Raw genomic sequence first — 137,637 nt, 5'->3', positions numbered from 1 at the left:
CTGTAGTTAATGTAGCCTATATTGGCAAGTTCAACCTTTCATCCACAATATTGACGTGAGACTGCTGGTCACAGCAACACGGACAACAATCTCAGGACAAACAGACTTGCACTTATAAGCACTTAGATGGTTTCCTGATGCATTTAATCTGTAACAAGCTTCTTGTTTGAATTTTCCTGTTCTACCTTCAATGATGCAGAAGTTACATCAAAAGCTACATCAAATTTAAGCTGAAATGGGAAAATCGAACAAGAAGCTGGTGAATGAAAAACTTGTAAAAGGCTGAACTCTGAGAAACATTTTACAGGAAATGACTACTTTTCCTGGTTCTATACCTGAATGATTTTTGTTGAAAGGACAAAATGGATCTTCTTAACATTTTGGTTACCAACCCCTGGACTAGATGTTACATTTGGTGTCAGAAATTGGATAGCATCCTGGAGAGGAATGGCTCTTCAGAGAAGAAAAAGGTGGTGAAGACCAATCACCCTTGCTAGTGTGGATGGCATGGTGATCTGGCAGTTCTGCTGCAGTCAAGAAGGAAAGAGCTTTAATAGAGAGGACACAGCCCTGAGAGAGCGCTGGGGTGTGAGCTCCTTATAGAGGGACTTGAACTCTATAAGGTCACCAGACAGACATTGAATTGGGCTGATGCCAAAACCCAATGTTGGCTTGATGTCAACCCTCAAAGTTGCACAGACATTGAATTTAGGTTGAAAATGAAAATTGGGCTGATGTCAAAACCCAACGTTGGCTTGACGTCACCCTCTGATGTTGCACAGACATTGAATTTTTGTTGAAAATGAATTTCAGGCAAAACCCAGTGCTGGCTTGATGTCAACCCCTGGCATTGGACAGTAGGGTTGGTTCTAGAAAAGTCACAGCATATTATTCTAAAGGCAAATAGACATAAATACAGTAAAAACTAAACTTTTTTTTTTTTCAAAAACATCTTGCTGGCTAGTTTGAAGAACAAAGTTTGCTTCCATATTTCTTCTGGATGACCCCAACCATCACACAGATTTGTTCCATCACCAGCACTCCTGATTGAACAAAATGAATTATTGATTAAACAAATCAGATATTGGATGATGCCTACAAATTATACTAGGCTTTCATTAGGAGAACCCATTGACATGTGCAAGTTCAACACTTAAATATTCACACACTTAATGCAATCACACACTTAATGACCAGAAATAAATATATATTATATATATATATATATATATATATATATATATATATATATATATATATATATATATATATATATATATATATATATATATATATATGATGCATTCACATTAAAGATGTGCACAGTTCCTAGCAAAATAAGCTCAAGAAAGCAGAACACAAAGCTACACATCGAAATTCAAAAGTCTGCTTATGAGAGTTTTGCACTCCAAGCACCACCATGTTGAAGTAATGCAAAGTAAATGCAACTTAGAAAGCCATAGCTCTTCAGAACGTTACATTTATTCATTCAATTACTTAGAAGTAATAATAGATAGCATAAGTCAGCACTACAGCAAGCCTATAGCAAACCTAAACAACCTAACCTAAAACAAACTGCTTGCAGGAGGCCTAGTGCATTTAGTAACTACAAATATACTCACTGCAGGAAATGTTGTTATAATCTCAAACTTCAGGCTACTAGATAAAAAGCTCATAATTGTCAAAAGCTCTGTTCTTTCTTCTCTTTAATGGTTTCATTGTTCATTTTTAACTTTCTCGAGCCTTTTCTTTTCACCACTGACACATCCAGCTGTGCGCTTATTAAGTACAAGTCTAAGTAAATGTAAAAATGATTATTCTCAAAACTAAACAGACATTGTTTAATTTTTGTCCTGTGTGGGACAAGACTTCATGTTCCAGGGCCCTGTTCAAATTCACAGTAAATGCAATTTCAGTCTGTTTTAGAGGTCCACCATTACAGCCTTGAATTTTTTTTAAATTAAATTAAAATTATTGAAATCATTTTAAGTCAATTTTAATTATATTTCAGATTAAACTCGTTGTTTTAATACATAAAGTCCATTTCCATTCTGCCAGATGATTGGCCACTAGGAGGCCTGCAGAAAGTGGTTATTTTCATACTAGAAGATCTATAATTACTATGTTCTTGCCTTCTGATAAAGGCATTCACGGTTTCTTTTAAAAGCAAAGTCACGTGGAACATCAAACGTCAGTCTTCATACTTCAAAGGATTAGGCCATCCTTTTTTCCATAAACCTCCACCCCACCTCCTTGTGTTTGAGGTCAGCAGGCTGAATTTTGTTGTCTTGTTATCAAACCTGCACCTGTATTAACATGGTTGAGGGACCTTGCCATATTTTTGGAGTCTTGTTTACTCAAACATACAAGAAACAACTTTAATCCTGGTATATTTCTGCCTCTGAAATGACCCTCTTCACTGTGTGTAGATGCAAAAGACACATTCTTTCCAAAGACACTACAATAAGGTATGGAATAAATGGACCAACCAAAGGAAATTGCTGATTTTCCCCTTTACTGCTGCTGCTGCTGCTGCTGCTGCTGCTGCTGCTGATGATGATGATGATGATGATGATGAAAGGAATTTGACAGAGCTCATTCGTCCTATTTACACTGAAATAGCAACACACAAATGACAAGCAAGAACACACTATATGTCTGTTTTTTCCAAGGATGTTAATCATTTGGAAAATATCACTGTTCATGGCCACAGGTTAAAAAATGCTGTGGCCCAGTCGTTTGTATTGCTGGATCTTTATATTTTGTAAACTTTGCAAAGTGGCATCATTGACAAAAGGTTTGATTTAATGGAGCCAAAGAAGCCCATATATGGAGAGACTGGGAGGCAATAACAGAGGCGTTATAAAGGAGGAGACTGGTCACTGGTTGTAAAACGAATTATCATTATTATAATTATAATAATTATGGTCAAGACAGTGTCTGCTTATGAGGAAAATCCTGCCCTTTAAAAAAATGCAGCTGGTAAAGCCGTAAGCAGGAAAAGCTCCTCCTCAGGGTAGAGATATGCACATGCGCAGTAGCCACTACAAGCTGGAAAGATGCGGTTTTTGTGTGTTAGTTGAGCCCAGCGCTACAAACGTTTGGTGTGATTATAACAGTGTTTCAATGCTTTTCAAATGATAATGTGACTTTTAGTTTCAGATTTATAGGTTTTGGTTTTATATACGTGGAAATGCCCAGAGGCATTGCCAAGATGGCTGTTAAGTGGACAGACTATCCTATAAGGTCTTTAGTAATGCTCAGTTACACTTAACATACAACCCAAAAAGTTGGGACACAGTACAAAATGCAAATAAATACAGAATGTAATGATATGCAAATCATTAAAAAAATTTACTGAATGGAAAAAAGTACTAAAAACATGTTGAAACTGAGAATGATTTATATATATATTTGCCATATTGAATTTGCTGCCAGCAAAATGTTTAAAAAATGCTGGGACAAAAGACTAGCAAAGTTCGGTAATTGTTAAAATAAATAAATAAATAATTAGATTAACATCACTTTTAGAAGTAAAATGGGAGGGGGATTCACCAGTCAGTGAAAGACTACATGTGCAAAGAGTGCAACATTTCAAGAATGTTTCTTTTTGTAAAATAGCAAACAATATAGGGATTTCATCATCTGTGGGACATAATCTCATTAAAAGATTTAGAAATTCAGAGCAATTTCTGTATCCAAGGGACAAGCAAATCCAACACTGGTTGGCCGTGATGTTTGGGCCCTCAGGCAGCACTGCTTTAAAAACAGATATGATTCTGTACTGGAAATCACTGAATGGGCTCGGGAACATTTTCAAAAACACTGTCTGTGAAAACATTTTGATGCTGCATCCACAAAATGAAGTTCAAACTCTACCATGCAATAAAGAAATCAGTATAAACAAGCTCAGAAATGCAGCCACCATCTCTGGGACTGAGCTCATTTAAGATGGCCTGACGAACTTTGCCTTGCCCTCCAGCATGTTGTAAGTGCACAGTTCAAAAGCCAGCATCTGTGATGCTATGCTACACATTAGTGCACATGGCATGGGTGGCTTAAGTCATCATTAATGCTGAATGATATATACATGTTTTGGCAACATATGCTGCCATCCAGATGACGTCTTTTTCAGGGAAGGTCTTGATTACTTCAGCAAGACCATGCCAAACCACATTCTGCACATATTACAACAGCATGGCTCTGTAGTAAAACAGTCTGGGTGCTAAACTTTCTTGTCTGCAATCCAGACCTCTCACCTATTGAATGCCTTTGGCACATTATGAAATGAGAAATACAACAAGAGAGACCCCAAACTGTTGTGCAGCTGAAGTCTTATATAAAAAATAATACTAAAAAAAACCCAAAGAAACATTTCCCTTTAAAACTACAGCAATCAGTCTCTTCAGTTCCTAAATGCCTAGTGTTGTTAAAAGAAAAGGCGATGCAACACAGTGGTGGGCATGACCCTGTCAATTGTTTAAATGGGTTGCAAGCATCAAATTCAAAATTGGCACATATTAAATAAATAAAACAGTAAAATCTCAGTTTCAACATTCAATATATTGTCTTTGCACGGTTCTCAATAAAGTATAGGCTTTAAATAATTTGCACATCATTATATTTTGTTCCAAAAGCCAGTTTCAGCAACCGGAGATCAGAACGCCAAGACCCACGTCTTCAGACACTTCCCGATCCACAAAGCTCCGAACCCCTACCACTGCCCCTCCCATTGGTGGTGGGTTGATGGGAGGGGGGACTCATATAACTCCATGAGTAAATGTCTGTCTGTCTGCCCTGCGATGGACTGGCGACCTGTCCAGGGTGTATCCTGCCTTCTGCCCGATGACAGCTGGGATATGCTCTAGTGACCACTGAGGGATCGGGGGGATCCCTCAGGGGATCCTGAGGGAGAAGCGACTTAGATGTGTGTGTATGGAGATGAATCACCACTGCCATGTTGTTGACATGTTACCGATAATCTGTTAAGAGTTTATTGATCATCTACAAAGGACCACTCTAAATAAAGTGTCAGCCTAAATTAAATAGAAAACAATTAGTAATGTTGACTTTTGTATCAGAATGCGGCAGGACAGGGCAAGGGGGAGTCAGTTCAGCTTAAATCTAAAAGAGGGCACTGGCACAGGCAGTTGACCAGCTGCTAAAATGTCCTTGGCCTGAGGTTGATACTAGGCCTGCCCTCCTCTACTGAACCAGCCTAACCTGGTGATCAAGGTCATCAAAGCATCAGGCAAGGCCTTTTTTTTGGTCATACTTTATGTGGATGGTCTCCTATAGATGCTCTACAGATACTTAAATCATTAACAAACTTTCCGGTGATGTTCAGTTGATTATAAACAACATTGTGTTTAGGGTTAAGGTTAGGAGTAGATGTAAGTTTAGCCTTGAGGTTAGCGCTAGGGTTAGGGTTAGATTTAATAAAGTCTTTCACACTAAACTTGTAATTCAGTTGTATTACATAGATTTGTAGTTGATTGTTACTTATAAACAGACTTAGCATTTCCAACGCACCTACAGTGGATCCTCCAAATAACACTCAACTTAAAGTTCAGTTGCATTGAACAGATGTTTAGTTTAATTTTACTTAAAGATATACTGAACATTTACAAAGCATCTTCAGTGAAGCATCCAAATAAAGGGTTACCTTTTTTTATTATTATTATATTACTGGCATTATCAAAAGACCATAAAGCAACAGCTATTAAGAACATTAAGCAGCTGCTATATATTATGTATTTTGTGAATTTTATATGTATTGTCAATTTCTGTGATGTGGGACTAATAAAGTGATTAACTTCTTGATTTTATGTATAATCTTGTAGGATTATAATCTTAGTATGATTATACAATTTGCTTAAAAAAATCTGCTTAACAAAGACTATGTAAAATATATTATTTATATACTAATCGCCAATTATATTTATTTACTACAACCTCACTTAGTTCATTTTTGGACATACATGGATAAGCTGTTAACACTGGTTCAATGGTATATAACTGGACACTTCTTCTTAGGAAGGTCAATAATGGCACCAATCTCCGCTCTGGAGAAGATGTTCTTCAGACCACTTCAAGGTTTGCATGGTGGAGGACTCTATATGCAGAATTACATGTCATAAATGGGAAGAAAAATGAAAAATGGGGCAAGAAATCTTTAAAAACAGGGCACTGAAAGGTAGATATCCAGTGATACCAAGTGGGGCACAATGCTGGGCCTGCACACTGTACCATGTTAGAGTTGGAATAAAGTTATTTTAAGCTTTACCAGTGCAACCACTCTGATTTTGTTGGGCAAATTATAACTTCTCTAACCTAAATTGATGCAAATTGAAGCATCCGTAGTTAATAATGGCAGTAATTTACTTAATTATTTATTGTACTAAGCATCCACATATCAGTTATACCAGCAAACCAGTTATTTTCATCAGTCAGTCTAAATCACTGAAATAAACATGGCAATGCTATGCCAGTACAGTTTCATAAAAAGTTATGTACATATATATATATATATATATATATATATATATACACACACACACATATAAGGCCATGCTATGCCAGTATAAATTTTATAAATAGGAAGAGCTATAAGTTGCATCCTGCACAGTCTTTAACATTTAGAAATGTTATCTACAATAGTTTTTTATTATTTTAACTACTTTTTATCTCTAATAAACAAAGACTTTGAATCTTTTGACAACTTTCGTCCTTGGAAAGGTCACAAAGGGCCGTCTGCAAATAACAACTCTCAGAGACAAACAGACTTAATTAATTTCTGATGCAACATAATCAACATATTATTTGAGTGAGACCGACTTCTTCCAAAACATTAAAAAAAAAAACAATTATCAAACACCTGTTAAACAAATAAAGAGGACAATAAAGACAAGCTGTGTAAGTGTATCCTTGGCAGTCCCTTGGGTGAAAGTGACATGCAGTCTGGAAAAAGCAAATTAAAAGACTAGTCCCAAGGGGTGAGGTGTGTTATTTTGTGAACTCGGGCACACCGCCATGGGGCCTTTGCCACAGTTTTCAATCAGTGCATGCCCAAGGCCATGATTTAATTGGAGTTGAGAGGTGACAAGCAGCCATGCGGTCTAACCTGCTCGCAGCTGAGGGAGTTTGGGGCAGACAAGTGACGTCTCAGACCACCCTGTCCTCCCCTCACCCAAGGGAGGTTGCAGGTGTGCCGCAGCCTGTTAAGCGTGTGCCAACAGGTAACTGTTTCTAAATCAAGAGATCATGTATCATTATGGGGTATTGCATCATTATTAATTAGCTGCTCTGTGACAAAGGCAAGTGGCATGAGTGATTAGGGGAGCGCTGATGCTGACAGGTGGTACACAGAGGATTGTTCTTTTCAGTCAAAACAGCATTAACAACAACAGGCCTGTCTGCATGGGGCCTGTTGTTGTTAATGCTGTTTTGACTGCTCTGTTTAGTCAAAACGGACAACAACAGGCTGAGAGCCTTTCTGGAAGATTTTTACAAGTATTAATGTAAAACATTTTATAAGTAGATTTAACTGCTATATGGTCAAGTTCACCATAGAGACTCATAGAAACAGATGGATTTTATTCAGATTTACATTGACGTGACAATTAATATGGGATGATTTAATGGCAATGAAAACGCAATATCACTGGGGCCTACATATAATACTAAAGCTAATATAAGTCAACATATGAAAGCATTTGTTAAATGTGTGTTTATTAAAATCAGTCAAACATATTCCAAAGCACAATGAGAAACAAATAGTCCTTTTATAATACATTCTATGTTGTGTACCTTAGCAAAATGGCCTGGGATCAATCTTAGCATAGAAAGCTTAAATCAGGCAAAGTCACATGTCAGGCTGACAGATTTATAACATTCTTACGGTTGATCATATAGTGTCCACAAATGGTCACATAAGGAAATAGCTAGGCCAAGGCTTTAAATACCAAATACCATCCCAAAGATCCCCATCAAGTAGTATACCCAAGACTACAGAATACAACAAAAAGAATAACAAAAAGTTACTGGCCTATGACAATGACCTATCCAGGCCTATACATGTAGCTCAGATATCCTGCAGTCAGGAACAATCATAACAGGATAAGTCAACTAAGGTTTCTTGTAAAAAATAGTTATCATATATGTCCTATGTAATAAGGCCTCTTCAGACACATGATACTGTTAGTAAGCATGATATCAGCTATCAAAAGCAAGCACATGCCGGTTGCAGTGTGGTGATAACACACAAACAATGTACAAGATATATTGAATAAAAAAATATAGCAGAAGAATAATATTTAAAAATCTAGATGTTCAGTGTCTAATAATCGCACATTATTGTGTGAAAGTGTTATGCCCAATGATTGCATTATAGTATAACTATAGTTATAGTTTAACCTCTTAAATCTTAGGCTTATTATTCAATTATTAATCTTAAGATTTTAAGATTTTCAACATTCAGTAAATACTTAAGTGTTTGGTAACTATAAAACCAATATGTAAGTTGAGAGATGGTGGAACTGAAATGTGGTCCTACATATACTTGGAGTATAGGTCATAACAACTCTTGTGAAAGTTTCTCCCTTCACTGATGTTTGGCTACCACCGTCATCCACATCCTTACAGGAATTGATTCCTAAATATTTACAGTTTTCTTCTAAACTCGGATGTCAGCCAAGACATATTTGATGTACAAAATTAGATTCTCTTTAGATTTGTGCTGTAACTATGAGGCTAAAGTTGCTAACAAAACTAGAAATCAATAGACATCCAAATCTCCTTTGTGGTAACATCCCCGAAACCTCATTAAGGTTTTCAGTAAGGCCACGCACACTTTTTGGAGTGGTTTTGTAACCATGTCTCCAAAACTTCATGACAGTCTTTAGAAAGGCTTCACACACTTATTGGTGTGGTTTTGAAACTATGTCCCCAACACGTCATTAGGGTCTTCAGTATGGCCTCACACACTTGTTGGTGTGATTTTGTAACAACCACCCCAAAACCTCATTAAGGTCTTCAGTAATGCCTCACGGAATTTTTTTGTGTGGTTTTGTACCAACATCCCTGAAAACGCTAAGGCCACACAGACATTTCAGTGAGGTTTTGTAGATACATCCCCAAAACTTCATTAAGGTCTTCAGTAAGGCCTCACAAACGTTTTGAAGTGGTTTTCTAACTATGTCTTCAAAAGTTCATTACGGTCTTCAGTATGGGCTCACACACTTGTTGGTGTGGTTCTGTAACTACGTCCCCAAAACCTCATTAAGGTCCTCACAAAGGCCACACAGACTTTTTGGTGTGGTTTTGTAACAATATCCCAAAAACCTCATTAAGGTCTTCAGTAAGGCCTCACAGAATTTTTTGTGTGGTTTTGTATCAAATCCCTGAAACATCATTAGGGTCATCAGTAAGGTCTCACAGGCTTTTGGTGTGGTTTTGTAACTACATCCCCAAAACCTCATTAAGGTCTTCAGTAAGGCTTCACAGACTTTTGACTGTAACTTTATAACTACATCCCCAAAACTTAATTAAGGCCTTCAGTAACACCTCACAGTGTTGTCAATGTAGTTTAGGACACAGTATGACCTGCTGTGACTCATCAACATGAATCAGACTTCACCATTGCTGTGGTCAGCATTTACAGACCACCGTGCTGTCTTGTCAAATTCCATGTCTCTAGTGAGGACACATCACAAATACAACATGGTTTTTTTCATATATATTCAAATTTCACTTATTTCTAAAAAGAAATAACGTTCATAATCATCCGTAAGTCATTCTGTATCCACAAGCACACTGAGGTGCTTGAATGACCATAATGAAGACCTGGATGTGGTTTGAGTGAGTTGAGAGAAGTTTTGGGGATGTATGTGATTCAAATATTTGAGTGATTATTGACTTCTTGTGTTTGTTAGCTTCATAGCTTCAGTGTGAAACTAAATTAGCAGAATTTGGACAGCAAACACACCTTGGCTTATCAATGATATCAGGGGTAAGTGTAAAACTGTAAATACAATTTTGTCAATTCTTTTAATAATGTAAAAATATCTAAAAAAAAACTTTCAGATGGATAGAAATGGAAGGTTTCACTGACGAAATGAGGACTTCCTGGATGACAGATGTTCAGTAAGGCCTCTCTACTTTTATCAAGCATTTGCTAGGGTTTGTCTTGCATCAGCAGAGGGCACTGAAGACCAGCATTAAAGCTGGCAGACTGGTGCTCTAGCCAGAATACCTTCCACAAAAGAAGAAAATGATGAGGAAATATGTTTGAAAAATAATGTTTCTGTGTGTGATGTACAATAGTTTCATATGGTGTCAGAACAAAACCTCATATCTCCAAAATGGTAACTTTTCAGGAGAAGGAAAAACATACTTTACTTCTAATGTACGTCAGTGGAACCAGACGTTTGTACAAGTCATTTTGGGCCATTTCTTTTGGTCCAGTTATCATGGAATTTACACACAATGTAAAGAGCAACCGGCATTTTCAAATTATGCCAAAAACTGAAAAACATAAAAACCAGAGATGCAAGGTTTTGTTCCGACAGCAGTGATATAAGTTATTAATAAAGATATAGAAATAAATAGAAACCATGGAAATGTTATAGCACTGTATAAATATCAGGATATTTAATATATAATATTTCAATTACAAGACAGTTTACTCTTTAGGATATATTCTTTTACTATTTTCTATAAAGAGATAAAGAGAAAGAAAGTTAAGTTGGGATCGCTAGGGAAGCACCACAGAGGGGATAGTGTAACAGGAGCAGGAGACAACAGCCTGGGGATTTAGATGGTGACTTGTTGCAACTTGAGAAACAAGCAGCAGGCACACTCTCGTGAGGATGTTCTTGCCAGGAAAGCAATCAGACAGGTGTTTCTACAAACAATAAAAAACAAATAACAACCTTATTAATTAAACCGCAGGTGGTAAAGGCATCATAAAGTATTGTCATAAACATCCGCAGGGTCTGACACTGCATGATGCAATGCGTTGTTAAATCAGGTGTGAAATATTAATTGTTTATCTTGTGTTTTGCAAATGTCACAAGTGTAATTTAATATCCCAATCTGGGAGCTTACAGGCCTCAATGACAAGAAGGTATGACACCTGTCCAAAGAGTTGTCTCTTTTCTATGCAGTTATTTATTACAGTTTTATATTGTTCATTACTACATGGTGTCTTTTAAAAGTTATTATATCTTAAATGTAAGACAAATCAGCTAAAAAACATTACATCAAGCCTTAAACTTATACCTTATACCTTAAACTATATACCTCGACTCGTTTCCTCCTCTATATGGTTAATCTATTTAGGAAAAGTACATTTTCTTTGGTCAGTTTTGTCTTGGCAGATTGTAGACCACTTTGTATTGGATCTAAACATAAGGTAAGGTTTTTGTATGTGAAACAAATATATTACGTCCCAGAACATCCTTTTGGCTGTGCAGGCCTTGCTGGCTGTGTGCACCTTCTCTTGAACTCACAGGCCTGGACACCAGGGCCCTCTTCATGTTGATATACTACAGAGAACAGTGTTCAGATCTGACCAAAATCACATAGAAACTATGGTGAAGAGGATACATGATGTCATGCAGGAGCACATGTGAAACAACTCACTAACACTTAACTTGAACTCTGCTGCATAACATTGACATAGCCATAAGGCAGATGTCAGATGTTGTCATGATTTATCATGACAGATTATGTGCAGTAATATAAAAGTGTTATCATTGCGGTAAAAATCAACATTTATTGTAACCTTTGATGTCATGACTAGCTAGACAATACTTTACAGTGGAATAAAAACATTACAGTATCTGTTGCTGGTAAAGGTAACATGCCTTTTATATTACAGCGCAAAATCTGTTATGACATGTTTATTTCATGGTTATGTATTTGGGATCAAGCCAAAATTCTCCTTTTCAGCTTTGGTCAGGTTTCTTAGCAAATGGCTATGTTTAAGGCCCACTGAAGACAGTCTCACTAAACACAAAGAAACCACAGAACTAACGTGACCCATATTCAAATTTTATTATTTCCATTTATTTATAATGATGCAAATAATTTCCCATGTGTAAACACCTACACATCCTTAAAGGCCTGAAAACAAGCACAGATGAAAAAAGCAGATTAAATATGACCTCAGTCCACTGTCAACACTACGTAAGGACCAGCTCACTGTTGGAATGGCCCTTTCATAAGTATCCTGTGCTAGAGCTCTATGTAGTGCTATTCCGAAGTGGACTACATTACATCCAGGTAAATGAGCTCAAATCCATTCCACAAAGAACTTATAACAAGGATCACCCTCAGAGGCCTACAAAAGCACATACGTCTCTTTAATCCATGTTTAATACATGTCTTTACAGCTGGATTAAGAGAAATAAACATGTAAATGTATTGGACATGACTGTCAAAGTGGGATGGTAATAGAAACAATAATAATCTAAGAAGATTAAAATAAAATGCTCCAGTGAGTATTACAATCCATAGTTGTATCCATAAAAATGCTGATGACAAATAAGTATTTGGGTCCATCAGGGTACAATTCTAAAATTTTGATGAATGTTAGGTATTGTTACAAACCCAATTCAAAAAAGTTGGTAAAATGCGAATAAAAACTAAAAGAAGTGATTTATGAATCTATGTTGACCTGTATTTGAGAAAAACAAACAAATGAATGAAAAAAAAAAGGAAATATAGGTATATAATGTTTTATCAACTTTGATGTTTTTAATAACTATATAACCACTCTGAACCAACTGGTTGGTGTTGGCAGATGACAAGCACTGGAGAGCATACCTGAAGTCATAATTAACTTGCTCAGTTTGGCCAACGGACTGATTTTGAAACCCAGAGGAAAAATTTGACTCAGGCCCCTGACATGTTGACAGAAGGCCTTTGAAAAGCTGTCATCAAATTGTCAGAGTCCAGGTCACTTGGGAGCCTGTGGACACTGACCACATGCTGTAGCAACAGCTTAGCAGACAGGAGAACCACAACAAGGCCCACCGTGTTGTCCTCGGAAGTGAGCAATCTTGTAACAAAGACCAAATAGGGGTGGGACCACAAGTGTGAGAGGACAGACAGGAAGCCTGCTACTTTCATCCTGGGTTCTTTGTTCTGAGCAAAGACCCAGCAGGCAGCACCATCCCCTCAAACACTGTGGCCTATTACAGGCCCCCAAAAATGTGTTTTTAGGGGGTAAGTTAGCCCTTGGTGCCTAGCGAGGGCAAGATATGTCCCCTTTACAGGACCTGGGTCTCGGCTAAAATGGGGACTTCCCCAAGCTTACATGGGAAACTTCCTCCTGGGTTGGGCCTCTGCTTGAATGGTAGTTTCCAGCCCCCTCACAGTGGAGCCAAAATCTATGCATCAGGGGCTCTGGGCTCTGCAGGGTGGTCAGAAGAAGTCCCACCATCTAGGACATTGGGCTTGATGTTCTCCAAGCCAAGTTAATATAGCTGTTGAATGTAGGCCAAGTTCTTGCCATCTGTCCAAACCACAAACAGATGTTCAGTCACCTCAACTGGGTGAACATTCTTCTAACTCTAATTCACTGCTTGGAGCTCCAGTACTGTAAGGCGGGAGTATGTGGTGGGAATAGAAAGTGCAGGGGTAATGCTTATTGTTGGGATTGGAGTGTTGGGAAAGTACAGCCCTCACGCCAACATCCAAGGCATCCACCTGAAAACTTTCTGAAGGTCAAAGTAGTAGGGTGTAACTTGAGAGAAATCGAGAGCTTCAGCTGGAGGCAAGGAAGATCTGAGTGTTTTTGTGGGATTTCTTAATACACAAGCCATGGCACTGGGGCTGGCATCCTGACACTTCCCAAGTAAGCCACTCAATATGTGGGATGAGAAATTGCCCCAGAACTGCAGAACCAACTGCAGTTTAGGAGCTTGCACTAGAGGCAGGGAAATCTGCTCCATGTGCTGCCCGAACCACAGTATGGGCTGGGTGTGCTGAGAAATGGCTTCAGAGCTGAGGGCTCTATCATTGATGGCCAACTCAGAGCCACAACTATGTAAGACCACTAGAGCCAATTTCAGGGTAACAATGAAAATACTTGCAACTCTGGAGTCCAAACCGGCTACTAATAGACAAGGGATTTTCTGACTGGCTCAACATGGAGAGTTAAAGCAGAGCCCAATATTCTTTTCTTTACAGAGGTTTGAGCACAGAACATGCACAAAGCAGAGGCTCGAGAAAGAAACCCGAGTGCAAACTCAAAGTTTCTACCAGCCAGTCTGCTGCCAGAACTCCAAAACACTAGTACTTAGCATGAGTCTGTGGGTGAACTTCGCTTAAGAAGGATAGACACAGGTGTCACAAATCAGCCTGGATTACTGCATGCCAGCTCTGTCCTTCCCTCTGGTGGCAGGCTGTGATATTGCAGGCAGTTCAGTCCCAGGCTGGTCCCTTGCACAGAGGCAATTTAAAACTACAGACATGGTAAAATGTTAAAAACTCTTCAACTATTAACACTGACATAGTTGGCTAACACTGAGAAATCCTTGAAACTTTAAGTGAAACAAATCATTTGCTTTAATTACATTTCAGGATACGGACACTATAAGACGAAGTCACTGGGGACATATTCTTAAAGTTACACTATATTGCCAAAAGTATTCACTCACCCATCCAAATTATTGAATACAGGTGTTAAAATCATTTCCATTGCCACCGGTGTATAAAACCAAGCACCTAGGCTTGCTGACTACTTCTACAAACATTAGTGAAAGAATAGGTCGCTCTCAGGAGCTCAGTGAATTCCAGCATGGTACTGTGATCGGATATCACCTGTGCAACAAGGCCAGTCATGAAATTTCTTTGCTACTTAATATTCTACAGTCAACTGTCAGTGGTATTATAACAAAGTGGAAGCGATTGGGAAGGCGGTAGGCCACGTAAAATGACAGAGCGGAATCAACAGATGATGAGGTCACCAACTTTCTGCAGAATCAATCGCTACAGATCTCCAAACTTCATATGGCCTTCAGATTAACTCAAGAACAGCATAGAGAGCTTCATGGAATGGGTTTCCATGGACGAGCAGCTGCCTCCAAGCCTTACATCACCAAGCCTAATGCAAAGCATCGAATGCAGTGGTGTAAAGTGCCACCACTGGACTCTAGAGCAGGGGAGACTTGTTCTCTGAAGTGATAAATCATGCTTCAAAGCAAGGTCCATAAAGACATGGTTGAGCGAGTTTGGTGTGGAAGAACTTGACTGGCCTCAACCCTATAGAACACCTTTGGGATGAATTAGAGCGGAGACTGTGAGCCAGGCCTTCTTGTCCAACATCAGTGTCTGACCTCACAAATGTGCTTCTGGAAAAATGGTCAAAAAGACACACTCCTAAACCTTGTGGAAAACCTTCCCAGAAGAGTTGAAGCTTTTATGGCTGCAAAGGGTGGGCGGACATCATATTAAACCTTACGGATTAAGAATGGGATCTAACTCAAGTTCATAGGCATGTGATGGCAGATGATGTGTGTGTTTTAAGTTGCATTGTTTCTATACACCCTGTCTTAGCTCCAGGTTTTTTGTATAAATAAATAAGACATAGAAAACATACAAAAATGTAATTTTACTGCTTGTATCTTGGCAGTGTATGGACAATATATTCTTACTGTCAATACCATCTCTTTTCGGTCAGTAATTGTGCTAGAGCATTGCACCTTAATTACAACCACTGCAACCAGATCTTGCTTAAGCTTTAGGCCCCAGCTTGCATTCTGTCCCACAAGGAGGTCATGTAGTCTACCCTTTCTGATTTGTCCAAACTGAAGGTTCACACCCGGAAGATTTTTATGCATATCTATAAAGAGCACAAATACAGTAGCTGACAAGGATTCATGCAGCAGACGCAGATAGCATATGTGATGTTTTTTCATGTGATCTTGCTTTCTCTCAGCCTTTTGGCAAAAGGAGAGCAGCCTCTATGCCATATTATTGAGAGCCCAGAGAATCCTCTGCTGTCTAAGGATGGAGATATGATCATCGGAGGAGCTTTTTCAATACACAGTGGTGTAACAATGCCATCAATGTCATTTACTGAAAAACCGAAATCTCTGATTTGCTCTAGGTTTGTTTGAGTGGGACACATCACAATGGACTGATTCATGTTGTTTACGGTCATTGTATTTTTCATGTGTATGTTACTTCACATTATATTAAACATATACATTAATTGGTTCCATATCTCCACAGATTTAACCTCAGAGAGCTGCGCTTTGCTCAGGCCATGGTTTTTGTCATTGAGGAAATCAACAGAGACAGCAGCCTGCTCCCAAATATCTCAGTCGGTTACAGGATTTATGACAATTGTGGCTCAAGGTTCTTGTCTATGAAGGCAGCCATGGCTTTGATGAATGGTCAGGAATTAACGGCAATAGAATGCTGCTCTGGACAAGCAGGAGTGCAAGCCATCATAGGGGAGTCAGAGTCTTCTCCTACTATAGTACTATCCAGAACTACAGGGCCTTTCAAGATCCCAGTGGTAAGACACACTTAAGGCTGCTTCATGTGCTAAATATTTACAAAATGTATTCTTAATATATATAATATTAGCAGAACAAAATCGATCTCAATTTGGTCAACTTTTATGTTCTTGCTACTTTGTGTAATTTCAAACTGAAAGGTATTATTTACACTGTGCCAAAATGTTATAACAAAATCTTACATTACAGTATATTGAAAGTTAACAATGTTTTTTTTTATCTACTATAAATGTACTTTTCTGGTTTTATTGTATAGGTTTATTCTGACCATTCTCATTTAAAGAGTGACACCTGAGGCTTAGTTACTGTCTGTTGACTTTACTTCCATTATGAAAGTCTTTATTCTTTCTGCAGAATATATTGACCCTTAGTAGTTTCTCATGATCCAGGTAAATGTGTTCTCTAAAAGTTCCTGTGAAACCTGTCTCTCTCTCTCTGCAGATAAGTCATTCTTCCACATGTGAATGTTTGAGCAGCAGGACGGAGTACCCCTCTTTCTTCAGGACTATAGCTAGTGATTACTACCAGAGCAGAGCACTAGCACAGCTGGTCAAACACTTCGGCTGGTCTTGGGTAGGAGCTGTGAATAGTGATAGTGACTATGGCAACAATGGAATGGCCATTTTTCTGGAAGCAGCCGAAGAGGAGGGCATATGCGTGGAGTACTCTGAGAAGTTTGACCGATCAGAGCCAGCCAAGCTCACGAAAGTGGTTGACACCATCAAACAAGGCACTGCAAAAGTGGTTATCATATTTGTCGCCCATATTGAGATGAACATTTTAATTGAGCAGCTCATACTAAAGAATGTCACAGGCTTCCAGATGATTGGCGTTGAGGGATGGATAACTGCCGTCAATCTAATAACTCCAACAAGTTACAGCGTGCTAGGTGGATCCCTCGGATTTGATGTGGGAAAATCCAACATTATCGGCTTTTCTGACTACGTTGTGAAAGAGTTTTGGGAAACGGCTTTGCCTTGCTTGCTAACAACAGGAAACACTTCTCAAGCTGAAAACAACTGCAGTAGATATCAGGATCTCTTTCCATTCAAAAACTACAATGACGATATCTCTGAATTGAGATACACGAATAACATCTACAACGGTGTTTATGCTGTGGCGCATTCTCTACACAGCCTACTGAAATGCACAGAAAAGCAGGGTTGTGAGAAAGATCAGACAATCCAACCATGGCAGGTAGCAAAATAATCAAAATGAGAAGAAATATCTGCAATATTTTCACGTCTTCAATATAACAGTTCTTTTTTTTTTGCTCCTAAGGTTGTTGAGTCTCTGAAAAAGGTCAATTTCACCACAAAAACAGGGGAACAGGTGTGGTTTGATAGCACTGGTGCAACAGCTGCAAAGTACGATGTGATAAACTGGCAGCGTGGGCCTGATGGAGAAGTCCTGTTCAAGCAAGTGGGTTACTATGATGCCTCTCTTCCTCCTGGACAGCAGTTTGTCATAACTGCTAAAAACATCGTTTGGGGTGGAGGAAGAGTTGAGGTATGCTGGCACATTCTAATAATCTCATTAAATACAAAAGCAAGAAGCACCGTACTGAGGGGTTATTCTCTTGGGCTCAATAAAGCCTTATTCAATTTGCATTATGCATTATTCATTATGGCATGTATTAGTACAAAATCGGAGGTCTGCAAATTGCCAATGATTTACTCATTTCAGATCATTATATAACTGGGGACATTCAAATCTGATCACTTCTAGACAATATCACAGACATTCTGGAGTTTCCAGCATTAGAACTAATCAGAGTTTGATAGGTTTTTAATACTTAAAGATATGTTCCATGATTAACTAGAGCTTCACGCATCACTAGAGGCTAAACTAGAGGCTATGTAGCCAAAAACATACAAGCTGGTTAGATGGTTTCAACTCATTTTAGCAAGCAATTGCATATAGTATAAGTTTGAAAGAATGTTTTATGATTTTGTGAATTATGGGATTCAGTACGGAACCTAATTTGAACTCCAGAAGTGACCTGATATTACCTAGAACTTATAGGAATAAAATGTATGTAAACATTATTAATCTGGATATAGGTGGTACATTCTGGTGTAAAAATGTTGAATTAAGTTTTTTATTATGAATTATTACAGCTCTATATTTTCGCATTACCCAGTTCAAGTTCCATGCTATTACCTGTCAGAATGAATAAAGCTTAATATGTCATGAGTTAACCATTAAGAAGTGTCTAACTTCGGCTCTACTGACCAAATCATCCTGATGAACCCCTAGTATATTTTCCTTAAAATAAACTGCTACCAATAGAGTCATATCGAAAAACATAAATAAATAGTACTAACTGCAGCCACAACATGTTGCACAATAGAAGCCAAGATCTGTGTGCAGTGAGAGCTGCTCTCCAGGCACCAGGAAGGCTGCACAGAAAGGAAGGCCTGTTTGCTGCTATGACTGTATACCATGTGCAGAAGGAGAGATCAGTAATATGACAGGTAATTTCAGACTTGCAACGCTTCAAAGGAAATTTGTTAGTTGTACATTTTGTATTCTACTTCTACTATTTAGAATACAGACCCTGAACAATGGCATCAATGTATAAAACCACAAGGTATGTCTGTTTTCATTGAAGGACTGTAATTGTTTTCCAGATTCAAATAACTGTGAGCCGTGTCCAGGAGAATACTGGTCTAATGCCGAAAGAGACAAATGTGTATCAAAGGTCATAGAATTTCTTTCATTCACAGAAGTTATGGGGGTAATACTGGTCTTCTTTTCTTTGTTTGGAACAGGACTAACAATGTTAGTGGGAATTTTGTTTCTGATTAAAAAGGACACTCCAATCGTCCGAGCCAACAACTCAGAGCTGAGCTTCCTGCTGCTCATTTCATTGGCTTTGTGTTTCCTCTGTTCGCTTACTTTCATTGGTCGGCCCTCTGAGTGGTCCTGTATGCTGCGCCACACAGCGTTTGGGATCACCTTCGTCCTCTGCATCTCCTGTGTTCTGGGGAAAACAATAGTGGTGTTAATGGCCTTCAGAGCTACACTTCCAGGCAGTGATGTCATGAAATGGTTTGGGCCTCTACAGCAGAGACTCAGTGTCCTCACCTTCACTCTCATACAGGTCCTAATTTGTGTTGTTTGGTTAACAACATCTCCTCCTTTCCCCTACAACAACATGCACTACTACAAGGATAAGATCATATTAGAATGTCAGTTAGGTTCAGCTGTAGGTTTCTGGGCTGTACTAGCTTATGTAGGAGTCTTGGCCACTTTGTGTTTTGTTTTGGCTTTTCTGGCCAGAAAACTGCCTGACAATTTTAACGAAGCCAAGTTCATCACGTTCAGCATATTGATCTTTTGTGCAGTGTGGATCACCTTCATCCCAGCTTATGTCAGCTCTCCTGGAAAGTTCACCGTTGCTGTTGAAATATTTGCCATTTTAGCTTCCAGTTTTGGTTTATTATTCTGTATATTTACACCTAAGTGTTATATCATTCTGTTCAAGCCTGAACTAAATACAAAGAAACATGTAATGGGGAAAACGGCATCAAAGTCACTTTGAGAAATGGAATAAAATATTTGCATCTACATAGGGTGGTCATTTTATTCTGTGATCAGTACATCTTTGTATACTACTTAAAATATACTACTATATAATACACTTTAATATAGAATTAACTATACATAATGTAATGTAAAACATACTATGTACATCTAATAAAGATACAAGATGTATAGTAGATCTGTTCAAAGTTATACCAAAAAGTAGTGGGTTTAGAGATGTGCTGTCCCACTAAATGACCCTCAGACACCAGGCTTGGAACAGAGAATCTGAGTCATTGCAATGGAGGACAAGCCAAAGGATGACTTCTATCCACAACGCCACACAATGCCAACTGTTAAACATGGTAGCGGAGCCATAATTGACGATGCAGTAGCAACTTGTTCATCTTGTCAGAATCGCTAAGTCATATAATTTCTCTCATATAATGGCAAAGGAATACAAGGCCCAATCATTCTATAGGACCAAGTTTACATATGGTGGCCTCCTCAATCACCAGAGAAACTACCCTCATCTGAGGAAAGATCATTTCCTCTTTCCCATGTTCCAGAGAACTGGAAGCCTTTCATCTTGAATAACAGTCCAATAACAGAACTCAGGCCAAGTGTCCTTGAGCAAGACACCCAACCCCCAATCGCTCCCCGGGCGCCGTGGATAGGGCTGCCCACCGCTCCGGGCAAGTGTGCTCACTGCCCCCTAGTGTGTGTGTCTATTCACTAGTGTGTATGTTGTGTTTCACTTCATGGATGGGTTAAATGCGGAGGTGGAATTTCCCCGTTTGTGGAATTAATAAAGTATCACTTAACTTAACTTGACTTAACTTGACTTAAGTGTAAAAGCATTGCAAAAAAGGACTGAGCATGTTTACACAGCAAACGGTGGGCTGTATCATATTAAATGTGATATTAGTATAGGTGTTAGGTCACTTAAAATAATAATAATAATAATAATAATAGCTAAAAACAAAATACGGCATCACATACCTTTTGTATACTGTTAAACTACACATGAAGGCACTATATCTATGATCAACTGGTTTCAAAGGTCATTAAAAGTCTCTGTATTATCCCCTGAATAAAGACACTGTATTAACTCAGTTGTATAATACTTTATGCTCTTATGTAAATATGATCATGCATATAATATGATCTTCTAGGTATATCACATCAATGGATTGGCACTTTATAACCTATGTGATGTTTCTCTATGCGTTTCCATTGATCTGTGTTTTTAAAGCAAAGGGAGAAATGGCAAAATGAGAGGGATCATAAAGTATTCAAGTGGCAAAATGAGAGGGATCATAAAGTATTCAAGTTGGCACTATTATCATTGGAAGAGCTTTTTCAAATTATAGCAAAAAATATAAAAAACGATCAAAGTACAGACATAGCATTTTACTGAAAAACCACAAAATCTAATGGACTCTCATGAGGATGCACTTCTCTGGAAAGCAATTAAACAGACAAACAGTGAAACACAAACAACAACTTTATTAATTAAACCACAGCTGATATCAACAACAGACTGCTGTCGCAAACATCCTCGGGGCTTGATACCGCATGACGCAATCCACCGAGAAATCAGGCGTAAGATATTAATTGTTTATCTTGTGTTTTGCAAATCTCACAAGTGTAATTTAACAGCCTAATCAAGGTGCTTACAACTGTATGGCAGATTTAGTTTTGTTGATTTTAACATAATTGAAAATAATAAATATATATATATATATATATATATATATATATATATATATATATATATATATATATATATAATAAAATATCAAATGTGCAATAACTTTTGCACAGGCCATATTTCATGCTTATTTTTCCCCCTCACTGTTTTAAGTTAAGCAAATAAATAGTAATTGTGCATTATACTGTGCCGGGGTGTTCTCTCTAGATGCTGTGCTCCCTTATTGTCACTAATAAGATCTATAAAATGTAATATGAATTGGTTGTCCTAACCGTTGTATATGACTGTATAGGCCTCAATGACAAAGACGAGATAAGCCACCTTTCAAAAGTGATGCTGTTTCACATTTAGACCATCTTAAGTTGAATACTGTTAATACGATTGCATATTAATGGTATCATAACTTATTAATAGTGTTTTAGTAACGTTAAAATATTTAATAAAATATCAAAACATAAAATCTATTGCAGGTTGGCACGGTGGCGTGGCGGGTAGCGCTATCGCCTCACAGCGAGGAGGGCCTGGGTTCGATTCCCCGTCCGGGCGACCAGGGTCCTCTCTGTGTGGAGTTTGCATGTTCTCCCCGTGTCTGCGTGGGTTTCCTCCGGGTTCTCCGGTTTCCTCCCACAGTCCCAAGACATGCAGTCAGGCCAATTGGACATGCTAAATTGCCCCTGGGTGTGAGTGACTGTCTGTGTCTGTCTGTCTGCCCTGTGATGGACTGGTGACCTGTCCAGGGTTTATCCTGCCTTCCGCCCGAAGACTGCTGGGATAGGCTCCAGCATCCCCCCACGACCCTGACGGAGAAGCGGCTTAGAAAATGGATGGATGGAAAATCTATTGCTATTTTGTTATTGTTTAAAAATGTTGTCGATATTAACACTTGTTATTTTGTAGTATTAAGTAAGGTTTACACTGATCAGGCAGAACATGATGACCACCTCCTTATTTCTACGCTCATTGTCCACTTTATCAGCTCCACTTACTGTATAGCTGCACTTTGTAGTTCTACAGTTACAGACTGTAGTCCATCTGTTTCTCTGATACTTTGTTAGCCCCCTTTTACCCTGTTATTCAGTGGTCAGGACCCCCATGGACCCTCACAGAGCAGATACTATTTGGGAGATGTATCATTATCAGCACTGCAGTTACACTGGTGTGTGTTGCGCTGGTCTGAGTGGATCAGACACAGCAGTGCTGCTGGAGTTCTTAAACAACTCAGTGTCACTGCTGGACTGACAATAGTCCACCAAACGAAAATATCCAGCCAGCCGTGTCCTGTGGGCAGCGTCCTGTGACCACTGATGAAGGACTAGAGGATGACCAACACAAACTGTGCAGCAGCAGATGAGCTGTCGTCTCTTACTTTACATCTACAAGGTGGACTGACGAGGTAGGAGTGTCTAATAGAGTGGACAGTGAGTGGACAAAGTGTTTAAAAACTCCAGCAGCACTGCTGTGTCTGATCCATTTAGACCAGCACAACACGCACTAACACATGACCACCATGTCAGTGTTACTGCAGTGCTCAGAATGATCCACCACCCAAATAGTATCTGCTCTGTGAGTGTCCATGGGGGTCCTGACGACTGAAGAACAGGGTAAAAGGGGGCTAACAATGTATGCAGAGAAACAGATGGACTACAGTCTGTAACTGTAGAACTACAAAGTGCAGCTATACAGTAAGTGGAGCTGATAAAATGGACACTGAGCATGGAAACAAGGAGGTGGTCTTGATGTTCTGCCTGATCAGTGCATGTGAACAGTGAGAATATCCAGAAATTTGGGCCTACTGCTTTGTGAAAAGTGCTTTATAAATAGTACCTTCTAGAAACCCTGAATTAAACCAGATCTTGCTGAAACCCTCAGGCCCCAGATAACATTCTATTCCTCAATGAGGACATGTAGTCTACCCTTTGTGATTTGTCCAAACTGAATGGTCACACCCAGAAGATCTCTATGCATGTCTATAAAAAGTACAAATGCAGTAGCTGATGAGGATTCATGAAGCAGTGGATGGCTTCGGTGATGTTCTTTCATGTGATATTGCTTTTTCTCAGCCTTTTTGCAAAAGGGGAGAAGCCACTATGCAATATTATGGAGAGTCCTGAGTATCCTCTGCTGTCTAAGGATGGAGACGTGACAATTGGAGGAGCTTTTTCAATACACAGCAGTGTAATGATGCCGTCAATGTTGTTTGCTGAAAAACCTGAACCTCTGATATGCTCAAGGTTTGTTAGAGTGGGACAGATAATAATCCACTGATTTATTTCATAGGAAAACTGCATGTAGATCTTCACATTGCATTAAAGATATCATTATTTCTGCTCTTTATTTTAACCGGGTCCATATGTCCACAGCTTGAACCTCAGAGAGCTGCGCTTTGCTCAGGTCATGATTTTTGTCATTGAGGAAATCAACAGAGACAGCAGCCTGCTCCCAAATATCTCAGTCGGGTACAGGATTTATGACAATTGTGGCTCAAGGTTCTTGTCTATGAAGGCAGCCATGGCTTTGATGAATGGTCAGGAATTAACGGCAATAGAAGGCTGCTCTGGACAAGCAGGAGTGCAAGCCATCATAGGGGAGTCTGAGTCTTCTCCTACTATAGTACTATCCAGAACTACAGGGCCTTTCAAGATCCCAGTGGTAAGACACAACTGTTGTTGCTCTATTGCAACACCAACTGCTATTGATCTCTAATTATATAGCATCTAATATCAGTCTCTTTTGCCAAACTCTTGGATTCCTCAGGCCCTCAATGATTTAGTGTGTTATAAAACTCTGCAATCCAGTCAGCAAGTAACTGTTTCCACTGATGCCTTTAAGTGTCTCAGATACTTACAAAATGCCTCACCATCTAATAACATGCCTTTGAAATTACAGTATCCATACTTATATTCGTAAATGTAATAGTTAAATGTAATATTCTTAAATGGAACAGTTTTAACAGTTTCTTTATTTGTTTTGAGCTTCTATTTCACTGTTTTCAGAAGAAAACCATGTATCTCCAAAAAAACTTCTTCATGGGAAAAAACCTACCTTATTTTTAATGTAAGTCAAAGGAACCAGAGATTTTTCCAAGTCATGTGGGCCATTTCTTTTGGTCCATTCTTCATGAAATTTATATACATTGTAAAGGGCCGCAGGTATTTTCAAATAGTGTCAAAAACTAAAAAACGATGAAATTGTAGATAAAAGGTTTACTTCAGGCGGCAGCAATTTGTTGAATTATATGGTAATATTTACAAAATAACATTATTACAGGCCACTCAAATCGAGATATCAAGTATAAAATCGAGCATGATACACATTGAGGTAAACTTAAAACCCAAGAAAAGGAAGTTTACCACCTTAAGACACTGTTTATTATTACTTGTGTGAAAGAAATTTGCATTACAAAAGTACATTATTGCTTTTTTCAGTGTACATACAATATTGTATTCATTATTTCTGCATGGCACACTTAAGGCATGGTCCCTTAATATTTCCTTGGTTTCTCTTATACTGGGTAAATGTACTTTAACTAAAGACATCTTTCTGAAACCTTTCACTTCCCAGGTGAGTCATGCTGCTACATGTGAATGTTTGAGCAGCAGGACGGAGTACCCCTCTTTCTTCAGGACTATAGCTAGTGATTACTACCAGAGCAGAGCACTAGCACAGCTGGTTAAACACTTCGGCTGGTCTTGGGTAGGAGCTGTGAATAGTGATAGCGACTATGGCAACAATGGAATGGCCATTTTTCTGGAAGCAGCCGAAGAGGAGGGCATATGTGTGGAGTACTCTGAGAAGTTTGACCGATCAGAGCCAGCCAAGCTCATGAAAGTGGTTGACATAATCACAAAAGGCACTGCAAAAGTGATTATTATGTTTGTTGCCCATATTGAGATGAACATTCTAGTGGAGCAGCTCATACTAAAGAATGTCACAGGCTTCCAGATGATTGGCGTTGAGGTGTGGATAACTGCCGTCAATCTAATAACTCCAACAAGTTACAGTTTATTGGGTGGATCCCTCGGATTTGATGTGGGAAAATCCAACATTGTTGGTTTTGCGGACTATGTTGTAAAAGAGTTTTGGGAAACAACTCTTCCTTGCTGGGTTACAGGAGGAAACACTCCTCAAGCTGAAAACAACTGCAGCAGATATCAGGATCTGTTTCCATTTAAAAACTACAATGAAGATGTTTCCGAACTGAGATACGCGAATAACATCTACAACGGTGTTTATGCTGTGGCGCATTCTCTACACAGCCTACTGAAATGCACAGAAAAGCAGGGTTGTGAGAAAGATCAGACAATCCAACCATGGCAGGTGAATAAAATGAGAAGAAAAGGCTCAATCTGTGATATTTTCACGTCTTCAATATAACAGTTCTTTTTTTTTGCTCCTAAGGTTGTTGAGTCTCTGAAAAAGGTCAATTTTACCACAAAAACAGGGGAACAGGTGTGGTTTGATAGCACTGGTGCAACAGCTGCAAAGTACGATGTGATAAACTGGCAGCGTGGGCCTGATGGAGAAGTCCTGTTCAAGCAAGTGGGTTACTATGATGCCTCTCTTCCTCCTGGACAGCAGTTTGTCATAACTGATAAAAATATCGTTTGGGGTGGAGGGAAAACTGAGGTTTGAACATAAATGAATTCTAATAATCTTATTAAATCTACTTTTTTTATTGAAAATGAATGTGATATGAATAAACTGTTGCTTCTGCAATCCACATAAAAAGCCTACATAAGTAGTACTGACCACATCCACAATATTTTGCACAATAGAAGCCAAGATCTGTGTGCAGTGAGAGCTGCCCTCCAGGCACCAGGAAGGCTGCACAGAAAGGAAGGCCTGTTTGCTGCTATGACTGTATACCATGTGCTGAAGGAGAGATCAGTAATATGACAGGTAATTTCAGGCTTGAAATGCTTCAAAGGAAATTTGTTAGCTGTACATTTTGTATTCTACTTCTACTATTTAAGACAAAGATCCTAAGCAGTGTCATTAATAAATAAAACCTAAGACAATGCTTGGTTTCCTTCATAATGATCGTAATTGTTTTGCAGATTCAAATAACTGTGAGCCGTGTCCAGGAGAATACTGGTCTAATGCTGAAAGAGACAAATGTGTATTGAAGGTCGTAGAATTTCTTTCATTCACAGAAGTTATGGGGATATTACTTGTCTTCTTTTCTTTGTTTGGAACAGGACTAACAATGTTGGTGGGAATTTTGTTTCTAATTAAAAAGGACACTCCAATCGTCCGAGCCAACAACTCAGAGCTGAGCTTCCTTCTGCTCTTCTCACTGACTCTGTGTTTCCTTTGTTCTCTCACTTTCCTTGGTCGGCCCTCTGAGTGGTCCTGCATGCTGCGCCACACAGCGTTTGGGATCACCTTCGTCCTCTGCATCTCCTGTGTTCTGGGGAAAACAATAGTGGTGTTAATGGCCTTCAGAGCTACACTTCCAGGAAGTAATGCCATGAAATGGTTTGGGCCTCCACAGCAGAGACTCAGTGTTCTTGCCTTCACTCTCATACAGGTCCTTATTTGCATTATATGGTTAACAATATTGCCTCCTTTCCCCTACAACAACATGCACTACTACAAGGAAAAGATCATATTAGAATGTCGATTTGGTTCAGCTGTAGGTTTCTGGGCTGTACTGGGTTATATAGGAGTCCTTGCTATCTTATGTTTTGTTTTGGCTTTTCTGGCCAGAAAACTGCCTGACAATTTTAACGAAGCCAAGTTCATCACGTTCAGCATACTGATCTTTTGTGCAGTGTGGATCACCTTCATCCCAGCTTATGTCAGCTCTCCTGGGAAGTTCACTGTAGCTGTTGAGGTATTTGCTATTTTAGCTTCCAGTTTTGGTTTATTATTCTGTATATTTACACCTAAGTGTTATATCATTCTGTTCAAGCCTGAACTAAATACAAAGAAACATGTAATGGGGAAAACGGCATCAAAGTCACTTTGAGACATGAAATGAAATAAAATATTTGCATCTATAAGGTGTGGTCTTTTCAATTTAAATGTAGGTGTGGTCACACAGCAAAATGCCATGAATGAAATCAATCTGCACTCATTCACATGAAGTATCATTAAATGGAGTTATGGAAATACTGAAATTGTGCTCTGTGTTGCCCATGCCCAGCCGACCTCAGCTCATGTAGTAGACTCGAAACTGTAGCGGTAGCTGACACCAGCCACACAACACTGCAATACAGACATGCACATCTGCCTAAATATGATGTATCTATGAAATATATAACTATGTTAACAATATATACACAATTATGAATATATCTATGAATGATATACATGTGTATATATATATACACATAATACTATAAATACAATAAATATGTTATGTTACATACGGTTAGACTAAGCAGTTATGTGTTTTCTATATACAGTGAGCAGTCTGTTGTATGGGCATGCAAGGGACAATAAATAATATTGTATGCAACATACAAGTATGAGTATTAGTGGAGTGGTGTGGAGTTCAGCAGGGTGATGGTGGAAGGAAAGAGCCAACTGGTTCTGGTCCAAATGCATCTGTATTTCCTCCTGGATGAAAAAGGTTACATAGTGTGTGGCTGGGGTGGGAGAGGTCCGTGATGATGCTGGGCACACACAGCGCTAGTGGTGAATGTCTCTGGAGCCATGTGCCAGTGATGCACTCAGTGGTCCTCACCACTTTTTGGAGGGCTTTCCTGTCAGCTGCAGTGGGGCTGCTATACTACACTTTCAAAAAATTGGTCAGCATGCTTTCAATGGTGCAGCAGTAGAAGTTTTTGAGAGTCTGAGGAGACAGTTTAATTCTTTAGGAAGTGGAATCACTGCTCTGCTTCTTTTTTTTTTTTTTGCTCTGCTTTCTTAACCAAGTGTGAGGTGTTGAGTGTCCATGAAAGATCTTTGAGAACGTGTTCTCCCAGGAACTTGAAGCTGGAAATATGCTCTACCTTGCTCTCACAGTTATTCACTATGCCAGAATAACTGTAATGCAGAGGCTCAGTAATTGGGAATGAATTTTCTAGGGGTTATTAGTTCAATATGTTTTCTCACAGACAATGCCAGGGAATATGAGGCTGTTTTTGATGTTACAGGGCAAAATTAACAAAATCTTAATTTTGTTAATGCTGAACACTTAGCATTTGTTTTTTATTGTGAGCAATGTGATTTAAAGAAAAAACATTTCTACAACTGCCTCTGTGGAACCCCTTCCTCATTCACCCACTAGGGTAGCGTAGTAGGTTTTAAGAATTAATTCTTACTTAAGAATGGTTGGTGAATGGGGCTCATAGTTGCTTATTACTAATTGCATATTCCAAGGGTGGTTTTATGATTCCAAGGTCAAATGCCTTTAACAGCCACCTCAATGACTAAATAAAAAGATAACTGATATTAGGAAGTCCTGAAGCATAAAGTATAAATTACAGAGCCAACATCAGGCCCTCCTACAGGTGTTTAAAGACCAGCAAACCCATTTTGAGGTCCTGGTAAAGGGATAGGAGGAGGACTGGAAAGGGTTTCAGAGCCTGTTGCACTCCACCAACCCACCAGTTGTGGTCACTTACCAAAATGACTCCACAGGATGCCCCAGAAGCATTTTTGGAGTTGTTTGAGTGAGCTGTCAAGGACCAACAATGGGATGAAAAACACTGGGTGGTCAAGCTACTCCCCCTGCTCATAAGGGAAACCCAAATGGCTGTTCAACAGCTTCCAGTGAGGTTGCAGCTGGTATACGCAGAGATGAAGAAAGTCTCACACCGGTAGGACATGGCTTTTTGCTGAGGAATAGGAACTGATAGGTCAAGTGGTGTTGGATCGATTTATAGCCTGATTATCAGTAGGGATGGTGACTTGAGTTCAGTGCTACCACCCTGAGTGCCGAAAGGATGCCACCAGCCTGGCAGAGGCTCACCTGGTGGCATATGCTGTGGAAGGTACTCTACCACAACCACTCCAGACCTCTCCTTCTCTCTTATCCCTTTTAGCTCCCAGAAAAAGAGGAGGGACAGTTTTAAAACTGCTGCCCTCAGAAAAAAAACACCCCTTCTAATCCTTTGTCCACATGTGCCATCAACTGAGCCCTGAACCTCATCAGGGCATTAGACTGCTTTGAATTGGTTCTCATGGACTATGCCTTTATGGAAAATCTCGGCATGACGTGTTGCAGAAGTACTCTTTTGCATCTTCCGAGTCGGAATCACAAAAGAGATTCTGACTGAGCAGGGCACCACTTTTGTATCATGCACCTTACATGAGCTTACATATGAATTACTTGTTATTAAGCTAATTCACACCACTGTTTACCATCCACAAATGGATGGGCTGGTTGAAAGATTTAATCAATCCCTGAAAAATGTGATTTGTACATTCTTTCATGAAGATGCCAAAAACAAGTGACTAGAACCCCTGTTGTTTGCTGTGCAAGAGGTCCCACAAGCTTCCTTGGGGTTCTCCCCTTTTGAGTTGTTATACAGAAGACAGCCTTGACTGGAGGTTCCCAAAACTAACAAACCAAGTCTGATCTAGTATGGTGATCAGCTCTCGCCTTCCCAGAAAACAGAAGTTGGCACACTGCAACCCGAGTTTTCAGACACATTATCACCTCTGCCTGGCCAGACCACACTCAAAGAGCACCACATTGAAACTGCTTGATCAGTAGGGTACTGTTCTTCTTTATTTGACACTGGATTTAACCAAGAAATACTGGTAGACCCCCTATACCCCAGAATCTCAAGAAGAAGCAGTTTTCTCCACACCATTGTTTACACCAGTGGTTACATCAATTTGCCATGCTTCCATTCGGATTGTTTGGCACTCCAGCCACATTCAATGTATAATAAAGAAAATACTACGCCCCCACACTGAATATGTCATGGCTTATGATATCACTATTTATAGTAATGACTGGCAGAGGCATATGCAGCATCTCAGGGTGGTCCTTAGAGCTTTGAAGCAGGCTAACCTGTCACCAGCCTGCTGACTGATCTACCTAAAAAGGGAGTCCCAGACCCATGTCCAGAGAATAGAGCAGTGCCACGAGGCTTTTAACTGGGTAACAGCAGCTCTTTGTGGGGTCTTCTCTTACACTGACCTGATATTACATTCCCTTTTACCTTACAGATAGATGTGCTGGACAAGGGGTTGGGGATGGTCCTGGCCAGAAGGTGGAGGGGGTGCACTGCCCTGTGCTGTATATTAGCTATTAGCTGTCCTTAAGAGAGACTAAGCACCATTGAAAAGGCTGTCTGGCCATCAAGTGGGTTCTCACTCTTTGATTCTATCTGCTCGGGTGGCCCTTCACTCTCTGTCTGGACCATGGCCCACTATAAGGGTACCACAGCATGAAAGATGCCAATGGCCAGATTACCCACTGGTATCTGGTGTTGCAGGCCTTAATGTTCAAGGTTGCTCCCAGGCCAGGGGCTCAGATGCTGGAGGCGAACTTCCTCACCCACCTTGCAAGTTGAGTGGGACTGAATGGCAACACTTACACCTGTGGGTGAATGTCTCTTTCCATACATGGGCAGAGAGATGAAATGAACTTAAAGCTTCAGAGAAAGAAACAACTCTGAAGCCTGCAGCAGTGAAGAGCTACCCACTCACAGCCTAGTGTTCTTTTGTTTTTGTTAAAGTTTGGAGAGAAAGAATGAAAGTTCTTTGCCCACTGACACCACCGCCTCTGTTCTCCTTCTGTCTACACTCTCCAGGGTATTATAATAAAACTATATATTTTGATTTTATGTATTTCAATTATTGAGCTTATTATTTGCTATACCACGTAATACCTAGTTTGACCACTTCATTCAGTTAACAAATCAATGTGTTGATGGTAAAGAGCGGCCATACACTGTGCTAAATGTGATATTAATACTCATTAGGTGTTTTGGTTGTTTCATCCATATTTTGAATGTAAAAATGATTTGTATAAAAATCAACTGGATTTCAACAACCAGCAGGATTCATAGATAATTTCCTGAAATGTGCCTGAAATGCTGATCTGAACCTAAATATGACCAGAGAACATTCTCCCTAAATCCTACTTAACCCACAGCACCAAGTTTAGAGTCTGATCCTCACATGCAAGCATTTTTTTCTCACACACACTGGCACCATGGACCTCAGAGCCAAAAAGGGTCTCCAGATTAAACCCAGATTGAAAACTGGGCAACAATTTATTTGGACAGCTCTATATGTAGGTTATTGTAGATGCTTACCTTACTTTACATTCAACTTAAATTCAACTAAAAATCTATTAAATCACCTTGACTCTTCCTAAACCTAATGCTGCGCCTAATATTAATCTTAAACTTTGCCTCAATTCAAAACCTAAAATTAAATCTAGCCCTGGTCAAGCCCTAATCTGAATGGCAAAGTATTTCAAATCAAAGAAGATCATAAAGTGATTAAGATAACAAAAGCAGGGATGAAGAAAAAGTCAGGGGAGAAGAAAAACTAAAGCAGGTCCGGAGTCTCTTGGGGCACTTACACTAGAGCTGGTTTGGGCCTGAAAAATATATAATATGAACCCCTGAATCTCACTCTGTCATGACGGGCTCATGCAAATATTTCAAATTCAATAATACTCACAAAGTACCATCAGAAAGAAAAACAATAAAACATTTGGAATGACCAAGTCAATGACCCAGTCCAAATCTAATAAAACAAGAAGTTCGCCTAGAGGAAAGAGACAGAAGTCAAAAACATCAGTCCGCAAAAAGGCAACATTTTATACTTTGACTCCATATTTATATTTAAATATTTGATTTAAACTGCTAATGTAAGCAGGGAAATTCCATCATTCTAGTGATTCTCTGAAGGCCATGTATGATCAATAGTACTTTCATTGATATTTAAAACAGATTTTTATGAAGGGAAGATGCATAACTCCCCACTAGATCATACTGTATGATCACATGTACAGAAACAATATGATCACATGGTCACATGGTTCAAGTGCCCAAAATGGGCTATCGCTCTCTACATAAAAGATCTCCCAGTTGTAAAGGGAAATGGAGTAGTGCTGCAGAGCCCATGCAATGTTTCTCTATGCATTTCTGCTGCTCTATGTTTTTAAAACAAAAGGAGAAAATGCGAAGTGCCAAATGATTGGGAGCCCAGAGTACCCTGTGCTTTCCAAGGATGGGGATGTCATCATTGGAGGAGCTTTTTCAGTTCACAGCAACATTACTTTAGAGACAATGTTGTTTACTGAGAAACCACAAGGTCTAACCTGTACCAGGTTTGTTTCTTCTTTCATTCTACTACCACTGCCATCCAAACTAAATCCTTTGCTTGAACTGGGAGGTAATAGTGAGGTCCTGTGTAAGAGGAACTGAAAACACAAACTTTTTATGAATGTTTGCAACAGTGTATACTAGTAAAACTGTAAATGACTGAAAGATGAAATTGTATTATGCTATGATTTTATTAATATATTTGTTGCTTTATTTAGTTTAGACTTCAGAGAATTCCAGTTTGTTCAGACCATGATATTTGGAATTGAAGAGATAAACAACAGCAGTCTTCTTCCTAATATTTCAATTGGATACAAGATATTTGATAGCTGCAGCTCAACATTAGTTTCCATGGCTTTGATAAATGGCCAGGAACTTACAGCACAAGAAACCTGTTCTGGGCATTCAGCAGTGCAAGCGATCATTGGAGAGTCAGAGTCTTCCTCGACTATTGTGATGTTGAGAGCAACAGGACCATTCAGGATTCCAGTGGTAAAGTACATGGACATCAACCTGTTTTTGGTAAAACATGCAACTACAGCAGAGCCATAATTCTAATTTGATGTGTCACCTCCTCCCAACAGATCAGTTATTTTGCTACCTGTGCTTGTCTGAGCAACAGAAAAGAGTATCCCTCCTTTTTCAGAACAATTCCCAGCGATTACTTCCAGAGCAGAGCACTGGCTCAGCTAGTGAAGTATTTTGGCTGGACCTGGGTAGGAGCGGTCAGAAGTGATAATGACTATGGCAACAATGGCATGGCCACATTTATGGAAGAAGCCAGAAAAGAGGGAGTATGTGTTGAGTATTCTGAAGCCATTCTAAGAACAAATTCCAAGCAGAGCATTGCTAAAGTTGTGGAAGTGATCAGACAAGGCACAGCTAAGGTTTTGGTAGCATTTCTGGCCCAGAGCGAAATGGATGTTCTGTTAGAGGAGGCCCTTGCTCAAAACATGACAGGCCTACAGTGGATAGGCAGTGAGTCCTGGATAACTGCCAGATACTTGGCAACTGAAAAGACTTCAAAAGTTATTAGTGGTGCAATAGGTGTTACAATCAATAATTATAAAATTCCAGGTCTGAAGGACTTTCTTGTGAAAGTCCATCCATCTCAGAGTCCCTCTAGTGCACTTCTGAGAGAGTTCTGGGAAACAACTTTTGGGTGTCAGTTTACTCCAAAAGATGAGAATGAGAAGCTTTGCACTGGATTTGAGAATCTTAAAGAAATAAACAACACATTCACTGATGTGTCCGAGTTAAGGATTTCCAACAATGTGTACAAAGCGGTTTATGCAATAGCCCATGCCTTGCAAAACACACTGGCTTGCACAGCTGATGAAAATATTACTTGCACCAAAAAGGATGCACTGTTGTCAAGTCAGGTAGGAAAATGTAAAGACTGTAGAAATAATTAGAACATTACAAGAACACAAATAGACTTATAAAAATGCTAATGTTTTTTTTTTATCCAAATTTTTCAGGTATTATATTCTTTGCAGAGTGTTAACTTTACAATGCCTACAGGTGAGAGTGTGTATTTTGACAGTAATGGGGACCCTACTGCACGCTATGAGCTGGTGAACTGGCAGAAAAATCCAGCAGGAGACATTGTCTTTATTACCGTGGGTCACTATGATGCTTCTCTACCAAGTGATGAGCAGTTTGTCATGAAACCTGTCAGTATAGTCTGGGCTGGAAATAGTGACATGGTAGGTGCACAATAAGTACAACTTAGATATTATTAAAAGATTTGCTGTCATTTCTGGGAGTTTAACTGACACTGTGTTGCAGAGGCCCAGGTCTGTGTGCAGTGAGAGCTGTCAACCAGGCTTCAGACAGGCACAAATCAAGGGGAGACCACCTTGCTGCTTTGCATGTGTACAGTGCCCTGTGGGTGAAATCACTAATGAGACGGGTAATGCATGTGTTTTTTTTCACTGTAGGAGATAAAACACTACCATTCAAAAGATATAAAGTTTACATCAAACATTAAAGTATTATATTTTAAGAGGTTGTATTTAATATTCTATGTTCTTTGTAAACACCAAGAAACAGATGGGTAATATACTATACTATACTATACTATACTATACTATACTATACTATAATATACTATAATAATATAATAAGTTTATAATATTCCTTGAAATGTTGCCACATGCATAAGGCATTCTTAATATTGGTTTTGTCATTCTTTAAAGCCCCTAGAAATGAGCTGAAACATGTTAAGTAGAAGCATCATATGTATTTTATACATGTTCCTGCCATATCATTGATTTTTTATTAGTGAAAACAGTGATTTCAATCTTTTGAATGCTGATGCCAAACTTTAGAACTGAAGTATACATAGAAATTTAAAATGACATTTACAGATAGAAAATTTTACTACTGTAATAATTCAATATGCGGTGCATGAGTGTAATATCTGTGACTATTCTCATTTCAGACTCTGTGGAATGCATCAGGTGTCCTCTGGAGTACTGGTCAAATGAAAACCACAGCCTCTGTGTTCCAAAGAAAGTGGAATTCCTCTCATTTGATGAAAACATGGGAATTCTTCTGACAGTGTTTGCATTAACGGGAGTTTCATTTACCGTAGCTGTAGGGCTGGTGTTTTTCTACTTCATAGATACGCCACTTGTAAAGGCAAGCAACACTGAGCTCAGTTTCTTCCTGCTCTTCTCACTGACTCTGTGTTTCCTCTGCTCTCTTACTTTCATTGGTCAGCCCTCTAAATGGTCCTGTATGCTGCGCCACACAGCGTTTGGAATCACCTTTGCCCTTTGCATGTCCTGTGTTCTGGCAAGAACAATAGCAGTGGTGATGGCATTCAGAGCCACTGTGCCAGGCAATAGTCTTCCACAGTGCTCTATGCCTGTGCAGAGAATGAGTGTTTTCTGTTGCACTCTTTTTCAAGTCATTATTTGTACTTTGTGGTTAGCACTAGCGCCTCCAGTACCTCAAAAAAACATGGCTCACTACACTGATAAAGTCATTCTAGAATGTGATCTAGGTTCTGTGGTAGGCTTCTGGGCCGTGCTGGGTTATGTAGGACTCTTAGCTGCTTTGTGCTTTGTTTTGGCTTTTCTAGCTCGGAAGCTGCCTGATAACTTCAATGAAGCCAAGTTCATCACATTCAGCATGCTCATATTCTGTGCAGTCTGGATCACTTTCATCCCAGCTTATGTCAGCTCTCCTGGAAAGTTCACTGTAGCTGTAGAGATATTTGCCATTTTGGCCTCAAGCTTCAGTTTGCTGTTGTGTATCTTTATTCCAAAATGTTATATTATAATACTTAAGCCAGAGCAGAACACCAGGAAAAAGCTAATGGGCAAAACACATGTAAAATCACAATGACTTTTCTCCAGTCTCTGCTCTGTACACAAAGAACACACATTATGCTGACTGTAAATACATGAAATGTGAATAAACATATTTTCTAACTGAACAAATTAATAAAATGAAAAATTCTACAAAAATAAATACATTAAAAATATGAATAATTTAAGTTATCTGTGGGAACATGATAGATAATTTTGGTGTAGCACATGAGGACATATTTTAGAGGTCTAATTAAATGACAACCTACTTGCACTATCACCTACTATCACTGCAAAACCACCCCCACCATTTTACATGTACTGCTTAAAAAATCATTTTATGTCAGTCCGAGTCACAGTCATAATATTTTTCTAAATTTTCAAGGGTATATCAATAATATATAGTGAAACACTGGAATCAGCCTGCAGGAAACTGACATAAAGGAAGGCCTACTTGCTACTATGACTGTATACCATGTGCAAAAGGGAGTGAAGATCAGTAACAAGATAATTTCAGGCATGGAATGCTTCAAAGGAAATGATCTAATGTCTATTTTGTATTCTCCTTTTACTATTTAGGTTGCTGATCCTGAACAATGGCATAAATAAAACCATAGAACAATGTTTGGTTTCATTCAATCATCATAATTGTTTTCCTTGAGCTGTGTTCATAGTACTGGTCCTCTCCTTCTGGAACAGGACTAACAATATTAGTCTGTATTTAATTTCTAATTAAAAACACACTCCCTTTGTCAGAGCAAACAAATCGGAGCTTCCCTCCTGCTGTTCTTCTCACTGTTATGTTTTTATTCTGTTCATTTACTTTCATTGATTCGCACTCTGAGTGGTCCTGGTTGCTGTGTCACACAGTGTTTGGAATCACCTTCATCCTGTGTTCTGGGGAAAACAATAGTGGTGTGAATTTTCTAAAAACATTTGGATGCTGTGCAGAACGTAAATAAAAATAGAATGCAATGAAATGCAAATCACATAAACCATATTTTTAAAGGGAAATACTACAAAGTATAAGTCTAAAATTATTGTGCTATAGTCACATAGCATATATTAAGGTAATGCACCTTTTGGATTTGACCCCTGCCTCCCATTGTTTTGTGACTATGATCTTGGATTCTGATTCTAACGGTAAAGCCTTATTTGTGTTGTCTAACCGCGAATGTTTGAGTCTTCTTGGCATATTACATAATACCTCACCTAACAGGCAGGTGGTGGATCCGGAGGCTTTTTAAAATGCTTTGGCTGAACAAGGACAGTTGCTTGGCTGACATGAACAAGTCTTGTCCTGAGTCACACACTCGCTTGAGTCACTAGCCCACCAGCAATTGGAACAACAAGCCCAACTAGTACAACTAGTAGCACAACTAGTTTCTCTTAGTTTCTCTAAACTACACTGTGTTCCCTGTAAGTAAGCCATATCTGAAAGGGAATCTCATAAATGTTGTGGGTTTTTGCTCCAGCGCTCCATATTTTTTTGAGACCAACACGCTTTAGTTGCATGTGGTAACCAGAAAACGCTAGGTTGCATACAGAACTTTCCAATGGGTTTTCAAATCTGCTATACCAGACCACCACATTGTGACCCCTCTGGGTCTAGCTGATAACAGCCATCCCTAGAGGTTACTTGAACACAAGAAAACTGTAGTTCATGAGAACCTAAAGGCCATGCTCAATATGTAAATAACAGAGGAGTTGAGCAGTAATTGGAGCAGTCCCATAGTACTTGTTGGGGACTGTTTGGATCTGTTCCATCTATAGAAAAGTCAACATGGTGTCTAAATTCAATGCTTATTGTATGCCACATTAAATTGAATGGTTGGGCAATGCTTGCTTTTAATAGACACTGGACTAAACTAAATGGCACTGGCAGATCCTATTGACTCCTGTTTCCTGCAAAAATATGCCATTCTCCACATTCTCTGTTAGGACCATGCCACTGTCCAGTGGCACCACTGCATGAAAGATGCCAATCTTGAGATCACCCAGTGATATTGGGTTTTATAGTCTTTTAAGTTACAGATGGTCCATAGGCTGGGGACTCTGGTCACCAAATGTTGGTTGCTGATTTCCTCTGCCCTGGGTGGGGGGTGTTGTCGGCTTCTAGTCGGTTGCCCGGCCTCAGGTGGTGGGGGTATGTGGCATGTGAGGGAGCAACAGAGGCAGCAGAGAAGTCTGAACATCTGAATAATGAGCTTAGCCTGAATGACAAGATTAATGACAGACTTTTCATTTTGTTATTATTGAACACTTAGCATTTTTGTTTCATTTTGATAAAATAGTCCTGTGCCTCCTTCCTCACTCACCCACCAGGGTATCACAATGGGATTTAGGAAGAAATGCCTTTTTATGAATGGTTGAGGCCCATTGCTCCTTCATGATAATCACAAACAAAGTCTTTTAATGGCCTCCTCAGTCACAAGATGCATAAATAACTGACATTAGAAGAAGTCCTGGAACATATAATGTAAAGTATATACCCTACTTTTTCTTGCCTAAAAGACATTTTTCATCTTAAAAAATAGTCCAGTATTTCAGGAACCAGGACAGGTATAGTGCTGTGTTACGTCTTAGGCACTTGAGAAATGTGTTTTATTTTTTTTCTTATATGTAATAAAATAAGTCACAATTTCATTATTTCAATGTATTTGCTTAATCATGACCATATCTTTTAGTGTGGCAATCTATTTGTTATCATGCTTTATCAAGCTAAATCAAATGTTCCTTCCAATGTTCCTTCCTTCTACATCCAAGATGGCACCCACCATGGCATATGCCATATGCAAAGAACACTATTTATTTTTTAATTTAAGTTTAGTATTTATTTTAAATTTACAGTAGAGTTAGAGTTTAAAGTTACACTTGAGAGGCACTCCTGGAGATCGATAAAGTTCGTCATGAACTTACCTTTAGCCTTTCGGACTTCAAATTTCTTATATGCTCGTGCTCCACCAGCACCAGCCAGCAAGGCTCAGCAGCCCCAGCTACAGGTGAGTTCAGTTAAGTCATTCTTATTAGACCCATTTAACCCATCCATGAAGTGAAACACCACATATACTAGTGAGCACACACACTAGGGGGCAGCAAGCACACTTGCCCAGAGCGACAGCCCTATCCACAGCGCCCAGGGAGCAGTTGGGGATTAGGTGTCTTGCTCAAGGACACCTCAGTCATGTACTGTTGGTGCTGGGGATCGAACCAGCAACCTTCTGGTCACCGGGCCAGTTCCTTAACCTCCAGCCCATGAGTGCCCCAGACCAGCGTAGCCAAAGCGGGGCAAGATAGGTGGGTTACATGCTAGGCTAAAAGCTAGGGCTACGCATTTAATATGCATTTAACGCAGTCATCCCATATAAACTCTCATAAAAGCTCCCCACCCTTGGACTGACACCCGCCCTCTGCAACTGGGTGTTGAACTTTCTAACAGACAGACCCCAGTGAGTCAGAGTCGGCAGCTGCACATCCAGGACAAGAACTGTGAGCACAGGGGTCCCCCAGCACTGTATGCTGAGCCCCCTTCTGCACACGCACTTATGACTGCATGGCCTCCCAGAACAACACCAGAATCATCAAGTTTGCTGATGATACCACAGTCTTTGGTTTGATCACTGTTGGGGATGAGACAGCTTACAGGAAGGAAGTGACTGAGCTGGCAGCCTGGTGTCATGACAACAATCTTCGCTTGAATGCAGAAAAGACCAAGGAAATGATTGTTGTTTAAGGAGGAAATGGGAGCTGCACACACCCCTGTATGTAGGTGAGACAGAGGTGGAGAGGGTGAAAACCTTCAAATTCCTTGGCATCCACATCAGTCAGGATCTGACCTGGTCTCATGTACTTTCTGAGAAGGCTGGGGAAATTTGGCATGCAAGCCAAAATTCTCAGCACCTTCTACAGGAGTACGATCGAGAGTGTTCTTACCAGCTCCATCACAGTCTGGTATGGAAACTGCACTGCTCAGGACAGAAAGGCTCTCCAACGTGTGATCAAAACTGCCCAGTCCATTTCAGGAGCAGCCGTCCCCTCACTACAGGACATTTATCACACTAGGTTCATCAGGAGGGCCCACAAAATAATCAGGGAAAGTACACACCACCAGCACAGACTGATCACACTCTGACTTTCAGGCAGGCGCTACAGGAGTGTGAAGTCCAGGACTACAAGACTGACCAACAGTTTCTATTCACAGGCCATCAGGCTTGTGAACACCTCACTCACCACCTCTCCCCCCTCCCATTCTGAACTGCTTTAACTCTGACCAACTTTGCAGTTAATAACTGCACCTTATATACACTAGACTGCTGTAACTGCCTGTTCTGCCATGTATATGACAATAAAACTTTTGAATTAATGGACCCGGACAAATCCTTGTTCAGGAGGTAAATGGTGGCCACTGCAATAAATGTGATATTAACACATGTGGTTATTTTATCCATACTTTGAATGTGAAAATGCAGGATTTGTAGTAATAGGGTCAACTAAACTGAATTTGTTGATCATTTCCTTAAGTAGGCCTACAGTGTTGATCTGAACCTAAACATAGCCCTGGTTTTAACCTTAACTCTACTTGTAATGTTTATTAGCTGAGCTTTCTCCTGAAGGTTTATTAAACATTACAACATCTATAGAAAATACAGAGGGCTACCCAAATGAAGTGGGACCAAAAATGTTTAAGATGATAAAAGCAAAGATAAAGATAAAAATGATGCAGGGATGTAGAAGAACTACACAGGGATAAATGCAGGTCATTCTGTTAAAAGACGGGAGACAGAATATGACACATCTGAATATTAACTTAAAGCTGATCTGAGGCTGACAGATGTTTAAAATATCGACCCCTGAATCTCAGTCACGATGGGTTCATACAAATATTTCAAACTCAATGATCTATCATCATCACATAAAGTCTCAGTGGATGGTGTCAGAGCAACCAAGACAGAAAAAGAATATAAAAAAGGGGACTGCTCATGTTAATGTCCCAGGCTATATTCAATAAAACATTAAGCGACCTCACAGTAGGCAGAATTCTGTAAAAGTACTCTATCAAGGACCAGTACTAGTTTCAGTGATAATTATTTCTTTCCTACATATCTATGTATTTTAAACTCCCTCTGGTTCATACAGTATGATCACATGATCACATGCTTCAAGTGCCCAAAATGGGCTATCACTCTCTGTATAAAAGATCTCCCAGCTGTAAAGCACAATAAAGTGGTCCTGCAGAGCCCATGCAATGTTTCTCTATGCATTTCTGCTGCTCTGTCTCTTTAAAGCAAAAGGAGAAAAGGCGAAGTGCCAAATGATTGGGAGCCCAGAGGACCCTGTGCTTTCCAAGGATGGGGATGTCATCATTGGAGGAGCTTTTTCAATTCACAGCAACATTACTTTAGAGACAATGTTGTTTACTGAGAAACCACAAGGTCTAACCTGTACCAGGTTTGTTTCTTCTTTCATTCTACTACCACTGCCATCCAAACTAAATCCTTTGCTTGAACTGGGAGGGAATAGTGAGGTCCTGTGTAAGAGGAACTGAAAACACAAACTTTTTATGAATGTTTGCAACACTGTATACTAGTAAAACTGTAAATGACTGAAAGATGAAATTGTATTATGCTATGATTTTATTAATATGTTTGTTGTTTTATATAGTTTTGACTTCAGAGAATTCCGATTTGTTCAGACCATGATATTTGGAATTGAAGAGATAAACAACAGCAGTCTTCTTCCTAATATTTCAATTGGATACAAGATATTTGATAGCTGCAGCTCAACATTAGCCTCTATGAGATCAGTGATGGCTTTGATAAATGGCCAAGAACTTACAGCACAAGAAACCTGCTCTGGGCATTCAGCAGTGCAAGCGATCATTGGAGAGTCAGAGTCTTCCTCGACTATTGTGATGTTGAGAGCAACAGGACCATTCAGGATTCCAGTGGTAAAGTACATGGACATCAACCTGTTTTTGGTAAAACATGCAACTACAGCAGAGCCATAATTCTAATTTGATGTGTCACCTCCTCCCAACAGATCAGTCATTTTGCTACCTGTGCTTGTCTGAGCAACAGAAAAGAGTATCCCTCCTTTTTCAGAACAATTCCCAGCGATTACTTCCAGAGCAGAGCACTGGCTCAGCTAGTGAAGTATTTTGGCTGGACCTGGGTAGGAGCGGTCAGAAGTGATAATGACTATGGCAACAATGGCATGGCCACATTTATGGAAGAAGCCAGAAAAGAGGGAGTATGTGTTGAGTATTCTGAAGCCATTCTAAGAACAAATTCCAAGGAGAGCATTGCTAAAGTTGTGGAAGTGATCAGACAAGGCACAGCTAAGGTTTTGGTAGCATTTTTGGCTCTGAGTGAAATGGATGTTCTGTTAGAGGAGGCCCTTGCTCAAAACATGACAGGCCTACAGTGGATAGGCAGTGAATCCTGGATAACTGCCAGATACTTGGCAACTGAAAAGACTTCAAAAGTTATTAGTGGTGCAATAGGTTTTACAATCAATAAGTCCAAAATTCCAGGTCTAAAGGATTTTCTTGTGAAAGTCCATCCATCTCAGAGTCCCTCTAGTGCACTTCTGAGAGAGTTCTGGGAAACAACATTTGGGTGTCAGTTTACTCCAAAAGATGCGAATGAGAAGCTTTGCACTGGATTTGAGAATCTTAAAGAAATAAACAACACATTCACTGATGTGTCCGAGTTAAGGATTTCCAACAATGTGTACAAAGCAGTTTATGCAATAGCCCATGCCTTGCAAAACACACTGGCTTGCACAGCTGATGAAAATATTACTTGCACCAAAAAGGATGCACTGTTGTCAAGTCAGGTAGGAAAATGTAAAGACTGTAGAAATAATTAGAACATTACAAGAACACAAATAGACTTATAAAAATGCTAATGTTTTCCCAAATTTTTCAGGTATTCCATTCTTTACAGAGTGTTAACTTTACAATGCCTACAGGTGAGAGTGTGTATTTTGACAGTAATGGGGACCCTACTGCACGCTATGAGCTGGTGAACTGGCAGAAAAATCCAGCAGGAGACATTGTCTTTATTACCGTGGGTCACTATGATGCGTCTCTACCAAGTGATGAGCAGTTTGTCATGAAACCTGTCAGTATAGTCTGGGCTGGAAATAGTGACATGGTAGGTGCACAATAAGTACAACTTAGATATTATTAAAAGATTTGCTGTCATTTCTGGGAGTTTAACTGACACTGTGTTGTAGAGGCCCAGGTCTGTGTGCAGTGAGAGCTGTCAACCAGGCTTCAGACAGGCACAAATCAAAGGGAGACCACCTTGCTGCTTTGCATGTGTACAGTGCCCTGTGGGTGAAATCACTAATGAGACGGGTAATGCATGTGTTTTTTTTCACTGTAGAAATTTGCTTTGTAGAAATTAATATAATATAATATATAATATAATATATTAGATTAGATTATTCATTATATTATATATTATAATATAATATAAAATAATATATGATATAATATTCACTTAAGAAAATTCATTGACATGTTACCTGCCACATACATAAGGCATTCTTAATGTTAGTTTCTTAATTTTTCATAGCCCCCTACAAATTAGGTTAAACCTATTAAGTTGAGTAGAAGCATAATAATATATGTATTTATCCATGTTCCTGTTCAGTTGAATGCTGATGTAAACTCTAGAACTGAAGTATACATAGAAATCTTTAATACTGTTAATTCAATAATTCAATATGCGGTGCATGAGTGTAATATCTGCGACTATTCTGTCTCATTTCAGACTCTGTGGAATGCATCAGGTGTCCTCTGGAGTACTGGTCAAATGACAACCACAGCCTCTGTGTTCCAAAGAAAGTGGAATTCCTCTCATTTGATGAAAACATGGGAATTCTTCTGACAGTGTTTGCATTAACAGGAGTTTCATTTACCGTAGCTGTAGGGCTGGTGTTTTTCTACTTCATAGATACGCCACTTGTAAAGGCAAGCAACACTGAGCTCAGCTTCCTGCTCCTCTTCTCACTGACTCTGTGTTTCCTCTGCTCTCTTACTTTCATTGGTCAGCCCTCTAAATGGTCCTGTATGCTGCGCCACACAGCGTTTGGGATCATCTTTGCCCTTTGCATGTCCTGTGTTCTGGCAAGAACAATAGCAGTGGTGATGGCATTCAGAGCCACTGTGCCAGGCAATAGTCTTCCACAGTGCTCTATGTCTGTGCAGAGAATGAGTGTTTTCTGTTGCACTCTTTTTCAAGTCATTATTTGTACTTTGTGGTTAGCACTAGCGCCTCCAGTACCTCAAAAAAACATGGCTCACTACACTGATAAAGTCATTCTAGAATGTGATCTAGGTTCTGTGGTAGGCTTCTGGGCCGTGCTGGGTTATGTAGGACTCTTAGCTGCTTTGTGCTTTGTTTTGGCTTTTCTAGCACGGAAGCTGCCTGATAACTTCAATGAAGCCAAGTTCATCACATTCAGCATGCTCATATTCTGTGCAGTCTGGATCACTTTCATCCCAGCTTATGTCAGCTCTCCTGGAAAGTTCACTGTAGCTGTGGAGATATTTGCCATTTTGGCCTCAAGCTTCAGTTTGCTGTTGTGTATCTTTATTCCAAAATGTTATATTATAATGCTTAAGCCAGAGCAGAACACCAGGAAAAAGCTAATGGGCAAAACACATGCAAAATCACAATGACTTTTCTCCAGTCTCTGCTCTGTACACAAAGAACACACATTATGCTGACTGTAAATACATGAAATGTGAATAAACATATTTTGTAACTGAATGCATTAATGAAATGAAAAATTCACAAAAAGAAAAAAATTATATTATCTGTAGAATCATGATAAATATTTTTGGTGTAACACATGAGGACACATATGTTAGTGTCACACTTTCTGCCAAGAATGCTTCTTCTACCTCTTCCTTTTTTCTCACTTGAGTCCTTGACCGGCCTAGAGGACCCCAACTCCCATGACTCAGTGGCATATCATGTGTCTCCTACTCCACAGCCATCATTCAACGAACATTCATTTCAGCAATCAGCCTCACTAGAATTCTAATCTGTCACACCTGTTTTTCATTACAGCTAATTAGTCAGTTAGTGTATAAAGCCGCACAGCAAGTAAGGCCTGGGTTTGATTCCCCGGCCAGCCGACCAGGGGCCTTTCATGTGTGGAGTTTGCATGTTCTCCCCATGTCTGCGTGGGTTTCCTCCAGGTACTCCGGTTTCCTCCCACAGTTCAAAGACATGCAGTCAGGCCAATTGGACATGCTACATTGCCCCTAGGCGTGAGTGTGTGTGTGGATGTGGGGGCAACATCATAAGTTCCTTGAGGAACTCTCCCAATCTGTTGCACATTTAACACAACAACAAAATGTGCAGCAGAATCAAATGAGCGTAATAACGGATCACCTTAAAGAGCTAACTACGCTCTTACAGGCATAATTTCTCAAAGCTTCAGCTGCAGTGTCTGCATCTGTTAGCCCATCGCCTCCAGGTCAAGTTACTTCCTATAACATCAGTAAGCCAGACAAATATGACGGTTCTATGGATAAGTGCAAAAGGTTTTTACTACAGTGTTCTCTGTACTTTTCCAATTTGTCCCCCAGTTCAGGTCATGCATATATTTCATTTTTGATTTCTCATCTTACAGGCAAAGTGTTAGAATGGGCTACTGCCATTTGAGCAAACATAAAAAATCCTGACTTATTAACAGTTTGTCAAGGACTTCCAATCTGTTTTTTGACTGTCCCCATGAAGGAAAATCTAATGGGGAACTGCTCACTAAGATTCGTGAAGGCGATAGGTCAGTCACCAAGTATGTGCTCGAGTTTCGTACTCTCCCTGCGGGGAGCGACTGGAACTTTTCGAAAATGGACTGAACTCAGACGTACTGACTGAACGAATGTGTAAGGATGAGGATCTAGCCTTTGAGGAATTGTATAATTAGCAAAATCATTTAGACCCCATCTACTACTTCTTCTTCTTCTTTCGGCTGCTCCCTTTAGGAGTCACCACAGCGGATCATCTGCCTCCATCTTGCCCTATCCATTGCCTCCTCTACTTTCACACCAACCATCTCCATGTCCACTTTCACTACATCCATAAACCTTCTCTGAGATTCACCTCTTCTCCTTCTACCCGGCAACTCCATCTCCAACATTCTTTGCCCAATATGTCTACTATTCCTCCTCAACACGTCCAAACCATCTCAACCTGGCCTCTCTGGCTTTATCTCCAAACTGCTCCACCTTGACCGTCCCTCTGATCTGCTCATTTCTAATCTTGTCCATCCTTGTCACTCCCAATGAAAATCTCAGCATCTTCATCTCCGCCACCTCCAGCTCAGCCTCCTGTCTTTTAGACAGAGCCACAGTCTCCAAACCATACATCATAGCAGGACGCACTACTGTCTTGTAAACCTTCACTTTCACTCTTGCTGCTATCCTTCTGTCACACATCAGCCCTGACATCCGTCTCCACCCACTCCATCCTGCCTGCACCCTCTTCTTCACCTCTTTTCTACACTGTCCATTGCTCTGGATGGTTGACCCAAGATATTTGAAGTCATCCACCTTTACGACCTCTACTCCCTCTATGCCTCCCTCTCATTCACACACATGTATTCCGTCTTATCTCTGTCTTATCTCTACTGACCTTCATTCCTCTCCTCTCCAGTGCAAACCTCCACCTCTCCAGATTCTCTTCCACCTGCTCTCTACTCTCACCACAGATTACAGTCATCTGGAAACATCATGGTCCATGGAGCCTCCTGCCTGACCTCATCTGTCAACCTGTCCATCACCATTGCAAACAAGAAGGGGCTCAAAGCTGATCCCTGATGTAACCCTACCTTCACCTTGAAACCATTTGTCACTCCAACTGCACACCTCACCACTGTCTCACTATCCTCATACATGTCCTGCACCACCCTAACATACTTTTCAGCTACACCTGACTTCCTCATACAGTACCACAGTTCCTGTCTTGGCACCCTATCATATGCCTTCTCTAGATCCAATAAGACACAATGCAGCTCCTTCTGACCTTCTCTGTACTTCTCTACCAACACTCTCAATGCAAAAATTGCATATGTGGTACTCTTTCTGGGCATGAAACCAAACTGCTGCTCACTGATCTGGACATTTACATTTACATTTACAGCATTTAGCAGACGCTCTTATCGAGAGCGACTTACAAGAAGTGCTTTTATTGCCTGTCAGGCCTGGCCAAACAAATAAAATACAAACTTTAACAAGAATAGGCTTTAGTAACCTATAGAGCTTTTTCTTGTGAAAACAAATATGTTTGGTACATCAGTACATTCGGATTACCATTCCGATTGCAAAAATGGCCAGACATGACAGGTTTAAAAAAAAAAAAAAAAAAAAAAAGAAAGAAGTGCTTTGTCAATCTAGAGAAAGTATCTCTGCTACCAATAGCTTAGAGAAAAAGACAGTCCTGAGCTCAGATACTGCTTGAAACAAATATGTCACTGCAGACACCAAGAGAAAAAGAAACAGAGTTGAACGCAGAACTCTGTGCCATTCAATGCAATACACTAACAATAAGATACAATACAATAAACTACAATACAGAGTGCAGTACAATAAAATAAGTGCAGCTTATAGTTCAATGCTCATTTCAGTGCTGTGTAAAGAGATGAGTCTTCAGTCTACGATTGAAGACAGCAAGAGACTCTGCTGTTCGGACAGCCAGTGGGAGTCAGTACAGAGAACATTCTTGACCTGTAGTAGACCCCATCTGCTACAACCCACAAAACCTCAGTCCGGATCTACCAGCTCTCTGTGCTTCCATCGTTCCTCACAACCCTGACTCAGACCACCACCTTTGACTGGGCCGAAGTGACCAGAATCCAACATTGATCCCAGCCCTATGCAGTGTGACTCTTTTTGTCTAACCCAAGAGGAAAGGCTATATGAATAAGTATAAGTATATGAATGACGCCAAGTTTTATGTTACAGGAATATGTAACTATCGTGCTAAACACTGTGCCTCATTCACCATAATCTTCCCAAGTTTTTTCTTAAATCTTAAAAAAAAAACATCTATGTCAGATTAAAGATTTGTTCTTAAACCATAGAGTTGTTTGCACCTTTGTGCTCTTGAGTGTGCATCAATTCTGTTCTTACCTTCCATCAGAATCTTCATGAAAACAGCTTAAGCAGGTGTAGCAGCAGAGGCATGGTCAGGCAGTGCCTGTAAGGTGGAGGGCTGGTTGGAGCAAAGGAACTGGTTGATTGGTAACCACATGCACCTTTGGATAATTGTCTCTCCCTACTAAAATGCTTTTTTTTCCTTCAGGAGATAGAGCAAGCTGAAAGAGAGGAACAGAGGCAGCAGAGAACTCTGAACTTCTTAACAATGAGCTTGGCCTAAACGGCCAGATTAATGATGGACTTCTGATTTTGTTACTGATGAGAGCTTTACGCTCCAAATCTAGCTTTTTTGTTTCATTGTTAGTGACATCATAAAATATTTCTGGTCTTCTATGACTGTCCTTCCTCAGATGGCTGGTTGAAGTGAGAGATTGGGATGATAGCTAAACACATGCACCTGTACACAACTGGCTCTTTCCCTGCTAAAATATATTTCTTTCCTCTGGTAGAGAGAGACATGTGAGAGAGCAACAGAGGCAGCAGAGAAATCTGAACATCTGAATAATGAGCAGATTAATGACAGACTCTTGAATGACCAGATTAATGACAGACTCTTGAATGACCAGATTAATGACAGACTCTTGAATGAGCAGATTAATGACAGACTCTTGAATGAGCAGATTAATGACAGACTCTTGAATGACCAGATTAATGACAGACTCTTGAATGAGCAGATTAATGACAGACTCTTGAATGACCAGATTAATGACAGACTCTTGATTTTGTTATTGATGTACACTTAGCATTTTTGTTTCATTGTGAGTGATAAAATATTCCTATTCCTCTACAACTTCCTCCTTCACTCACCCACCAGGGTATCACAGTGGGATTTAGGAAGAAATGTCTTTTTATGAATGATTGAAGGAGGCCATTCATTCCTTTATGACAATCACAAACAAATGCTTTTAATGGCCTCCTCAGTCAATAGATACATACATAACTGACCTTAGGAGAGGTCCTGGAGAATATAATGTATACCCTACTTTTTCTTGCCTCAAATAACTGGAGATTTTTCATGTTGAAGAATAGTTCAGTATTTCAGGAACCAGGACAAGTATAGTGCTGTGATAAGTCTTAGGCACTTGAGAAACATATTTTATTTTTTTGTTGTACATAATAAAACAAGTCTGTGTGCTTAATCATTACCAAACCTTTTATTGTGGCAATCTATTTGTTATCATCCAATATCTAGTTTAGCTGATCATGCTTCATCAAGCTAAATCAAATGTTGCTTCCAATGGAACTGAACAAATCCATGTTCTGAAGGTAAACGGTGGACATGCACTGTATTAAATGTGATATTAACATGTGTTAAGTGTTTTGGTTACTTTATCCACACTTTGAATATGAAAATGCAGGATTTGTAGTAATATGATCACCTGAACTGCAACAAAACAGTTGAACTTCCTTGAGTAGGCCCACAATGTTGAGCTGAACCTAAACATAGCCCTAGTTTTAACCTTAACTCTACCTCTAATGTTTATTAACTGAGTTTTCTCCAGATAGTTTATTAAACATTATAACATCCATAGAAAAAACAGAGGTCTATCCAAAGGAAGTGGGACCAAAAATGTTTAAGATGATAAAAGCAAAGATAAAGATAAAAATGACGCAGGGATGTAGAAGAACTACACAGGGATAAATGCAGGTCATTCTGTTAAAAGACGGGAGACAGAATATGACACATCTGAATATTAACTTAAAGCTCATCTGAGGCTGACAGATGTTTAAAATATCGACCCCTGAATCTCAGTCATGATGGGTTCATACAAATATGTCAAGCTCAATAATACCCACAAAGTATCAGCAATGTTTTGAGCAGTGGTACTTTTGTACTTTTAGTAGAGATGTTTATTGAAAGCTGAGCTGTAGAAAAATAAATTGAATAAAAAAAAGTAATTATCTATTTATCTATCATTATCATCACATAAACTCTCTGTGGATGGTGCCAGAGCAACCAAGGTGAACCAAAAGAGAAAAGGAATATAAAAAAGTGGACTGTTCATTTTAATGTCCCAGTCTATATTCAATAAAACATTGTTACCTTACAGTAGGCAGAATTTTGTAAAAGCACTCCATCAAGGACCAGTACTAGTTTCAGTGATAAATAAAATACATAGATATGTAGGAAAGAAATGAACTCCCTCTGAATCATACTGTATGATCAGATATGTTCAGATATGATATGATCACATGATCATGTACTTCAAGTCCCCAAAATCACTCTCTATATAAAAGATGTCCCAGTGGTAGAAAACAATAAAGTGGTGCTGCAGAGCCCCTGCAATGTTTCTCTATGCATTTCTGCTGCTCTGTCTCTTTAAAGCAAAAGGAGAAAAGGCAAAGTGTCAAATGATTGGGAGCCCAGAGTACCCTGTGCTTTCCAAGGATGGGGATGTCATCATTGGAGGAGCTTTTTCAATTCACAGCAAAATTACATTGCAGGCGCTTTCATTTACTGAGCAACCACAACGTCTAACCTGCACCAGGTTTGTTTCTTCTTTTCTTCTACAGCTACTGCAATATAAGTAAATCCTTTTTTTGCATTGGAAAGTTGAAGACTTGTGCAAGTGGAAAAGCAAACTGTACATATCTGAAATATTTTCAACACTTTATACTGTTAAAGCTGTGAATGATAACATAAAATTCTATTTTGTTATGTGTATTAATGTTTTTCTTTGTTAATTTAGTCTGAACTTCAGAGAATTCCGATTTGTTCAGACCATGATATTTGGAATTGAAGAGATAAACAACAGCAGTCTTCTTCCTAATATTTCAATTGGATACAAGATATTTGATAGCTGCGGCTCAACATTAGCCTCTATGAGATCAACCACGGCTTTGATAAATGGTCAGGAACTTACAGCGCAAGAAACCTGTTCTGGACATTCAGCAGTGCAAGCGATCATTGGAGAGTCAGAGTCTTCCTCGACTATTGTGATGTCAAGAGCAACAGGACCATTCAGGATTCCAGTGGTAAAGTACATGGACATCAACCTGTTTTTGGTAAAACATGCAACTACAGCAGAGCCATAATTCTAATTTGATGTGTCACCTCCTCCCAACAGATCAGTCATTTTGCTACCTGTGCTTGTCTGAGCAACAGAAAAGAGTATCCCTCCTTTTTCAGAACAATTCCCAGCGATTACTTCCAGAGCAGAGCACTGGCTCAGCTAGTGAAGTATTTTGGCTGGACCTGGGTAGGAGCGGTCAGAAGTGATAATGACTATGGCAACAATGGCATGGCCACATTTATGGAAGAAGCCAGAAAAGAGGGAGTATGTGTTGAGTATTCTGAAGCAATTCTAAGAACAAATTCCAAGGAGAGCATTGCTAAAGTTGTGGAAGTGATCAGACAAGGCACAGCTAAGGTTTTGGTAGCATTTCTGGCCCAAAGTGAAATGGATGTTCTGTTAGAGGAGGCCCTTGCTCAAAACATGACAGGCCTACAGTGGATAGGCAGTGAATCCTGGATAACTGCCAGATACTTGGCAACTGAAAAGACTTCAAAAGTTATTAGTGGTGCAATAGGTTTTACAATCAATAAGTCCAAAATTCCAGGTCTGAAGGACTTTCTTGTCAAAGTCCATCCATCTCAGAGTCCCTCTAGTGCACTTCTGAGAGAGTTCTGGGAAACAACATTTGGGTGTCAGTTTACTCCAAAAGATGAGAATGAGAAGCTTTGCACTGGATTTGAGAATCTTAAAGAAATAAACAACACATTCACTGATGTGTCCGAGTTAAGGATTTCCAACAATGTGTACAAAGCGGTTTATGCAATAGCCCATGCCTTGCAAAACACACTGTCAAAGCTGACACATTGTAAAGTGGATGATCCTACTGAAAATATAACTTGCACCCAAAAGGATCCACTGCTTTCAAGTCAGGTGAAAAAATGTCAAATCTTCAGAAATACTAAGAACACTATAAGTACAAAAGCAATAAATAATGTTATTTTTTTGCATTTTTTTCAGGTATTATATTCTTTAAAAAGCATTAACTTTACAATGCCTACAGGTGAGAGTGTGTATTTTGACAGTAATGGGGACCCTACTGCACGCTATGAGCTGGTGAACTGGCAGAAAAATCCAGCAGGAGACATTGTCTTTATTACCGTGGGTCACTATGATGCTTCTCTACCAAGTGATGAGCAGTTTGTCATGAAACCTGTCAGTATAGTCTGGGCTGGAAATAGTGACATGGTAGGTGCACAATAAGTACAACTTAGATATTATTAAAAGATTTGCTGTCATTTCTGGGAGTTTAACTGACACTGTGTTGTAGAGGCCCAGGTCTGTGTGCAGTGAGAGCTGTCAACCAGGCTTCAGACAGGCACAAATCAAAGGGAGACCACCTTGCTGCTTTGCATGTGTACAGTGCCCTGTGGGTGAAATCACTAATGAGACGGGTAATGCATGTGTTTTTTTTACTGTAGAAAATAAAACACTACCATTCAAAAGATATGTTTTACAGCATAGATTAAAACATTGAATTGCATTTTTAAGGTTTTTAAGAATATTTAATATTCCATGTTGTTTGTAAATAGCAAGAATTTGGTGAATAATATAATATAATAATCCTTTTATAATAATTCCTTCATAGGTAATCTAAATATTGGGGTAAACCTATTAAGTTGAGTAGAAGCATCATAATATATGTATTTATCCATGTCCCTGCCACAAAATTGATTTTTGAATGCTGATGTAAACTCTAGAACTGAAGTATACATAGAAATTTAAAATGACATTTACAGATAGAAAATTTTACTACTGTAATAATTCAATATGCGGTGCATGAGTGTAATATCTGTGACTATTCTGTCTCATTTCAGACTCTGTGGAATGCATCAGGTGTCCTCTGGAGTACTGGTCAAATGAAAACCACAGCCTCTGTGTTCCAAAGAAAGTGGAATTCCTCTCATTTGATGAAAACATGGGAATTCTTCTGACAGTGTTTGCATTAACAGGAGTTTCATTTACCGTAGCTGTAGGGCTGGTGTTTTTCTACTTCATAGATACGCCACTTGTAAAGGCAAGCAACACTGAGCTCAGCTTCCTCTTGCTCTTCTCACTGACTCTGTGTTTCCTCTGCTCTCTTACTTTCATTGGTCAGCCCTCTAAATGGTCCTGTATGCTGCGCCACACAGCGTTTGGAATCACCTTTGCCCTTTGCATGTCCTGTGTTCTGGCAAGAACAATAGCAGTGGTGATGGCATTCAGAGCCACTGTGCCAGGCAATAGTCTTCCACAGTGCTCTATGCCTGTGCAGAGAATGAGTGTTTTCTGTTGCACTCTTTTTCAAGTCATTATTTGTACTTTGTGGTTAGCACTAGCGCCTCCAGTACCTCAAAAAAACATGGCTCACTACACTGATAAAGTCATTCTAGAATGTGATCTAGGTTCTGTGGTAGGCTTCTGGGCCGTGCTGGGTTATGTAGGACTCTTAGCTGCTTTGTGCTTTGTTTTGGCTTTTCTAGCTCGGAAGCTGCCTGATAACTTCAATGAAGCCAAGTTCATCACATTCAGCATGCTCATATTCTGTGCAGTCTGGATCACTTTCATCCCAGCTTATGTCAGCTCTCCTGGAAAGTTCACTGTAGCTGTAGAGATATTTGCCATTTTAGCCTCAAGTTTTGGTTTGTTATCATGTATCTTTATTCCAAAGTGTTATATTATAATACTTAAGCCAGAGCAGAACACCAGGAAAAGGCTAATGGGCAAAACACATGCAAAATCACAATGACTTTTCTCCAATCTCTGCTCTTTACACACTCAGAATGTTAATGCATATAATGTGAATAAAATGATGTTGTAACTGAACCAATTAAATAAAAACTAAATATTTGGGAATAAAAATGATATCTGAAATAAATGTATAACACTTTCACTTTTTCATTTTTAAATATTTAAGTATTGTCTGAAGCATCATGACAAATAATTTTGGTGTAATACATGATCAGGCAGATATGTAAGGGGTCTAAATAAATAATGTCCTAGTTACACTATTATCAACCCTTCCTGGAAAACAACCCCTATCATTTTAAAATGTATTGCTAATCCAGTCATTTATTGCAATTTTATGGCACAGTCATAACAATTTCCAATTTCCCAAGGGTGCAACAATAATATAAGGTGAAATACTGGATTCAGCCTAGGCCCTGATTGGCTCAAATATCAGCCACAGATCATTGCTCCTTTGTCTTGTCAATCATTACACTAGCTCTCCTCATTGGACAGAAAATGCCACTTTGCATTATGTCAGGCCCCATGTTCTGCTGTTATTAGATATATATAAAGACACAGTTCTGCTCAATATAGTGAGCGGATTCTGTAAGGCACATATTTCCTATAGAGAGCCATGCTGTTGCTGGCAGACATAATGATGATAATCTTTTTTACAGCTGATGCTACAGCACAACAATGTATGGCATACGGAGCTGATGATCTTCTTCATTTTTCTAAAGAGGGTGATGTCTCCATAGGAGGCATTTTTTCATTCCATCAGTTTCCACTAGATGTGAATCCAACACTACAAGTCAACCCAGGAAATATTAGGTGTTTTGGGTAAGAGAGTGAAGTATTTAATGGGATAATTCGACCCAAAAAACAGTTGTCTGAAACTGAAACGAAAATGATTCTGTAGGATTTGAAATAGTTAAGACAATGATGAAATATGTAATGTTACATTTAAAGCTGAACAGTGGGGTATATTAGGAAATATTGGGCATTGCACAAAATGTAAAACCATAACAAAGAGACAGTTGGGTAAGAAAGGACTGAAAGGAATGAAAGAAAAGAAAAATATATGTTTGCTTTTAGGGTTGATCCAGGAGAGCTGCAGTATGCCATGACTATGATGTTTGCTATTGAGGAGATTAACAATAGCACAGATATCCTTCCTGGCTTTACACTGGGCTACAGAATATATGGCTCCTGTCCCAGCATTCCTCTCTCTGTGAAAGCATCACTGGTTCTCATTAATGGCCCAGAAGACAGGATTGATGAATGCATCAAACTCTCCTCCGTGCATGCTGTCATTGGGGAGACGACTTCAACAGCCACCATCGGAATTGCAAGGACCATGGGCCCATTTCGGATACCAGTGGTGAGTCAATGGAAAATTTGATTGGTTAAACCAAATTTAAGCATAATAAAGTGTATATTATGCTGTTTATTCCACACTATTCTGGTATAAGGAGATTATTATAATATGTCTATAACCATGTTGACAGACTTTTGTGTCACTGGATTATCTCTGTCTAGAGTTACAATTACTCCTAAAGTTTCATTTGCCATGTTGAGTAATTAGGCAAAAGCATATTAATACTTAATAATAATAAGTCTCAGTGTTGGATAAACAATGTGCCACAGAAAAACAGAAAAGATAAACAGACATTTTTTTTGTCAGATATGCATTTTAACAGATGGAATATACAGACCAATTTAAGACAGTTCAAGCTGAGACATCAGATCTCGTACGTTGTATCTCGATTTTTATCATTTTTTAGTTTTTGACATAATTTGAAAATTCCTGTTGCTCATTTCATGAAGAATGGACCAAAAGACCCACAAATGACATGGACAAATGTCTGGTTCCACTGACTTACTTTAAAAGTAAAGTATGCTTATTCTTTTTCTTGCAAAGTTGCCATTTTGGAGATATAAGGTTATGACACCAGCGATATGAATATGGATCTGACTGTAGTTTAATCCCAGTATGACTGCATTTTTCTTTCACAGCTCAGTCACTCAGCTACCTGTGCATGTCTGAGCAACAGAAAGGAGTACCCCTCTTTCTTCAGAACAATTCCCAGTGATTACTACCAGAGCAGAGCGCTGGCAAAACTGGTTAAGCACTTTGGCTGGACCTGGGTAGGAGCTGTTAGAAGCAGGAGCGATTATGGCAATGATGGAATGGCCAGTTTTCTAGAAGCTGCTGATAAAGAAGGAGTATGTGTGGAGTACTCTGTGGCTATTTACAGGACTGACCCCAGAGAGAAATTTCTAGATGTGGTGGACGTCATTAAGACATCCACGTCCAGGGTCATTGTGGCTTTTGCAGACGGTAATGACCTGGACATCCTCATTGAAGAGCTTTACTACCAGAATGTGACTGGTTTTCAGTGGGTTGGCAGTGAGGGCTGGATCACATACAGGTATTTAGCCAATGCCATCAACTATGCTGTGGTTGGTGGTGCAGTAGGCTTCGCTGTGCCCAATGCTCATATCCCAGGCTTGAAAGAATTTATTGCAAGCAGCCGACCCTATATGACACCAGGTAATACAGGACTGGTTGAACTGTGGGAGAATGTATTTGACTGTAATCTGAGACTTCAATCACACAATGGTGCCAAATCCTGCACTGGAGAGGAGTCTCTGGAGACTGCACACACAAGGTTTACAGATGTCACAGATGCCAGCCTGCTGAACAACATCTATAAGGCTGTATATGCTGTGGCTTATGCTGTGGATGGACTGCTGGCCTGTGTGGAAGGGAAGGGGCCATTTCCCAATGGCTCATGTGCAAATACACGAAGAATAGAGCCATGGCAGGTGGAATTGAGTACAGTGTATTTTTATTGTCACAGCATTTCTTTATTTATGTCTTTGCCATTTGTTTCAGTAATACATTGTTCAGTTGTTCAGTCTTGTACACTATGTTTTGCAGGTCCTTCATTACCTCTCACAAGTAAATATCACTATGAAAAATGGAGAGAAAGTTCTGTTTGATGAGTTGGGTGACCCAGTTGCACGCTATGCTCTGGTCAACTGGCAGATGAACAGTGAAGGAAGCATAATATTTGAGACCATTGGTCTATATGATGCATCCCAGCAAGATGGCCAAGAGTTTGTAATGAATGATGATGTTACTGCAGTCTGGGCAGGAGATCAGCGAATGGTAAGCAAAGCAGAACAAGTTATATAAAAAGGACTCATTTTGGGGCACAGACGTCTCCAGGTATAACAATAAATGTTGTATTGAATTGTATTTTTTAACAGAATTACCCATGTTCTTCAGGTTCCTAGGTCAGTATGCAGTGAAAGCTGTCTCCCCGGAACCAGCAGGGCTTTCACAGAGGGGAAGCCAATCTGCTGCTTTGACTGCATTCCTTGTGCAGATGGAGAGTTCACTAACACCACAAGTGAGAAGACCAGGCTCCTCTCTTTTGCCTTAATGCTGATGGTGTTTTTAAGTGGCCGACTTAAAGTTCAAATGATTTCACACCTTGTAGAAATGTCCTCATTTCCCCTTTTTAATATGCCTATGGTTTCAGATGCAGTGACATGCCTTCCATGCCCTCTCGAGTACAAGTCAAATGGGAACAAGACTCGATGTGACCTGAAAAATATTGAATTCCTGAATTTTAATGAAGTCATGGGAATTCTACTTGTGACATTTTCTTTGTTTGGCGGATGTCTCACAATCACCATTGGCTTGATTTTTTTCCACTATAGACAGACTCCCATTGTTAGGGCCAATAACGCAGAGCTGAGCTTCCTGCTGCTCTTCTCACTGACTCTGTGTTTCCTCTGTTCACTTACTTTCATTGGCCGGCCCTCTGAGTGGTCCTGTATGCTGCGTCACACAGCGTTTGGGATCACCTTCGTCCTCTGCATCTCCTGTGTTCTGGGGAAAACAATAGTGGTGTTAATGGCCTTCAGAGCTACACTTCCAGGCAGTAATGCCATGAAATGGTTTGGGCCTCCACAGCAGAGACTCAGTGTTCTTGCCTTCACTCTCATACAGGTCCTAATCTGTATTCTTTGGTTGACAATATCTCCTCCCTTTCCTCATAAAAACATGAACCATTACAAAGACAGAATTATTCTAGAATGTCATGTAGGATCAGCTATAGGTTTCTGGGCTGTGCTGGGTTATATAGGATTTCTGGCTCTTCTGTGTTTTATTTTGGCTTTTCTAGCTCGGAAGCTGCCTGATAACTTTAATGAAGCCAAGTTCATCACATTCAGCATGCTCATATTCTGTGCAGTGTGGATCACATTTATCCCAGCTTATGTCAGCTCTCCTGGAAAGTTTATTGTAGCTGTGGAGATATTTGCCATTTTGGCCTCAAGTTCTGGAGTACTTTTTTGCATATTTATTCCCAAGTGCTACATTATTTTACTAAGACCAGATAAGAACACTAAGAAACATATGATGGGTAAACATCCTTTAAAGTCCAAATGTCTGACAAGCTAATTGGGCTACAAAAACAAATATGTAATAATATGTAATACATAAAAGATATACAGTACATATAAATAATACAATACAAATGTAAAAGATCATCAGTACTCGCTGTTTCTGTACTATATTTGATACTGATTATACCAAGGTGCCTATGCGTGAACTATCTAATAAAAATAAAAGATTCACCATGTGTTGTGTCTTTTTGGTAAGCAGGGAAAATAAATGAATAACAGTGAATTATGGATTTTCCTTAAAATGCTAATGAGAAACCAAAACATCCTAGCCAAAAACAAAAGGGATGGTGAATTTCTAACTAACATGTGACGGATGTATGTGTGAGGGCTACCATGTTGCCTAATCATGCAATTTATGTGATCTATGCTTCCTAAGATCATATGAGAAACTTATCTACATTTATAGCACAATCTACAGTCAGAAAAGTAAGCACAGTTCAATATTAAACACAAGGACATACATAATAGAAGCGAACAAATGTTTTAAACAATGGGGTAAAACACGTTTATATAAAACAGAGTTAAATGGATGGTCCTGTGGACAAGGGGCTGTTACTGACACTGATGAATGCCTAGTCTATATGCTCTAAACAACATAGCTGTGTCCCAATTCAGGGGCTGCATCCTTCAGAGGCTGCATTTGAAGGCTGTTTGCGCCACAGCGGCGCGAGTAGGCTGTCTCATTTCGAAGGCTCCTTTATATGCGGTCGAGAAGTGTCCTTCTTTTCCACAGCAACGAAGGATCCAACATATCCTAAGGTTTATCGTGTGCTGGCGAGCATTCAACACGGCGGTGTCAGCAGAGGAATGAAAGGCGGCTGATAAGTACACTTACAAACAGGTATTTGGTTAAACCAGCGGCAGTAGCTAACGACACAAATGCTAAAAAATACAATTTCATCTCCGGCCCTAAAATATGTAAAAAAATAATAATAATCTGGCTCTATCTTTAAAGATTTTAAAAAGACCTTGACAGGAGTGACGCTTCATGATGCAAGGCGGGAACAGCGGAGCTGTGACGCAGATAAAAAATCATCCGCAGGGCAAACCGTCTCATTACCGTTCAGCCTTTGTGGGTCTAAGCAGCCTCATAATGTCTTCATAGACTGCGTCTTTTGCAGGATGCAACTGTAACCCAGGTGTATATTTACAGCCCTTGAAATCTGGAATATAGTTTGGTTAAACAAGAGGAAAATGTTAACTAACGGTGTATTTAAAGGCGCCTTGCCCTTTAAGAAACCGCTCGCGAAAATTAGAAGAAGAAGAGCTTTCCGTCTGGTGCGCGTGTGCGAAAACACGAGGGAGAGAGATAGAGAGAGAGAGAGAGAGAGAGAGAGAGAGAGAGAGAGAGAGAGAGAGAACTGTTCTGAACCTAGACAGTGCTGAAAATAGAGAAAACAGTTAGGAAATAGGCTTTATTTTCAACTGAAACCTGGAAACCCTGATACTACCTGAATACTACCAGACAGAATATCTTGAAAACTGACCGACGGTTCTGGAGTAAGTTGTAAAGAAAAAAAGTATGTTAATACTGTTATGGTAAAATTATTATTGAGTTCATAACTGTGAGAGTGATGGTGAAATGTTCAAGAAGTAGCACGCTAGTTGGGCAAATTATTAGCCGTGCTGTTAACCGGCGCCATTTTCGTTAAGTTGTGCAGGACATAGCCAAATGGTGTTGCGCAATGTTATGGTGTGTGGAATGAAACCAGGTTATTAATAAGAGTGTTATTCTTTGGTCTGTTATACAGGCCAGGTTTTTTTGAGTGATTATTCAGTTCCACGTGGCCTCCGAGTGTACAGTTAGCGGGCTGCAGCTGCACCGTGTGGACCGTGGATGGTGAGCCAACCCAAGAGTGATCATTGAATGCACCATTCTCACAATTCCATTCCTCCGACATGGCAGGAGAGGAGAATTTTGTTTTTGACGATGGGACACTAATTGAAAGATTTCTGGTTAATACAGTGCAATGGATTGAGTAATCCTAAAGAGGATCCAGTTTCTATTTTTTATTTTTGCCAGTTTGCCATTTTTGGAAAGGACAGTTTATTTTTCCTTCCGGATCCTCCCACTGACTCTTAATACAAGGACTATTAATGTGATCCTCTGATCATTCCAACTGGTTCTTGACGAGTGAAAGAAAAAAGAGAAATTATTCATGGAAGATTTTGTAAATATTCTAATTGTGATCATCACATTATATTTTGATCTGATTGAACCCTGAATAGCCAACGTGTGAGAAAAGAGCTCAGAACCTAGCGAAAGAAAAAAAAAAGGGGGAAAGAAAGAAGACAGTGCTTATCTTGAATTTTGTTTGAAACAAGGGTTGTTATGTACTACTTCTCCAGAATATTTTGTGCATATTTCTTTTCAAGGAAAACTGAAATACTTTGGTTAAAAGTACTTAGAATACAGTTACCCTAAAGAAAACCAAGATACCAATAACCGATACTTACCTGTATACACTAAACCTGTAAAGAAGAGCCAAAATAAGAAACTGCTTAATTAAATCAGTTAACTTAAGCAACCGTAAGCAAAGGCACTTGTTCAACTAACACAAGGGGAATACTTACCTTAAAATTATTAGAGGTGATATTAACAAGAACCAATCAAACTAACACTGGAACCAAGAGCAGGTAACGGACAAAGCTAATAAAAATTAGATGAAAATCTAAACTCAAATAGGCATTTAAAAGGAAAAGGGTCGTACTCTACAGAAACAAAGGTTAGGTTATTCTGTTTTATTTTATTTCACTTTTGTTGTTCATTCATCACTGTCGACTGACATTCCCTCTTGAATCAAATGGCGAAGCTTATTTTATTAAAGCCATTAGTTTAATTTCCCTTATCTGTGTTTCTGGATGCTTCTCTAAGTCCTACCACTCCTCACGAACCTAGAACTGGTCCTGTAGCTTACTCACCATTGTGGACCATAGTGCACTGGTCTCACCTCATACCTCACATATGCTACACAACCCCTGAATTGCAACACACTCAATGTATACTCCAGCCGTCCACATGCAATTGCAAGGGCAGGACCCAAAGGAAGGTGGCATCCAGTGGACCAAGGACCACTAACAAGAGTAGAGACACATGGAAACCAAATGCCATGCGGTAATTTGTGGACGGCGGCAAATGATTGGTCACCTGATCAAGCTACCTGAGAATCTTGAATAGTTTCACAAATTGCAGGCTAAACACATCAGTGGTGTGTTAAAATCTGAAGTGTGAAGCTATACCTGCCAGGCCAAAGTTTTTATTCTGGGGACTCAATGCAGAGCTGGATGAACTGAATCATTTGCTTAAAGGTAGCCTTTGAAAGGCGGACTTCTGGCCTTTCGCTGTTGTTCACTTTGGTGGAAACTCATCCATCTCAGAAGTCTCTATAAGACCATGATTCCTTGAAAACAGTGGAGGTTTGTACATTAGTGAGACTTACAGTTAGTCTCAACCTGCCCACAGTCCACGCTTATGATATTGGGCCTTAGTTTAGGAGGCTTTAGGAGCAGGACCTTGTGGCTGTGAGTGCATGTGTCCACCAGAAGAATATCAAAATTTCTTTCAAAGCAAATGGAACAATCTAGTGCAGCTATTTCGGGTTTTTATAATCAGTAATTTATCCTTGTATATTTGGCAAGTGCAAGTTCGATCTGAGATGAACATGGATGAGATCCAGGTCTTTTCCAAAGTTTTTGGTTGCATTTCCAAAATGAGCTCCTCTTGAGCCAATGACACCACAATGCATGATTGTGCAGACCTAATATATTTGGGGCAATTCTAATGATGTTTTGGATCCTGATGTTTCTATGTTCCGTAGTTTAGATGGTTCAGATTGTTTCAGCTAGCATTGCCTGTTGTGATCTGCTTATGATAACTTGAAATGAACGGCAACAAGAAATATATGCTTGATATTGAGAGAACACTGCCCTTACAAAATTATTGGCATCCAACTTCCACAATCTGGAAGTTTCCGTACAGTCCTTGGAAATTATTCTGTGCCTCAGAAATCAAAAGGTAGCTGCTGCCTCTTGTGTCGACTCCAGCCATCTAGCGCTCTTCTTCAGGAGAGCAGTCAAAAAGGTAGCAAAGATGTTGACAGTTCTTATAAGCCAGCTTTGTTATAAATGTTAGAACAGGGGTTTCACATTTCCTTGTGGGCCAAACTATGAAATCAACTCAAGAAGGCCTTGCTAATAGATTATTAGAGCAGGAAAGTTTAATGGGAAAGAATGCTTAACTCTGCAGATCCACTTCTGGAGGGTAACAGGCCGCCTTGAACTCATGCATTTCAGTGCCCTTGTTTCTTACGGCAAGTCAACTCTACACAACTTTGATAGTCTCAGAATCGTTATACTGGCTTGTGGCCAGTAGTTTCCCAAGATAGTAGTGTATGCAATACATGAGTGATTGCAGTTGAAGCTTTCTCACTACACAATCTTTTTCAAAGCACAAATATTTGTGAAAAAGCACTCGTAACAAAATCCTACTGACTCTGAAAGTAAATGAAAGAATCACCAGCACCACAGCACAGAGGAGAAGGCTGCAGCAAATATTCTCTCAAAGGCTCTTTCAAACCCACTTAAAATGGCAGAGGTCAGCAGCCACAGTCAGTATTTGCAGGTTTTTCTCCAAAAAGCTCTTCACCATCTTTATTTTGTTTTGACTGATCACACCTTACTTCCTGGGGTTTTCTTCTGTGCTCTGATTGGCTCCTGCTCGTTTCTCCTTCTGTTATGTCTTGTAGAGGAGCTTACTGTACAAGATTAGTGACCATGCTTGAAAATATGGATATAACTGCGACGGCTCACTGACCATGTCACTGAACCATTCACACTACAAGGCCAGTTCATATGGGTGTACGCAGCGATTCGTTGTCTTTGCCTAGAAAATCAGGCTAAAATTGTGTAGTGTGCACTTGGCTTATAGACGTATCTAGATAATGAATTATTTTTTTTATGAAAGTAATTTTTAAGCCTTGATAAAGGTGATGGTCTCACATCTCCAGACATGTTATGCAAAATCTTTTAGACCACTATATAATTTATGTGTAACAGCACAAAAAGACCAGCATGTCTCTTAGCATTTGATTCACAAAAGACTGAAAAACAGAGGTGGTATTATTAAGTCCCTGAGGCATCACCAAGAATTCATAGTGGACGGAAAGAGTAGAGAAAATGGTTCTCACTGTTTTCCACCTTTCTCTAAGTCACCAAATTGTAGACAAATGGGACGTAAATCTAATGTGGTGAAGAATTTATTTCTGATGTTCTCCAAAGGAGCAGGCACAAAAAGATGGTTTAAACTTTACTGTATGTAAAGTTAATGGTTAGGCACACCTCTTTTGACTATGGCCCAGCAGTGTGACATTACCACAGAGGATTTGCTTTTTCCATCTGTATAAATACCACACATCCTTCCTATCCAACCAGCTGAAACATCAGACCTTGCACACACTCAATCATTATCTTTACTCAACAGTTGAAAAGGTGGATGGAGTCTATCTTTACTCTCTTGCATGTAGTAATGGGCATTATTAATTTTTCTAGTACAAATGGAACTTTCTGTAACCTGCAAGGAGAACCTGTAAACCCACAACTTTCAAAGGATGGTGATATTTTCATTGGAGGGATCTTTCCCTTTCATAGCAGCTGGGACATGACAGATGTGTCCTATATTCTTAAGCCATCACCGCTGACTTGCGTGAGGTAAGCAGTGCAACAAAGTGAGATTTTCAGATTTTGAATTAATGTGTTATTTTAAATAGTTACATTACAACACAGTCATAAAGCTTCTAGATGTCATTCTTAAAATTTGTACATCTATTTCTCTGTGTAAATCTGTTTCTTTCTAAACCAGTCTTGATTTCAGAGCTTTCCAGTTTTCACAGTCTTTGATTTTTGCAATAGAAGAGATCAACAACAGCTCCTCTTTACTCCCTGGTGTTTCACTGGGCTACAAGATCTATGACACATGCAGTTCCACGGCTATGGGGGTCAGAATGGCTATGGCACTGGTTAATGGAAATGACAACTCAATATTGGATGAGCACTGCACAAAGCCAGCACAGGTGCAGGCCATAATTGGTGAGACATACTCATCAGCATCAATGGCTATCGCGAAGAGTGTTGGACCTTTCAGCATTCCCTTAGTAAGAATTCAATATTATGATTATTATCATGGCAGTTGAATGTTAAAAGAAATGCTGACATGTAAAATAATTTTGGAAATTACTGTTAATTTTATGTGCAGCTATAATATCTGGCATAAACAATTAAGACTCCACCTAGTCCCTGACATACCTGTGTAAATATGTGAATTTAGATCAGTCACTATGCCACCTGTGAGTGTCTCAGTGACAAAAGGAAATATCCATCATTTCTGCGCACTATTCCCAGTGATTATCACCAGAGCAGAGCACTGGCAGAGATGATCAAGCACTTTGGCTGGACCTGGGTGGGTGCAATCAGAAGAGATGATGACTATGGTAACAGTGGAATGGCTGCATTTACTGAAGCTGCAGAGCAGCTGGGCATTTGCTTAGAATATTCCCTTACGTTTTTCACAACCTACTCTCAAGACAAAGTGCTGAGAATAATCCAGCAGATCAAAAGCTCTACTTCTCGAGTGATTGTAGGATTTCTTGGTCACTGGGACTTGGAAATTTTGCTGAATGTATTTTATGAGCACAACATCACTGGATACCAGTGGGTGGGAACTGAAGGTTGGATCTCTGATTCAGGACTAGCCACTCGGGATAAGCACAAAATACTGCAAGGAGCCATCGGGCTAGCTATTCCAAAAACAACAGTGACGGGTCTGAAGGAATTCATTCTGGATATATATCCACTGAAATCTGCAGGCAGTGCCATTTTTACTGAATTCTGGGAGACTTTATTTCATTGCAAATATACAGTGCAGAATAACTCAAAACATACAACAGTGTGCACAGGACAGGAGAAGCTCTCTGAAATGGACAATGAATTCACAGACATGTCCCTCATGCCCATTTTCAGTAATGTGTATAAAGCAGTATACGCTATTGCCCATACCCTACACAAACTTCTGGGCTGCCTGCAGACATGTCCAACACAGAAGCAGCCTGATCCTCTCACTGTAAGTTAAAAACATGGATCTTGTCCTTAAAATCTCATAACTTTGACAAATGTATGTAGAATAAAGTCTGAAAAATCAGCCAAAATGCTTTCATAGAGAAGTACTGGGCTCTTTCAAATGCTGTAACTTAAACACTCTTTTAATTTGTCAGTTTCTAGAACATCTTAAAAGAGTGCGCTTCAAAACCAAAGAGGGCGAAGAGATTTATTTTGACGAAAATGGGGACCCTGCAGCTAAATATGAAATAATAAACTGGCAAACAACTAATGATCAGCAACATCAGTTTGTCACTGTTGGGCTTTATGACTCTTCTTTTCCTGCTCACGATCGATTAGTGGTAAAAAGGGCCTCCCTTGTGTGGGCACAAAATAGTAATCAAGTAAGCACAAGGAATAAATGAACAATTTGGTCTCAATAATACAATATGTACAACATGCACACACTACTTTTGTGCTATTAAAGATTTACTTTGATCACAGGTGCCGGTGTCTGTGTGCAGTGAGAGCTGCCCTCCAGGCACCAGGAAGGCTGTGCAGAAAGGAAAGCCTATCTGCTGCTTTGACTGTATACCATGTGCTGAAGGAGAGATCAGTAACAAGACAGGTATGAACATCCAAAAAAGCTGAAATAAACAATGTGTTGTTTGTATTAGAACCCTTACCATCCATCCATCCATACATTTTCTAAGCCGCTTCTCCGTCAAATAATATTTCTGAGAATTAAGTCTAAACAGCTTAAAATTGAGATGTTTTTCTCCATGTTTTTGGAGAAAGAAATTATATGTTTTGTTGCTAAACAATGGAGACATTATATGTAAAGCATTCTTTCAAATACTTTCCCTGTGCCTCTAACTTTTTTGTCATTCATGTTATTTACCTTTCTCTGACAGACTCGATAAAATGTGAACAATGCTACCAAGACTTCTGGTCAAATCAACACAGGAATGAATGTGTAAAGAAGGAAATAGAATTCCTGTCATATGAGGAAACCATGGGAATTTTGCTAACAGTAGTTTCTATTATCGGTACATTTTTGACAATAATAATAGCAATTATATTCTTCAGACATAAAAATACTCCAATAGTCAAAGCCAACAACTCAGAGCTGAGCTTCCTGCTGCTCTTCTCTCTGGCTCTGTGTTTCCTCTGTTCTCTTACTTTCATTGGTCAGCCCTCTGAGTGGTCCTGTATGCTGCGTCACACAGTGTTTGGGATCACCTTCGTCCTCTGCATCTCCTGTGTTCTGGGGAAAACAATAGTGGTGTTAATGGCCTTCAGAGCTACACTTCCAGGCAGTAATGTCATGAAATGGTTTGGGCCTCCACAGCAGAGACTCAGTGTTCTTGCTTTCACTCTCATACAGGTCCTTATCTGCATTCTTTGGTTAACAACATCTCCTCCTTTCCCCTTTAAAAATCTAAAGCACTATAAGGAAAAGATCATCCTAGAATGTCATTTAGGATCAACTATAGGTTTCTGGGCTGTGCTGGGTTATATTGGACTTTTGGCTCTACTGTGTTTTATTTTGGCTTTTCTAGCACGGAAGCTGCCTGATAAGTTTAATGAAGCCAAGTTCATCACATTCAGCATGCTCATATTCTGTGCAGTGTGGATCACCTTCATCCCAGCTTATGTCAGCTCTCCTGGAAAGTTCACTGTAGCTGTGGAGATATTTGCCATTTTGGCCTCAAGCTTTGGTTTGTTATTCTGCATCTTTCTTCCAAAGTGTTATGTAATCATACTGAAACCAGAAAACAACACTAAAAAACAAATTATGGGTAAAGTGCCAGTTAAGTGAGATGGATATTCTCTATTTATATGGCCTTATGTAAAACATGGCACTTGCCCCAATAATTATAGTTTGTTGACATTTTAAAACATCTTATTATTCAAAATATTAATAAAAAAAGATAATCTTCAAGATGTAAACAAATCAATCAAAGCAGTTTGATGCAAAATGTTGAATTTTAGAAAATCTATAAAAATAAATAAATAAATAATAAAAAAATCTAATTTATAAGGGTGTCAATTGGAATCAGGGCAATTCATTTGCCATCAGAATAACCAGTGAACCAACATCGGCCTTCTGAGTTTTTAGACATGATGGCTTGGCTTTTAACTCACTCATTCATTCACTCACTTACTCATTTACCTTTGTTTATCAAGACTTTCCACAAGGGGGAAGCTATTGCCACTCTAGTAACTTCCCCAAGCATCTATACAGATCAGCAGGATCTCTTATGCTTGCATTATGTATGTTACCATTTACAAACTCTCAACAAATTCACTCTTTACTTCATCATATTAAGTAAAAACTAAACCCTGTGTATCTTGATGTAACACCTGCAATGTACATGTTATTATTGGGAAATTATGGAGTTAGAGAAGGTGACACTAAAATACTTTGGCATATTATAATATATGTTGCATGTGTGATCAGCTGCTTCATTAGGTTTACCTCCATGTATCTACACTCATTGCCCATTTTTAAGCTCCGCTTACCATATAGGAGCACTTTGTAGATCCACAGTTACAGACTGTAGTCCATCTATTTCTCTGTATACTTTGTTATACCCTTTCACCTTGCTTGTCAATGCTCAAGACCCCCCTCCCCCCCCAGAGCAAATATTATTTGGGTGATATGACACCACTGACATTCCATAGTGGCATGTTACAGTGTGTTGCAGTGGTATGTGAGGTTTGGACACAACAGTGTTTTTTCTGTGATCATGATGCTGCCTACGTGAATTTTAGATGTCCATGGCTTATGTAATCAAATGAAAGCCTCAACCACAAAGACAGGTCAGAGTTGTTTTTCTTCAACAGTTATTACTGGATAAATACATTTCTATGTCAAACTCCAATAAATGTGCAAATACTTTATTTCCACTTTTAACTGAGCAAGATTTTGACACAATATCCATACTTTGGATTTCTCTATACTCTTTCCAATCTGCCAATAAAACAAGAAGCATTGTGTGACCATGAACAGGATAGATTTCTATCACATACTGAGTGTCAAATCAAGATGACAAGCTACAAAGAATTTCATTGTCCAAGCCATTATCAATGGAGTAAATAGTTTTGGAAAAATCTGGATAGATATCCTTAAGCATGACGGCTGATTTCAATCACATGCTGAGTGTCAAATCAACATGATAAGCAACAAAGAATTTCATTGTCCCAGCCATTATTATTATCAATAGATTTGGAAAAATCTGAATAGAGATCCTTAAGCATGGCAACCAAGACCATAAAAAAACCAAGCTACATAAAAAAGTCAAAACAGAAGAAAAGCATACTGTGACCTAATTATCACAAAAACAATAAATAGTGCCATACTGCCCACCCCTCTGCAAAATTAATACAAGTGTTTTTGTCCATCCCCAGAACCCACAGGTGAAGCAGACTGAACAAACAAATGGGACACACTGTTTTAGAAAGTCCCACCTCCTTTCATTTTGGACCAACAGTGTAACATTTCTGTAAAGGATATGTCTTTCCAACTGTATAAATATCACAAATCCGCCATATTCAATGAACTGATACAACAGACCTAACATAGAAGTTCTTAGTCATCATCTTACCACACTCTTAAGTATTATACCTGATAGTCCAGTAAGGGGATGGAGTCTATCTTTATTCTCTTGCATGTTGTAATGGCCATCATCAATTTTTTCAGAATAAATGGAACTTTTTGTAGCCTGCAAGGAGAGCTTTTATACCCACAACTATCAAAGGAAGGTGATATCATAGTTGGGGGGATTTTACCCTTCCATAGCAGATGGGAGGTCACAGATTTGTCCTACTTGGTCAAACCACCTCCAGCGAAGTGCATGAGGTAAGCAGTGTATGAAAGTTGGTACCATACACTTTGAATGAATATGTATTTTATTACCTGGTGCTAAACAATACGCACATGTGCAGCATGGATGATGCTTAAAGACGTTTGCTCAAATAAGGTATCTGTGTTTCTCTTTTATGCTTTTGACTAGCCTTGATTTCAGAGCCTTCCAGTTTTCACAATCCTTGATCTATGCCATAGAGGAGATCAATAATAATTCTTCTTTACTGCCTGGAATCTCACTGGGCTACAAGATATATGACTCCTGCAGTTCCACAGCAATAGGGGTAAGAATGGCTATGGCACTTGTTAATGGAAATGAGAATGCAGTCTTGGATGAGCCCTGCACTAAGCCAGCACAGGTGCAAGCCATAGTGGGTGAGACATACTCATCTGTGTCGATGGCTATCGCGAATAGTATCGGACCTTTTAGTATTCCTGTAGTAAGTATTAATTCAATTTTCATCAATGAAATAAAAAAAAAAAATCACTGTAATAATAATTATTAGAAATCAACAACCCTGAACTTAAGGTATACTTTACTTTATATACTATGTTGTCATTTTCCAAGTGTCAATATACAAAAATGTCATGACTGAATATAACAACTGATACACCTGTGTGAATCTGTTTTAGATCAGTCACTATTCCACCTGCGAGTGTCTTAGTAGCAAACAAAAATATCCCTCATTTCTCCGCACTATTCCCAGTGATTACTACCAGAGCAGAGCACTGGCAGAGATGGTCAAGTATTTTGGCTGGACCTGGGTAGGAGCGATAAGAAGAGATGATGATTATGGTAACAGTGGGATGGCTGCATTTATTGAAGCTGCAGAACAGCTGGGTATATGTCTAGAATATACCCTTCCATTTTTTAGAACCTATTCACAAGAAAAAGTGCTGAGGATTATTGAGCAGATCAAAAGCTCTACTTCTCGAGTGATTGTGGGATTTGTTGACACATGGGATTTGGAGATTTTGGTGCAAGCATTTTTTGAACACAATGTTACTGGATACCAGTGGGTGGGAACCGAAGCCTGGATCTTTGATCTAGAACTGGCGACAGCAGATAAATACAGCATACTGCAAGGTGCCATAGGGTTATCGATTCCGAATACAACAGTGACGGGTCTGAAGGAATTCATTCTGGATATACACCCATTGAAATCTGCAGGCAGTGACATTTTTACAAGATTCTGGGAGGCTCTGTTCAAGTGTAAATATAAAATACAGAATGACTCTGATGATACAACTGTGTGCACAGGCCAAGAGAAACTGTCTGAGGTGGAAAACACATTTACAGACATGTCACTGATGCCCATTTTCACAAATGTGTATAAAGCAGTATACGCTGTTGCCCACACTCTACATGACCTTTTCGGCTGTACGCAAACATGTCCAACAAAGAAGCAGCCTGATCCTCTCACTGTGAGTATAAAGTCTGATTAAGCACTGATTTGCACTTAGGCCATAGAACTCTGGACATACATTTGAATCACAAATGCTTTTCTTTTAAGGAGAATATAGAGCTTTCATTACAAACACTTTTTCAAAGTTATAACAATTTTTAACATATAGGTCTTGCTCTATATTGTAAGTTTCTAGAACATCTGAAAAGGGTGCATTTCCAAACAAAAGAGGGTGAAGAGGTTTATTTTGATAAAAATGGTGATCCTCCTGCGAAATATGAGATAATAAACTGGCAGAAAAATAAAGAACACCAACATGAATTTGTCAATGTTGGATTTTATGACTCCTCTTTTCCTGCTCGCAATCGATTAGCAGTGAACATGACATCTGTTGTATGGGCACGAAATACGAATCAGGTGAGTAAAAAGAAGGAAATGACATATTGGTCTCACTGGAAGCATATATCATGTATGCTTTAGGAAAGTGAAATTTCTTTGATCACAGGTGCCGGTGTCTGTGTGCAGTGAGAGCTGCCCTCCAGGCACCAGGAAGGCTGTGCAGAAAGGAAAACCCATCTGCTGCTTTGACTGTATACCATGTGCTGAAGGAGAGATCAGTAATATGACAGGTGAAAAACAGGAAATAAACATAAAATACTCTCTGCATTACACACATCACTAAAAAAGTTTTATGATGATTTATTGTAAGTCTATGATATCCATCTTATCTGCAACGGGCTGTTGTGGTTGCAGGTTTTCATTTCAAACAAGCAAGAGGTCACCTGATTCTATTTGTTTCATGAGTTAGTCTCAGTCTGTTCTCAGTCTGTGTTTTCATACTTTGCTGGAATGAAAATCTGCAGCCAAACTCCTTGTGGACAGGATTTAAGAAACAGGGAGGTACAGAGGTACAAAGTAGCTTCATAAATTTTTCTGTACCCAATAATGATTCTCTTACCATATTCACTCTATACATCTAAATCTGTAGTTTATATATATATATATATATATATATATATATATATATATATATATATATAATTTTTTTTTCTCTGTCTCTCTCTGACAGATGGGATTAAATGCACACAATGCCATCAAGACTACTGGTCAAATCCAAGTAGAGACAAATGCATAAAGAAGGAAACTGAATTTCTGTCATATGAGGAAACGATGGGAATTTTGTTGACAGCTGTTTCAATAATTGGTGCTTTTATTACCCTAGTAATAGCAATAATGTTTTTTAGATATAAAAATACACCAATAGTCAGAGCAAACAACTCAGAGCTGAGCTTCCTGCTGCTCTTCTCTCTGTCTCTGTGTTTCCTCTGTTCACTTACTTTCATTGGTCGGCCCTCTGAGTGGTCCTGTGTGCTGCGTCACACAGCGTTTGGGATCACCTTCGTCCTCTGCATCTCCTGTGTTCTGGGGAAAACAATAGTGGTGTTAATGGCCTTCAGAGCTACACTTCCAGGCAGTAATGTCATGAAATGGTTTGGGCCTCCACAGCAGAGACTCAGTGTTCTTGCTTTCACTCTCATACAGGTCCTTATCTGTGTTCTTTGGTTAACAACATCTCCTCCTTTCCCCTACAACAACATGCACTACTACAAGGATAAGATCATATTAGAATGTCATTTAGGATCAACTATAGGTTTCTGGGCTGTACTGGGTTATATTGGTCTTTTGGCACTTTTGTGTTTTATTTTGGCTTTTCTGGCTCGGAAGCTGCCTGATAACTTTAATGAAGCCAAGTTCATCACATTCAGCATGCTCATATTCTGTGCTGTTTGGATCACCTTTATCCCAGCTTATGTCAGCTCTCCTGGAAAGTTCACTGTAGCTGTGGAGATATTTGCCATTTTGGCCTCAAGCTTTGGTTTACTGTTTTGTATCTTTCTTCCAAAGTGTTATATAATCATACTGAAACCAGAGAAGAACACTAAAAAGCAAATTATGGGAAAAGTGTTAGCTAAGTGAGCTACACCCAACAAACCCATAATTACTGTAAACATATTCTGGCTAATATTTTATTTGAAATATATAATTTGCTGTAACAATTAAAATTTTCCTCTGTTTTTTTATGGTAGTAGTTTGCAGGAAATTTGCAATAATATAAACACACAGCATCTTGTCTATGTATAATTTTTTTTTAGTTTTTCTCAAGTCCTTTGTCTGTGGCCAGTTTATGATGACAAGATCACAGTTGCCTGGATATTGGTATAGCCAGAAATGATACTGCCCCTAACACACTAGCACCAGCACAATTCTTAATTTACTTGGGATTACTATGTTGGTGCTGCAGTGCTGGGAATGGTCCATAGCCCCAACCAATATATTGTGGTCCTTTTCCAATGAAGGGCAGGATAAGGGGTGGCAAATTGTGTATAGTGATAGATGAGCTACAGTCAGTTATTGTATAACTACAAAGTGCACCTGTTTCGTAAATCTATGTGTTAAAATGGACAGGGTAGGTCATTCTAGTAAACTGGCAACTCACAAAATTCTATTCAAAGGTTTAGATGCATCTGAGTAAATGCTTTGTCTTTCTAGGAAAACAATAAAGTCCATTTTTAAGTATTGTTTACAGATTCATTTTGTAAAACAACACAATTTGGTTTAAACACATTTAAAACACACACAAAACAAAATATTTACAAGAAAATAATTGTAAAAAGGTACACCTGTAGACAACAAGAAATATGGAGAACGTGATTAGAAAAGGACAACAGAAGAGTGAAGGTTCAGAGCACTGACTCAGTTAGTGAAGTTACTGAAAGAGGGGTCTGGATAGCAGTCATAAGTGACAACATCTATGGCAACAATGGCATGGCAGTGAAAGAAATGAGCTAGAAAGGGGAGTGGAGCCCTTCTGTATAACATAGTTATTGAAGCTTGATAAAAACAGTGGGTAGTATTGTACAAGAGGTACACAAAAGCAGGTAGACACCATTAGGAGCCAATGATACAAGAGACTCACCAGAGACCACCTAATTTCATAGATAGTACCATCAAGAACATAACATGGTAGCACTTTTTGGGGTATGACATGACTTCCTTGTCCACCAAGGGGCATTATCACTGCAGGTGGAGGTTTGATGGCATATACTGGGGCATGAGGCAACAGAAGAAGAGTGGTCCATGACAGAAGTACCCCTCTCTCAGGTACATGATGTGATTCTTTTATATTAAGCAACAGTAAGAGTAGAGACACTAAATTACAACTCAGGAACTAAGCAGGAATTAATGAGTAGTGCTTCATTAACACAATCAAATTCTATGAACTACCAGGGACTACTAGTTAACTGTGCAATAGGTAATAGTGAACTCATGATTAGAGTCTCATAGACAATTACTTAATACCTAGGGTTTTAGAATAACTACTCATTACTGATAAATTCAACATTAATTGCTCAATGGCTAAGTCTTAGAAGGGTCCTGGTGAACTGATAACTGATGGAGTGTATTACAACACTTCTAACAGTAGAGAAATACACTACACAGTGTGCAGTCCCTACAGTATAATAGATGAGATCATCCATTACTATTCACAGAAACAAGTATCCTCAGAGAAGCCTTGGGGCATCACACCACACTGTACTGACAGGTGTCCATCATGTGCTTGTTTTGGTCAGAAACCTTAAAAGGCTAATGCACATCTTCATATTTGGCAGTGTGAATCAATTTGCACATCAGCCTACAAATGAGACAACTACTAAAATACTACAGTATTTAGCATGACCAATTGGCCTAACTGCATGTCTTTGGACTGTGGGAGGAAATCGGAGAACCCGGAGGAAACCCACGCAGAGACGGGGAGAACACGCAAACGCCACACAGTTAATGAGGATCAGAAACAGTATTATAAAGTGAAATGCATGGTAACTCATGACTAATGAACTAGGAGTTAATGATTATTGGGAACTATATTTTAAAGTGAAACACAAATTAACTCATTACTAATGAACTAGGAGTGATCAGCAACAGTATTATAAAGTGAAATACATTAGAAATAAAAAAAATCCCTAAAGAAATGATGTACTGTCATACAAAATGACCATAAATCCAATAAATCCACACCCAAATAAATTAATTCAAAATCTGGATTTATGTTTAATGATGCAGCTAGCTAACTCAGGAATCTTTTCACATTTGGACTGTTCACAAATGAAAAAGGACTCAATAACCGACTTTTTACTCTTACTTTTTAAAAAATGATTTATGAAGACTTTTGTATGACAATACATTATTTCTTTAGGGATTTTTTTTATTTCTAATGTATTTCAAAGTCTGAAACCTGAGACTGATCACAGTATGGTCTGCTAGAGTAAATATCAAAACCTCTATGTATTTGTACTACTACTACTACAATAATAATAATAATAATAATAATCATCATCATCATCACCAATAGTAGTAGTATTAGATTGTTGTGATAGAAGACTTGTTAAAAAGCACTGACTAAGATGTACTTAAATAAGTACATATTTGGTGTATCTGCATGAAAAACATTTTTCCCCTACATTTTTTTCTGTCAGGACTATGGAGAAGACTTGACCTACAGACAATTTACACAGGCCCACAATTTACTTTAAGACCCTGTATTTTATTTCAAATAAAGTCTAATTGATGTTTCCATGATGACCTAACTGGGTAGATCAGAATGTTTTCATTTGATAATAAAAAATGAATGTAAGTGTTTTGGTTTACATTTAGTTGACCTTAGGCAGTGATTCCAAATAGTGTTTAGGGAAGAAGGAAAATGAAATAATCTATGATCAAAGTTATAATGCAGAATAGGACAAGCTCTCAGACTCCTTCAGCAGTGATGACTGATTATTTTCTATGATATAGCTACCTAATTCAGGAATATTTTCACATTTAGACTGTTCACAAATAAAAAGGACAAATAAATACAAGCAAACAACTTATTTATTCTTACTTTTCTCAAAATTTATTTATTAACATTATTTGTACTACATTACATGGACAGTGTAGAAAAGAGGTGAAGAAGAGGGTGCAGGCAGGATGGAGTGGGTGGAGACGGGTGTCAGGGCTGATGTGTGACAGAAGGATAGCAGCAAGAGTGAAAGGGAAGGTTTACAAGACAGTAGTGCGTCCTGCTATGATGTATGGTTTGGAGACTGTGGCTCTGTCTAAAATGGTATCTCATTAGTAAAGAGATACCATGTCTTTCCCTTTATAATACTGTTCCTGATCATCATTAACTCCTAGTTCATTAGTCTTCTTCTTCTTTCGGCTGCTCCCTTTAGGGGTCGCCACAGCGGATCAACTAGTTTAACTCCTAGTTCATTAGTAAAACTACTCATATATTTATAAGTAGTTCTCTAGTATTCTAAGAAACCATAGTTACTAAGTAATACTCTATGAGACTCAGTAGTTATTGTTTAGTTAATAGTGAACTACCCTTATCATTAGTTCACTGTTAGCTACCAAATAGTTAACTAGTAGTTGGTAGTTACTTAAGTCTTAATGCTGCACTACTATTTTGTTCCTGCTTAGTTACTTATTAACTATGAAACAACATCGTAAAGTGTTACCAAAAATATAATAAGAACAAGCTGGAGATGTCATGGTTTCCCGTTGTTCCTGTATCTGTTACTTGCTCTGTTTTGTAGCAATGTGCTTTCTGCCATGTGCTTGTATCTTGTGCTCCTCTCTTCCCTACTGGTATGTTCACCTGTCCGTAGTCTCAGCCTCAGGTGTTCCCCATTTGTTGTAGCATTTATCTAGCACTTTGTTTCAGACTGTGTTTGTCTGGTCCACTCATCACTTTGTCTAATGTAGTGGTTCTTTCCTTACATTGTGTTTCGTTTGATATTTGTGTTTCTTTGTTTAAGCCTTGTAGTACTTGTTGTACTTTGCTAGTTTGTTTTGATTAATAAAGTCTGCTCACACTTATGATGATGATGATGAAACCTTTATATCCAGCCTCCTTGCTTGTTCCATACATGACAGTTGACCAGACCATTTAAAATGGATGTAGCAAGCTTGTTCAAAGTACAAAAGAAGCTCCTTGAGGAGAATGAGCTTAAGCTTCAGCAGGGATACCATTTGCTTCGCCAGCTTCAGCCTTTTTTCTCTGGTGGGGGTGAGAGGGCCACCTTGCTCTCAGCCCACATCTCCACCATCCTGGATGGGGAGAGAGCCGGTTTCCCTGGAGGGTAATTTTGATGGGCTCCAAGGGACTCAGACTCTGACCGGTGTATCGCCCAGCAGCAAGCCATGACTGCTCAAGCCTCCCCAGCTCCCTCAACCAGCTATCAGGCAATCTCTTGAAGCGGAAGCACAAACGCTGTGGCTATAATGGCAGTGAGGGTGTAGCCAGTCCAGCAGCACCAGGACTGTTGGTGGCTGCTGAGCAGCAGGCCCGACTACCTCCGCGAACATCACTGCAGCCATTGCTGGCTCCCCACCATGTTCCAGTGCCAGCTTCGAGAGTTTCTGTGCCCCAGGCAGCTCCTGTTCCTGTTCCCGTGCCCTGGTCACCCTTGCAGTCTCCTGTCTGGCAGCTCTTGCAGTCCACTGCCCAACCTAAGAACTTTCAGTCTATGCTTCCTCTTGTGTCGTGACAGTGTTTTACCCCACATTTTGCTTCTGTTCTTGTTTCTGTTAGAATGTTTAAGCCTGTTGACGTTACTGTTTTTGTGTCCAACTCTAGATTTGCATCTGTCCCTCTTCTGATCACTATACCTGTCCCTGTTACTCTCATAGTCTCTGTCTCTGTTATTCAGTCTCTTGTCCAGTCCCATGCCCAGTTTAATTGTCCTGTTTCCTGTCTAGTCTCCTGTTTGGTCAAGTTTCATGTTTTTTCTGGTTCCTCCTTTTACCCAGCTTCTACGTCAGATGGCTTGTTATTCACACCTTGGGAGCTGTGCGTTAGGAGTGGGGTTCTGTCACAGTTTCCCCTTGCTCCTGTGTCTGTTACTTGCTTTGTTTTGAAGCCATGTGCTTTCTGCCATGTGCTTGTGTTTTGGTTCTTGTGCTTCACCCTTTCCTCGCTTTCCCTATTAGTATCCTCACTTGTTGATAGTCTCCATGTCCACCCTCTCCCAGGTGTTCCCTATTTGTTTTAGCCTTTATCTAGCCCTTTGTTTCAGTCAACGTTTGTCTAGTCCACTTGTCACGTTGTCTGATGTAATGGTTCTTTCCCTTCCTTGTGTTCATTTAGAATTAATGGTGTCTTCACAAACATTCACAAATATAAGTCATGTGTACTAATGCATCCCTATATCATTATGGATGCTGGCTTTTGAACCGTGCACTGATAAGGTGCAGGATGGTCCCTCTCCTTATTAGCTCAGAGGATGCTGTGTCTATCATTTCCAAAAAGAATTTATAATTTTGATTTACTGGACACAGGACACCATCAAATACAAAATAGCCACATATTTCTTAAAAATAATACATTTTCTGTATCATTGATTTATTGCCTTTGTACTATCATCAATGAAATGAAAGGGTTTAAATGATCTGTATTATAATTTTGCATAGTGTTCTAACTTTTTTAGAACCTGAGTTGTATCTTCTTCACTGTGTGCAGCACTTTTATTCGTTCCCCATAGGTCCAATTATTTGAAACTTATTTTCCAAATAAGACAAAAAGTCTAATTTTATAGCAGTTCCAAAACACTTACATGTGCTTACAAAACATGAATGTTGAACTTTGTTTGGGGTACCAAAAACTGTGAATTGTGTGCTTTTGAATCTTTTATTTAATTGAACCATAAGATATTTAAATAGATTTTTGGTGTAACGTCAAGCTAAGAAGCAACAAATATTTTTTTTCTGTTTCAGCCATGGCAAAGGTTACCAGGAATTCTGAAAGACAGAATTTATGTCCAGCAGAGGGAGGTATACACCTGTAACAGCAGGATTTGCTGGTATAATAAAAAATCTGAATACATATCCTTGAGCATGGCATCCCAGGCTCACATAAAAAGGCAAAACAAAACCATTGTGCCTTTATCCAAAAGGCCTTATTTGAATTCAACACTTTAGGAGATTGTTTGAGTTCCACAGCAGAAATAACACAACATTTTCAAAGGCCATATAATTTTCATGATTTTCTTTCAACAGTTATCTTTTTTGTTTGTAGTGTGGTGATGGCTTAATTTGTTGACAGATTTTTAAAAATGATTTATCTGACATTTTTTCTGCTGTGTTGACCAGGACTAAATCCAGGTTTAGAGTTAGCAATATGTATACATTAGCTAAAAATCACTGCTCTCCTAAATCACCAATTCCCAGCTAAAATTCTTAGCAAGTAGATTATTTAAGTCTATTTAAATGTGGTAACAGTGCTTGTTATGAAGGCTTATTACACCATTGTTGTGTAGCTAGATGATGCTTCCCACTTATATTAGTCACTTGTTGCTGGATCCTACCATAAGAATAAAAAGCTAAAACATTAGCTACTCAACTAACTTTAAAGCTCACAGTAGTTCCCTGCGACTGTACTGTACATGTGGCACAAAATAAAACACACAGGAAATCTGTCCACTGTGTCCACAAATGTGACCATGCCAACTCATAACAGGAGCTTGAGTGACTGCCCTTTCAGAAGCACAGCCTGGCAGTAAGCTAGTAAGCTACAGGTTACAGATCTAAGAGACAGTGCTGCTGAGCATTCAAATCCCAGACATGATAGGTCCATCTACATTTACATTTATGGCATTTGGCTGACGCTCTTATCCAGAGCGACTTACAATTTGATCATTTTACACAGGAAGGCAAAGGTGGTGTTAGGAGTCTTGCCCAAGGACTCTTATTGGTATAGTGTAGGGTGCGTGCCTTGGTGGGGGATTGAACCCCAGTCTACAGTGTAGAAGGCAGAGGTGTTAACCACTACACTATCCAACCAACTATATATCCATATATTCTATATATCCATCTATATATCCATACATCCATATATTATCTGCAAAATGTGATCTCTAAAATGACCATTTATGCATTAACCTTTTTACTCATTCTGACAGCAGTCGAGAAGAGCAAAGTTATTTTTCTGCATGGGAGGCTCAAATATGTAGGGATGAATCACACAGATTGGTATATATTAGTATTTCATATACATGTGTGTATATATATATATATATATATATATATATATATATATATATATATATATAAGACTGGTAAGTGCTTTTTCTGTGGCAGACCTTTACTTTTAAAACAAGAATATGCATATTTGAAACCATGATGACATGGACTTTAGAACATCTTAGATAAATCCTACATTCATAATAAAGTTGGAATGCATTTTAAAGAGTTATATTGCATACCTTATTATGTACCTGATATAAGCTTGCATAATATTTCTTAAGGAGTTGAATAATATCTCTTAATGACCGGCATAATACGTTATAACAGCAACAGAATATTGACTTCATAAAGCCAGGTTTCAGTTAATAACATCATTATAGACACTAATGTTGTAATGTACTATACCAGTTTATAGAACTTTTTGCCTGGCTGTTACAGGCTTTAAGTGAGGTTAGCACATCTAACTTGTAATACAGGTCATATATATATATATATATATATATATATATATATACATATATATATTAGTCTGCTCTGTCTTTCAATTTCAAGAACTGTTTAAGGCGTGAATTAGCAAAGCTAGTTTAAAGTCGTAGCTGATGTTACTATTGTTATGTACAGACTAACATAAAGCATGTCTGGCACCTGTAGGCAGACAGTCCAGCAGTATCTTACAGTTACTAACTCAATCAAATTTCCACCACACATAAAAGTTAAGCCCTTATTGTCTTACTCCACACAGAATCTTCTACCTCTCCCATAACTGTTGGGGGACATAATGATTGTTATAGTGTGTTATAGTGCTAAACAACATTCATACTTGTTATGATGACAGATATTATAATGCATTCTGAAACATAAATACTGAATTATTTACTCATATTTTATTTAAAAAATGCACATAACTATAAAACCTATATAAGCACTTTAAAGCTTACATCTGACATCACACGGTATATACATAAGGTATTTCACATAATGACTTATAAATGCATTTGTAAAGTATTATGAATACAGGATTCACAGGAAAAGCAACAAAAAAAACCAAAACAAAACAAAAAAAACATACAGCCATTAGAAATCACAGGACAACCCACAAAATAAGGTGACGTGTTTTACATATATGTGCCAATCATTTTATAAAGTCACACCTCCTTTCCCTGTCTCAACATTACTTTTTCAATAAAGGATGTGCCTCTCAAACTGTATATATACCACAAATCTACCCGTTCAGTCATCTGAAACAACAGACCTGGCACATTTTTAATTATCATTTCAACACACTCATTCATTACACTGAACAGTTCGATGAGTGGATGGAGTCTATCTTTGCTCTTTTGCATGTGGTGATGGCCATCATCAATTTTTCCAGCACAAATGGCACTTTGTGTAGTCTGCGAGGAGAGCCTGTATACCCACAACTATCAAAGGAAGGCGATATCATTTTTGGGGGGATTTTTCCCTTCCACAGCAGATGGGAGATCACAGACTTGTCCTATATGATAAAGCCACCTTCTGTCAAATGTCTGAGGTAAGCAGCATCGGAAATTCAGCATTACATTTCATGAATGTGTAATTTATTAAATTATGTTCTACAATCCACAACTACACAACAGTTGATGAATCAACAAATATACAACAGTGATGCTGATTCATAATGTTGATGTTTTCTTTTCATACACGAATGAAATTGAATGATTCGTGAATTTGAATGAGTATTTTTGCAGTCTTGATTTCAGAGCGTTCCAGTTTTCACAGTCCTTGATCTATGCTATAGAGGAGATCAACAACAGTTCTTCTTTACTGCCTGGTGTCTCGCTGGGCTACAAGATCTATGACACATGCAGCTCCACAGCGATGGGGGTCAGAATGGCTATGGCACTTATTAATGGAAATGAGGACTCAATCTTGAATGAGCCCTGCACAAAGCCAGCACAGGTGCAAGGCATAATCGGCGAGACATACTCATCAGTGTCGATGGCTATCGCAATGAGTATCGGACCTTTCAGCATTCCTGTAGTAAGAATTCATTCCATTTTTAGCAACCTATAATTATTGTTAACATATGGGATTATTTGAAAACATGAATCCCGACTGAGGAAACTGATTGAAACATCCATGTGAATCTGTTTTAGATCAGTCACTATGCCACCTGTGAGTGTCTCAGTGATAAAAGGAAATATCCCTCATTTCTCCGCACTGTTCCCAGTGATTACTACCAGAGCCGAGCACTGGCAGAGATTGTCAAGCACTTTGGCTGGACGTGGGTGGGGGCAATCAGAAGAGATGATGATTATGGTAACAGTGGGATGGCTGCATTTACTGAAGCTGCAGAGCAGCTGGGCATTTGCTTAGAATATTCCCTTCCATTCTTTAGAACCTACTCACAAGAAAAAGTGCTGAGAATGATTCAACAAATTAAAAGCTCTACTTCTCGAGTAATAGTGGGGTTTCTTGACACGTGGGACTTGGAGATTCTGGTGCATGTCTTTTTTGAACACAATGTCACTGGATACCAGTGGGTGGGAACGGAGGCCTGGATCTTTGATCCAGAACTGGCTGCATTGGATAAGTACAACGTACTGCAAGGAGCCATAGGGCTTGCTATCCCCAAAACAACAGTGACGGGTCTGAAGGACTTTATTCTGAATATACATCCACTGAAATCTGCAGGCAGTGCCATTTTTACTGAATTCTGGGAGGCTCTGTTCAAGTGTAAATATGCACTACAGAATGACACTGAGAACTTACCAGTGTGCACAGGCAAAGAGAAACTGTCTGATGTGGAAAACACATTCACAGACATGTCACTGATGCCCATTTTCAGCAACGTGTATAAAGCAGTTTATGCTGTTGCCCATACTCTACACAATCTTCTTGACTGCACACAGACATGTGCAACAAAAAAGCAGCCTGATCCTCCCACTGTGAGTTTAATGTTTGATAAGCACTGATTTACACATAGGCAGCTGAATTTTCCACCACTTTTTGAATGATGTAATATTTATTTATTACATAAAGTCTTTCCTCTACTTTGTCAGTTTCTAGAACACATGAAAATGGTGCGTTTCAAAATCAAAGATGGCGAAGAGGTTTATTTTGATAAAAATGGTGACCCTGCTGCAAAATATGAGATAATAAACTGGCAGACGAGTAAAGAACACCAGCATGAATTTGTCACTGTTGGACTTTACGACTCCTCTTTCTCTGCTCACAATCGATTAGCAGTAAACATGGTCTCTATTGTGTGGGCACAAAATAGCAATCAGGTGAGTACAAGGAACAAAGTTGCAACCTGGTCTCAAAAAAACAGACAATTTTAGGTAAGTGAATATTTTCCTTGACCAGGTGCCGGTGTCTGTGTGCAGTGAGAGCTGCCCTCCAGGCACCAGGAAGGCTGTGCAGAAAGGAAAGCCTATCTGCTGCTTTGACTGTATACCATGTGCTGAAGGAGAGATCAGTAATATGACAGGTACACTTATCACAAAAAGAAAACACATGACCTACTGTCTGTATTATTCTGATCACAAGATTCAATTATTTTTCCAGCATATGTTACACGGTTCTAACTGTATTTTTCTCTATTTTCTTCTGTGGTAGATTCAATTAAATGTGAACAATGTTATGAAGACTTCTGGTCAAATCCACACAGGGATGAATGCATAAAGAAGGAAATTGAATTCTTGTCATATGAGGAAACTATGGGTATTTTGTTAACAGCTGTTTCTATTACTGGTGCTTTCATGACAATAATAATAGGAATCATATTCTTTAGATATAAAAATACCCCGATAGTCAGAGCCAACAACTCAGAGCTGAGCTTCCTGTTGCTCTTCTCTCTGGCTCTGTGTTTTCTTTGTTCACTTACTTTCATTGGTCGGCCCTCTGAGTGGTCTTGTGTATTACGTCACACAGTGTTTGGGATCACCTTCGTCCTCTGCATCTCCTGTGTTCTGGGGAAAACAATAGTGGTGTTAATGGCCTTCAGAGCTACACTTCCAGGCAGTAATGTCATGAAATGGTTTGGGCCTCCACAGCAGAGACTCAGTGTTCTTGCTTTCACTCTCATACAGGTCCTTATTTGTGCTCTTTGGTTAACAACATCTCCTCCTTTCCCCTTCAAAAATCTAAAGCGTTACAAAGAAAAGATCATTCTAGAATGTCAGTTAGGTTCAGCAGTAGGTTTCTGGGCTGTGCTGGGTTATATAGGGCTATTGGCTCTACTGTGTTTTGTTTTAGCTTTTTTGGCTCGAAAGCTGCCTGATAACTTTAATGAAGCCAAGTTCATCACATTCAGCATGCTCATATTCTGTGCAGTTTGGATCACTTTCATCCCAGCTTATGTCAGCTCTCCTGGAAAGTTCACTGTAGCTGTGGAGATATTTGCCATTTTGGCTTCAAGTTTTGGTTTGCTGTTCTGTATCTTTCTCCCAAAGTGTTACATAATCATAATGAAACCAGAAAAGAACACGAAAAAACAAATTATGGGTAAATTACCAGTCAATTGACCTAAAAGAAATCTATAGGTTAATCATTGTATGTTATTAATATTCCCCCATATAATTTATATGACACATGCAACTGTAGTTGTTTCTGGTTAACATTTCAATATATTATCTAAAAAACAATAATAAAAAAATAATAATCTGGAGATGCTAGCTTTCTTGGCCTAAGCTTAGGTTTGCAATTCTTAAATTCTGCAATTCTTTTTAATGTTTTACCATAAATGTTCACAACAACCTGGAAATACTTATATATTAATCTGTTGCTATTTCCAACTGTTTCATGAAAAAAGCAGTAGGAAAAAATATCTATGTATATATTCTCAAATCCCAGCCATGGTGTACTGCTTAATACACTAACACCAACACAATACTCACTATCATGGGACTGCTGTGGTGGTGTTGCTGGCCCAAAACAATATCTAGTGAACTGTGTTCCTAGGTGGTTCCTTTTAGTTAGTCAACAACAAAAGAGGAAAAAGGGATGACAGTGGAGCAGGACCAGGGATGAGTAGGGGTTCTGTAACAAGTGCAGAGAGCTAACTAAGTTGGAGAACTTTATTTGCTAGATCTGGGGAGCAATTATAAGGAATAAATACTACAACAAAGACAAAGAAGTCTTAGTTCGAATGTATAACTTGCAGCTCCTGGAATGTAACAAAAGTGAAGAACAAGTGTGTGATCTGGCTGGCGCAGGATTAGAGGTAGGCAAAAGAAGGTAGACACTCTAAAGACTCCTTGGAACTGCAAATCCACCCAGAGACCCTACTCTAACCTGACCCAACATCATAGGCAGTTACAAGGAAATACCACCAAGACAATGCATGGTGTCTGGGCCTTAAAGGGACATCCTCATTCATCTAGAGGATCTATACCTGTGAAAACAGATTCAGTAACATAAACTACACTGTATAGTTTATCTACAGGTTCATAGTTTTACCAGAGAAAATTACCCAGAGAAAGAAACTGTTGTAATGTATGAAAAATGTATGTCTACTTTTCCACATATTTGAACGCTGATCATTTATTTGAACAATTATTTAGCATTTAGATAATTCTAGTAGCTATAATTAGGTAAATTAACAGATAACTACCATTACCAAAAGCACAAACAGGAAATGCACTGTTTCTCATTGTATGGTGCCTTCTCTAGAGGTTTGTGTGTATTGGAAGCAGAGAGCTACACTGCCTGGAGTTTTAAATCCTTTCAGGTTCTCACGTGGCAGAAAAGGGACTATGTCACTGGCTGTAATGTCCCACCTCCTGCTAGGCCACCCCGGGCCACCAGAGGGAGGAAGTGAACCAGGCTCATTAGTGGTGAATGCTATCAGTTGTTCACCACCATACTTAAGAAGTGCTCACACGCAGCTGTCCACTCAGTCTTGAGTTCATGCTACCATGCTCTTGACCATCTCTCTCAAGCTCTGGTGTTTTTATCCACAGTATGATCTATGTTAGGATCTCAGCATAAGTACAACAAATGTTTTTTTTTTATTTCCAAAAAAGTTGTGATGCTGTGCACAATGGAAATAAAAACAAATTGCAATGATGTGTAAACCATTTAACCCCTGTATTTCATTGACAATAGTACAAAGACAACATCAAGTGTTGAAAAATATATGTCCATTTTGAATTTGATGCCAACAACACTTTCCAAAAAAGTTGGGACAGGGTAACAAAAGATTGGTAAATTTGTATAATTCTAAAAAGCACACCTGGTGGTTAATTGGCAACAGGTCAGTAACACGATCGAGTATAAAAAGCATCCCAGAGAAGAGTCTTTCAGAAGTAAAAATGTGTGTGTGGGGGGGGGGGGTTATCAATCTGTGAAAGATGATGCAGGAAAATAGTGCAACAATTCAGTACATAATAACATTATAAGATTCAGAGAATCTGGAAAAAATTCTGTATGCAAGGGTCAAGGCCAAAAGCCAGTATAGCTGGCCATGATCTTTTATGCCCTTAGACAACACTGCTTTAAAGCATATATGATTCTGTCGTGAAAATCACTGCATGGGCTCAGAATGACTTCTCAAAATCACTGCCTATGCTCATCACTGCATCCAAGAATACAAGTTAAAACTTTAAAATGCAAAGAAGAAACCATAAACAAACAGAATCCAGAAACACTGCCACCTTCTCTGGGCCTGTGCTCATTTAAAATGGACTGAGGGGAAGTGAAAAAGTGTCCTGTGGTCCAACAAATCAACATTTGAAATTATTTTTGGAAATTATGGACACTGTGCCCTCTGGGCTAAAGACCACCCAGCTTGTTATCAGTGCCCAAGTCAAAAGCCAGTATTCATGATGGTATGGGGTGCATTAGTGAGCATGGCATGAGTGACGTGCACATCTGTGAAGGCAGCAGTAATGCTGAATGATGTATACATGTCCTGGCAATATGTGCTGCCATCCAGATGACATCTTTTTTAAAATATTTGCTTATTTCAGCAAGACAATATCAAACCACATTCTGTATGTACTGCAACAGAATTACTCCATATTAAAATAGCCTGGGTGCTAAACTGGCCTGCCTGCAGTCCAGACTTGTCACCACTGAAACATCTGGCACATTAATAAGTGAAAAATACAACAATCACAGGCTCACTGGACAGTAGAGGATCTGACACAATTGTGCAACCAGATAACCTAAGCATATGGCTGGTCACATACCAGACAAGGTAACAACGGACAAGGTAGTCAAGGTAAGTCCAGTAAAACAGCAAAAAGCTGGAATCGCTTACTCAGGCACACAATCAGATTTTCCCATCATATTTTTTCTTTAGAGCTGTTATGTAAAATCAACACACAGGCTTTTGCAGGAAGCAATAAAGCCCAATATGGACTGTGCTTAAGGAACTTATGAAGTTAAGTAAGAAAACCAGCACAAACTCCATGGCACAATCATAACAGAATCAATTTCCAACAGACAAACTTTCATTGACTGTAATTTGTTTATAATAGTACAGTAAAAATGCAGATATTTAAATAAACATTTATTTTCCTTTAAGAAAGATGGGTTGGACGTTTGGATATTTGACTAAAATTGTTGGTTTTACAAATAAGCATGATATAAAAAAAGGACTACACAGAGATTCTTAAAGTATCAACAATGAGAATTCAAATTAAACAAAAAGCAAAAAATTACTGTTTTTAATGAAATATTACAAAAAAAAAACAATGCACCAAAAACAATAAAAAGGTATAATAGGCACAAGAAAAATGGAGCCAACCTATTTCTCATTAGAGCTGCTAACATTTGAAAGTCACACCTCCTTTGACTGCAACTCGTCAGAGTAATGGTCCCGTAGAGAATTTGCATTTCTTTATAAATACCACAAAAACTTGCTCTCCAACCAGCTGAACAAACCATCCTCACACACGCTCAGTCATTATCACTACTTAGTAGTTGAATGGGTGGATGGAGTCTGTCTTAAATATCTTGCATATAGTAATGGTCATCATCAATGTTTTCAGAACAAATGGGACGTTCTGTAGCCTGCAAGGAGAACCTGTTTATCCACTACTTTCAAAGGATGGGGACATTATAATTGGAGTGATTTTTCCCTTCCACAAGACTTGGGAAATCACAGAAGTGTCCTATATGGTGAAGCCATCACCACTGAAATGTGTGAGGTAAGTACAAAGACAAAGTGAGATTTTCATACATTGAATGAATAGGTACTATTTTCAGCCGTTAAATTAGACAGTAGTAATTACAGTTCAACATGTTATCCTTAAACATCTGTGTATATCTTTTTTCCCCTAATCCAGTCTTGATTTCAGAGCAATGCAGTATTCACAGTCTGTGATTTTTGCAATAGAAGAGATCAACAACAGCTCATCTTTACTCCCTGGAGTCTCACTGGGCTACAAGATCTATGACACATGCAGTTCAGCAACAATGGGGGTTAAAATGGCTCTGGCAGTTGTAAATGGAAATGAGAATTCAACACTGGATGAGCCCTGCACAAAGCCAGCACAGCCACAAGCCATAATCGGTGAGACATACACAACAGTGTCTAAGCCTATTGCAAAGACTGTTGGACCTTTCAACATTCCCGTAGTAAGAATTGAATCAGTTTTTATCAAACATTTTATCATTAGGTTTTTTTTTTCTGAACTTACCTTTATTGTTAAATGAAGTGAATGTCTGGCATACAAAACTATGATTGAACATAATCCTACAGACCTGTGTGGATCTGTTTTTAGATCAGTCATGATTCCACCTGCGAGTGTCTCAGTGACAAAAGAATATATCCCACGTTTTTGCGCACTGTTCCCAGTGATTACTACCTAAGCAGAGCACTGGCAGACATGGTCAAGCAGTTTGGCTGGACCTGGGTGGGTGCAATAAGAAGAGATGATGACTATGGTAACAGTGGGATGGCTGCATTTATTGAAGCTGCAGAGCAGCTGGGCATTTGCTTTGAATATTCCTTTTCATATATTAGAACCTACTCACAAGAAAAAGTGCTGAGAATGATTCAGCAGATCAAAAGCTCTACTTCTCGAGTGATTGTGTCATTTCTCTCTTATTGGGACTGGGAGATTTTGCTCGACGTATTTTATGAGCACAACATTACAGGATACCAGTGGGTCGGAACTGCAGCTTGGATCGCTGATTCAACTGTAGCCAGAACAGATAAGCACAAAATACTGCAAGGAGCCATCGGGCTAGCTTACCCCAAAAAAACAGTGACAGGTCTGAAGGACTTCATTTTGGATATACAACCACTGAAATCTGCAGGCAGAGCCATTTTTACTGAATTCTGGGAGACTTTATTTCATTGCAAATATTCAGTGCAGAATAACTCAAAAGATACTACAGTGTGCACAGGACAGGAGAAACTGTCCGAAATGGACAATGAATTCACAGACATGGCGATGATGCCTGTTTTCAATAATGCTTATAAAGCAGTATATTCTATTGCCCATACACTGCACAACCTTCTGGGCTGCACGCAAACATGTCCTACAAAGAAGCAGCCTGATCCTCTCACTGTAAGTTAAACATCTATTTACACAGAGATTATAAAGCTTGTACTGATGCTGTACTTTTATGGAGAAGCAAGTGTTACGTTTTTTCAGATGTTGTTATTCAATTCTTCAGTTTCTAGAACATCTGAAAAGAGTGCGCTTCAAAACCAAAGAGGGCGAAGAGGTTTATTTTGACAAAAATGGGGACCCTCCATCTAAATATGATGTAATAAACTTGCAAACTATTGAAAATCATCATGAGTTTGTCAAAGTTGGATATTATGACTCTTCGTTTCCTGCTCATAATCGATTAGCAGTAAAAATGGCCTCTGTTGTGTGGGCACAAAATACAAGCCAGGTACAGGGACAGAATTGCATGTCCATCTTAATAAAGTATGTATATTGTATATTAAGTTTATAAAATATGTCCAAACTAAATGTTCCTTTAGATTTCTTATATTTATATTTTGTTCATAGATGCCGGTGTCTGTGTGCAGTGAGAGCTGCTCTCCAGGAACCAGGAAGGCTGTGCAGAAAGGAAAGCCTATCTGCTGCTTTGACTGTATACCATGTGCTGAAGGAGAGATCAGTAATATGACAGGTACACATATTCACAATAATTAAGTCTAAATTATTTCCAATTTAGAAGCTTTTCTTCATCTTTTAAGAGATAAGACAAATGCAACGTTATATAGAATACATTCTTTCAGTTACAGTCCCTCTGCATTTCACCCTTATTCTTATGCATGCAATATATTTCTCTCTGACAGACGCAGTTAAATGTGAACAATGTTATGAAGATTACTGGTCAAATCAACACAGAAATGAATGTGTAAAGAAGGAAATTGAATTCTTGTCGTATGAGGAAACGATGGGAATTTTGCTGTCAGCTGTTTCAATTATCGGTGCCTTTATGACGATAATAATAGCAATTATATTCTTTAGATATAAAAACACCCCGATAGTCAAAGCCAACAATTCAGAGCTGAGCTTCCTGCTGCTTTTCTCTCTGGCTCTGTGTTTCCTCTGTTCACTTACTTTCATTGGTCAGCCCTCTGAGTGGTCCTGTGTGCTGCGTCACACAGCGTTTGGGATCACCTTCGTCCTCTGCATCTCCTGTGTTCTGGGGAAAACAATAGTGGTGTTAATGGCCTTCAGAGCTACACTTCCAGGCAGTAATGTCATGAAATGGTTTGGGCCTCCACAGCAGAGACTCAGTGTTCTTGCTTTCACTCTCATACAGGTCCTTATTTGTGTGCTTTGGTTAACAACATCTCCTCCTTTCCCCTTCAAAAATCTAAAGCACTACAAGGAAAAGATCATCCTAGAGTGTCAGTTAGGTTCAGCAGTAGGTTTCTGGGCTGTGCTGGGTTATATAGGATTTCTGGCTCTTTTGTGTTTTATTTTGGCTTTTCTAGCACGGAAGCTGCCTGATAAGTTTAATGAAGCCAAGTTCATCACATTCAGCATGCTCATATTCTGTGCAGTGTGGATCACCTTCATCCCAGCTTATGTCAGCTCTCCTGGAAAGTTCACTGTAGCTGTGGAGATATTTGCCATTTTGGCCTCAAGCTTTGGTTTGTTATTCTGTATCTTTTTTCCGAAGTGTTACATAATCATAATGAAACCAGAAAAGAACACTAAAAAACTAATTATGAATAAAGTGCCAGATAAGTAAGGTGAATGTTCATGAATAACTAAATGCAAAACATTTTAAAACACATCTTAAAAAGGAATATGAAAAACTTAGCATAACTTAATCTCTGAGATGTAAACAGAATCAATGAGAAAGGTTTGTTGAGAATATTTTAGAGAAACCTAGTGATTTTTTATTCATAATAATTACTACTAATAGATTATGACATACATATAGCCATTTAATTTGCTATTCTAAATAAACAGTGGCATTCTGAGGTTCTGAGGTTTTCTATATGTACAACTGTGATAAATCTGAGAAAAGGGCTAAATGTGAAATAAAATGGGACTATTTTACCTTACAATGTCCAGCAAGTACCTCCATGAATGCATTAAACAAAATATATGTTTATGGTCAAAACCTTAATTTAAAACTATAGTGAAATAATGTCACAGGCCTCAAGCAATTTATTAGACACAGTTTCATGCAATAGCTTTCTGTGAGGTAGCCTTTAGGGGCATTAAATACTTAGGGTGTCTTTTTGCTCTCCGCTACTGTGAACAAATGTCCTATAATTAACAATCTTATCTTTAATTGTTTTCTATTTCTTCATTATATATTAGCTTAACACCCTAACAGCATGAGTGAAAAGCAGAATCCATAAAATATTACATGAATTTGAGAATTTCTCAGAATTTTGTATGCCCCCTTTAGCTTTAAAAGCAGTGTGCACTCAAGCTGGTATTAACTTTGGTAAGTAGATCATACCTAGAAGAATAATCAGAAGACAAGCTTCAATATAAAAGAAGAGGCTCAAGACTCAATATCAGACCGTTTTGTACAAAGGCCATTGATAGACAAAGTGCAGAATCTTTCTTTTAGCTTTTCCTTTTTTACATTGTACCTTTCTTAGCTTAGCTTTGCTTTAAATTTGTACTGTGATTTTGCTGATTTTCTGGTTTGAATGAATGACATCCCATAGTTTCAATGTGGTCTTAGGCCTTTGGACTCCACTATAGATTTTTTTTTCTTCAAAATCTGTATATTTTAGGCCTTTGAAATATGTTTCATTAAAGTTTTTTTTTTCTTTTATGCAGAAGAACTGTTGTAATATGCACAAAATGTATGTTCACTTGCTTCCACCTGCTTGAAACTTATTTATCATAGAAACATTTAGCCAACATATAGCTGCTATAATTGGCTAAATTAAATCAGCAACTATTACCAAAAGCAGAAACTATTTTCACCACATTCATACTGTATTACATTATAAATTTACAACACGATATATATATATATATATATATATATATATACACTACTAGCATAGTAATTTATAATTTATATATACGTACTTTGTGAAACAATTAAAGCTTTACTCTAAATGAACACATTATTATGAAAAAACAGGCATGGTCATTTTCACTTAAAAAAATGTGTTGCCTATTTTTAAAGAATTGTGTTATTATTCATTTGAAATGTTTTAAATTATTAATTTAGACACTTTACCCATATTGGAATATCAAGAAATGTAAATTAACAGTTGTTGTCCACCGCAACATTTGATATAACTGTGTCTTTAAGAAATTGACCTCACCATCTTTATATTATTTTACTTTCAATGGCACAAACATGTGCTGCTTGTTCAATACATATATGTTAATATCATTTACTATTTTTCATATGTCTGCAATTGACCATCAAACCATCAAATGCTGATTTTAGCTTAAGTGTCCACCCTGTCATTGTACAACCCATCATGCATCTTGTCATGACTTGGTTGGATAGGTACATGACTTTTCTTTATTTTTTTCTTGCCATTATTGTTTAATTAAAGTAGTAGCTCTCAAATTATAAACTGGTTTGTGGCATGCACTTGTGCCCTGAGCCTGATGATAGCTGTCAGACGCTGCACGAAGGCTGTAAATTGAAAAGTGGCCAGCATTGGTTTTGATTTGTTTTTATTTGTCTGTCATTACAGTAAAAATGGCTGCTGTAACCTTGAACCCTGTCTCCAGCGTTCTTCGTGTGCCTAGGGTAGCACATGGCATGCTACAATGTTAATTTTATCTCATGTCACTCATCACATTGCAACAAGTGTACTTAAATACTTAGCATGACCAAACCAGAGACAAATTCTGTCATTTACTAACACAACCAAAGCTACTTTCCACTGTAAAATATAAGCATACTTATTCATTAGGGTCACAGTGTTAATAGCATTTTTTTATAAATTTGAATTGACCCGTCATATCTTGGTTCACCCTATCATGTCCTTGTCCAACTGTTATCTTCATGTTTTATTCAGCTAAATAAGTAGCTCTTCACAGGTAAGCAAACCATTTATAATTAATTTCTTTAACATAATGAAGATGTTCAAAGATGTTTACTGTTACCACCAGGGAAATGTATGTCTGATGTGAAAACAGTGAGGAAAGAAACAAATCTGTAACTGTCAATGATTCTGAAGGGACATAAGAATTCCTGTTGAAAAGGGGAGACAACACCTCTCAAATTTATTTTACAGTTTCTACAATAATTCAGAAACATTATTTATATGTGTTGTATTTAATCATGACAGAGTGTAGAGAACCTGTGGTTGTGTCATAAAATATTGGCTTGATTTTGCAAAATAAAGTGTTTCCCAAGTACTGATCGGTGTTAGACCTTCCCTTAAGTAGGCTATTCAGAGGTTATGCTTGTTGTCCTGATTGCTAGTGGGGAACTTTCTGCCTCCCTTTGGTTACTGCAGCCACTCTTGCAGATGGCCAGGCCCCAAGCTGGGCTGTTACATATCTGCTTACCTGAAAACTGCTTCTCAACATTCCCAAGCTAGCTGATCAGTCCCACTAAAAAGTCCATTTAAATTAGGATTAAGGATGTGGCAAGCTGGAACCAAGCAGCACTCATATCCTACCCTGTCTACCAGATAGTGGATATGCCTCAGAACTTCAGAGATGCTTGACTGTGTAAGGCAGGGAGACATCTTAAAATGCAAGACATAAAAAGTTGGATTAATCTACATAGAACTGAAAAAGTGGGCAGAAAAAAATAATTAACCCACCTGACCATGCTGATGGGAACCATGTATCGAGGGGCCAGCTTCCTGGGCTCAAGATGAAAAGACAAAACTTTTGTGAAGATCCAGACTCACTTTCCTGGGTGGAATAAGGGCCTCAGTCACCTTCTTCAGTTGCTGATCTGTTTCCAAGTGTTTAAAGTAGCTCAAATAGTGGTTTAGACTGCCAGACATGGTGGCAGGAATAGACAAAATGCTCAGCTGCGGAAATCCTATTAGCCTCCTTCTTTGGGTACATATGGAGAGATTACTTCCAGTGTCATGATCCTGTTGGAGGGTGCTCTGACTTGAGGTCTTACTGAAGTGCCAGTATCTGTGTGCTAGGATTCAGGTTTTAAGCCATATGTGCCTAGTTGAAAGGGCATTACAAAATTGAAATGGTTAAAAAATAAAACCCATCTGGCTTGTTGCTTGTTGAGGTACTTGGTATCTCAAAGTTTTTATGATCTGTGAGAACTAGGAACAGATATGTAGCCACCATCCAGCCAGTGTCTCCACTGCTTGGGGGCTAGCTTCACAGCAAGAGGCTCATGGTTTCCGATATCATAAACTATTCACCTTAGAATCATCCACCTCGACAAGCAATAGAGTTGGGCAACTGGAAGAATGAAGTATACATCATGTGGTGCTGATTTTCTAAAATGGCCCAAAATTATAAAAACCTAGGAAGCACTAAACCAGAGTGAGGTAATGCACAGACAATTCAAGACTATCTTAATTTTGGTTGGATCAAAACACAGCCTGCTTTTGGACACAACAAACTCAAGAGGCAAACATTGTGTAAAACAGAGACTGCAAGTTTCATGTAGAGATGGATGTCCAAAACAAGCTGGAAGCCTCACTTAACATGGGATACGTGCTTGTGTTATGTCCATCTATAATAAAAATTATATCACCAGGTAGAAGAACATGTAGTGGTCTCCCCGTAAACCTTGTTGATATCTGTTCCCATATGTGAACCCAGCTTTCGAACTTCAAAGGTTTCAACAATACCAGCTTTCCTGGAATCGCCATGATTTTGTGCTTTTGCTGACACCTCCCAAGAGACCTGAATGCTGGTGAAAAGGGTAGGGCCTTTCACAGGCCCCCCTAGCCTGGGACAGATCCTGAAAGTGACAAGAGCACCCATAGTAGAGGTCACTGCCCTGTATACAGGTGTCCCATTCTTGGTGGGAAATACAGGTACTGCCCTACTGCCTGGGCTGTTCTCAGGACTTGAGCAGTAAAAGGGGGTAGTCAAAGGAGGGCAAAGGCAGGACAAGGGCCAATGTGTCCCTCAGGAGGATGTCTAGCAGGAATCAGCCTTTCGATCCTGACAATGCTCCAAAAGGAGCAGTCTGAGGGTCAGCTTTTATAGATCTTCAAAAGATAAGGGTAATGCATGATTAGTTCATCCATCCATTCCTCAGGCAACTTCTGATAGTAGATAGCCATCAATGCTTCAACATTAGTAGATACCCAATCTCTGCATAGGTAGAATTCAATGGCATAGATGTCCACCAAGAGTTTCCCTATCATAAGTGAAGAAGCTGAAAAGCAGTCTCACAAGCACAGACAGGGTTGTCAAATACACTTCACAGAGCAGCCTTGAATCCTGTTAGGGTGGCATGGGTCAGCTGGTGAATAGACTACAGCAATGGCATGAGTCATCCCTAAATATTCAACAGTATCTTCCAACTGAGCACCTGTGCTGCTTTGACGAGACTGCATGAAGGTTGCTGTTTGAACACCAAGGAGCCTGCAGCAGAAACCACTGCTTATCCTGGGTTGAGATGTCAATGGACCTTCTCACAAATTCCCTTTGCAGTAAAACCACAGTAAAGTTTCAAGACAAACTAAGTGTGTGTCTTTGGAGATTCCATGGTCTGGAATTAGAATACTTTTATATGCAATAATTTGTTGTGTTCTGGTAATTCTTACTATGGGAGCAGTAATGTTTTTGTTTATGAAATTGTATGCTTGTCTTTTACTTAAGTGGTAACCACACTCAAGAATCTTCGTGAAGTTTTGTGAAATTGTCTGAATGGCGAATCTGAGCAGTGCCACAGACAAAGAAATTGCATATTCATTAGAAATTGAGCGTGCTATTGTCCCACCCACAAAATATCTTTCTTTAAAGCCACTGAAACAATTAGAGAGTGTGAGGCACAAGGAGAAAAACACATGACAGCAAAGAACATGCCCTGAAGATGTATTTTTGTTTTGTGTCTCAGTTTGTCCAGTCTTTGTTCCATTTGTTTTGTTTTGTTTTGTTATTCATTTGGTAATGAAGTACTGAAGTTTACACTAGGCTGTGTTTACACAATGAATAGCTGCATTTAGCTATGTTTGTTTTCAACTTTTGTTGATTCATTGTGAGGGTTTAATTGACAATGATGAAAGCCAAGAGTATTGCTATCTGCCATATTTTGGCTTATACCATTTACAAAATCCAGGACAAACTTGGGTTGTTTTTGGCTCCAGGTCAAAGTTTGACAGAGTCTCTGTCAATGATGTTTTGCTTTCCGGGCCAGACCTCAACAATTTCCTAGTTGGAGTCCTCCCCTAGATTCAGAAAAGATACTATGGCGGCTACAGCAGATATTCAGCAGTTGTTTCGATGCTTTCTTGTATGTGAAGACTACAGAGATATCTTGCACTTTCTGTGGCACTGAGACAAAGACCTTGGTCAGGAGGTTATAGACTATTGAATGGGAATGCACGTATTTGGGAACAGTCCTTCTTCAGCAATGACAATCTACAGACCCATTCCAAAAAATTAGAATATCATGTAAAAGTTGATTAATTTCCATAATTCCATTCAAAAAGTTAAACTTTCATAGATCATAGATTCAGGGCCCACAATTTAAATGATCTCAAGTATTGGTTTGTTTATTTTTACATAATTTAGGCTTCCAGCTCATAAAACCCATGAAAACAGGAATTCAAAAAATTAGAATACTGTGGAGAAATCAGCCCAAATTTTGCAGGGCATGAATGTTTTAAACTGAGTGTGACATACTAATCATCTATTAAACTCAAAGCACCTGCACAGGTTTCCCCAGGTGTCATTACATTCAGTTTGGTTCAATTGTGTCAGTTTGGTTCAATATGGGGAAGACTGCAGACAGAAGACCATCATTGATACCCTCCATAGGATGGGTAAGCCACAAAATTTGCTGAGCTAAGGAGGCTGGCTGTTCACAGAATGCTGTGTCCAAGCATATCAATGGAAAGTTTAGTGGAAGGACAAAATGTGGCAGGAGAAGATGACCGTAGGCTTCAGCGGACTATCAAAAAGAGAAGATTCAAGAATCTGGCAGAGATCCAGAAAGAGTGGGATGAGGCAGGAGTCACAGCTTCAAAGACCACCACATTCAGACACATCCGGGAGATGAGCTACAACTGTTGGGTTCCTCGGGTCAAGCCACTTCTGAACCTAAGCCAATGTAGGAAGCATCTCAACTGGGCCAAGGAGAAGAAGGGCTGGACCGTTGGCCAGTGGTCCAAGGTCCTCTTTTCCTATGAAAGTAAAGTGTGCCTTTCATTCGGGAATCAAGGTCCAAGGGTTTGGAGGAAGACGGGTGAGGAACAGAACCCAAACTTGAGGTCCAGTGTGAAATATCCATAGCCAGTCATGATTTGGGGTGCAATGTCTGGTGCAGGTGTTGGTAAACTCTCCATCCATCCATCCATCCATCCATCCATCCATTATCTTCCACTTCTCCGGGGTTCGGGTCGCGGGGGCAGCATCCTAAGCAATGAAGCCCAGACCTCCCTTTCCCCAGCCACTTCCACCAGCTCTCCAAGGGGGATTCCGAGGCGCTCCCAGGCCAGCTGGGCGATATAGTCATGCGAGTGTGTCCAGGGTCTTCCCCGGGGTCTCCTCCCAGGTGGACTTGCCTGTGACACCTCCCGAGGGAGGTGTCCAGGAGGCATCATAACCAGATGCCCGAACCACATCTGCTGGCTCCTCTCGACGTGAAGAAGCAGCGGCTCTACTCCGAGTCCCTCCTTCTCACCCTATCTCTAAGGGAGAGTCCTGAGAACCATGGTCTTGGATTTAGAGGTTTCTCATCCCGGCCGCTTCACACTCGGCTGCAAACCTATCCAGCGAAAGCTGAAGTTCGCGGCCTGATGTCCCCAATAGGACCACATCATCTGCAAACAGCAGCGATGTGACCCTGAGGTCACCAAACCGGACACCCTCCATCCCCTTACTGCGCCTAGAAATTCTATCCATAAAAATTATGAATATAATCGGTGACAAAGGGCAGCCCTGACGGAGTCCAACTCTCCCTGGGAGCGAGTCTGACTTACTGCCGGCTATGCGAACCAAACTCCTGCTTTGTTTGTACAGGGCCTGAATGGCTCGTAGCAAAGAGCCATGTATCCCGTACTCCCGAAGCACCTCCCACAGAATATCCCGGGGAACACAGTCGAATGCCTTCTCCAGATCCACAAAGCACATGTGGACTGGTTGGGCAAACTCCCATGAACCCTCCAGAATCCTGGAGAGGGTGAAGAGGTGGTCCAGTGTTCCACGACCAGGGCGGAACCCGCACTGCTCCTCCTGGATCCGAGGTTCGACTATAAGCTGGACACTGTTCTCCAGTAGCCCTGCATAGACCTTACCAGGGAGGCTGAGGAGTGTGATTCCCCTGTAGTTGGAACACAACCTCCAGTCCCCTTTTTTAAAAAGAGGCACCACCACCCCAGTCTGCAAATCCAGTGGCACTGCCCCCGATGTCCAAGCAATGTTGGCCGCAAGTCCGATGACACGACCACAAAGTCAATCATTGAACTGCGGCCTAGGGTGTCCTGGTGCCATGTGCACTTATGGACATCCTTGTGTTCAAACATGGTGTTCGTGATGGACAAACTGTGGTTTGCATAGAAGTCCAAAAACTTAACACCACTCGGGTTCAGATCAGAGAGGCCATTCCTCCCAATCACACCCCTCCAGGTCTCACCGTCATTGCCCATGTGAGCGTTGAAGTCCCCCAGTAGGACAATAGAGTCTCCAGGAGGAGCACTTTCAAGCACCCCTCCCAAGCACTCTAAGAAGGCTGGGTACTCTGAACTGCTGTTTGGTGCATAAGCACAGACAGCAGTCAGGACCCATTCCCCAACCCGAAGGCATAGGGAAGCTACCCTCTCATCCACCGGAGAAAACCCCAACATACAGGCACCGAGTCGAGGGGCTATGAGAAAGCCCACACCTGCCCACCGCCTCTCACCATGGGCAATTCCAGAAAAGAATAAAGTCCAGCCCCTCTCAAGGAGATTGGACCCAGAGCCCAAGCTGTGTGTTGAGGTGAGCCCATCTATATCTAGCCGGTATCTCTCAACCTTGCGCATCAACTCAGGCTCCTTCCCCACCAGTGAGGTAACGTTCCAAGTTCCAAAAGCCAGTTTCAGCAACCGAGGATCAGAACGCCAAGGCCCACGCCTTTGGACACTGCCCGATCCACAACGCACTGAACTCCTACTACTGCCACTCATGTAACTCCTTCGGGCTGGGCCCGGCCAGGCACCATGAGTAAATGCCCGGCCACCAGACGCTCGCTGGCGAGTCCCTCCCCCAGTCCTGGCTCCAGGGTGGGGCCCCGGTAACCCTGTTCCGGGCAGGGTACACAAGTCCTGTTTTTGTGATTTTCATAGGGGTTATTATGGATCACACTTTGTCTGACCTGTCACCTAGGACCAGTTTGCCATGGGAGACCCCTACCAGGAGCTTTTGCTCCAGGCAACATAGCTCCTAGGATCATTCAAGCATGCAAATCTAAGACACAGACTCACTGGACAGGAGAGGATCTGATATGAGTGTGTCCAGAAAAACAGCTTAGCACAGAAGGCTCATAGTGTTGCGTGGGAGACAGTAAGATTGACCAAAGCATATGGCTGGTCACATACTAGAGTAGACAAGATACTTCCAGTAAAACAGCAAGAATCTGGAATTAATCAGTCAGTCACACTGTTTGTCCACCTTCTTCATTTTCTGGAGCCGATATGCAAAGCCCAATTTGGCCTTAAAAAAGCACTGCGCTTAATGAACTTATGCAGTTAACTGACAAAGACAGAAAAAACTTCACGGTACAATCATAAAATAATCAATTTTAAATTTAATTCTTAGTAGTAGAGCAAAAAAGTTGTTTAAGTAATCATTTATTTTCTTTTAAGAAGGATTGGTTGGACATTTGGATATTGAACTAAAATCATTTGTCTTGGAAATATGCATGACATTATTAAAAAGATCACTACACAGATATACTGAAAGTATCAACAATGAAAAAATACAGTCTTAAAAAACTGCACAAAAAATAAGAATGCATTAAAAACAATATGAAGGTAAAACAGGCAAAAAAAAAAGTCAACTTCTTTCACATTAGTGCTGCAAACATTTGAAAGCCACACCTCCTTTGACTGTGACTAGTTACCAGTGTAACATTTCCATAGAGGGCATTTGCATTTCTGTATAAGTACTACAAAAACTTGCTGTCCAAACAGCTGAAACATCCATCATTGCACACACTTAATCATTATCACTACTCATAAGTTGAATGGGTGGATGGAGTCTGTCTTTAATCTCTTGCATATAGTAATGGTCATCATAAATGTTTTCAGAACAAATGGGACGTTCTGTAGCCTGCAAGGAGAACCTGTTTATCCACAACTTTCAAAGGATGGTGATATTATAGTTGGAGGGATTTTCCCCTTCCACAGGACTTGGGAAATCACAGATATGTCCTATATGGTCAAGCCATCACCACTGAAATGTGTAAGGTAAGCAGCATAACAACGTGAGATTTACTATTTTAAGCACCTAAATAATACAGTATTAATTTGGGTTCAAGATAGTGTCCTTAAACATATTTGTATATTTTTTCCCTAATCCAGTCTTGATTTCAGAGCAATGCAGTATTCACAGACCATTATTTTTGCAATAGAAGAGATCAACAACAGCTCTTCTTTACTCCCTGGAGTCTCACTGGGCTACAAGATCTATGACACATGCAGTTCCAGGGCTTTGGGGGTTAAAATGGCTCTGGCACTTCTTAATGGAAATGAGAACTCAATACTGGATGAGCCCTGCACAAAGCCAGCACAGGCACAAGCCATAATTGGCGAGACATACTCATCAGTATCAATGGCAATTACAAAGACTATTGGGCCTTTCAACATTCCCTTAGTAAGCATTTAATCAATTTTTATCAATATTATTACCTTTATGTAAAATAATTTCTGAACTCAACTGTAGTCCTAAAGGGAATGCATATCTGGCATAAAGAATATAACTGAACATAATCCTACAGACCTGTGTGAATCTGTTTTTAGATCAGTCATGATTCCACCTGCGAGTGTCTCAGCGACAAAAGAATATATCCCACATTTTTGCGCACTGTTCCCAGTGATTACTATCTAAGCAGAGCAATGGCAGAGATGGTCAAGCAGTTTGGCTGGACCTGGGTGGGCGGAATAAGAAGAGATGATGATTATGGTAACAATGGGATGGCTGCATTTACTGAAGCTGCTGAAAAGTTGGGTGTTTGCTTAGAATATTCCCTTCCATTTTTCAGAACTTACTCACAAGAAAAAGTGCTGAGAATAATCCAGCAGATCAAAAGCTCTACTTCTCGAGTGATTGTGGCATTTGTTGCTTATTGGGACTTGGAAATTTTGCTGGATGTATTTCATGAGCACAACATTACTGGATACCAGTGGGTGGGAACTGCAGCTTGGATCGCTGATTCAACTGTAGCCAGACTGGATAAGCACAAAATACTGCAAGGAGCCATAGGGCTAGCAATACCCAAAGCAACAGTGACGGGTCTGGAGGAATTCATACTGGATATAAATCCACTGAAATCTGCAGGCAGTGCCATTTTTACTGAATTCTGGGAGACATTGTTTCATTGCAAATATACAGTGCAGAATAACTCAAATGAAACAATATTATGCACAGGACAGGAGGAACTGTCTGAAATGGACAATGAATTCACAGACATGACCATGATGCCCATTTTCAGTAATGCTTATAAAGCAGTATACACTATTGCCCATACACTGCATGACCTTCTTGGCTGTACGCAAACATGTCCTACAAAGAAGCAGCCTGATCCTCCAACTGTAAGTTAAAAGTCTATTTAAACATGAATCTTATAGTTAAAAGCATCCATATTTGTGTATAGCACTAAGTCTGAAGCCAAATGCTCTACTTTTATTGAGAAATAAGTGTTAAGCTGTTTTACATTTGTAACTTAAACTTCATTGTATTTGGTCAGTTTCTAGAACATGTGAAAAGAGTGCGCTTCAAAACCAAAGAAGGCGACGAGGTTTATTTCGATAAAAATGGTGACCCTCCATCCAAATATGATATAATAAACTTGCAAACTATTGAAGATCATCATGAGTTTGTCACTGTTGGATATTATGACTCTTCTTTCCCTGCTGAAAATCGATTGGCAGTACAAACTCAGTCCATTGTGTGGGCGCAAAATACAAGCCAGGTACAGAGAGAGAATTGAATGTCAGTCTTAAGGAATCATGCATAATTTATATCAAATATGTAAAATATGTGTAAATTATATGTTCTTTTAGGTTATTAAACATTTGCTTTGTTCATAGCTGCCGGTGTCTGTGTGCAGTGAGAGCTGCCCTCCAGGCACCAGGAAGGCTGTGCAGAAAGGAAAGCCTATCTGCTGCTTTGACTGTATACCATGTGCTGAAGGAGAGATCAGTAATATGACAGGTACAAATATTCACAAAAGTTGAAAGAGTATTGTTGGTACTACAGCTAATCAGAAAATACTGTAGAAAATCTGTGATAATTAAGCCTAAATTGTTTCAATTTTAGAACCTTTTCTCCATCTTTTAAGAGACAAGACAAATGCAACGTTATATAGAATACATTCTTTCAGTTACAGTCCCTCTGCATTTCACCTTTTTTTATTATGTATGTATTATATTTCTCTCTGACAGACTCGGTTAAATGTGAACAATGCTACCAAGACTACTGGTCAAATCAACACAGGAATGAATGTGTAAAGAAGGAAATTGAATTCTTGTCATATGAGGAAACGATGGGAATTTTACTAACAACTGTTTCAATTATTGGTACATTTATGACAATAATAATAGCAATTATATTCTTCAGACACAAAAATACCCCAATAGTCAAAGCCAACAATTCAGAGCTAAGTTTCTTATTGCTCCTTTCACTGGCTCTGTGTTTTCTCTGCTCACTTACTTTCATTGGTCAGCCCTCTGAGTGGTCCTGTGTGCTGCGTCACACAGCGTTTGGAATCACCTTCGTCCTCTGCATCTCCTGTGTTCTGGGGAAAACAATAGTGGTGTTAATGGCCTTCAGAGCTACACTTCCAGGCAGTAATATTATGAAATGGTTTGGGCCTCCACAGCAGAGACTCAGTGTTCTTGCTTTCACTCTCATACAGGTCCTTATTTGTGTACTTTGGTTAACAACATCTCCTCCTTTCCCCTTCAAAAATCTAAATCACTACAAGGAAAAGATCATTCTAGAATGTCAGTTAGGTTCAGCTATAGGTTTCTGGGCTGTGCTGGGTTATGTAGGACTACTGGCTCTACTTTGTTTTGTTTTAGCTTTTCTGGCTCGGAAGCTGCCTGATAAGTTTAATGAAGCCAAGTTCATCACATTCAGCATGCTCATATTCTGTGCAGTGTGGATCACCTTCATCCCAGCTTATGTCAGCTCTCCTGGAAAGTTCACTGTAGCTGTGGAGATATTTGCTATTTTGGCCTCAAGCTTTGGTTTGTTATTCTGTATCTTTCTTCCTAAGTGTTATGTAATTATAATGAAACCAGAAAAAAACACAAAAAAAAAATTATGCATAAAGTGACTTGAAGGTTTATGGTTATGCCTAAATATAAAGCACATGACCCTTTCAATTATTCATAATTTAACATTTTAAACCATATAATAAAACGGGAATATTAAGGAATCAACATACAAGAATCTCTCAGATGTAAACATAATCAATGAGACATTTTAGAAAAATGTAAGTGGACAGTCTTAGCAACCAGGGGTCATAAATATTTACCTGAATTTGAGAATTTACTAGAATTTTGTATGCCCCCTTTGGCTTTAATGACAGTGTGCATGCAAGCTAGCGTTATCTCTGATAAGTAGATTAAATCTATGTGAGTAATATCAGAAGACAAGCTTTAATATCAAAGATGAGACTGAAATAAAAGTCAGACCTTTTTGTACAAAGGCCACTGATAGACAAAGTGCAGAATCTTGAATATTTCTTTTCCTTTTCTAAGTTTTACTTTCACCATGTTCAAAATGTATTAAATTATCAATTTAATATATTATAATAATTTTTTTTTTAAATGTTGTGAAACAAAGCTTTACTTTACCCATTTTGCAATTTTCATAAAAATTTAAAGCTATTTAAACCAATATTTGCTGTCCACCCCTTCATTTGATATTACTTTAAGAAACTCACCTCAGTGACATCACCACCTTTTTTTATTATCTTCAATGAACTGAACACATTTGCTGCATTTTCACTACATATAAAGGTTAATTTCATTTAATATTTCACTATATGTCTTAACAATTAGCTGAGGTCAAGTCCACTCTGTCATTATACAGCACATCTTGCATATTGCCATGACTTGGTGGATGCATGTATGTCTGATTGGACATGTACATGAGTTTTCTTTGCCATGCACTTTTCCCCGAGCCCTGATAAGAGCTATGAAAGCTGGCGGGAAGACTGGGTTTGAATGCCGAACACCATCGAGGAACGAGAAAGGGAGGAGGACATCAGCTACCAGAGACCTGAAGAAGATGACAATGGCCATGAGAGCCACAAAGGCGGAACAAAAGTCATGAACTCTGGCCCCCCAGGCCCTTCTGGCTGTTACACAGCGAAGCCACTAGACCACACCTCAGGTTCAACCATTCAACCAGGCAGCTGAGCTGGGGAGCAGGCGCATTGGCCATTAGGTCTGGAGACCATTTTGGTCAACATTTTGAGTTAGTGCTAATGGACCACCCCACCAAACCCTTTTAAACAACCTGAAGAGACTTTGGACCTAGCCACAGTAAATTCTGGATATGAATCAAGTTCATGACTTGGGAATTCCCCTTCTCTCTTCTCCACAAAGATTAAACAGAGATAAAAAATGCCAAGATGGTACTACTGCTCACCCTGAGTTGACATGTCAATGGCCCACCTCACAAATTCCCTTTGCAGTATATCCAGATTAAATTCTAAAGAAAAAACTAAGGGCTTTCCCTTAGTTGAAATTGGAATGACTGTAGCTTTAATCATTTGTATTTTTTCAATTTATTTATTTTTCTAAAAATACTATAAGGTTAGTTACATCGATATGTCCCGCTGAATAATATTTCAACCTAACATCCTTTCTTTTGAGTCTTTTTATTAGAAGTAGAAATGTGTGTGTAGTTGTAACCTCTGTAACTATATATACTTAAAGTATAAAAGTGTTTCCGCCAGAAATATCTATTAAGTGTGGACATTAAGTACATTAAGGACATTAAGTGTGATTGAGTAATGTACTCAAAATTTATTTTAATCCACTATGTAACTTCTCACCGCTTGATCATTCTTTAGTGATGTTATCATTGATAAATAATAACTTAGAAATTATGCCCTTCTTTAGAAATCTCATTTCTTTGTCTTAGTAGTCACATTACTTTTAGAAGTAGAATGGCTAGACATTCCAAGTAAATGTATGTAACCATGGTGTGGAATTAGAATACTTTAATAAACTGTAAGCTCAATAGTGTTCTAGTAATTATGGGAGCAGTAATGTTTTTGTACATGAAATTGTATGTTCATATCTTACTTAAGTGGAAACCACACTCTGAAAACTTTGTGAAGTTTTGTGAAATTGCCTCAATGGTGAATGTGAGCAGTGCTGCAGCCAAAGAAATTGTATATTCTTTAGAAACTATGAAAGCCCGTTTCCCTGCCTTAGCTCCACCCACACCAGTTTGTTCTTTAAAACCAGTGAAATAACAATAACACAAAAAATTAATTAACTCAAACTATAAACTATTTTTGCAAGATACACCTGTCCCTGAGCTCAGACAGCATGTTACCTTCCCCACCAGGGTAACATTTTAGATCACTGCTATGCTGTGTTAAAGGGGGCCTATCGCTCTGTTCTCCATGCTGCTCTGGGCCTGTCCGATCACGCTCTAATCCACCTCCTTTCAATCTATATGCAGAAGCTCAAGTGTGCCAAACCTGTAGTCAGCTCTGTGAAGAAGTGGACCACCAAGGATAAAGAAAGGCTTCAGGACTGCATGGAATTAACAGATTGTAGTGTGTTTGAGGATGCTACAAGCAGCCTGGATGTATATATGAATACTGTGACATCCTAAATTAGCTTTTGTGAAGACATCTGTGTTCCCACCAGGACTCACATTAAACATAACAACGACAAGCCCTGGTTTAATACCAAACTGAAACAGTTGCGGCAGTCTAAAGAAGAAACATATAGGACTGGAGATCGGGCTCTGTACAATCAGGCAAGGAACACACTAAACAAAGAAACCAAAGCTGTAAAGAAGAGCTACCCAAACAAGCTGAGTAGTATGATGCCCACAAATGAGCGATCAACCGCCTGGAATCACCTGCAGAACATCAAAGGACCACCTCTTGAGACAGTGGGTGGTTATCAGCTGGCAATGACTAAACACCATTTACTGCAGGTTTGAAAAGCACAGCTCCACATACACATTCAGCACAGATTCACACCCTCCTGTCACGTGAATCAACTCTTCAGGAGACCAAAAAGTGAGGAAAGCACTAGGACCAGATGGTGTATCACCCTCCTGTCTGAGGGCCTGCACCGAACTAGCTCGTGCCAGTGTTTACATTGCTCTTCAACAAATTAGTGGAGCTGTTCCTGCTTCAAACACTCCACCATAATACCAGTTCCCAAGAAAGCAATTATTACAGGATTGAATGACTACAGAGCCACTGCTTTGACCTCTTTAGTCATGAAATCCGTTGAGAGACTGGTTCTCACCCACCTGAAGAACATCACAGATCCTCTGCTAGACTCCCTGCAGTTTGTATACTGGGCAAACATGTCAGTGGACGACACAGTGAACATGGGATTCTATTTTGTTCTCCAACAGCTTGAACACCCAGGAACGTCTTGAACAATTCTGCTCTTGAATTTCAGTTCAGCCTTTAATACAACCATCCAAGAACAGCTACACAACAAAATGCTCCAACTCAGCCAGCTCCTACCTGCCAGTGGATCACCAACTTCCTCACTAGCAGAGAGTAGCAGATGAGACTGGGAAAGTTCACCTCAAATACCCAGATCATCAATATGGGAGCTCTACATGGTTGTGTACTTGCACCATTTCTCTTCTCACTGTACAGTAATGGATGTACCTCCATGGACCCCTCAGTCAAAATCTTGAAGTATACAGATGACACTACAGTCATTGGTATCATCCAAGACGGTGATGAATCTGCTTACGGGTGGTTGATCAGGTGGTTCTTTGGAGCAGCCACAACAACTTGGTGCTGAATAAAGCAAAAACAGTAGAGATGACAGTGGACTTCAGGAAGAGCCCTCCAACCCTGACAGCACTCACCATCCTGGACAGAACTGTGATGGCAGTGCAGTCCTACAAGTTCCTGGGCACAACAATTACCAGGAACCTGAAATGGGGCAATACCATCAGCTCCATCGTCAAGAAAGCCCAGCAGAGGATGCACTTCCTCAGGAACTGATAGTGCAGTTCTACACAGCCATCATATACAGTCTGTCATCACCATGTCCATCACAACGTGGGGTAGCTCAGCCGCCAAAAACAACCTCCTCAGACTGCAGTGCATCATCAGGTCTGCAGAGAGGACAACTGGGGTTAAGTTGCCCACATTGCGGGCACTGCATGCTTCCAGAACCAGGAAGCGTGCAGAGAAGATCTCCGCTGACTTGTCACACCCTGGGCAACACCTGTTCCAGCTCCTTCCCTCAAGTCAGTGCTTCAGCCAGATGAGGATCAGGACATCCAGGCTACAGATGAGTTTCTTTACATTAAATTACAGACTATGATCAGACTTGTTGGAGGGAAATAATATTGTGCTTGACATCATGTCAAAATGCACCACTTTAATAAAGCAAAAGTATGTAATACATATGTGTAAACACAGATGTGTAATTATGGAAGGTGTAGTAAGTTCAGAGTAAGTCTGTTGAGATGTGGATAATGTGTAGATTCTCCATGGAGATCATCATCATGATGACTTAGAGGTATAGTGACAGTCCTATAGACCAATACAATAGCACTACTGGCTGTTCAGCTGCCTGATGGCCCAGTGGAAAAAACTGTCTCGGAACTGCCCTGGTGTTCCTCAGGTGCATAAACCCAGGGAGTTTGGAAGCTGGACCCCAGTGAGTTGTTATGCTGTCTGCACCAATGGCAGAGCAGTTTCCATACCAGGAGGTGATGGAGCCTTTTAAAATGGCACCAGTGTAACAGGAAGCTGATCTCCTCTCTGTATGCCTCCTCAGCATCATTGGAGATCAGGCCCACAATTGTGGTGTCATCTTCAAATTTGATGATTACATTGGAGCTGTGTCTGGCTGAACAGTCATGGGTGTTCAAGGATTTCAAGATAAGGCTGAGCACACAGCCCCGAGGAGCTCCAGTGGCCCATCAGGAAGTTCAGGATTCTGTACAGAGAACTGTTCAGACCCAGATCCTGAAGAATAATGTCAAGCCTTGAGGGCATGATAGTGTTGAATGCTGAGGTGTAGTCTACAAGCAGCATACTCATGTATGTGTTCTTTCTGTCCAGATGGGAGAGTGCAGTGTGAAAAGTAAGGGCTATTGCATCATCTGTGGATCTGTTGTGTCTGTAGGTGAACTGTAGTGGGTCTACAGTAGCAGGTAGTGAGGTGCAGATAAAGTATCTGACCAGCTTCTCAAAGACTTTGGAACTGGCACAATCATGGCACGCAGAAGCATGTGGGACAACTGAAAGAGAGAGAGGTTAAAAATGTCTGTAAACAGTCCTGCCAGCTGATGTGCACAAGCTGTGAGAGAACACGTAGGAATGCTGTCAGGTCCAGTTGACTTGGCGGTAGCAGTGGGCATGGACTCTTTCCACACGCATGGTGTGATTTGCCTTGAACTTGTTTAGCTCATCTGGAAGCACAGTGCTATAATTCACTGAATGAGTTCCCCTCTTAAAGTCCATTATTGTGTTTAACCCCTCCCACAGGATTCTCATGTTGGTGGGGTTGAACTGTGATTCCACTTTAGCCCTGTACTCATGTTAGGCTGCTCTTATGGTCTTACAGAGAGCATAGTTCGTTTTCTTGTACTCATCCATGTTTCCTGATTTAAAAGCAGCATGCATTCAGAGTTGCACAGACTTCACAGTTGAGCCATGGTTCCTTATTTGAGTAAAAATGAACTGTTTTTGTGCAAACATCCTCTATACACTTTTTGAGGAAACAAACAAAAGACTCAATTCTCTGATCCCGATCTTCTTTTGTACTGAAACTGGTATTGATACCTATTCATACCTTACAAAATACTGTGTCAAATTTGGAAATTTTAGTACTATAATTGCATGATAGCAAGTCAAGTCAAACTTTATATAGCGCTTTTTACAACAGGTGTTGTCACAAGGCAGCTTTACAAAAAACACAACAAGAGAAATTTGAACAGAATGTAACATCTGTCAATTAATATAAAATATTGAGTACAGAGGTGAGGACAACATAAACCAACATGTCAATAGACAGAAGAATTAAATCTGACCACCCGATAACTACTGTTAGATGTCTATCAGAGTAGCAGTGAGAAACAGATCTATGAAAAATTGCTCACTGTTTGGTGGAAACAAGTTACCATGTAAGGAGCATATCACAGTGAAAATGAGAGTTAAATCCATGGATGTCTCTGTAAGGTTTCAAGCACAGTCAGGTGCCCACAGATGTAACTTACTGAAAGGGCTTTACTAATTGAAACAAAAGGGAGTTCAAAGTCGTAGTGAACTCAGGCAGAGCTCAGATCCAGAAGGCACATGAAATATATATAGACTAAGATCAGACAATGCATCAATGCAAAAAGGCAGTAGCATGGTTGAAGGTACAGGCAAATGGTCATAAACCAAAATCAGAGATAGAGCAACCAAATCCAAAGGGCAGAGACAAGAAAACGAAAAGCAAAAGTCATACATGAAATACACAACAATAGATAAATGCTCAGTAGATCTCAAAAGGGATACAATACCTTGCAACTTTACTAAGCTAAAGCCTGGGCTTATATACTACACTAAGTATATCATAAGGCACATAACACAGGTGAATCACATCAAATCTCCAGAGACTTAGAGCACTAATAGGAGCGTGGTGTCACGTGAGATGTCATGTGACTTCCCAGAGAATCCTGGTATATTGAATCCGTCTCAGTCTTATCGCCTACGGGAAGATTGGAAGCCATGTGATCTCCCAGAGGATTCTGGGAGATAGAGTCCAAATCTTCAAGGAGTTTCGGAGGCTATTTGACAGTAACCATCTGAATCACCGCATCAACCTTATAGTCATCCATGATGATGCAATGAGCACTAATGATGTATCCTAGGAATTAAACAGATTCTAAGTGAAATTCACATTTCTCAGCTTTCAAAAACAAATTATGTAGTAACCGCTCCAAGACTGAACGAACATGTGTGGCTTTATCAGGGGAGTATATGAGGATATTGTCTAGGTAGGCAATTACATACTTCCCTAGCATGTCTCTTAACACATCTTAATGCCTGAAAGACCGAGGGGGTGATAGAAAGTCCGAATGACATAACCAAGTATTTGTAGTGCCCCCGGTGGTCATAAAAGCAGTTTTACATTCACCCCCTTCCTTTATTCTAATTAAGTTATATGCACTGCTGAGGTCTAATTTAATGAAATACTTGGCATCTTTCAGCTGTTCTAAGGCTACCGGAACTAATGGAAGAGGGTACAGGTACATCTTGGTTACCTTCTTGAGTGCATGGTAATCTATACACGGACGTAGTCCACCATCTTTCTTCTTAATGAAGAAAAACCTAGAAGCAATAGGAGAAGTGGAGGGGCAAATGAACCCTTGTTCTAAGGCTTCCTGGATGTATGTATCTAATGCCACTTCTTCCTCTTTGGTCAGGGGGTAGATTCTAGACTTCGGAAACACAGGGTTATCAACTAGTTCAACAGCTCAACCATATTCTCCATGTGGGGATAGTTTAGTAGCATTCTTCTTATTAAATGCTTCTGTCAAGTCTGCATATTCTTGTGAGATGTCAACAGCACTACTGGCATTAGGGCTTTCTATGGATATTGAACAGAGAGAAATGGTGGGTTAGATGATATAGTTTTGAAGACAATAATCAGATTATCGTGGGATATTGTGATCAGACCAGGAAATAGATGGATTGTGTAGCCAGGGAAGGCCTAATATCATTTCGAACTCAATGTTCTAGTTCTAAAAAGGATAGAGTTTTTGTGGAGAGCACTGGTCTGCAATGACAGGGGTTGAGTCACTAGTGTAATGGTTCTGATTCCCACAGGTCCTCCATCCAGCGCAGCTACCTTCAGCTGGGTTTTCAGGTCTTTCACTAGGACTAGACATTTTTCCACCAGCCAAGCATTAATAAAGTTCCCCTCTGCTCCCGAATCTAGTAGGGCTGAGACACGAGATTGCTGATGACAGTATACAGTTACAGACAAAATGAAGGACCAACCCCTTTGTGGCTACACTCACCACATTAGTGTACTCCACGTGCTGTCCAGGGTTTGGTACCTTATACGTGTATGGTCTGGCTTGGCACTCACAAAGTTGATGTCCAGCCTTACCACAGTACAAACACAGATGATTCTGCACCCGATGCTGTGTCTCCTCTTTTGATAGGCGGGAAGAATCACATTAAATAGGTTCAGAAGTGTCCAGGGTTTCTGAAGTTCTGAAATTTTTCCTGGCTGTAGTCTTCAGGGATTTTTCTCCATATTTGTCTTGGCGCAGTAGTGTAGGAGGTGATCTACTCAAATGGTGAGAGTGATAAGCTGGTCCAATTTCAGGTCATCATCTTTGCAAGCTAATTCCATTAAAATATTGGAATTCAGTCCTTGTCTTAACATAACCAATAAAGCTGCCTCATTCCATCCACTACTCGCAGCTAAGGTGAGAAACTCCAATGAGTAATCTACTATTGAATGATTTCCTTGATGCAATATTGAACAGTTCACTGCTAACTTTGCCTTCATAAGGATGATCAAAGATGATCTTAAACTCCTTGATAAATTGCAAATATGATAGGCACTGAATATTAGTCCAGCTAGCAGTTGCCCACTTTAGCGCCTTGTCTGTCAAGCGAGATTCTATGAATGAAATCTTCGCTTGATCAGAGTTTCCAGGAAAATTTTCTAAATAAACTGAGCACTTTAACGAAAACCCACAGCATTTATCAGGATTACTATCATACTTATCAGGTTTGCTAACAGGGAAGGCAGCTTGAGAAGCTTCAGCCTGAAATGGGGCATGATTTACATTAACCTCAGTTTCAATTAAGCTTCTGTTCTGTAGCTGCAGAGTGAGTCCCTTCACACTCAACAAGTTGGGCTAGCTGGGTCTGTTGGTCAGACTGTTGTTGTGCTAATGACTCTAACGATTGGTTTACACCTGACAATACCTGTTGGTGTCTTCCCAGCATTTGCCCTTGCTCTGCAAGAGCCTTCTGGAAAGCCCCCCAAAAAACAGAGATCAGATCCAGAAGGCACAAGAAATATACATAGACAAAGATCAGACAATGCGTCAATCCAAAAAGGGAAAAACCGTGTTGTCAAAAGTGCAGGCAAATGGTCATAATCCAAAATCAGAGATAGAGTAACCAAATCCAAAGGGCAGAGCAAAAAGGGCAGAGATGTGAAAATGAAAAGCAAAGGTCATACATGAAATACACAACAATAGATAAACACTCAGTAGATCTCAAAAGGGATACAATACCTCACAACTTTACTAAGCTAATGTCTGGGCTTATATACTACACTAAGTATATCATATGGTACATAACACAGGTGAATCACATCAAACATCCAAAGACCTAAAGCACTGATTGGAGCGCGGTGTCACGTGATACATCATGTGACTTCCCAGAGGCTCCTGGGATATTGAGCCTGTCTCAATCTTATCGCCTATGGGAAGATCAGAAGTCATGTGATCTACCAGAGGATTCTGGGAGATCGAGTTCAAACCCTCATGATGCTGGACATGGCATGCACCTGAGAGAACCTGCCATGATCAGGTTGACTTTATCCTGGTGCAGCAGCATTTCCAGTGTGGCGTCAACACACTAAAAACAAGGATATTTTCTAGACCTCGTTATCATGAACTTCAGAATCAAGCTCAAGAAGATAAATTACAAAACTGAAATTCAGGCTGAAATTCAACTTTGACAGATTGAAGGACCCTTACATCTGCAAATCTTTCCAGGCGAAAATTGGTGGAAAGTTTGCCCAACTGCTGGCAATTAATAAATAAATGGAAGTAAAGACAACCAATTATAACACCACAGCTCACCTGTCATGAAACATAAACACATCAGGAAAATAATGTGAAAATGTTACAAAGTTACAGCTAAGTTATAGGGCTGTTTTTCAGAGGTTGAACTAGGCCCCTTAGTTCAAGAGAAGAGAAACCCTATTGCCTCAGCATACCAAGAGATCTTGGACAATTGTATGCTCCTAATGTTGGCATGGTTGAGTAAGTTTGGTGTGGGAGAACTTGGCCCACAGAGTCCTGATCTCAACCCCATCAAAAACTTTTGGGATGAACTAGAATGAAGACAGTAAGCCAGGCAGATAGCAACATTGATAACTATATATATATATATATATATATATATATATATATATATATATATATATATATATATATATATATATATATATATATAAACTGAAAACAGTCACATAAATGATGCTAAATAAGCACTCTGCTTAAAGAAATTGTGCATTCTTCTTAATGAACTTATTAAGTGAGAAAGCAAGAAGTTCCATGGCATAATCATAACAAAAATAAAAATTCCACTGAATACCCCAGCTGATTTTTATTTGTTTTAAGCAACAGACCAACAAATTTAGTCTTTTACATATTTTTTTTTTTCTTGCTCAGACATTTGGAAATTTGACTAAAATTTTTGGTCAAGCAAATAATGATGACATAATCATCAACATTTAAACATAATAAATAAACATAATAAATAAAAGGGGGAAAATGACAATAAAAATATATAATGAGGTCAACTTCTTTCAAATCACCTAGCTCACCTTTGAAAGTCACACCTCCTTTGACTGTGGCCCAGTAGTGTAATATTACCACAGGGATTTGCATTTCTGCCTACATAAAAACCACAAACTCATTCTGTCCAACTAGCTGAAATATTAAATCTTCAACACACCAAATCATCATCTCTACTCTGTAGTTTGGGTGGATGGAGTCGATATTTACTCTCTTGCATGTGGTAATGGTTATTATCAATTGTTCGAGAACAAATGGGATTTTCTGTAGTCTGCAAGGAGAGGCGGTATACCCACAACTGTCAAAGGATGGTGACATAATAGTTGGAGGAATTTTCCCCTTCCATAAGAGTTGGGAAATCACAAATGTGCCTTATGTAGTCAAGCCATCACCCCTGAAAGGTGTGAGGTAAGCAGGAATACAAAGTGATATTTTTATACATTGAATGAATATGTTTTATTTTAAGTAGATTATACAGCTATAACAAACTTCTAAATGTTATCCTTAAAAATCTGTTTATATCTGTTTTCCCTAAACCAGTCTTGATTTCAGAACCTTCCAGTTTTCACAGTCCTTGATTTTTGCAATAGAAGAAATCAACAACAGCTCCTCTTTACTCCCTGGTGTTTCACTGGGCTACAAGATCTATGACACATGCAGTTCCATGGCTATGGGGGTCAGAATGGTAATGACACTTATTAATGGAAATGAGAACTCAACCTTGAATGAGCAATGTACAAAGCCAGCACAAGTGCTAGCCATAATTGGAGAGACACACTCTTCAATATCAATGGCTATTGCAAAGATTGTCGGACCTTTCAACATTCCCATGGTAAGCCTTCAATATTTAAATATTTAAATAACAATTCAAATATTAAAAATATTAAAGACTACATACCTTGAATGTTTTTAATGGCTTTAAAGTTAATATCTGGCAAAAAAAAAATCTGAATATAATTCCATACCTGAAACCAGTTTAAATCTGTTTTATCCAACAGATCTGTCCATATTCTACCTGTGAGTGTCTCAGTGACAAAAGAAAATATCCCTCATTTTTGCGCACTATTCCCAGTGATTACTACCAGAGCAGAGCACTGGCAGAGATGGTTAAACAGTTTGGCTGGACCTGGGTGGGTGCAATAAGAAGAGATGATGATTATGGTAACAGTGGAATGGCTGCATTTACTAAAACTGCAGAACAGCTGGGAGTTTGTTTAGAATATTCACTTCCATTTTTTACAAACTATTCACCAGAAAAAGTGCTGAGAATAATCCAGCAGATCAAAAGCTCTACTTCTCGAGTTATTGTGGCATTTGTCACTTATTGGGACTTGGAGATTTTGCTGGATGTATTTTATGAGCACAACATTACTGGATACCAGTGGGTGGGAACTGAATCTTGGATCTCTGATTCAACTGTAGCCAGACTGGATAAGCACAAAATACTGCAAGGAGCCATCGGGCTAACAATACCTAATACAACAGTGACGGGTCTGAAGGATTTCATACTGGATATAAATCTGATGCAGTCTGCAGGCAGAGCCATTTTTACTGAATTATGGGAGACTTTATTTAAGTGCAAATATACAATATTGAATGGCTCAGAAGATACAACAGTTTGTACAGGCCAAGAGAAACTGTCTGAAATGGAAAGCGAATTCACAGACATGTCCTTGATGCCCATTTACAGTAATGTGTATAAAGCAGTTTATGCTGTTGCCCATACCCTACACAACCTTCTTGGGTGCACACAAAAATGTCCTACAAAGAAGCAGCCTGATCCTCTCACTGTAAGTTAAAAGTTTGTGTAAGCATAGACGTTAAAATTAGTTTTGCAGCTTTGGTACATGCAACTACCACTAATTCAGAAAAATGTTGTAGTTTTATAGATTAGAAAGTTTAAACCCCTTCCATTTTGTATTTTGAATGTTCTATTTTGTCAGTTTCTAGAACATCTCAAAAAGGTGCGCTTCAAATCCAAAGAAGGCGAAGAGGTTTATTTTGATAAGAATGGTGACCCTGCAGCTAAATATGAAATAATAAATTGGCAAACTGTTGAAGATCACTATGAGTTTTTCACTGTTGGACTGTATGACTCTTCTTTCCCTGCTCACAATCAATTATCAATTGAAATGGCCTCTATTGTGTGGGCACAAAATGCAAATCAGGTACAGGGACGGAATTTGTTAGGTCTCAATAAAGCACACATACTTCAAGTTTGTATGTCTGCATGAAATGATTTTTTTAGGTTATTAAGCATGTATTTTGATCACAGGTGCCGGTGTCTGTGTGCAGTGAGAGCTGCCCCCCAGGCACCAGGAAGGCTGTGCAGAAAGGAAAGCCGATCTGCTGCTTTGACTGTATACCATGTGCTGAAGGAGAGATCAGTAATATGACAGGTACAAACATCCACAAAAGCTGAAACAAAGTATTGCTGTCATTACTGCTGTAACTACAAACTATTCTAGAATACAAGTCTAAACCTTTAAAGTATGGACATGTATTTTCTCCTTATGAGACAGAAAACAGTGGCAACGCTGTCTATATAGACAAATATTCCTTCAATATTTTCCCTGTGTATCTAACTTTTTTTGTCATCCATGTTATTTATTTCTCTCTAACAGGCTCTATTAAATGTGAACATTGCTACCAAGAATTCTGGTCAAATCAACACAGGAATGAATGTATGAAGAAGGAAACTGAATTCTTGTCGTTTGAGGAAACGATGGGAATTTTGCTAACAACTGTTTCAGCTATTGGTGCTTTTATGACAATAATAATAGCAATTATATTCTTCAGACACAAAAATACTCCAATAGTCAAAGCCAACAACTCAGAGCTGAGCTTCTTGCTGCTCTTCTCTCTCGCTCTGTGTTTCCTCTGTTCACTTACTTTCATTGGTCGGCCCTCTGAGTGGTCCTGTGTGCTGCGTCACACAGCATTTGGGATCACCTTCGTCCTCTGCATCTCCTGTGTTCTGGGGAAAACAATAGTGGTGTTAATGGCCTTCAGAGCTACACTTCCAGGCAGTAATGTTATGAAATGGTTTGGGCCTCCACAGCAGAGACTCTCTGTTCTCACCTTCACTCTCATACAGGTCCTAATTTGTCTGCTTTGGTTAACAACATCTCCTCCTTTCCCCTTTAAAAATCTAAAGCACTACAAGGAAAAGATCATTCTAGAATGTCAGTTAGGTTCTGCAGTAGGTTTCTGGGCTGTGCTGGGTTATATTGGACTCTTGGCTCTACTGTGTTTTGTTTTAGCTTTTCTGGCTCGGAAGCTGCCTGATAAGTTTAATGAAGCCAAGTTCATCACATTCAGCATGCTCATATTCTGTGCAGTCTGGATCACCTTCATCCCAGCTTATGTCAGCTCTCCTGGAAAGTTCACTGTAGCTGTGGAGATATTTGCTATTTTGGCCTCAAGCTTTGGTTTGCTGTTCTGTATCTTTCTTCCAAAGTGTTATGTAATCATACTGAAACCAGAAATGAACACTAAAAAGCAAATTATGGGAAAAGTGCCAGTTAAGTGAGCTGCACATTTACTGTTAATATGGCTTTATATAAAGCACATGATCAACTGTAACCTTAAGCTAATTACCTTTCAGAACATATTATACCAAAGCAGAATAATGATAAAAAAAAATCTGGGATCAAAATATGTACATTTCACTGCTGTCAGATCAAAACGTGGTATCTACAAAATGAAAATAGGAGAAGGAAAAAACATATCTTTCTTTTGATGTAAGTCAAAGTAGCCAGACCAGTAGCAATATGTTATGTTTATATTAATAGTGGTAAATGTGAGAATGAGAGAAAAAAAACCTATAAAAGAATAAATTCTTATGTATATATTTATCTTAAGACCAAGTGAGCTAAATGTTGTATGATGAAATTCAAAAAATATTTACTGCTTGTGATTAGACACTGGAATGCTAAAATTAGAAATGAGAAGGACAAAACCTTGAAAACAAGAAAGAATGGCAAGTTCATACATACACACACACACACACACACACTTTCTAAACTGCTCATCCTTCTGGGTGTTGGGGGTGGGGGTGACTAATAAATTTTTGCAAGTACAATGACTGTCTTTACTGCAGTATTTTTCAAGCACCAAAAGAACATCTGTACATGTGGACACCACCAGATGAAATTCACTGAAATTAAATCTGAAACAGCTCAATGACTGGTAGTTTGAAAGAAGTCAGTTTATATCATAATACCAAAAAAAAAAGGCAAGACAGACTGCAAATTATTGCACTATATGCACTAAGGTATTTACAGTATAATTATGCACATTCAAAGCAGAATAGAGCCATACATTGAGAAAACTGACAGGTGTTGTAACGGGGAGCGAGGAGGCAGATGCACATGCTGAGATAAGTGAGATTTATTATGGGCAAATTCAGGGTCATGGTCAAAACAGTTCAGGTTCAAGTAGCCAATACGGAGAGATCGGGGAACAGACATGACAGACACCAGAATCCAAGAAGCAGAACTGTACAAAGACTACAACAACAACAACCAAAATACGTCAAACAGTTCAGACAATAATTCAAACACCAACAACACAGAGATTCAAACAAAGACCAGTAACCAGACTGGGGAAAACACAGGGCTTAACTGCAAGGGTAACAAGGGACAGGTGCAAACACAGGTGGAGACAATCAGGGGTGGAGTCATGAAACAAGGGGGCTAAACCAAAACATGAACACATGGACAGGACTGGGAGGGGCCAATCGTGACAGGTGTGGAAGCAGGACTAAGGATAAGCAGAGTGTGGACGTATGCTGGATCACTGAAAAAGCCTGATAATTCAAGAAGGAAGTAGTTAGAAGTGGTGACAGCACAGGACTTCCAACTCTATGTGAAGAACACTAAGGTTATGAAAAAATGAAAATACGCTATCTTTAACACTGATGCATCAGATCAATTATCCAGCACTCAAGAATGTGACACAAATTGGTACATGACAGAACAAGTTTGAAAAGATCTTCAAATCTAATGATTCATCTCTACAACCAAAGACCAGAACTGTGCAGACTACAGTCTTCTCTGTGGATGTTTATGGATGTGAATCCTGGACAATAAACAAGAGAAAAGAAAAGTGACATTTTTGTGAAGACTTCTAAGATTAATGTGGACAATAAGAAAACAAATAAATGGATCAACAACCAAAGAAAGACTTATCGCTCCCTGAAACTTACACTATATTGCCAAAAAAAATTCACTCACCCATCTAAATCATGGAATTTTGGTGTTTCAATCACTTCCATGACCACAGGTATATAAAGCCAAGTAGCTAGGCCTGCAGACTGCTTCTACAAACATTAGTGAAAGAATGGGTTGCTCTCAGGGGCTCAGTGAATTCCAGCATGTTACCGTGATAGGATGCCACCTGTGCGACAAGTCTAATCATGAAATGTCCTCACTACTAAATATTCCACAGTCAACTGTCAGTGGAAGCGACTGGGAACGACAGCAACTCAGCCACAAAATGGTTGGCCATGTAAAATAAAAGAGAGGGGTCAGTGGATGCTGAGGTGCAGAGTGCATAGAGGTTGCCAACTTTCTGCAGAGTCAATCACTACAGAGCTCCAAACTTCATGTGGCCTTCAGATTACCTCAAGAACAGCTTAGAGAGCTTCAGGGAATGGATTGCTATGGCTGAGCAGCTGCATCCAAGCCTTGCATCACCAAGCGCAATGCAAAGCAGTGAAAGAAGTGGTGTAAACGAATCACGCCTCTCCATCTGGCAATCTGTTGGATGAGTCTGGGTTTGTTGGTTGCCAGGAGAACAGTCTGACTGCATTGTGCCATGTGTAAAGTGTGGTGGAGGGGGAATTATGGTGTGGCGTTGTTTTTCAGGAGTTGGGCTCGGCCCCATTAGTTCCAGTCAAAGGAACTCTTAATGCTTCAACAGGCCAAGAGATTTTGGACAATTTCATGCTCGCAACATTGTGGGAACAGTTTGGGGATGGTCCCTTCCTGTTACAACATGACTGCGCACCAGTGCACAAAGCAAGGTCCATAAAGACGTGGATGAGCAAATTTGGTGTGGAAGAACTTGACTGGCCTGCACAGAGTCCTGACCTCAACCTAGTAGAACATATTTGGGATGAATTAGAGTGGAGACTGTGAGCCAGGCCTTCTCATCCAACATCAGTGTCTGACCTCACAAATGTGCTTCTGGAAAAATTTCCCAAAAAAACGTTCCTAAACCTTGTTGAAAGCCTTCCCAGAAGAGTTAAAACTGTTATAGCTGCAAAGGGTGGGCCGACATCATATTAAACTCTATGGATTAAGAATGGAATGTCATTCAAGTTCAGTGAATACTTTTGGAAATATAGTGCATTTAAGAGAGCCAGAGTTGGCGAGGCAATGCTTAATGACATAAATACGTATAATCATATGAAAATCCTGCGAAATCCAGCTTAACATCTCTGACTTTTAAAGTATTATTTCAGGTGTTACAGGTGACTTGCAGCAACACACAACCTTTAGATGCCAGCATGTCTTTTTTCCTTCGTCACACAGTAATGTCACTTCTTTTGATTCTAACAAAAATACATATAACTATTTTGAATAATGCATGGGTCAAATTTCTGGAGCTCTGGAGTAATTCTAAACAGACACAGCCTTACTAGACAGGAGAGAATCTGACACAAGTGTTTATCCAGAACAGCTTAGCACAGAAGGCTAGAAGTGTTGCGTAGGAGGCAGTAGGAGTGACCAAAGCATACAGCCGGTCACACAACAAAGGAGACAAGATAATCCTAGTAAAGCAGCAAGAACCTGGAACTAATCACACAGTCGTACAATCAGTTTTATCTACCTTCTTCATTCTCTGGAGCCAATATGCAAATTATGCAAGAAGAAATAAAGCCCAATATGGCCTTTATAAAACACTTTGCTTAATGAACTTATGCAGTTAAGTGAGAAAGATAGAACAAACTCCATGGCACAATCATAATGAAATAAATTTCCAACATACAGATCATAGTTCACTGTAATTTGTTTTTAGCAGTAGAAAAAATGTAGTTATGTAAGTAATCATATATTCTTCTTTAATGTCTAAGGCATTTGAATATCTGAATAAAATTGTTGTTCTTGCAAATAAGCATAAGATCATTTAAAAAGGTACAGATATTCTTAAAATATCAACAATGAAAAATCATTAATAAAAAAACAGGTTTTAACTAAACTGCACAAAAAGCAACAGGAAAGGATCAAAAACAAAACAAAGGTAAAACAGGTAATAAATGAAAGTGAGGTCAGCTTCTTTTGGATTAGTACTGCTAACAATTTAAAACCACACCTCCTATGACTGCGACTCATCAGTGTAAGCTTACCATAGAGGATCTACATTTCAGTATAAATGCCACAAGAACTTGCTGTTCAGCCAGCTGAACAATCCATCCTTGCACACACTCAAACAACATCCCTACTCAGAAGTTGAATGGGTGGATGGAGTCTGTCTTCAATCTCTTGCATGCAGTAATGCTCATCATCAATGTTTTCAGAACAAATGGGACGTTCTGTAGCCTGCAAGGAGAACCTGTTTATCCACTACTTTCAAAGGATGGTGATATTATAGTTGGAGTGATTTTCCCCTTCCACAGGAGTTGGGAAAGCACAGAAGTGTCCTATATGGTGAAGCCATCACCACTGAAATGTGTGAGGTAAGTACAAAGACAAAGTGAGATTTTCATACATTGAATGAATAGGTACTATTTTCAGCACTTAAATTAGACAGTAGTAATTACAGTTCAACATGTTATCCTTAAACATCTGTGTATATCTTTTTTCCCTAATCCAGTCTTGATTTCAGAGCAATGCAGTATTCACAGTCTGTGATTTTTGCAATAGAAGAGATCAACAACAGCTCCTCTTTACTCCCTGGGGTCTCACTGGGCTACAAGATCTATGACACATGCAGTTCCAGGGCTATGGGGGTTAAAATGGCTCTGGCACTTGTTAATGGAAATGTGAACTCAATACTGGATGAGCCCTGCACAAAACCAGCACAGGCACAAGCCATAATTGGCGAGACATACTCATCAGTATCAATGGCAATTACAAAAACGATTGGGCCTTTTAGCATCCCCTTAGTAAGCAATTAATTAATTTTTAACAATTATACCCAATCGATAAAATAATTTCTGAACTTATCATTACTTTTAAATACAACGCATATCTGGCATAAAAAACTATGATTGATATATGATCCTACAGACCTGTGTGAATCTGTTTTTAGATCAGTCATGATGCCACCTGCGAGTGTCTCAGTGACAAAAGAATATATCCCACATTCTTGCGCACTGTTCCCAGTGATTACTACCAGAGCAGAGCACTGGCAGAGATGGTCAAGCAGTTTGGCTGGACCTGGGTGGGTGCAATCAGGAGAGATGATGATTATGGTAACAGTGGGATGGCTGGATTTACTGAAGCTGCTGAAAAGTTGGGTGTTTGTTTAGAATATTCCCTTCCATTTTTTACAAACTACTCACCAGAAAAAGTGCTGAGAATAATCCAGCAGATCAAAAGCTCTACTTCTCGAGTGATTGTGGCATATGTTACTTATTGGGACTTGGAGATGTTGCTTGATATACTTTATGAGCACAACATTACTGGATACCAGTGGGTGGGAACTGGAGCTTGGATCGCTGATTCAACTGTAGCCAGAACAGATAAGCACAAAATACTGCAAGGAGCCATCGGGCTAGCTGTACCCAAAACAACAGTGACGGGTCTGAAGGAATTCATACTGGATATACATCCACTGAAATCTGCAGGCAGTGCCATTTTTACTGAATTCTGGGAAGCTTTGTTTAATTGCAAATATACAGTGCAGAATGACTCAAATGAAACAATAGTGTGCACAGGACAGGAGGAACTGTCTGAAATGGACAATGAATTCACAGACATGACCATGATGCCCATCTTCAATAATGCTTATAAAGCAGTATACACTATTGCCCATACACTGCATGACCTTCTGGGCTGCACGCAAACATGTCCTACAAAGAAGCAGCCTGATCCTCCCACTGTGAGTTAAAAGTCTATTTTGGCATGGAACTTGAAGTTTTAAGCTTCCATAATGTGTGTAGCACTAAGTCTGAAAAATCAGCAAAAATCTTGTACTTTCATTGAGAAGGATGTGTTAAGCTTTTCAGATTTTGTAACTTAAACTTGCTTCTATTTTGTCAGTTTCTAGAACATCTCAAAAGAGTGCGCTTTAAAACCAAAGAAGGCGAAGAGTTTTACTTTGATAAAAATGGTGACCCTGCATCTAAATTTGAAATAATAAACTTGCAAACTATTGAAGATCACTATGAGTTTGTCACTGTTGGATATTATGACTCTTCTTTTCCTGCTCACAGTCGATTAGCAGTACAAATGCCATCTATTGTGTGGGCTCAAAATACAAGCCAGGTAAAGGAATAGAACTGAACGTCGGTCTTGATGAAGCATGTATATCTTATACCAGGTTTGTAAAATATGTCTAAATTATATGTTCTCTTATATTACTAAACATTTGTTTTGTTCATAGCTGCCGGTGTCTGTGTGCAGTGAGAGCTGCCCTCCAGGCACCAGGAAGGCTGTGCAGAAAGGAAAGCCTATCTGCTGCTTTGACTGTATACCATGTGCTGAAGGAGAGATCAGTAACATTACAGGTATAAAACAACGCAGAGTTGTAACAGTGTATTGTTGGTACTATAGCTAATCAAAAATGATTGTACAATGTGTGTGATAATTAAGTATGAAAAGTTTCCAGTACATAAGCTTTTCTCCATGTTTCAGGACATAGAAGACAAATGCAACGTTATATAAAATACATTCCTTCAGTTACTGTTCCATTGCATCTAAATTTTCTTTTTGTTATCTATGTAATATATTTCTCTCTGACAGACTCGCTTAAATGTGAACAATGCTATCAGGACTACTGGTCAAATCAACACAGGAATGAATGTGTAAAGAAGGAAACTGAATTCTTGTCGTATGAGGAAACGATGGGAATTTTGCTGACAGCTGTTTCAATTATTGGTACAGTTATGACAATAATAATAGCAATTATATTCTTCAGATACAAAAATACTCCAATAGTCAAAGCCAACAATTCAGAGCTGAGCTTCCTGCTGCTCTTCTCTCTGGCTCTGTGTTTCCTCTGTTCACTTACTTTCATTGGTCGGCCCTCTGAGTGGTCCTGTGTGTTGCGTCATATAGCGTTTGGGATCACCTTCGTCCTCTGCATCTCCTGTATTCTGGGGAAAACAATAGTGGTGTTAATGGCCTTCAGAGCTACACTTCCAGGCAGTAATGTCATGAAATGGTTTGGGCCTCCACAGCAGAGACTCAGTGTTCTTGCTTTCACTCTCATACAGGTCCTAATTTGTCTGCTTTGGTTAACAACATCTCCTCCTTTCCCCTTCAAAAATCTAAAGCACTACAAGGAAAAGATCATTCTAGAATGTCAGTTAGGTTCTGCAGTAGGTTTCTGGGCTGTGCTGGGTTATATTGGACTTTTGGCTCTACTGTGTTTTGTTTTAGCTTTTCTGGCTCGGAAGCTGCCTGATAAGTTTAATGAAGCCAAGTTCATCACATTCAGCATGCTCATATTCTGTGCAGTGTGGATCACCTTCATCCCAGCTTATGTCAGCTCTCCTGGAAAGTTCACTGTAGCTGTGGAGATATTTGCCATTTTGGCCTCAAGCTTTGGTTTGTTATTCTGTATCTTTTTTCCAAAGTGTTACATAATTATAATGAAACCTGAGCAAAACACTAAAAAACAAATGATGAGTAAAGTCCCAGTTAAGTGAGCTGAATGTTCATGATTACTATGCCTTAAAATAAAGCACATGACCCTGACAATTCTATTGTTAGTGAACAATAAGTTCACATTTGATAAGTCAACATTTTTAAACATCTCAAAATAATATAGTACATTTTAATAAAATCAGCATAACTGAATATCTGAGATGTAAAAAGAATCAATGAGAGAGGTTTGATGTAAACATTTTAGAGAACCTTACAGATTTTTCATTCATAATGATCGTCCTTCGAACTAGGTGTCACAACATATACATAGTCATTTAATTTGCTATTCAAAATAACCAGTGATTTTACATGTCTTGAGTTTTTCTATACATCCCATTAATAATGGTAAATCTATCAAAAATGGTCAATCTTAAATAAAAAAGAGGATTACTTTGCCTTACAATGCCCTGCATGTACGTCTATGAATGCATTAAAGAAAATATACACTATATTTTCAAAATAATTTGCTCGTTTGCCTTCTTATGAAGTTTAGTGAAATCCCATTCTTAATCCATAGGGTTTAATATGATGTCAGTCCACCCTTTGCAGCTATAACAGTCTTCCAGAAATTTATTTGTGAGGTCAGACACTGATGTTGGATGAGAAGGCCTGGCTCGCAGTCTCTGCTCTAATTCACCCCAAAGGTTTTCTATCGGGTTGAGGTCAGGACTCTGTGCAGGCCAGTCAGGTTCTTCCACACCAAATTTGCTCATCCATGTCTTTATGGACCTGCTTTGTGCACTGGTGCGCAGTCATGTTGGAACAACATGACTGCTCCCAAACTGTTCCCACAATGTTGCGAGCATGAAATTGTCCAAAATCTCTTGGTCTGCTAAAGCATTAAGAGTTCCTTCTACTGGAACTAAGGAACCAAGCCCAACCCCACACCATAATCCCCCTCCCCAAACTTTACACTTGGCACAATGCAGTCAGACAAGTACCGTTCTCCTGGCAACCACCAAACGCAGACTCATCCATCAGATTGCAGGACAGAGAATAATAATAATAATAATAATCTTTATTTGTATAGCACCTTTCATACATACATGCAACTCAAAGTGCTTTACAGAATAAATAAAAAGAAAACAAAGATAAGCAAAACACATTAAAAGAAATAAAGATAGAAGGAAACAAAATAAAATAATGAAATAAACTGAAAAAGATAAAATGAAAGAGATAGAACAGACAAAAGTTTCTTAACTAAAAGCAGATCTAAACAGAAAGGTTTTAAGATTACTCTTGAAGCTGTACAGGGATGTAATGCCTCTTAGCTCCTCAGGAAGAGAGTTCCAAAGCTTTGGGCCGTAGTGGCTAAAAGCACCCTCGCCAATCTTTAACCGGGTTTTAGGAATCACCAGTAGATTACTGTTTGAGGACCTGAGAGACCTGACAGGAACATATCTCACCATCATTTCACTGAGGTAAAGAGGAGCAAGACCATGAAGACATTTAAAAACCATCATCAGAACCTTAAAATCTATTCTAAAACTGACAGGTAACCAGTGCAGTGAGTGGAGTGCAGGTGTAATATGATCTCTCTTTCTTCTCCGGGTCAAGACCCTTGCAGCAGCATTCTGAACTCGCTGTAGGTGAGAGATAGAGCTCTTTGGGAGAGCAGATAAAACAGCGTTGCAATAATCTAACCTTGATGTGATAAATGCATGGACAAGTTTTTCACTATCAGCAGGAGAGAGCATATCTCGGACCTTAGCGATGTTTCTAAGGTGAAAATAAGCTGTCTTGCATGTAGTCATGATGTGTGATTTAAAGCTGAGCTCATTATCAAAAGTGACGCCCAAGTTCTTAACACATTGTTTGGCCTTCAGATTCATTTGATCTAAATAAGTCTGAACATCATTCTTTTGTGAATCACTGCCAATAACAAGAACCTCTGTCTTCTCCTTATTTAATTGCAGAAAATTGTCTGACATCCATGTCTGTATATCACCTATGCACTCAAACAGTGTGCTAATTGATTTTAGGGCTTTAGGTTCTAAAGAAATGTAAAGTTGAGTGTCATCTGCATATTGATGATAACTAATACCATGTTTGTTAATGATATGCGGTAATGGAAGCATATATAGGTTGAACAGTAAAGGCCCAAGAATTGATCCTTGGGGGACGCCACAAGTTATTTTTTGACGTGTGGAGGAAGAGGTACCTAATGCAACATAGTAATCGCGCCCAGTTAGATACGATCTAAACCAGTCTAAGACTAAGCCACTAAGGCCTACTCAGCTCTGTAGTCGATCAATAAGTATTTCATGATCAACAGTGTCAAAAGCAGCGCTTAAATCTAGGAGAAAAAGGACTGAGAGTTTGCCTGCATCTTTATTCAATCTCAGGTCATTTACTACCCTAACTAGTGCTGTTTCAGTGCTATGGAGAGCTCTGAAACCGGACTGAAAAGTGTCATTTATTTGGTTTACTTTAACATAATCATTCAACTGGGTTGACACAACTTTTTCAATGATTTTGCTAAGAAAAGGAAGGTTAGATATAGGTCGATAATTATTGAGAAATGTGGGATCAAGATTTCTGTTCTTTAGTAGTGGTTTAACCACTGCAGTTTTAAGAATATTAGGGAATTCTCCCAGTTGCAAAGACTGATTAACAATCATTAGAACTTCATTAGATAATGAGCTCAGAACCTGCTTGAAAAAGCATGTTGGTAGAGGGTCCAGTTCACATGTAGAGGATTTAAGTGATGAAATCACGTCAAATAGTGTTACCATGTCAACTTCCTTGAAGTAAGACATATTACAGTTAGGATGACTAACTGATATCAGGGCTGGTAGTCTATTAGTGCTTGTTGCTATATTCTGCCTTAAATTAGTAATCTTGTCCCTAAAAAATATTGCAAACTCATCACATTTTTCAACTGAAACGGATTCAGGGAAGACATGGGAGGTGGGGTTTACTAGCCGATCTATACTTCTGAACAGGGCAGCTGAGTTATTACTGGTTGAGTCGATTAAGGTAGAGTAATAGTTTTTCCGTGCTGATTTCACTTCACTGTTGTAAGTCTGTAATGTTGTTTTATAGATATCAAAATGTACTACCAATTTTGACCTTCGCCAACGTCTCTCAGCCTGCCTGCAGTCTTGCCTGAGTTTTATAATAGATGTAGTGTTTCTCCAGGGCATCTTAATTCTTCCAGAAATAGTTTTAGTTACTTTTGGTGCCACAACATCAATACAGCTCCTAACTCTGTATATGAATGTTTCAACTAACTCATTCGCATTTTCTGAGAGGGGAGGGAGGGACTGTATCATGTCTGTGAAGGCCACGGCACTGCCAGCACTGAGATAACGCTTGGTTATTGTGCGCTTTTCACAGAGTGTTCTAATAGATAATGACATATTGAAAAATACACCAAAATGATCAGAGATTGCAACATCAGTAATTTCAGTATTATTAACATCTATGCGTTTAGAGATGATCAAATCTAAGGTGTGGCCGTGCCTATGAGTTGGACCTGATACATGAAGCGTGATTGGTCACTCCAGAGAACATGTCTCCAGTGTTCTAGAGTCCAGCGGCGCCACTTTACACCACTGCATTTGATACTTTGCATTGCGCTTGGTGATGTAAGGCTTGGATGCAGCTGCTCAGCCATGAACACCCATTCCATGAAGCTCTTGGAGTGCCTCACCCTCCTATCCTGAGTCCCGAACGATGCGGATGAAATGCGTGTTGCTACCGATCAATTAATTCTAAGTTAAGTTTTAGTACAAATTTATTCTGTTCTCTAATGCAAAAAAAGGGTAATTAAAATCAAAGGATCCTTGCAAAATGCAAAAAAGATAACATTCAAAAAGATTAAAAAGCGCCCTGTGATGGACTGGCGACCTGTCCAGGGTGTATTCTGCCTTCCGCCCGAAGACTGCTGGGATAGGCTCCCGCCCCCCCCCGCGACCCTGACGGAGAAGCGGATTAGGAAATGGATGGATGGATGGATGGAAGATTAAAAAGCATTCTTGCAGAAGGTTAAAGAAAAATGAAAAAACAAACTTCAGCCGATGGTTCTGTTGAGGAACAAGAAGGCCCTCTTCATTTATTAAGTTTCAGGTGACAAGGCGGCTCCCGGATCGCCAAAATGCAAAGATTCAACAGATTACATCGGTTTTTATAATGTTTTTCGAATATGGTCAGTGTTCCTCCCCAGGGCACTCTCTTCACTTCTCCTCTCTGACCATCCTAGGGTTTCCATTGGATATCATTATATTTGCTATGTTAAATTTACTTTTTGATGCCTCTATATTTTGTCTGACAAGGACCATTGTTACAACTCTCCATAATGGCTCTCAACTCCGAGCTGGGCATCTTAATTCATTAAGAGTTACGACCCATTCCTGCTCGCTGCTTATCTGTTTCCTCACTAAAAGCTAGCTTGTTTTTAATAAAAAAGGTTGTATTTCTTACAGCTCATATCTGCTCATCTCTCGAGGCTTTCTAGCACTGCAGGAATGCCTGGTACAGAAATCTCTCGCCTTGAAGCATTAGGCCTAACTTTTCCCTGCCTAAGACAGCCTGGGCCTCAGTTACAATGACTCTATACTTTATTTTAATAGTTTCTAAATTAATAATTGCTGCAAACCTTTTTTTATGATAATTCAATAAATCTGGCACTCTATACGCTGTTCTTGAGCTAATCTGAAGGCTACATGAAGTTTGGAGGTCTGTAGCGACTGACTCTGCAGAAAGTCGGTGACCCCGCGCACTATGTGCCTCAGCATCTGCTGACCCCGCTTTGTCATTTTACGTGACCGACCAGTTTGTGGGTATCAAGTTGTTGTCGAGCTGTCACTGTTCCCGATCACTTCCACTTTGTTATAACACCATTGACATTTCACTGTGGAATATTTAGGAATACTAAGGAAATTTCATGACTGGACTTGTTGCACAGGTGGCATCCTATGCAACTTCACTGAAATTCACTGAGCTTCTGAGAGCGACCCATTCTTTCACTAATGTTTGTAAAAAGCAGTCTGCATGCCTAGGTGCTTGGTTTAATACATCTGTGGCCATGGACGTAATTGGAACACCTGAAAAAAAAAACAATTTAAAACTATAGTAAAATAATGTCAGAGGCATCAAGCAATGTATTAGAATTAGTTTTTCTTTTTATCAATTCTCATTACTTAAATTAAATTAAAATTATTCTCTTCCATTGTTTTCTAATTTTTGAGAATTTTGAGAAAACATTGAGAATTTCTCAGTGCACTCCCAGTGGGCACTCAAGCTGGCATGAACTCTGATAAGTAGATCAAATCTACCTACAACCATTCCGAAAGCAAGCTTCAGTAGAAGAAATGGGATTGAAGCAAATATCAGACCTTTTTGTACAAAGACTGTTGACAGACATATTGCAGAATCTTGAATATTTCTTTACATTTTTTTTATTTTTCCTTTATCAGTCTTAGCTTTGCTTTGTTTTAAATGTGTATTATGCATTTAAATGAATGAAACCCCAGATTTCCCATGTGGTCTCAGGTTTTTGGACACCATTCTAGATTTTTTTTTTGTCAAGACATTATATGCTCTCGAAATGTTTCATAAAAGTTTTTTTTTTTTCCCAGAAGAAGAGTGTAATGTGTACAATATGTAAACTTTTTTTTCCACCTATGTGAAATTTCTCATTTAGCAAATTAACATATAGCAGCTATAATTGGCTAAATGAAATCAGCAACTCTTATCAAGCATAAACTATTTTTACCACAGTCAATTGTTTTAAACTATAAATCTACTATATTGCTACAATAAAAAACAACTTCAAAATTGTTTTATGAGTCAGTATTAATACAATGTTTATTTGATGCATAGTCAAATTCACATAAACTTTGTGAAGCAATTAAAGTTTTACAATGAATGAACACATTATTATGAATAAATGGGAATGTTTGTTTATGTGAAAAAAAAGAAATTTGTTAATAATTTAGCCATTTTGATTTTGCACTGTGACATTTTCATAAAAAAAAAATCAAGAAAAAATAAAGCAATTTAAACTAAGTTTCAGTTAATTTCACTTAATACACCTAAGTGGGTAGCGCTATTACTTCAAGGCTAGATTACTGTAATGTCCTGCTGTCTGGATGTCCCAGCAAATGCCTCAACAAGCTTCAGCTAGTCCAGAACGCTGCAGCCAGAGTCCTCACAAGAACCAGAAAATTTGACCATATTAGCCCAGTTTTATCAACCCTGCACTGGTTACCAGTTAAATTTTGCATTGATTATAAAATTCTATTATTGACTTATAAAGCTCTAAACGGACTCGCCCCTCAGCACCTGAGTGAACTTCTCTCCTACTATGAACCATCACACCTACTTAGATCACAAGGTGCTGGCTTACTACTGGTACCTAGAATTATAAAGTTACATCAGGGGGGAGAGCTTTCTCATACAAAGCCCCCCAGCTCTGGAACAATCTTCCTGTTAATGTTCGGGACTCAGACACAGCCTCAGTTTTTAAGTCTAAGCCAAAAACTTACTTGTAAAGTCAAGCCTTCAGTGATTAGTCTTCCCTGTCAGATCGAGACCTGCCGGAGTCTCTGCTGCTCTATTATACTGTAATCTGTGATCAGCCACTCTTTTTTCTTCTTCTCTTTGCCAAGTTGAACAGCTGCCCATCCTGTGCATCTGATGTTGTTGGCCCTTCTGCCCTGATCGGGTGCCACTGCTCACCAGTCATCAGCTTGACCACCGCTGTTGTTGCTGCTACATTATCATAAGCTAATCAAATTAGCCACTGCTTTCTTTTTTCCCCACTTTGTTCTATACTTCATAGTAACAATGTCTGCTATGCAGTGTCAACCTGAAGAGGGTGGGTTCCCCTTCTGAGTCTTGGTTCCTCTCAAGGTTTCTTCCTCTTTTAGGGAGTTTTTCCTTGCCCCTGTTGAAACTGGCTTGCTCATGGGGGCCTTGACCAGATTTTTTTCTTTCTTTCTGTAATACTGATTGTTCAGTAAAGCTGCTTTGTGACAACACCTGTGGTAAAAAGCGCTATATAAGTAAACTTTGCTTGCTTGCAAAGGGCCTGGGTTTGATTCCCAGCCAAGCGACCAGGATTCTTTCTGTGTGGAGTTTGTATGTTCTCCCCTGGTCTGCATTTGTTTCCAGTCCAAATATATGCAACAATTGACCATGGAGGTGTGGTGCCTGGGAGCAGGTTAAGGGCACAATCAAATTCCCTGTGGTGTGGCAGAACCTGGGCCTTTACTGAAAAACTCCCGGAGGTCCCACTAGTCTCTGGGGACTCCTGAAAGGTATATAAATGCATATACAGACTGTGTGGACCAGTTGTAAATGGGGGGCTTGCGTAAAGCCAGCAAGCCAGCACTGCCTGTATGGGCAGGTCCCTAGTAGGTGAATAGGCTGAATAGGGGCGACAGGGGAGACGGGAGGCATGAGCACAGGAGTGGTATCCACGTCTCTCTAGTCCAAGTCTTTCTGATGTATGCGGGTGTCAAAATGGAGCCCCAGGTGGCTAGTTTATCTGCTTTATGTTTCACCTGTGTACTGTTTATGGAACAAACACTTTGTATGTCTTGGTGCCATTTCTTGTTTAAGCATTCTTTTTGGGCTTTTACATAGTTTTGGGACAATCTTTTTTTTTTCTTGTCTTTTTGCTTTACTTTACTTTTCCTTTAGTTTATATACCCATCTGGGCTAAGAACCATAACGGTCACCCCTCTACAAAGGTGTGACAAAGCGCTGCTGTTTGCCACGGTCTTAAGTAGAGGAGTCCACAGGTATGCCAGGTTGGGCCTCATCATTTTGCATTGTTTGCTAATTTAATGTGCAGTGCTCCATTTCCTGTGCTGCAAATGGTTCCAGTTCCTGCACCCTGAATGTCTCCACACAGTGCTCTAATACCAGCTCCACACAAGGCTCCTGTTACAGTTCTACAGGCTGCTTCAGTTTTGGTTCTTCAGGTAGCTCCTGTGTTGGTTCCCTATCCTGATTTGTTGCAAGTTCCAGAGCTGCTGCTCCTCTAATTCCCTGTGACGCTCCTGTGCCAGTTCCCTGTCCTGATTCTGTGCTGGCGCCATGTGCAGCTGCTCTGCTTGCTCCCCAAGCTGGCCAAGTGATGGCTTTTAGGATGGCTCCTCAGTGGTCCATTCACATGGTCCACATTGCATGTCCTGCCCGGTTCCTGTGACCCAGGTGATTAACTCCCCTCTGGACTTTTTACCAGTTCTGGTTGTGTTTTCTCATAGTTTGGGCCCACACTCAATCATATGCTTCAGAAGCCTCGGCTTAAGGGGTGCTTCTGTCATGTGATCTCCCCCCTCAGTGGAGATTCATCTTGGACTCTCTTTGGCTCCTCCAACACGCACACCTTCAAGTGATCTTGGACTCATTAATTGCCTCACAAATACCCTTTTGTTTGACATCTGTGTTTGCAAAGTCTCTAAGATTTCTACAGAGCTCTGATTCAGTTTCTTTTGTATTGTTCTCCTGATTTTATCCTTGCTATCTCTCTTGGTTTGTTAATATGAATTCTGATCAAGCTATTGCCTTTGGTTTTAAGTCCTGCATGTTGTATGGACACTGTATGGACACTGGAGTATTGGAATGTCCCTAAAATAGCCACTTTGCATTTGAAACCTTTTACAGCCCCTGTGTTAGCCCCTGTAACAGTGCCAGGTAATAGCGAGGTGCTGTTGAACTGCAGAGCTAGAAACGGACCTTGTGGTCGAAGTTATGAAGCCCTCATGGAGCCGCTACCCATAAGAGATGGTCTGCTGGTGGCTCGTACCTTGGTGAATGTGAAAAATGGCCAGATGCAGGTGCGTGTTCGAAATATCAGTACTACACCATTGGCTGTGTATCCGTACCAAAAATTGGGAGAATTGCTGATATTAAATGTTGATTACTAGCAAGTCAAAATGCACCAAAAGGATATGGACAAAACTGCTTTTACCACTCCTATGGGGCTATTCGAGTTCCAACGAATGCCGTTTGGTTTGTGCAATGCACTGGCAAGCTTCCAATGCCTAATGGAGAGCTGCTTGGGAGATCAAAACTATCAATCACTGCTGGTTTATTTGGATGATGTGATCGTTTTTGCTGCAGACTTTAGTAGTCACCTTGACCGCCTTGATTTTGTCTTCTCTCGCCTTTCCCAGCAGGGTCTAAAGTTGAAACCAGACAAATGCAAGCTTCTCCAAAGCAGTGTCCAATATCTGGGTCACGTGGTGTCTGATGCTGGCATAGCTCCAGACCCTGATAAGGTGATGGCTGTTCGGCAGTGGAAGGTACCAAAGTCTGCTACGAGTTGCGAGCTTTCCTTGGCCTGGCTGGGTACTACCGCAGGTTCGTGAAGGGGTTCTCACAAATAGCAGCACCACTGCATAAGCTACTGGGGGGGCACCCTGCTAAGAAATCTAAGGCCAAGGCCTTATGCCCTCCTTGGAATTGGTCTAATGAATGTGGAGCAGCCTTTGAATCCCTAAAACAAGGCCTTGTGCAGGCGCCAGTCCTGGCATTTGCAGATTTCATGCTACCCTTCCTGCTCTATACAGATGCAAGCCACAGAGGCTTAGGGGCCGTTCTCTCACAAAAACAGGATGGACAGGAGAAAGGTATTGCTTATGCCAGTAGGGGTCTCCAGGGTGCAGAACGTAATGATGCTAACTATAGTTCTTTCAAACTGGAACTACTGGCTCTTAAATGGGCCATTACTGAAAAATTCCACAAGTACCTCCTTGGCTCAGACTTCACTGTATATACTGACAACAATCCCCTTGCACATCTGGCCACAGCACGATTAGGGGCGGTGGAGCAGCGTTGGGTGGCTCAGCTGGCTAGCTATAGATTCCAGGTCAAACACCGCTCTGGCAAATTAAATGTAAATGCTGATGTTCTGTCCCACTACCCAGTAGGTGCTGCAGTGGTGCCAGAAGATGACGATGGTATGGAGGTTCCCAGGTTCCAAGAGGTGACCGTTGAAATGGTGCGAGCTTGCCTCTTAGGGTCCAGCTCGGCGGCCTCTATTGGACCAGCACCAGACCTGCCACAGCCTTCTGGACAGGACAACGGAAAGGTGGGCAGAAGTGCAGCAGCAGGACTCTGTAATCTCTCAGGTATAGAAAGAGACCTTTGCGGCGGGACGAATGACAACAGGAAGCCCCCAATGTACTGAGGCTTTTGAAGGAGCTGCCCCGCCTGCAGCTTCAAGAGGGGGTACTATATCGTTGCTCCCAAGACCCAAACACTAACATGCCACGGTACCAGCTCCTTCTCCCTCAGAGTCTTCAGAAGGAGGCATTTACCTGTTGTCATAACAAGATGGGACATTTCGCAACTGAAAAAACTTTTTACACAGCACTTGAATGAGCATTGAACTATAAGCTGCACTTATTTTATTTATTGTATCTTATTGTTATTGTATTGCATTGAATGGCACAGAGTTCTGCGTTCAACTCTGTTTCTTTTTCTCTTGGTGTCTGCAGTGACATTTGTTTCTAGCAGTATCTGAGCTCAGGTCTGTCTTTTTCTCTAAGCTATTGGTAACTAGCAAAGATACTTTCTCTAGATTGACAAAGCACTTCTTGTAAGTCGCTCTGGATAAGAGCATCTGCTAAACGCTGTAAATGTAAAGAACTCTGCAATGAAACTGAAACTGCTGCAGATAAATTTCTACTGGCCACATAAGGCTACTGATGTCCAGAAATGATGTGCAGAATGCCAACAGTGTACCCTTAGGAAAAGGCCTAGCACCTCAGCTGTTGGCTTGACCCCTGTTGCTACCTCTTACCCTCTCGAACTGGTCACAATGGACTTTCTGTCTCTTGAAGCTGCAGTTGGGGGCTTTCAAAACATCATGGTACTGACTGATCACTTCACCAAGTTTGCTTGGGCAGCAGCCACCCGAGATCAAATGGCTGCCACCACGGTGAGGGTTATGTGGCAGCAGGTTATACAGTACTTTGGCTGTCCATCCTCGTTTCACTCAGATCAGGGTCCAAATTTTGAGGCAGCAGTGGTGAAGCAGCTCTGTGAACTATATGGCTGTAAAAAGAGTCATATCACTCCCTAACATCCTGAGCGTAACAGCCTCACAGAGCGTTTCAACCGGACTCTACTTGGAATGCTGGGAACTCTGGTGGATGAGAAGAAACAAAGGTGGGCTGATTACTTACCCGAAATGCTGCATGCCTATAATAACACTGTTCATAGCTCCACAGGGTATACACCATCCTACCTCATGTTTGGATGGCATGTCAGGACCCCCCTGGATGTGATGCTGGGGCACCCTGTGGATGAACAGAGTACTGTGGAGGAGTGGGTGAGAAGACACTATGACCGCCTACATTATGCCTACAGGAGAGCTGGGGAGTTGACGGACAGGGCAGGGCAACATCAAAAGAAACTTGATAATCAGGGTCTCCTGGGTCCTTTAATGGTAGGAGAACGGGTGTTGGTCCGTAATGTTGGTCCCAAGGGACAGGGCAAACTGGCTAACTTCTGGAGCAGTATGCCCTATGTGGTGACTAAGCAACCGAACCTTGACATACCTGTATACGTTGTTAAGCCTGAAAAGGGGAGTGGGAAAGAAAGGGTTTTGCATAGGAAGTTGCTTCGGCCTTGTCCTCTGTCTTTACAGGACTCTGGGGAAGAAGCGGCGGCAGCCGCAGATGGACCTGGACCCTCAACCCAAGCTGCAGGTGCGGCTGGACCCCCAACCCCTTGGCTGTTTCCACCGACCAGGTTCCTACCACCTCTGACAACCTGCACTCCCTCTGCACGACCATCCACAGAGGATGGGGTTGCCCCTGATGCTGAGGGACCCTGTCGGTCACACCGTACCACCAAAGGCATCCCACCAGAAAGATATGGGGATGCTTGAAGTCAGCCTGTGGACAGGCTGCAGAAAAGTGGAGGGGGGTGTAACAGAATGCACTGTGTTCAGGGTGGGTGTAATGACTGAGCTGGGACAATAGGGGAGCTGTGGTGCTGAGTGACAGGAAGTGCCCAGTCTGAAATGATGGCTCCCCTTTAAAAGCAGGAAGTTAGAGGTGCTGAGGGCTTTTGTTTTGTTGGTCTCTTGTATGCAGATTTATTTTCTTTGGAGTGTCTGTGTTAGGTGTGTGAGATATTGAGTGTGTGTATGTGTTGTGGCTGTTTAACTTATCTGTGACTTGCCTGATCTCCTTTA

At 39.7% G+C, this 137,637-nt stretch overlaps 10 protein-coding genes and 2 pseudogenes across 10 annotated transcripts; all 12 read left to right on the top strand.

The window, feature by feature from the left end:
* Window positions 1–15,914: 15,914 nt before the first annotated feature.
* LOC108434099 (extracellular calcium-sensing receptor-like) lies at window positions 15,915–20,079 on the top strand. Its single transcript, XM_017709009.1, has 6 exons — window positions 15,915–16,117; window positions 16,243–16,531; window positions 16,974–17,729; window positions 17,814–18,041; window positions 18,886–19,009; window positions 19,166–20,079. Exons 1-6 carry the CDS (start codon window positions 15,915–15,917, stop codon window positions 20,077–20,079), a joined length of 2,514 nt encoding a protein of 837 aa, XP_017564498.1.
* Window positions 20,080–23,802: 3,723 nt separating this feature from the next.
* On the top strand, window positions 23,803–27,745 carry LOC108434098 (extracellular calcium-sensing receptor-like). The gene is made up of 6 exons (XM_017709008.1): window positions 23,803–24,005; window positions 24,135–24,423; window positions 25,336–26,091; window positions 26,173–26,400; window positions 26,550–26,673; window positions 26,832–27,745. The coding sequence occupies exons 1-6, from the start codon at window positions 23,803–23,805 to the stop codon at window positions 27,743–27,745; spliced, it is 2,514 nt and encodes an 837-aa protein (XP_017564497.1).
* Window positions 27,746–32,819: 5,074 nt separating this feature from the next.
* LOC108434096 (extracellular calcium-sensing receptor-like) lies at window positions 32,820–36,374 on the top strand. Its single transcript, XM_037540271.1, has 6 exons — window positions 32,820–33,022; window positions 33,236–33,509; window positions 33,602–34,399; window positions 34,499–34,726; window positions 34,809–34,932; window positions 35,464–36,374. Exons 1-6 carry the CDS (start codon window positions 32,820–32,822, stop codon window positions 36,372–36,374), a joined length of 2,538 nt encoding a protein of 845 aa, XP_037396168.1.
* Window positions 36,375–41,579: 5,205 nt separating this feature from the next.
* LOC108434095 (extracellular calcium-sensing receptor-like) lies at window positions 41,580–45,029 on the top strand. The gene is made up of 6 exons (XM_017709007.2): window positions 41,580–41,785; window positions 41,999–42,284; window positions 42,377–43,174; window positions 43,267–43,494; window positions 43,577–43,700; window positions 44,119–45,029. Exons 1-6 carry the CDS (start codon window positions 41,583–41,585, stop codon window positions 45,027–45,029), a joined length of 2,550 nt encoding a protein of 849 aa, XP_017564496.1. The 5' UTR covers window positions 41,580–41,582.
* Window positions 45,030–50,801: 5,772 nt separating this feature from the next.
* LOC108434094 (extracellular calcium-sensing receptor-like) lies at window positions 50,802–54,260 on the top strand. The gene is made up of 6 exons (XM_037540272.1): window positions 50,802–51,007; window positions 51,209–51,494; window positions 51,587–52,405; window positions 52,493–52,720; window positions 52,803–52,926; window positions 53,350–54,260. The coding sequence occupies exons 1-6, from the start codon at window positions 50,805–50,807 to the stop codon at window positions 54,258–54,260; spliced, it is 2,571 nt and encodes an 856-aa protein (XP_037396169.1). The 5' UTR covers window positions 50,802–50,804.
* A 615-nt stretch (window positions 54,261–54,875) lies between these two features.
* LOC108434069 lies at window positions 54,876–67,634 on the top strand. Its single transcript, XM_037539897.1, has 12 exons — window positions 54,876–55,081; window positions 55,337–55,622; window positions 56,258–57,070; window positions 57,186–57,416; window positions 57,537–58,696; window positions 62,729–62,804; window positions 64,203–64,429; window positions 64,581–64,872; window positions 65,046–65,837; window positions 65,989–66,216; window positions 66,317–66,440; window positions 66,727–67,634. The coding sequence occupies exons 1-12, from the start codon at window positions 54,876–54,878 to the stop codon at window positions 67,632–67,634; spliced, it is 5,343 nt and encodes a 1,780-aa protein (XP_037395794.1).
* Window positions 67,635–69,462: 1,828 nt separating this feature from the next.
* LOC108434068 (extracellular calcium-sensing receptor-like) lies at window positions 69,463–73,066 on the top strand. The gene is made up of 6 exons (XM_037540131.1): window positions 69,463–69,677; window positions 69,832–70,123; window positions 70,317–71,108; window positions 71,279–71,506; window positions 71,595–71,718; window positions 72,159–73,066. Exons 1-6 carry the CDS (start codon window positions 69,463–69,465, stop codon window positions 73,064–73,066), a joined length of 2,559 nt encoding a protein of 852 aa, XP_037396028.1.
* An 8,402-nt stretch (window positions 73,067–81,468) lies between these two features.
* LOC108434067 (extracellular calcium-sensing receptor-like) lies at window positions 81,469–84,660 on the top strand. The gene is made up of 6 exons (XM_017708981.1): window positions 81,469–81,683; window positions 81,880–82,171; window positions 82,288–83,079; window positions 83,194–83,421; window positions 83,501–83,624; window positions 83,753–84,660. The coding sequence occupies exons 1-6, from the start codon at window positions 81,469–81,471 to the stop codon at window positions 84,658–84,660; spliced, it is 2,559 nt and encodes an 852-aa protein (XP_017564470.1).
* Window positions 84,661–88,075: 3,415 nt separating this feature from the next.
* On the top strand, window positions 88,076–91,312 carry LOC108434066 (extracellular calcium-sensing receptor-like). The gene is made up of 6 exons (XM_017708980.2): window positions 88,076–88,290; window positions 88,429–88,720; window positions 88,867–89,658; window positions 89,768–89,992; window positions 90,112–90,235; window positions 90,405–91,312. Exons 1-6 carry the CDS (start codon window positions 88,076–88,078, stop codon window positions 91,310–91,312), a joined length of 2,556 nt encoding a protein of 851 aa, XP_017564469.2.
* A 9,587-nt stretch (window positions 91,313–100,899) lies between these two features.
* On the top strand, window positions 100,900–108,103 carry LOC108434093 (annotated as a pseudogene).
* Window positions 108,104–115,342: 7,239 nt separating this feature from the next.
* LOC108434064 (extracellular calcium-sensing receptor-like) lies at window positions 115,343–118,186 on the top strand. Its single transcript, XM_017708979.1, has 4 exons — window positions 115,343–115,486; window positions 116,598–116,822; window positions 116,930–117,053; window positions 117,279–118,186. Exons 1-4 carry the CDS (start codon window positions 115,343–115,345, stop codon window positions 118,184–118,186), a joined length of 1,401 nt encoding a protein of 466 aa, XP_017564468.1.
* Window positions 118,187–122,123: 3,937 nt separating this feature from the next.
* LOC108434063 lies at window positions 122,124–137,206 on the top strand (annotated as a pseudogene).
* The last annotated feature ends 431 nt before the right edge of the window (window positions 137,207–137,637 follow it).

The sequence above is a fragment of the Pygocentrus nattereri genome, chromosome 7 (assembly GCF_015220715.1).
Source record: "Pygocentrus nattereri isolate fPygNat1 chromosome 7, fPygNat1.pri, whole genome shotgun sequence".
Lineage (NCBI taxonomy): Eukaryota > Metazoa > Chordata > Actinopteri > Characiformes > Serrasalmidae > Pygocentrus > Pygocentrus nattereri.
Note: the sequence above shows the minus strand (reverse complement) of the source record. Positions and strands in the feature narration are given on the sequence as shown.

Bases quoted from the DNA above. Each gene is read 5' to 3' on its own strand.
- LOC108434068 (XM_037540131.1), top strand. From the start codon at position 69,463: ATGGAGTCTATCTTTATTCTCTTGCATGTTGTAATGGCCATCATCAAT. The intron at 70,124-70,316 runs GTAAGTATTAAT...AATCTGTTTTAG, and splicing joins GACCTTTTAGTATTCCTGTA to ATCAGTCACTATTCCACCTG. The intron at 71,109-71,278 runs GTGAGTATAAAG...CTATATTGTAAG, and splicing joins AGCAGCCTGATCCTCTCACT to TTTCTAGAACATCTGAAAAG.
- LOC108434067 (XM_017708981.1), top strand. From the start codon at position 81,469: ATGGAGTCTATCTTTGCTCTTTTGCATGTGGTGATGGCCATCATCAAT. The intron at 82,172-82,287 runs GTAAGAATTCAT...AATCTGTTTTAG, and splicing joins GACCTTTCAGCATTCCTGTA to ATCAGTCACTATGCCACCTG. The intron at 83,422-83,500 runs GTGAGTACAAGG...TTCCTTGACCAG, and splicing joins GGGCACAAAATAGCAATCAG to GTGCCGGTGTCTGTGTGCAG.
- LOC108434096 (XM_037540271.1), top strand. From the start codon at position 32,820: ATGTTTCTCTATGCATTTCTGCTGCTCTATGTTTTTAAAACAAAAGGA. The intron at 33,023-33,235 runs GTTTGTTTCTTC...TGCTTTATTTAG, and splicing joins CAAGGTCTAACCTGTACCAG to TTTAGACTTCAGAGAATTCC. The intron at 34,727-34,808 runs GTAGGTGCACAA...ACTGTGTTGCAG, and splicing joins GGGCTGGAAATAGTGACATG to AGGCCCAGGTCTGTGTGCAG.
- LOC108434095 (XM_017709007.2), top strand. From the start codon at position 41,583: ATGTTTCTCTATGCATTTCTGCTGCTCTGTCTCTTTAAAGCAAAAGGA. The intron at 41,786-41,998 runs GTTTGTTTCTTC...TGTTTTATATAG, and splicing joins CAAGGTCTAACCTGTACCAG to TTTTGACTTCAGAGAATTCC. The intron at 43,175-43,266 runs GTAGGAAAATGT...CAAATTTTTCAG, and splicing joins ATGCACTGTTGTCAAGTCAG to GTATTCCATTCTTTACAGAG.
- LOC108434098 (XM_017709008.1), top strand. From the start codon at position 23,803: ATGTTCTTTCATGTGATATTGCTTTTTCTCAGCCTTTTTGCAAAAGGG. The intron at 26,092-26,172 runs GTGAATAAAATG...TTTGCTCCTAAG, and splicing joins AGACAATCCAACCATGGCAG to GTTGTTGAGTCTCTGAAAAA. The intron at 26,401-26,549 runs GTTTGAACATAA...TTTGCACAATAG, and splicing joins GGGGTGGAGGGAAAACTGAG to AAGCCAAGATCTGTGTGCAG.
- LOC108434094 (XM_037540272.1), top strand. From the start codon at position 50,805: ATGTTTCTCTATGCATTTCTGCTGCTCTGTCTCTTTAAAGCAAAAGGA. The intron at 52,406-52,492 runs GTGAAAAAATGT...CATTTTTTTCAG, and splicing joins ATCCACTGCTTTCAAGTCAG to GTATTATATTCTTTAAAAAG. The intron at 52,721-52,802 runs GTAGGTGCACAA...ACTGTGTTGTAG, and splicing joins GGGCTGGAAATAGTGACATG to AGGCCCAGGTCTGTGTGCAG.
- LOC108434099 (XM_017709009.1), top strand. From the start codon at position 15,915: ATGTTTTTTCATGTGATCTTGCTTTCTCTCAGCCTTTTGGCAAAAGGA. The intron at 16,118-16,242 runs GTTTGTTTGAGT...ATATCTCCACAG, and splicing joins AAATCTCTGATTTGCTCTAG to ATTTAACCTCAGAGAGCTGC. The intron at 17,730-17,813 runs GTAGCAAAATAA...TTTGCTCCTAAG, and splicing joins AGACAATCCAACCATGGCAG to GTTGTTGAGTCTCTGAAAAA.
- LOC108434064 (XM_017708979.1), top strand. From the start codon at position 115,343: ATGACACTTATTAATGGAAATGAGAACTCAACCTTGAATGAGCAATGT. The intron at 115,487-116,597 runs GTAAGCCTTCAA...CTATTTTGTCAG, and splicing joins GACCTTTCAACATTCCCATG to TTTCTAGAACATCTCAAAAA. The intron at 117,054-117,278 runs GTACAAACATCC...TCTCTCTAACAG, and splicing joins AGAGATCAGTAATATGACAG to GCTCTATTAAATGTGAACAT.
- LOC108434066 (XM_017708980.2), top strand. From the start codon at position 88,076: ATGGAGTCTGTCTTAAATATCTTGCATATAGTAATGGTCATCATCAAT. The intron at 89,659-89,767 runs GTAAGTTAAACA...TCAATTCTTCAG, and splicing joins AGCAGCCTGATCCTCTCACT to TTTCTAGAACATCTGAAAAG. The intron at 90,236-90,404 runs GTACACATATTC...TCTCTCTGACAG, and splicing joins AGAGATCAGTAATATGACAG to ACGCAGTTAAATGTGAACAA.
- LOC108434069 (XM_037539897.1), top strand. From the start codon at position 54,876: ATGCTGTTGCTGGCAGACATAATGATGATAATCTTTTTTACAGCTGAT. The intron at 55,623-56,257 runs GTGAGTCAATGG...TTTCTTTCACAG, and splicing joins GCCCATTTCGGATACCAGTG to CTCAGTCACTCAGCTACCTG. The intron at 64,430-64,580 runs GTAAGCAGTGCA...TTTCTAAACCAG, and splicing joins TCACCGCTGACTTGCGTGAG to TCTTGATTTCAGAGCTTTCC.